Raw genomic sequence first — 116098 nt, forward strand, 5'->3', positions numbered from 1 at the left:
ATATATCCGAATCCGAACGATATAAAGTTACTATATGGTTTTTAGGATGTGATATAAATTAGAACTAAAACCAATATGTTATATCCGAACTCAATCCGTACTTACAAATTTACCAGAATGAGACATTAGATGCGATATAAATTAGAAAAAAAAAGTTCAAATCAAGATACCTGACGCCCAAACCTAACTTAAAATATGCTTTATGTTTTTTTCAGTTAGTTTAAAATTTGATAAATATTCTACATGTTTGTTGGAATAACCCGTACAACTATATTCATAAAATATCAATAATAACATATTCCATCGTATCATTAAATATTAATAGTAGCTAACTTTAATATTTATTTTATTATATATATATAATTGTAATACTTGATCTAGAAGAATTATATTACTATGTATTTGGTGAAGGTTTTGATTGTTTCTTGCATTTAAATTAAAGTATAGTTGTACATATACGAATGAGTATGCATATACAATAAATACAATATAATTGATTAGCTACTTAAATTTAGTGAAAAATTTACTTAAAAAATACGGGATCAATTTTTATTCAAATATTTATGTACTGAAAATTAGAAATTTTATACATATATATTTTTATAAAATAATTAAATTAAAATTTATATGAATATAATATATGAAAAATATAATTCATTTACATAATCCAAATGTATTAATTTTACTTATTTTTTTAAAGCTTTAAATTATAGTACAAATTTTTTTTTTTTAATTTTAATATTGGTCAAAAATTATTTTATCATTATATAAACTAACTATATGTCATTCAAATTCTCTCTTACTTGGTGAATATATTGAATTGTTTTAATATTCTAATTTAAATATGTATATTAAAGTATGAAATTATTTATTAGTTTATATATCTTACTTTAGTATTTTGTTTAAATAAGTTAAAGTATGTTGTAAAATTTATGAGTATATGTTATCATTTATAAAATAGTTAATAAATGAACTAAATTACTTTATATTTATTAATAGGTGTAGTAATTTAATTATGAATATAAATATTATAGGAATGTTATTTCTTGTTCTATAAAAATGAATTAATATTCATTTATAACTATATTTAATATTAATTATGAATTTTAGTATTTAAAAGTAAATATTAAAAAGAAATTTATATATAAATTTTCGCTATGCTGGTCTTCTTTCCCTCGAAAAAAGATCTCATTCTTCGGTTTTGATGCGGCCAACTGATAAGAAGAAAACATCTGATAAGAACGAACCCCATACATATAACCAAGAGTTCCAATACGCAAGATAGAAGAAAAATGTTGTGGGCTCACATATGAATTTTCAACCTTTAATTTCCAATGGTTTGTGTATAAATTATCACCGATGTGAGAAAGAAAGGCATTTTTAAGGATATTAGCTAAGAATCTTGTTGGTTACCTTTTCAAGAAGACTGTGGTGGACTTGAGTTACAGACTTACAGGCAAGTTGATGGCAGCGAATATACTTAGACCTTTTTAGCTCTTCTCGCAATTTTGCTGAACCGCAGACTAAAAAGGAAACTGAAAGGAGCAAACCAGAAAACAAAGACATCATATGCACATATCCCTTCTCCTTAATACTCTGACATCACGTCGTCACGTACCAAGCATGGGATTCGTACTTCTTCTGTGTTATCAATGACAAAGAAGATATATATATATATATTACCTGAACATAATTGAGATACTCTGAATTTGCAGCTAAAGTATGCACAGCTGTTTTCTACCATTCAGCCATATGTTCCTTTCGCCGACTCAAGTATACATCAACAAAACAAAGGTCAGAAGAGACGAAGTAAAAAAAACCGGCAGTGATCACAATTCACACGTATTCTTAAGGTAACTCCTGAAATAGGATTCAAGTACATATAAATCACAGGTTAAATAAGCATTGAGTGCTTTCGATGTCTTCCTCTGCTAAATTGTTACTATTGCATTGCATTTGTTACTCTCTGTGTAGTTTAAAACACTTTGTTACTGGTTTTCACAAAATACTTTTGGTTTCATTATGAAAAGAGTAGTGCTGACTACCCACCTCCCATGCCATGTAATGTAGAGCAGAAACAAGTCATTAATGCCCTTCTCAAGAATCGATTTAACAGGACCAGGGACTCCTGTAATATGCACAAAGAGAAGTTAATTTAACTGGTTTAGCAACCAAATGGATATGAAGTCTGTTCTCTCATGTACCTGTCTGATCTCAACAATGGCATCTAGAAAGTTTACAAAGACAGCTCAAATAAATGTGAGATCCAATCAGGCATGATGCTACCTTTTTCTCATAAAGGTGGTAAAACATCAAATAGCACATATCCTGCATTCGAAGATGCCTTGTCTGAGATTCCTTCCTGAAAATATTCATTTCATATGAAAGAAACAATAGTTTGTTAAGAAAGAAAGAAAGAAAGAAAAAGAAAGAAAGAAAGAAAGGGTTTTAGGAAACAATTAAAGATATCATCAGGTGACCGACTTAGTACTGATATGGGTACACTCTTGAAAAGATAACTAGACTTCCAAAATACAACCTATCCATTTACATATATTAAAGGCGGGTTACATCAAAGAATCTTTTTAACAGTAAACCGAGTAACAGTGTTCTGGTCTCAACTGAACAAGACAATTTTTGCAATGTTTCCTTTAAGAATCTACTCAGTCATAAGCCAATTTTACTGTAAGAGCATTCATAGGTAAGAGCTGATCCCGAAATGCTAGCCAGCTAACAAGAGGGTGCAGATGATAAAATTACCAGTCTCCAGATGTCTGGGCATTTTTTTTTGTCAGCCAACATAATCATCCGTTAAATCATCAATTAGCTTTGTTCATTACTTAATCTTTCATGTCATCCCATGTAGTTCTCCATGACCGATCACTGCTTGGTAATCGCCGGCGAATGGAGTTCCGGTGACTCCCGTTGGAATTTTGCGATGGACAAGGAAATAATGTCACGAATTGTTCTCGTTTTCCCTGACATGCCCTTGTTTGAATTACAAAACAATGTCGTCAACGAGTTCTTCACCGTCACGGCTGCGGCACCTCCGGTGGTTTTGAGTTATTGGCCTCTTAATTCCAGAGAGCTTGGAACTGGACTTACCACACAACAATATATATGTAGAGGAGACTGAGAAAGAGTTTACGTCAAGAAATGTACCAATGATGAATTTCGTGTACATGTAGATATCGAACTCTGGTGTACATGTGGACATGTGTACATATTTTCAAAGTGCATACACCGTTGTAAATGTATAGATTTCTCTTCAATTTTTACTGATTTTTAAATTTTGCATTCCTATCCTTGTTAATGTAATTGTGTATAAAATGTTATATGTACAAGCTAAAAGACATAAATTACATGGGATTGAGATTATCTCCTCCTGCAACTCAAAAAATAATGGGTATCATTACAATGGTGTACATGTGGATATCGTTACAATAGTGTACATGTTTACTGTTTATGTATGTGGACATCGTTACAATGGTGTACATGTGGATATCGTTATATGTTGTCTATGAGTATATTATAAAACAGTATACGTGTACATGTGGACATGTGTACATATTTTCAAAGTGTATGCACTGTTGTACATGTATAGATTTCTCTTCAATTTTCACTGATTTTTAAATTTTGCATTCCTACCCTTGTTAATGTAATTGTGTATAAAATGTTATATGTACAAGCTAAAAGACATAAACTACATGGGATTGAGATTATCTCCTCCTGCAACTCATAAATTAATGGGTATCATTACAATGGTGTACATGTGGATATTGTTACAATAGTGTACATGTTTACTGTTTATGTACATGTGGACATCATTACAATGGTGTACATGTGGATATCGTTATATGTTGTCCTATGAGCCGGAAACTTAAAGAGTTTATCAAAACAATAACCGAGCAACATATCCATCGTCGGTGTCCCCTCAAACACATCTCTAACGAAAAGCAAATAATTAACCTTCGAGTAAGCATTCAGCCTCCGACTTGGGGAGTGATCCGCCGCAAAGTGCCTCGCCGGCGATCCCTCATCTACCACTTCCACCGGCCTCGTCTCTGCCAAAAAAACAACATAGAAAATTAGGGTTAGTGTCAGATTCTTATACACGCGAAAATTAAATCGGCTAGGCAAAAAAACACACCTTCGTTGATCTCCTTCCTCCGGCGTTTCCGTCTCGTCGTCATCTCCACTGGTCAAAGGTTCACTCGTCTGAAACCAGAAACGCATTCGTCTTCTCTTTCCATGCTCGCTTCTTTCTCCCGGTCATTCTCAATTTCGCCTGAATCCACCATCAAAACCTCCTCGTCAGTAACTTCCGTCGCCGTATTCTCTCCCGTAAACAGAAATTAGGGTTAGTTGAAAGAATTAGTTAATTAGATTAATTTTACCTTTTTACGGGATCCAAGTCCATTTATTAACTGTCCTAAACTTTTATTCGCGTCCACCAATACAATTCTGTTTTTTTTTTTTTCAAAATTTAAACCTATTAACTAGTCTAGCCAGAAGAATGGTATTTTACTCATATACCCATGTCTGGTTTCATTTTTCATAGGATAAAAAAGTCTTCAACCACTTTAATGTGTCTCAATAGCAACATGTGCTCTCTACTGTAATAAAAACACATAAAGTGTCTATTTATGAAAATAACTATTTTCTAATTTAACATTGTAATTTCTCTTGTGAAACGATAAAAACGTTTTCCAAATAAGCTACAATTGAATTTGTTCATCTTTTTAAAACCGACAAAATTTCATTTCAACACATCTCTCTATTTCCCTTGGTTAATGAAATAAAAATGAAAATTTGTGTTGTTGATAAAAAGATTGAGAGGAATTATTATACTCCTTCTGTTTCATAAAGTTACACATGTTTTAGAAAAACAAAATTATTTCAAAATTATTCATTTGTATATTTTCAATACATATTTTATCAACTAACAATGATTAATTGTAAATTTAAAAAAAAATTAATTATACTTATTGGATCCTTATTAGTTTAGAAATATGGAAATATATAACCACAAAAATATGCATATATAAAATGAGATTTAATATGTTTTATTAATATGTGTTAAAGATTTAAAATATTCATTATTTTGAAATGTAGGGAGTATATTATATATTAAAACAGAATTCATGACTTTGTTCATGTGTGACTTTTTTTGTTTGGACCATTTTCTAGAAAATTTATCAAATCTTACATAACTTAATCATCATATCTTTTAATATTTTTATCTTTTATTTAAAATACAAATAAATATTGTTTAAGAAAATTCTAAGAAAATCTTTTTAGAATCAGGATAAATTTTATTTTCGAAAATTAATGAACTTAAATTTTAATTATCATAAAATATAATTAGAATTTCAAATTAAATTTATTTTTGATTGATGAACGAAATTTAAAATCATATAAATATTTTAATTATATTTTAATGATAATAACAATTTAAATTGATTAGTTTTCAAAATACAATTTATAAAGATCTTTAAAAGATTTTGTTAGAAAGAAATATCATTTCTGTTTCAAATAAAAATGTTTACTACAAAATTAGTTTGTAAGTACAATATATTATAATTTCTCTTTTAAAAATATTTTTTTTTTGTTCTTAACAGTATCTCAAAATATTTCTTCTCTATTATGTAGGTCCAATTTAATTTAACTTCCATAAATAAATTTTAAATTTAGAAATAAAACCAGAAATTATGCTGGTAAGTTCCATATATTCACTAAAGCTAATAATATAAAATCTTTGTAACTACTTTAATAATGATATATTTTAATTTTAAATAAAATTATTATTATGCATTGATATATATTCAATTATCATTTATAAAATGAAAAATTAAAATTTTGTTTTTTTATATATATTTTGTAATAATAATAAATCATGTTAAAATAAACTATTATATTGAACTAAATATGATAAATTATATTAAATTGATAAATTTATAAATTTATTTTCATAAATATAAGTATTTATGTTAAAAATATAATTTGATGACATAACCGCTTAATATTCGCAAACTATATAATACATGTATAAAAAATTACATATCTTAAAATTTAGTATATACAATAATATATTATCTAAAAAAAATAAACGTAAAAATATTGCTAAAAGAAAATCCAGCTTTGAATGACGATGGGTCAGAATTTAGTATAAATTAAACACAAAATAATTTTCAGATATGTTGTTTCATACATATATTAATTTTTCAGTAACTAAATGCAAATACAATAAATATATATATATAATAAAAAGTGACAAATGCATGTGATGATTTTAAACAATTAATTAATTATAACATATAAACTATGAAATTATTGTATTTGAAATAGTTATATAAATATTTAAATATATAATTAACGTTAAAAATGTATACCCATTGATCTAAAATAAATATCTATGTATATAAATTGAAAAAAATATATGCGCGGATGCACGAGTCAAGATCTAGAATTATTAGTTGAAACTTTATAGTTTTTTCTTTCCGATCAAAACTTAATGTGACGGGTCACCACGAGTTTGTCCGCTTGCTCTACAATAATTACACATTGACGAAAGTGGTTGCTAATGCAAATCCGCAAGGATAGAGCCACAGAGGGCACTTGTAAACATTAAAAAGAAGGTACAGTAGTTATCGACATGCATGCAAAGCTAGAAAGATTTCGATGGTTCCGAAGAATCAAGAATGTGTCCATCTTCCTCATTATTATAACCAATTTGTCACCATCGTTACATCCAGAACAAAACTCAAATTCTAATGCAATTTGTTGTTACAGTTTGAAACTCTAAGCTGTCAAATAAAATACCTATTTAAGAGAATTAATTTCCATTCAAAACGTAAATATAAACTGAAAAATGAACAACCATTTCAAACCATATTCTAAATTTTATTAGGATATGGTTTATCCCGGTTAATGTTAAACCGATGATATGGGTTTTCTTTTACTTATGTCATCATATATATATGAGCCAATGCACATACTTTGATAATTAATCAAGATACATTTTCATAATTTCAATATAGTATCAGAGCCTAACAAACTTTTCCGCCTTCTTCTTGATTTCGCGAGCTCCGATTCACCATGAGTGCTCCGATCTCTCCTTTCCTCGTTGCTTCCTTCGTGTTTCTCTTGATTCAGTTTCTTGATTTCATCACTTTTGTATCGTTTTTCGTCGTCGTTGTCTTCTCTGAGCTTTGATCTCGTCTCCAGTGAGATTCGAGCTTTCAATCTTTCGTTTCTGGTGTTACTGAGCTCCGATCTTGCGTATTTCGCGAATCTGATAAACCGATGATATGGGTTTTCTTTTGCTTATGTCATCATATATATATGAACCAATGTACATACTTTGATAATTAATCAAAATACATTTTCATAATCTCAATAAATTTCATTTTAGATTCTTTTTAATTAACAAGTTGCCCTTCAATACTTATCTCAATCGCAATCTCACAGTTACTAGGAAAATACACCATTCATTTCATTTTGTTATGTGAAAACGAAAACTAGCAAAAAAATCAACAAATCCAATTAATGTGATCGACAAACTACACAAAACAATCGCTGCATTTAATATGTGAAGTGATGATACAGCAGCCTCCAATATTTCTTTCTGGGTTTTAAGCAGCCTCCAAGACATGAATATGTAACCATCAAGGATTAACTAGCAATATTCAAATAAAATTGTTTGGTCTAGCGGTTCAATGAGTCATCTACACCCTCTTAAACATTTCGCCTCGAATTATTTTCTAATGTCCAATGTCCAAAATCAAACCTTCCAATTCGGCGTATAATGGTAATAGATTTTGTCCCAATACGGTGAAGTCAACAGGGTTCGAATCCCGACTACTGAAAAATTAACATTTCGGCATCACTAGGAACAGGAGACCGACACAGGGGCCGAAAACGTAGACTGCTAACATGTGGCTAATCCGAACCCACTTTTGTAGGGACTAGGATACCATGTATAATTAAAAAAAAAAATAGATTCTGTCTGTGAAGCTCTAATACAACCATACATGTAAACAAAGGTTACATTGAAAATATGTATATAATTAAGAGTCATGGTGTTTTAATCATAAAAAGTTGGATATAGAATTCATTGGTCTTTATAATACTCAATCATAATTAATCACTAAAGTTATTTTTGGTTTAGTGTTAATTTTATTGATGACGAAGAAATTCTGTTCTTCGGATATTATTGCCTATGTTCTACAATATAAAATGTTTTGGAAAAGTTTAAATGTTTCAAAATATAAGATGTTTTGATATTTTTAAGATATTTTAAATTTTATTGAAAATTGAATAACCAATAATATTTTACATATTATTTATGATTGATTAAACTATTTTCACGTTATATTATTAATAATATTATTTTTTTAAAGTAGGTTTTTTAATTTTTTGTGTATTTAAGCATGTGACCGGAGGGAGTGTAAATTTAGTGGTTATCAGTTTGGCAACACCGATGTTTGAAAATTTTGTTTGCAGTTGATGTGGTCGACTCGAAGATGTTATCGAAACAAGAAAAATTTTAATACACAAACAAACAAAACCAACTATATTAAAAGGACAGATAGGAGGAGTAACAAACAAAATAAAGACGAAATCAAACAACGGAAAATATTAAAGTACTAGTACGTGCGTGCTTCTAAAGATCCCACGACGTTCTTTTTCACCTCATGATTCATCCACATGTTTTTCCTATATAAATGCATATCCAAACTCCAAATAAGAAACCTCAAACCCTAATTAAAATCTGCAAAGCTAGTGTTCTTGACAAAGAGTTAAATCCCATTTCATAATATATAAAATGGGAATCAAACTCAGCCGTGATCATTCAACTTCAGCAATCCACGACAACAATCACCACCAAGATCTTGAAGACCAGAAGATGAAGACGAAGATTGGTGACGGTACGACTCAAAATCAATCAATCAACTTCAAGATTCCACTTCATTATCCAAAGTATACAAAGAGTGATTATGAGAAAATGCTAGAGTGGCAATTGGCTCAGATTTTGAGAGACTATGGCTTGCCGATTATCGGAGACTCCAACGAGAAGAGGAAGTTTGTCATCGGGGCTTTTCTCTGGTCGCCGGAGAAGGATCACTAGATGTTATGATCCGTGTATGGCATATTGTCCTTAGTATATATTGTTTTATTGGGAAATTTTATGTTTACCACTTTCGTGATACAGCTTTTAATCTTTACCACTACTAAAATAACATTTTCAAAAATATAGTATTTATTAATTGGCAAAAGACTTTTATACTTATGTTATGTATATATATAATAAATCAGTATTTAAACAAAAATAAATAAATAAAAAATAGTAATAATGTTTTTTTTATGTTTTCGAATTATACTTTTTCAAATTCAAACTTTTTATAATTTTTTATTTTTTGAATTTCTTTTCGAAAGTTTTTTTTTTATTTTTTTTTCAAATTTTTTTTTTGAAAATCGAAAATTATGTTTGAAACTATTTTTTTAATTTTTTAAGTATTTATTTATATATTTATTAGAATCTTAAATTTCACATTCCAAAATCCATATCTCACCCTTCAACTCTAAATCCTAAGTCTACATTAGTTAATCATAAATGTATAAATGTCTACCCTTCATCAAACGTGAGGACAAAAGTGATTAGTGTAAACATGAAAAGTTGTATTATGAATATGGTAGTTGTGGCAATTTCGCTTATCTTATATACCCAAAAGAAAGTTGTTATGTATGGTAATCTGGTACTCGTTTAAATAATTACTACAACTTGACTTGTACAGGTTCACGAGTACTGTTTGTTTTAACGGTATAGATATATGAAATTCTTCGTAATATACAAATGTAATGGTTGTGCATCAGTATATGTGTTTGTATGATTTGTAATATACAACATTTATACAAATCGACAGTTCTTAACTGTGTGTAATTTGTTGGATATAAAATCAAAAAATGATATGTTATCTTACATATTTGTCAATTATAAAAACCATTTTGATATATTTTTTTATAAATTAAAACACGCATGTTTATGTATATTAGTAAATCAATCTTCCTTAACAAAAAACTATTTTCTAAAATAAAATATATATTTTGATAAGGTATATATATATGTCTTTAAATTTTATATACTAAATAAATTTCACTTCTATGTTTGTTTTTGAGGAAATATAAAATTGAAATTTATTTGTTGTATTCTTATAATTCAAATATATATGTGTAAATTATATTAATCATCAAATTATTTAACATATATTTAAAAAGTAAATAAATTTGTTTAGTTTTATTTTAAAATTTGGTTAAAGAATAATCATAAATTTAGCGATTTTGGTAAGTTTGGAAAGAGAAATATTTAACAGAATAAATGAATGTAATTAATTATTTGGCCAGAAAAGAATTTTACAAAATAATGACTTACTAGGAGTTTCTTGCACTTAATAATTTTAAATATAAATTTATCTTAATTTTAAAATAATTTTATAAATATTAATTTATTTAACCATAAAACTAAGATATAATAAACAATTTGATTTATTTAAATTATATTTAAAAATAGATATGTGTATATTTAAAATTATAATCTTAGGTAGATTTTTATTTAGTTCTTTTCTTTAAAATATATTAAAATCAGCTTGTAGAAAAGTAAATAAAAATTGAACTAAATTGTATAATTGTCAAAAACTAAAACTAAACAGAATTCATAAAATTTGTAGATAGAAACAAGTAATAAATGATACTATGATTAAAAAAAATTTGAAAGAGATTTTATAAAATTTTGAAAATCTGGTTGAATAACATAAAGAAAAATATATTTGCTAATTAAATTGGTCAACGTGAATTGGCGTACGTATGAATGCGAAATTGATTCTGATTTTGTAACCTACATCTAAATACACATTCATATAATTATGATGAGAATCTCCATTTTTATTGCCAACGTTTAAGGTTTGGTTTATGACAGACTAAGGTTTGGTCAGTGGACTATATAATAGTTACTGCTCTTTTCATTCTAAACACATATATACATTGATACGGACAACAGATCACTCTTTCCTACTTTGAATATTTATGTTAGTATTTTATATTTTGTATATAAAAGTACAACACAAAAGTTATATTCGACATGTTCTGTTTTTTTACTGATAGGAGACAAAAACATATACAGTTGTATCATGGGAATCTGGACGATATGAAACCATCACACTACGAGCGTTTAAAGATTTAAGGAAAGATATTGTAATTTTAACATGATATTGTAATTTTAATTCTTCTTTATCAGTTTATCATGGTATTGTAATTTTAATTTCCGTCCTTATTATTTTATAAATATCAGTTATCCTGTCTTAATAAAATAAGATTCCTACATATACATCAAACCCTAAACCTAAACAAGACACTAAACACTAAACAATATACTAAACCCTTAATCTATCACTAAACTAAATTCAAATAGAATAAACCATCTAGTGTACACCTTTGAATGTACGCTACGGTGTACACGCTACATTATACACTACATACCAATGTACTCTATGGTGTATACTCCATTATACGCTGTAAATATTTTGGTTGATACACTACATACCAATGTATTCTATGGTGTATACTCCATTATACGCTGTGAATATTTTGGTTGTACACTATCGTTTACACTTTGATGTATGTTACTCTATACATTACGGTTTACACTTTGTTATACGCTATGATGTATTTTCCGATGTAGTTTGGAAACTAAATCAATTTGAATTTGAAGATTCATATCTAAAGTAAATTCAAAAGCAATTGAAGCCTACTGTCATCACATAATCTTATTAAAAAATAAGAAATATGTATTTACATTAGCATGACCTATACGCTAACATGAGTTGAATGGTTCGCTTCTGAAACTAGAATCCTCAGAGCTTTAGCTTGTTCATTATCATCTACAACTTCCAAATCCATTCCTAAACAAGTTCCCATATCTATTAAACAACAACACAAGTGGGTCTAATCTGCAACCAGAATCTTAAAAAGCTCTTACTTGTTGTTCATTAAGCGGCACCAAAAAGCGCTATTATAGCCGCAAACAATCCAAGACATAGAGCATGCCACTGAACTGGTAGAATAGAAATTTCTTTCCAAGGGAACTACAAAGTAAATGACTCTTTTCGTTTATAAAGCAATGCAAGTTGATCGTGTAATAGTTTCAGTAATGTAGAATATCTAGCTTTACCCAATTAGAGATCCATCCTGGTAATGCATGCGTCTCTTGCTTGAACAATGTACTCGAATCACATTTGACAAATATTAAACACATAAAGAACTCATATATGATACCAGAGACATTACAATACAAGATTAAACAAACATGAAGTTAAGATATCTATCATTTACAACTTTTCAACATTTGTGAAACAGAGCAAAGAAAAATATTATCAGCGCAATACATACATGTATCTTCTTCCCACTCATAACCTAAAGCGAATCCTGAGGAATTCCCAGTAATAGTTTAGCATATGATCATCAGGTCTCACACAATCCCACTTCCCATTACAGAATATGGCATACGCATCCGCTGCATACCTATGAATGAATAATTCCCTAATGAAAAAAAACTCTCAACAAAAACTGTAAATAGAAAGATTTTGAGTATTCAAAGACTTACTTTCCAACTCCATGCAGTTGAGTGACATGAGTCCAGCTCTCTTGAAGATACTCGAGAGAAAACCGTCGTATTATTTAGGATCTCTTCTTCTGTAGTCCAAGAGGCTTTATCAGAGTCTATATCTCTTTCTCTTCGACTTTTGTAGTAGTCTTTGCATTAGGACACAGCGCAAAGAGGTCTGATATCACCCCCCGCGTTTGCAATCACGTTTAGAAAAATCAACTGACCCACAAGTAAGCCTTTTCTTCTTACAAGAGCAAGCAGTTCCAGTCACGTCTGAATCAATTACTCATAAAAAAAAAAGACTTGCATCTACTTCTTTTGAGACAGTAAGATTCAAACCAACATAGGTCTCACTTCCTACTCTCTACTAAAATTATATAAGTTGCGCAAAGATATGGAAAAGGGAGAGGAATGAGGACAAACCTGTGCACCACAAGTTTTGTTGAGAAGCATACATATGATCAGCACCCGCCATGGATCATGCCAGTGATCTTCTTGAAGTAGATTACATGGAGATCGTGGAGGCACCCATGTGTTATCAGGCGGTTTCCGGAGGTATGCCTCATCAGTCTTCTGAGACTGAGACAGAGAAGGGCTCACAAGAGGAGTTTTCCTCACCCTTCTTGGTATCATCTCCTTTTGTGATTCATTTACTTGGGCAGACAGGCCATGGAAATATCTTGAAACTGGTACGTTTTAGGTATCGATTTGGTAACACAGTGATTGAACAATAGAAATACTGATTTTATAGATAATAAAAAGTGTTTACAAATAACTTTGAGAGTACTCTCACCTCTCCATGAACATGAATCTAATCTCTAGATAACTTCTCTCTAATTCTTAGACCTCCTTATATACTAGTTACTAAAAGATTAGGGCAAAGACTTATGACCCAGCCCACATACTCTAGCCCATTAATCTAATTGCCATTCACATAAATGGGCCACGTAACAGAAACTTTCACGACCTTAAAGTATTGACGCATATCTCTTGGCTGTTCTGGAACAGTTGATCCCTGGAAGTATGGAGAAACTTTTCGGACTTTAGGTTGAGCTTTGCTGCATCTTTTCCTAGTTGATGCCTGCAAGTATGGAGAAACTCTTTGGACTTTAGCTTTCCTAGTACTGCTTCCACTTTGCGTTTTACAAGACTCACTATCAGAATTACGCCCTGGAAGTACGGAGAAACTCTTCTTACTTGAGTCAGAGATTCACTACATTCTTGTCTTTCACTGTGATAATTCCCTGAAGTAACAAGATTAGTTCTGGTTTTACTTCCAAACCCATTCCATGTCTTCCTAAAAAAATGCACAAGTAGGTTTAGTATATATATTGGGTCAATAATAGGCCCATTAACAACCCAAATATATAATCAATCATACGCTGTCTTTTCTTCCAGCTTTTCCCCAGAAAACACACATACAGAGGAGGTCATGGCGTCCGGCAAGGATTCCGATCGTACCTTAGGGTACATGACCCGGAAGGATACTGAAGTCAAGCTTCCACGCCCGACTCGGGTCAAGAACAAGACTCCTGCTCCGGTTCAAATCACCGCCGAGCAGATTCTAAGGGAAGCTCGAGAGAGGCAAGAGGCTGAGATCCGTCCTCCTAAGCAGAAAATCACCGACTCCACTGAGCTCTCCGACTACAGGCTCCGTCGCCGCAAGGAGTTCGAGGACCAGATCCGCCGCGCCAGATGGAACATCCAGGTCTGGATGAAGTACGCCCAGTGGGAAGAGTCCCAGAAGGACTACGCGCGCGCTCGGAGCGTGTGGGAACGCGCCATCGAAGGCGATTACCGGAACCACACGCTCTGGCTGAAGTACGCCGAGTTCGAGATGAAGAACAAGTTCGTGAACAGCGCCAGGAACGTCTGGGATCGAGCCGTCACGCTTCTCCCGCGCGTGGACCAGCTCTGGTACAAGTACATCCACATGGAGGAGATACTCGGCAACATCGCCGGAGCTAGACAGATATTCGAGCGGTGGATGCAGTGGTCGCCGGACCAACAAGGCTGGCTCTCCTTCATCAAGTTCGAGCTTAGGTATAACGAGATCGAACGCGCCAGATCCATCTACGAGAGATTTGTGCTTTGCCATCCCAAAGTTTCTGCTTATATCCGATTTGCCAAGTTCGAGATGAAAGGCGGTGAAGTCGCTCGTGCCAGGCACGTGTACGAGCGCGCCACGGAGAAGCTTGCAGACGATGAAGAAGCCGAGACGCTCTTTGTGGCCTTTGCTGAGTTTGAAGAGCGATGCAAGGAGCCAGAACGTGCTAGGTTTATCTACAAGTTCGCTCTTGATCATATCCCTAAAGGGAGAGCTGAGGATTTGTATAAAAAGTTTGTGGCTTTTGAGAAGCAGTATGGTGATAAGGAAGGGATTGAGGACGCCATTGTTGGGAAGAGAAGGTTTCAGTATGAAGATGAAGTGAGGAAGAACCCTTTGAACTATGATTCCTGGTTTGATTACGTTAGGCTTGAAGAAACTGTTGGGAACAAAGATAGGATAAGAGAAATCTATGAGAGGGCTATTGCTAATATTCCTCCTGCCGAAGAGAAGCGATACTGGCAAAGATACATCTATCTCTGGTGAGTTCATTCTTTTTCAGCTTTGGTTTACTGATTTTGGTAATAATGTCATTGGCTTCTTGGTTTGCATAAGAAGGTTAAGTTTGCTGTTTGCTGTTTGAGTTTGATCATGGTTTGCATGACAAGATTAAGTTTAGTTATCATCTTTGTCCAGGTTTTAGCACATCATAGTCCCTAAATCTCTTGAAACTTGCATTATGTGGAATGCTATTACTGTTTGTCTTTTATTAGCAGTATTTGGTGGTTTGCATAAGATGTTGATCATGATACGCATAAGAGGGTTTAGGGTTTAGTTTCCTTTAACTGGACTGTTTGGGTTTGGTTGTCTTAGGACTTAGGCAGATATTAGTTATTAATTATCTTGATCATCTAGCACATTCAGGTCTCTAATAAATTTATTGAAACATATTCTTGCATTTGGTGGAAAGCTATTGTTTGTTGTTTATCTGTCTGTTAGCATATTTGGTTCTGCAATTTACTGAAACACTGACACTGATGTAACTAATTGGTGTAGGATTAATTATGCATTGTATGAAGAGATCGAAACTGAAGATGTGGAGCGTACACGAGATGTATACAGGTACGCCAATTCCTTCCTATTCTGAAACTTGCGAAGTTACATTCATTTACTTTTCACGGAGGCAGATTTGATTGACTGTTTGTATTCGTTTACCAAACATTTACAGAGAATGCCTCAAGCTCATTCCCCACTCCAAATTTTCCTTTGCCAAAATATGGTTGCTTGCTGCACAGTTTGAAATCCGGCAATTGAATCTGGCCGGTGCTCGGCAGATATTAGGCAACGCTATTGGAAAAGCTCCAAAAGATAAGGTAAGCCTGAAATTTGTCTGAACATTATATGTTTCATTTTAATCACACACATAGTTTACTTTACCTTTGATGATTTTTTTCTTCCTCGACAAACAGATATTCAAGAAGTACATCGAGATTGAACTCCAGCTGGGAAACATAGATAGGTGTAGAAAGCTTTATGAGCGATACCTGGAGTGGTCTCCTGAGAATTGCTATGCTTGGAGCAAGTATGCTGAGCTAGAGAGGTCTCTTGCTGAGACTGAACGAGCTAGAGCTATATTTGAGCTGGCAATATCTCAACCAGCTCTTGACATGCCCGAGCTTCTATGGAAGGTACTTTTTCTGTCTAATACATTAAAAGAATCGAGAAACCTCAGAAGACTTCTGAATCGATTGAATCATTAAACTCTCTATTTTGTGTGTGTGTGTGGCAGGCATACATAGATTTTGAGATAGCAGAAGGAGAATTAGAGAGGACACGAGCTTTATATGAGCGACTCTTGGACCGCACAAAGCATTACAAGGTGTGGGTTAGTTTTGCAAAGTTTGAAGCTTCTGCTGCGGAACAAGAAGAAGACGAGGAAGAGGAAGATCAAGAAGAAACAGATGCTATTGAACGCAAGAAAGAGTGCATCAGACGCGCCAGAGGTAACTTTAAAACTCCGTGTTGTTATGTAAGTTTTAATGATTCCTTGTGACATGTTTTAACTGTCGAGTCTCTCTCTATTTTGTTATTTCTACTCAGCGATTTTCGAGAGGGCCAACAGCTACTACAAAGATTCTGCACCGGAGCTGAAAGAAGAAAGAGCTACACTCTTGGAGGATTGGCTTAACATGGAGACAAACTTTGGTAATCTCGGGGACGTGAGTGTCGTACAATCTAAGCTCCCGAAGAAGCTCAAGAAGAGAAAGCCGATCACAAGAGAAGATGGCTCTACAGAGTACGTTTTGCTTGCATATATATTTCTCGAGAATGTGATACTCGTATGTGATAATCGGATAGTAAGCCTAATGATTATTTTTTGTTGGTCATTGGCAGGTATGAAGAGTACATTGACTATCTATATCCAGAAGAATCACAGACAACGAACCTCAAAATTCTTGAAGCTGCTTACAAATGGAAGAAGCAGAAGCTTGCTACTTCTGAGGAGGAGTACGATTAACTAGAATTATAACAAAACTGTGAGTTTGTGTTTTGTATGCTTTCTTAGTTCTCTGTACATCGCCACTCATCCTTTATGATTTAGCAATAATCTTGTTATTGTGTGTTAGCAAAAAAAAAAAAACCCCCATTCTGTTACTGTTTTTGTTCTTTTTTTGTATAAAACCTTTGGGTTTGCGTTTTTCCGGTTTAGAAAATATGGGACACAATCTATTTGTTATGATCACGGAAATTGCAACAGTATAAAGAAAAGTTCGGTGGAGGACAAGGCTCTGATTATTATAAAAAAGTCCATGTGGTCCATTATAAACCTGAACATTTTAATTTTACGAAGCACATGATGAATCAGGTTTGTTAAAAACCTTGTGTTCATTACGGAAGCTGACTATATTAATTTCACATGCGCTATATGGTTTGGTAAATTTATACTATAGTTTAAATATTTTTCTGTATATATTATATGTTTATTAAGCAAAAAAAATCTATAAAAACTAACCTCATATTTCCTTAAAATTACGTATTTTTCAGAATTAAAACAAATTACTGTATCAACAAAAATAGCCATTACAATAGACTTTTTTTTTTGAAAAAGTACAATAGACTTTCCAACGGCTATATAATGATATAGTTCCAACACTTTTTTCTATTTTCGTACATAACTACATGGTAGGGAATAAATTATTTTTAAACAAGGCAATTTTACACTATTCAAAATTCAAATTTATTTCAAAAAAATATTTAACTTGCGCGGGTCTCATCCTAGTTATTATTAATACACATGCTAGCTAGTTAAGGGATGCACAAGCAGCAGTTAAAATCAGGTAATAGGAAATTTATACACCCACCCTTAAAAAACATTTTTACAAAATTTGTTTTACTAATGATGGTTGAAATAATAGTAGACCTAAAAAGAACAAATACATTTCTATATTTGTCAAACTCATTAACGCTCAAGTCTCGCAAAACAAAATTAGTGTAACTTGGAGGTCAAGCCATTATATATGTATACCACGTGGGAGGGTAACATCCTAAGCTGGGTGAGTGGATACTGAGCCAAATACGTCCCTTGGCCCAAAACATCGACGAGAGATCATTATAACTGGGTATTTTCGTAATTATAGCGAAACTTGAATGGCATTTGAGAAAACAAGTAGTGCCAAATTTCGAATTCCCTCTCTCGCAAGACAAAAAGAAACACCTCCTAATTTTGTAATTATGTTTTTTTATTTATAACCTTTTTTTTTTTAAGTATGGCACTTATACTATCAACCTCTCGTTTGATCTGTGACTCCCATCCCATTTAACAATTTTATCTTCGAATAGTCAGATCGTTGTTTCAATTTCAGTTTTCTCTGCCGGAAGGACGGAAAAACAATATTAGATCCTCCGGTCAAAAATAGTCTTCAACTTCAGGTACTTCTTTTTTGTTTAATTGTGGTATGGAATCAAACGGTGGAATGTGGAGCCATGTTTATTATTGTTTTTTAATCCCTCACCTTCCTTGCGGGGCCTGCTTTCATTTTCATGACAACCATGACGTTTGTTTCATTTTCACCCTCTTAAACACACACAAAAATTCCGATATTAAAAAAAATCCATTGTTCTACCATTTATTTATTTATTTCTCTAGTTTCTGATATTTAGGTCTGCATTCTATTATTTACTTTGGAACCCTAATGAGTCGTGATGCACAAGTAAGCTGCAAAAAGGATGGATGTGTGATGTGTCCCATTTTTACATCCTGATCCCTTATGATAATTAATTGTTAGTTGAAAAGCTTGCTTGTGATAAAAAGGATTTGATGAATAGTACTAGTTTCAAATTATGTTCTATGTGCAATTGATTCTAGGATCAAATGACGATTCTTTTTTTTACTTACATCCCATGTCGACGTTTCTGTTTACTTGCTTCTTTGTGTTTATTTTTTTTTATAGTTCTTCTTGTTTATTTTTTCAATTTCAGTTCAATTTTTTGTTACGTCCATATTATTTTGCCACTTCATAATTGGAAATTGTTCGGGTGGTCGAGAGGACTAGATTCCAGTTTGTTCTCAATGAATTGATTCAAGGATAATGTTGTATTTTTCTTTTTCTATTTTGGGTTAACTTGCACGTCAAGTTAAAAGAATGCTACTATGTGTTTGCATGTATTCTATGCAAATAATGAAGAGAAAAAGACAAAAATAGCACTAAATCAAGTTTTTGTTCCCAAACTAGCACTCAAAGTCAAAAGTCACAAAAATAACACTTAATGTTTTATCAAAAGTCACAAACTTAGAGTTTAGAGTTAAAGGGTGGAGTTTAAGATTTAGGGTTTAGGGTTTAGGATTTAGAGTTTAGGGTTTAGGGTTTAGAGTTTAGGGTTTAGGGTTTAGAGTTTAGGGTTTAGAGTTTAGGGTTTAGGGTTTAGGGTTTAGAGTTTAGGGTTTAGGGTTTAGAGTTGAGAAATGAGTTTTTGGGGATAAGATTTCAAATTTTGAAAAATAAAAAAAATTAAAATTTTCAAAGGATAAACTTAGAAATGTGCTATTTTGGTCATTTTAGTTTTTGAGTGCTATTTTGTGATATAAACTTAGAAATGTGCTATTTTGGAGATTTGCCCAATAATAAATTAAATTTGTTTCTTTGTGTCTCTTCTCAGAGTTTCTTTTAACGTTTGATCCTTCTTTTTATCTGTGATTAAGCTCCTGAGCATTTTAAATCAAAAGAAGAAAAATGGAGGAGGCAAAAGAAGGTTAGTAAGAACTCTTCTTACAATGCTCATTAGTTTAAGATTATGATGAGGCAAATGTTTCCAAACTCTCTCTCTCTCTATATATATATATATGTTGCTCTACATGTGCAGAAGTGGAGAAGAAGGTTACTACACTCTTGAAGTATATCCAAAACAAAAACAAGATCCCAAATGTTGCCAAGAAGGAGCTTGTTGGGATCGTCAACGACCTTCACGAGCAGTGTCAGCTGCTTTACTCTTTATATCATCATGATTTGGAGAGTGGTGGAAGAAAAGGAAAACCGGGTGCTGCTGCTGCTGCTTCTTCATCGAGGTCTAGTTCGGACTTGGATTACTTTTCTTCAGAGGAAACAGAGATCAGCACCGGTAATGTTAGTGAAACATTGAGCTCAGATTATGCGGCGATGCTCAGAAAGATACAAGAGACAGAGTCAACAAATGAAGATTTGAAGAGACAGGTGAGCAGTCTGAAACAGGAAATGGAACAGGCGGGTAATGTCATAGGCAAGAGAAACGAGGACAGGAACCATTTGATGACAAAAGGTGAAGTTGCATTGTTGCGTAACCAGAAGGATGAATTAGCATCGAAGCTGAAGAAGAAAACCGATGAAGCTTCGGAGATACATATGAAACTGAAGCGTTTGGAGGGAGAAAAAGAGAAGCGAGCTAAGGCCGAGCTGAAGAATGTTGAAGAAAAGGAAGCTTTGAGGAACAAAGTTCAGAAACTTGACCATCTTAGGGAAGAGAATCACAAGATGCATGCAAGAATTGCCGATCTTGATTCATTACAAAAAGAGAGACAGATGAAAAACATTGATGAAATTGAAGATAAGAGTAAGAAACAAGAAGATACCATACACCGGTAGGAAACAACAAAGATTGTTATATACTTTAAGGTAGCTTGAGTTAAAAGTGAAGTTTGTGTGTTACCATTGAGTTTTGATTGACTTGCAGGCTATCAATGGAGATCAAGGACCGAAAGAAACTTGTTAAAGAACAGAAAGACGTTATTGACAAGTTCTCAGAGGATCAGAAGCTAATGAAACGTTGGTCAATTGGTTCAAAGCTGAATACCAATCTTCTCGAGAGGAAAATGGAGGAATTATCTGAAGATTTCCAGATGAAAATGGAAGATCGCATCCGGATACTGTACAGGAGGATCCATGTAGCCGAACAAATACACTTGGAAAGCAAGAACAACTATATGAACACACAAACACAAGGAAACAGAGGAGATTACACTGTCTCTGAAACCCAATTCGAGAAAATCAAAGAAATGGTGGATAATGGGCTTGCTGGACCAGAGATGATAGTAAAAAAGCTTGAAGAAGGCGATGAATTAACGACCAAAGTCACAAGATTAGCTAAAGAGATTGATTCAGCTAGAAAGTGGGTGTATGAGAAGAACAGCAAGATGAAGCATGAGGTGGAAACTCTGGAAGCAAAGCTAGAGTGCAGTGAAGCACAAGAAACTCTGCTAAAGGAGAAGCTATCGAAACTAGAGGGGAAGCTTGGAGAGGAAGGAACAGGGAAGATGAGTGTAGAAAAGGCTATGAGAAGAATCAAAAAGCTTGAGATTAATGTGAAGGAGAGAGATGTTGAGTTGATGTGCTTGGGAGAAGAGAAGAGAGAAGCCATAAGGCAACTCTGTGTCTTGGTTGATTATCAACGTTGTCGATATGATGATCTCAAAACATCCATTTGTAAGGTTGCCCTTCAAGCATAAACTTCTCTTCTTCTTTTTTGGGTCTTTACAATTGTATATATATTATAACTCTAAAAAAACACTGTATATATTATGTTGAAAGATTAAATATTTTTCATTGATGTAAATAAATATTTTTGTAAACAAACTTATTCCGACCTAATAAATCTTTTCATTTGTTATGTTTGACCTTCGTCCACTAAACTTTATTTTTGTTAGAAGCAGACAACTACATGTTTTAAATGATAAAGTTATGTTGAGTTGAGCTAAACATAAAGGATGGAACATGACATGTAATATGGTTTGATGACTCAAATGCAAGATTAGCTTAACTAAACTATTCTTAATTATCATTATTACAAACTTAGTTCGAGTTAAATCATTTGGTTATCCTTATCCAAACTCAATAGATTATTATGAATTTGAATTCTATTTTGCAATCGTATTATAAAGTTAGATGTATAATTCAAATATACGCATATCATTATGTATTCAAATGTTATTTGGTATTGGAGTAATTGCGGTGATGAAAACTAATCTAGAACCGTTGTCATTCCAACTGTTATGTATTTAAATATTATCAAACAGTTAGTTTCATACTTTTTATTTTAATATAATGTAATAGTACAGTGAATACAATTGTGTTCTGGGATCAACATTAAATATGACTTTTTTGCAACGGAATTAGAGAGGATAGCAACGCTGCATATATGCTTCCCGGATTTCAACATCACTTATGTTCCACGAGCGCGTAATCAAATTTCAGATTTCTTAGCCAAAACTGCTAGATCCTTCCATAGAGAGTTACTTTTTATTGGTTGTTCTATTCCGGTCTGGTTACCCAAACTACCTCAAATTTGAGTAAGGGAATGACCGTTTGACGTTAAAAAGAAAAAAAAAATATATGACTGCTTTATACTCCATATGATATGTTGACGCGAAAGAATATAGATCATACGAATGTAAATTTAAAATCTAATAACTATATTAATATTAATACATTATGTAGGAACAAATCACAAAATGGTGTCAAGATAAAGGAGAAACAAAATTAGTCTTAGTTTTTGGGATTATAATGTGGGATTAGTCTTATTGATTGTTTTACTAATTAGTCAGTACAGAATTACAAAATTAAACGAGGGCATATTTAATCTTAATTTTTTATGTGATGCAATTACCCTAAATAAAAAATGAGGTCATATTTGTTGCTCAAAGAAAAGGCCGGAATGCGTTAATCATGAGCCAACAGCGGTGGGGGTTTGAATACCCATTCGGGTTCGGATCGGGTATTTCAGATTTTCGGGTATTTCGGTATAGGGTTATAGAATCCGTTCGGGTATTTCTATATTTCGGATCGGGTTCGGGTTTTTTTAGTTCGGATTCGGTTATTTCGGGTCGGGTTCGGATATTGAGATTTTGAAAGAAAAAAAATTAAAATTTTCATTTTTAAGTTTATTTTATTTAAAAATATAGAATTCACTAAACTGATTTTTTTATTTTTTAATAGATTGAATGATTGATATATTTGGAGATAACATTTCAAAAATAAATAAACATTAATTTGGCTATTGTTTTGAAATTTTGAATGTAACTTTTGTTAATATATAAAACAAAAAATTTGACATGCATTTTAATAGAGTGACAAATCATTTTCTTCATAATTATATGTATATTTATAATATCAATATAAATATTTTAAATAAAATGAGAGATGTAAATAAAAAATAAAAGGGTGAGTATATATATATTCGGTTATCTTCGGATATCCATTCGGGTTCGGATATTACCCGTTCGGGTTCGGATATCCAATCTCTTCTAAATCAATACCCATTCGGATAGTTTGCTATTTTGATTCGGATTTCGGTTCGGGTTTTTCGGATCGGGTTTTTTAGATCGGGTTTGGATACGGGTTTGGGTATCGGGTAAAATGCCCACTCCTCAGCCAATTAATCATCCATGATGCCCCAAGAAAAAGAAAAAAAAAATCAAGATGTATATATTAGTGGTGGCAGAAGCGTAAATAAAATGAACAACAGTCAAATGATATTTTGACCGCCATGACGAGAAGCGAAGAAATTACGATAGTGGCAGAAGCGTAATAATCCGATAAAGAGAGGAGCGTTTGTGGAAGACAAATTTTCCCAAAAAAGAAAAAAGATTCTCTCATTCGTCTCCTCAGAAATAAGATTGTACTTATCCTTAACTAGATAATGACTAGCAATACGTAAGATAAACACCAACTATAATGTAGATAAACACAAGAGTAGATAGGCGCCAGTATGATCCTGCGGATGGGCTTGGCCCGTCTTGCTACACGGACTGATAAATGGGTCGATCACTAAATGGTTTATAACACTCCCCCTTGATCGACACATCCGGTCAAGGTTCATTCATGCTTTGGATGTTGCCTCATTAAAACCTCTCTAGACAAACCCAAAACCCAATGTGGTAAAAGGGAAAAAAAGACAGGTAAAAGAGACTAACACATGAACTCCCCCTGATGAATGCATCACCGAAGATCCTTCAGTCGACGCATGCCTATCTTCCATATGAGCTTCTTGAACGTTGAGGTTGGTAGTGACTTGGTGAAGAGGTCGGCTGAATTCTCACTCGAACGGACTTGCAATACTTGGACCTCTCCTGCCTTCTGAAGCTCGTGTGTAAAGAAGAACTTAGGAAGAATATGTTTCGTCCTATCTCCTTTAATGTATCCATCCTTAAGCTGTGCGATGCATGCTGTGTTATCCTCGTATAGGATGGTCGGTGTATCCTTTCCTTTGATCATACCACAAGTGGTACGAATATGCTGTGTCGTGGATCTCATCCATACACTCTCACGGCTGGCTTCATGCATGGCTAATATTTCTGCGTGGTTAGAGGATGTGGCTGCCATGGTCTGCTTCATGGACCGCTAGGATATAGCTGTCCCACCGTGTGTAAAAACATAACCAGTCTGAGATCTAGCATAATGTGGATCAGAGAGATAACCTGCATCAGCAAAACCAACTAAATCTTCCTTAGATTTGTTAGTAAACATAAGACCCAAGTCTTTCGTTCCTTGTAGGTAACGAAGTATATGTTTAATCTCGTTCCAGTGCCTTTGGGTCGGACAGGAGCTGAACCTAGAAAGTAAGTTCACAGCAAAGCTTATGTCTGGTCGTGTGTGGCCAGCTAAATACATCAGAGCTCCTATGGCACTGAGATAAGGCACTTCGGGACCAAGGACTTCCTCATTTTTCTTCTTCGGACCAAATGGGTCAGTGTCCGGACCAAGACTTCTCACGACCATGGGGCTAGTCAATGGGTGAGACTGGTCCATATTAAATCTTTTGAGTACTTTTTCTGTATATGCCTTTTGATGCACAAGAATTCCATCTTTCATATACTCAAGTTGCAATCCCAAACAAAACTTTGTTTTTCCAAGATCTTTCATCTCGAATTCTTTCTTGAGATATTCAACAGTTTGGGAAATTTCTCCAGAGGTTACTAGGATATTTAAATCATCTACATATACTGCAATGATTACAAAACCCTAATTGAACTTTTTTATGAATATGCATGGGCAGATCTGGTCGTTTTTGTATCCTTCTTTCAGGAGATATTCGGACAGTCTATTGTACCACATTCGACCTGATTGCTTTAATCCATAAAGAGACTTGTTCAATCTGATACAATGTTGTTCTCGAGAACTCTCTTTGTTTTTCAATTCAATACCATCTGGAATTTTCATGTATATCTCATTATCCAGTGGACCATATAAGTAGGCAGTTACAACATCCATTAACCGCATATCAAGACCTTCTCTTACAGCCAGACTTATTAGAAATCTTAAGGTCGTAGCATCCACCACAGGGGAATAAGTTTCCTCATAATCTATTCCTGGTCTTTGTGAGAATCCTTGTGCAACAAGTCGTGCTTTATATCTCACAACTTCTCCTTTCTCATTTCTTTTTCTCACAAAAACCCATTTGTATCCCACTGGTTTTATGTTGTGAGGTGTCCGGATGATCTGTCCAAACACTCCTCTCTTTTTCAGTGATTCTAACTCCACATTAATGGCTTCTTTCCATTTCAACCAATCTGGTCGTTGCATACATTCTAGTATAGATGTGGGTTCTAGATCCTTATTATCCATCAATTCGACTGCTACATTATAAGCAAATATATCACTCATGTCGACATGTTTTCTGTTCCATTTCCTTCCAGACATGACATAATTTATTGAGATCTCATTATTGTCAGGAACTTCATTACCTTGATTCTTAGCGTCCCAAGTATCTTTTGGTGGTACATGAGTTTCCTTTTCCATGTCTAGAGTTTCCACTTTGTCGGATTTCTTTGCACTCTTTCTTTTCCGAACTTCTTTGTCTTTGGAACCTACTGGTCTACCACGTTTCAATTGTGGTTTAGACGTAGTAGCAGCCTGATTATGTCCATCACGGACATCAAGTCTTATTGGTGCATTTGCAGCTGGTATGTATGACTTGGTTACTCTATTTGGGTCAGCAAAGGAATCTGGCAATCTGTTAGCTAGCTCTTGAAGATGTATAATCTTCCGGACTTCTAGATCACAATCTCTAGTCCGAGGATCCTGCCATGTTAAGGATGTTTGATTCCATTTTATATCATGTACCAGCTTACCATAATCTCCCCCTAATGCTGGATACTGGGATTCATCAAAATGACAATCCGCGAACCTGGCCTTAAACAAATCACCTGTTGTTGGCTCTAGGTACTTAATAATAGAAGGGGAATCGTATCCAACATATACTCCCATCCTCCTCTGAGGTCCCATCTTTGTTCTCTGTGGTGGTGCTATAGGCACTTGGACGGCACATCCAAAAACTCTTAGATGGGATATATCTGGCTCATGACCCGTTAGTAGTTGGGATGGCGAGTATTTGTGCTCACTAGATGGCCTGATGCGAATTAGCTCAGCTGCATGTAGTACTGCATGTCCCCAAGCTGATACTGGGAGTTTGGTATTCATTAAGAGTGGCCGGGCAATCAGCTGGATCCGTTTTATAAAGGATTCAGCCAGGCCATTCTGAGTATGGACATGTGCTACAGAATGCTCCACACTTACCCCCATGGACATACAATAGTCATTAAAAGCTTGGGAAGTGAATTCACTTGCATTGTCTAGACGTATAGTCTTTAATGGAAAATCTGGAAAATGTGCTCTCAGTCTTATTATCTGAGCCAGCAATCTTGCAAGTGCTAGATTACGAGTTGATAGGAGACAAACATGTGACCATCTTGTGGATGCATCAATCAGGACCATAAAATATCTAAATGTCCCACAGGTGGGTGTATTGGTCCACAAATATCAACTTGTATTCTTTCTAGGAAATTTGTCACTTCCTTATTCACTTTGGTACGTGATGGCTTAGTAATTAGTTTCCCTTGTGAGCATGCTTCACATGTGATATTCTTAGGGATAACTCTTTTTGTTTTCAAACTGTGACCATTTGAATTTGATATGAGTTTTCGCATCATGTTCGAACCGGGGTGTCCCAGCCGATTGTGCCAAAGAGTGAACTCTTCTTTGAATTCTTTATTCAAGACGGCATTAGCCTCAACAAGACTGGTCTGGGCATAATAAAGACCAGTCCCACACGCAGGTATAGTCTCAAAGACTTTCTTATTGCCTTGGGTGATTTTATAAATCTGTAGGAATTCTTTACTTCCTTCACCCATTGTTTCGATGTGGAAACCATTCAGTCTTATGTCTTTAAAGCTCAATAGACTTCTGTTTGAGCTAGGTGAGTACAAAGCATCTTCAATCTCAAGATGTGTACCTTTTGGCAATAAGATATTGGCGTGGCCATAGCCTTCAATTAAGCTAGCCGTGCCAGCTATAGTGGTGATGTTAGCTACCTTATGTTTGAGATGTATGAAAAATCGTTTGTCTCTCAAAATGGTGTGGCTGGTGCCACTGTCCACCACGATTGTATCCATTCTACTTTTCATTCTTCAAAACAATAATCATAAAGTTAATGAACAATAATAAAATTTTCAGAGATGGTATCTTTAATGATCTAATTCTTAGGCATATGAGAAATGAAAAGAATTTTATTCATTCATAAGGATAAAGTTAAATCCAAAGCCAAACACTGATAAACAATCTTAAAGAACACCAAATCCAGGGGAAAACAATAAAAAAAAAACGATATGAAATTTTAATTCCTTATTTCAGTATGTCTGAAGTTTCAAACTCCATGTGATCAACTTTGTCTGACTCGTGCTGGTGATCCTGGACGTCTTCCAAGTCATCATCATCATCACCATCATATCCCGGGTCTCGAACCATGTTAGCTTCCGGGTTTCTTTTTAAGCTCTCCATGTAAAGCTCACACAAATGCTTAGGAGTTCGGCAATTCTTTGCCCAATGATTACCCATACCACATCTGTGGCATCGATCAGCTTTGATCTGTGGTTTAAAAGACACACTACGGCCTCGGCCACGACCACGGCTAAAGCCGGGTGTGGTACCGCGACCACGTCCTCGCCCGTGTGCTTTAAAAGAACCACGACCTCGTCCTTGACTTCGTCCATGGTTTGGACCGGGATGGTCATTGTGTTGGACAAGGTTACTCTCTTTCTTTGGCTCTATAGCCAGCTTAGAGATGTCGGGTAATGGAGCTGTACCAGGAGGTCTCATCTCACTGTTTTTCAATAACAGTTCGTTGTTAGCTTCAGCCAACAAGAGACATTCTATCAACTCAGTATATGTGGCGAAATTCCTCTCTCTGTTTGAGGAAACGTGGAAAGAGTTTTATTAAGCATCTCTTCCTCGGTTACTTTTTCACCACATAACCTTAACAATGACACAATTCTGAACAAGACTGAGTTGTACTCGTCTACTGATTTGTAGTCCAAGAACCTTATGTGTTTCCAATCATATTGAGCCTTTGGAAGCAACACCGTTTTCTGGTGGTCATATCTTCGCTGTAAAGCGATCCAAAGGTCATATGGATTTTCCATGGTCATGTACTGAGTTTTCAAGTTCTCTTGGAGATGGTGGTGTATCATGTAGATAGCTATATACTTGTCTTTGTCACTGGAATTGTTATCTTTGGTGATTGTGTCACCAAGATCTTTTGATCGCAGCATGATCTTTGCATCAAGCGCCCATTCCAGGTAGTTGTCACCATTGCTTTTCAAAGCACTGAAATCAAGATTCGCAATCTTTGACATCTGAAAAATATTTGTAGTTTATCCCCATTAGTAAGAAAATAATCGGATCATTCACATACTCTTTCAGTCGGATACAAGCAATGCAAGTAAATAACAATATTTTTTTTTCAATGATCCAAACGATTTCATGTATATGCAGGAAGGTAAAGTTAAACCTATACATCTAGGATAAAGTTAAATCCATTGCATGAAATCTGATCAGTTTTATCAATTTTCGACATGAAAGTAAACTAATCAGTATGAATGATCTATCCTAATCAGATGATTTCATGTGATATGCAGGAAGGTAAAGTTAAACCTATACAAAATCGAGATAAAGTTAAATCCATGCATGAAATCAGATTAGTATACATTTTCAAAAAAAAATGCAATCATTTCTTACTTTTATTTGTTTTCGATATTTATCAGATTAAATATAATGATTTGATAATGCTAGTATATCAGTAATAATCCGAAATTTATTTATTTTCAGATAAATACTAGCAATTCCTATTCCTAGTAGGATTAGGAAAAAAATAAATCGATATTTTTCTGATAAATGCTGAAAATCCTTTTTTTTTTTTAAGATAAAGATATAAGGTTTAAAAAAATAGGAAAATCGAATTAAAATATATAATATATTGTTTTCAGTCGGATTTATCAAAATAAATCGGATTTATCTTTAAAATTTCAGATTTATCTGTAAGAAAAATCGGATTTATCTTAAAAATATTAAAAAAATTCTTTCAAATTTGAGACAGGTTCTAGTCGATTTCAACATATCAGAGAAAGACTTTAAACATTCAAGAACAAGTTTCTAATGCAAGCAAACAATCAGATTAAGTTGATGCAGCAGTCGGATACGTAAAAAAATTGGTGTAATTGTCAACCTAAAAGGTTCTAGCAATTAACTCACATCAGGAAGATTAAAAAAAATCAAACAAGCTTAAACAGGGTGAAACAAGACGAGATTTAAGCTTTGAAAATAGATTAGGGTTTTAGATTTTATTCTGCAAAGACATACGGCTAGATGTAGCTGTATGTATGCGGCTGAGGGTTTAAATCCTTTTTGGTTTGTTTTGAGTTTTCTGAAGATACCTGAACCTTTTGTGATGAGTTGAACGGTCTGTGAAGAGAGAGAGCTGCTGCTGGTTGCTGACAGAGAGAAAAGGAGGCGACTGGAAGAGCTTTAGGAGTCGCTGGAAAATAGCAAGAGATCGTTTGGTTTCTGAGTTATGGGTGGTGGATTTTTGGAGGGGTTTAGAGACAAGGTCGTGCTGATAACGTGTTGTGAATGAAGAGGGGAACTTGTGTGTATTATTAGGTCGACCAACTGGTCTTTATATACATATGGTAATGACGGTCTAAGTACTGGATCGACATGAGATCGTACTTATCCTTAACTAGATAATGACTAGCAATACATAAGATAAACACCAACTATAATGTAGATAAACACAAGAGTAGATAGGCGCCAGTATGATCCTGCGGAGGGGTTTGGTCCGTCTTGCTACACGAACTGATAAATGGGTCTATCACTAAACGGTTTATAACAAATTTTATGTGTTCCTAACTGTTCTCCCACATAAGTCCAAAACCAAATCACTTTATTATTCTTCTTCTTCTTCTTCAATCTCTCTCCCTCCCTCGCATCGATTTTCAATTTCGTAATCTTTTCATCGTTGAAACACAGAGATTGAGAGAGAGAGAGATTCTCCTCCTCCTCTCTTTCGTTTCTTCTTCTTCTTCAAGTTTTCGTGATCTCGATTCTCCCTAGCAGTACCGTCTCCGGGTACAACTTCTCGCTGATTTTGGTAGCTTCGATTTCTCTGCGTGGTTTAGATTATCGTTGATTTGAGCAAGTACTTAGGTCTCTTGATTCTTCGATTTAGTTTACGCTAGTGTTAGATGAAAACATAACTTTCTTTTTCTTCGTCGATGATGATGATTTTCTTTACTGGATTAGTTCATACCTTTGCTTCTTAATTTTTTCTCAGATTATTCTAATTTCACATCTGATCATTTGCAGTTAATCAATCATACAGAGTTTATCGCTGATCTCCCAGTTTCGGTAAAGAAGCGATCAAGTTTATAAGGTAAATAAATGTCACGAGCTTCCCTTTTCACACTTGATTGTTTTGCTATCTGAAATTGATACATTAGATTTTGCTATCATGTTACCAAGATTTGTCATTAAGAAGTTTCCACTAATTAACTGCTTCGAATCCTCGTAACTTTTTTCCCACAAATTTATTCCTCAAAATTATACATTGATCTTTTCCCTTATCCATACAGGCTGAACCCATTAAGCTGATTCTGGATCTTCCCTGGAGCTCTAAGGAAAAGGGGTAAGAGAAACTAGAAACTCCTCCCTATATTTACCGTTTTGCTAGGCAGTAAATTCCTTTCTAAAATATAGTTTATAATATGCTTATTTAAGATCGGATCGAGATCGGTTTATTTGAAACTGTATTATTTATGTAGTTTGTTAAAAGGGGTAAAATAAGAACAAAAAGTAACAACTCATATTTTCTGAGCTATCATAGCTGTCTTTTATCGTTCTAGAGGTTTGTGCTTTTCCTAACTTGCTGAGGTGGCTCCACATGATATTTCTCGTCTCACCCAATTCCATGAGTTACCAACTTAGACCCGGCACTGTAAAGGGATCAGCGTTAATCCAATTTCTTATTAATTTACGTTTATAAGTTAGCCTTACGGATGTGTTTTCTAAATACCGAGGTAGGGAGTGATTTTGTGAAGAGGTCAGCTGCATTGTCGCATGATCAAACATATTTTACTTCGATCTCTTTATTCTTTTCGAGCTCTTGAGTGTATGAGAAAAACTTCGGAGGTATATGTTTGGTTCTATCGCTTTTGATATATCCTTCCTTCGTTTGAGCAACACATGCCGCGTTATCTTCATATAGAATAGTTGGCTCCGTATTTTCGTCAATCCCACTGCTTGAACAGATGTGTCGGCTTATTGATCTTAGCCATACACATTCTCTACTTGTTTCATAGAGTGCAATGATCTCAGCGTGATTTGAAGAAGTAGCAACAAGTGTCTGCTTCTGAGAACGCTAAGATATGGCAGTGCCTCCAATTGTAAAAACATATCATGTCTGGGATCGAGCTTTGTGTGGATCTGACAAATAATCTGCATCTACAAAACCAATCATTTGACCTTTTGAACTTTTAGGATAAAACAAGCCTAAATCAGTTGTTCCTTGAAGCTAACGAAAGACATGTTTAATCCCATTCCAATGTCTTCGAGTTGGAGATGAGTTGAATCTTGCCAAAAGATTCACAGCAAATGATACATCAGGCCGTGTACAATTTGCAAGGTACATCAGCACTCCAATTGCACTTAGATATGGTACTTCCGGACCAAGTATCTCTTCTTTCTCCTCAGGTGGTCGAAATGGGTCACTTTCAATATTAAGTGACCTAACGACCATCGGAGTACTAAGAGGAGTTGATTTATCCATGTTAAATCGTTTCAACACTCTTTTAGTGTATGTGGATTGATGCACAAATATACCATTTTGTGAATGTTCTATTTGTATGCCAAGATAATACTGTGTCTGTCCAAGATCTTTCATCTCAAATTCTCCTTTGAGATAGTCTGATGCCTTTTGTATTTCCTTTTGAGTTCCGATAATGTTAAGATCATCAACATATACCGCGATTATTACAAATCCGGATATTGTTTTCTTGATGAAAACACATGGGCATATAGGATCATTCACATATCCTTCTTTTATTAAATGATCACTGAGACGATTATACCACATACGTCCAGATTGCTTTAACCCATAACTCTTTAGGTTTGGAACTTAATGCTTCTGGCATTTTAAATCCATCAGGAACTTTCATGTAGATATCAGTATCTAATGATCCATATAGATAAGCTGTAACAACATCCATGAGACGCATCTCTAGATTTTTATCAGCTGCTAGACTCATCAGGAATCTAAATTTAATAGCATCCATAACTGGAGAATATGTTTCTTCATAATCGATTCCAGGTCTTTGAGAAAAACCTTGAGCCACTAGACGAGCTTTGTATCTCGTAACCTCATTTTTCTCATTTCGTTTTCGAACGAAAACCCATTTGTACCCAACTGGTCTCACATCTGCAGGTGTGGGCACAATAGATCCGAATACTTCTCGTTTATTAAGCGAATCAAGTTCGGCTTGTATTGCATCTTTCCATTGTTCCCAATCATGTCTCTTTTGACATTCATAGACAGATTTTGGTTCTGGATCATCGACTTCTTCATTTATTTCACTTGACACAATATATGAGAAAGCATCATCAAGTTCATTTTGTTCATTTCTATTCCATATCCTTTTATTATGGATGTAGTTGATAGAAATTTCATGATTACTTTCCGACTCATGATATGCTCAATTTTCTCAGTATCCTCATTATTTGTTTCTTCCAAAATACTTTCTGCTATTTTGGATGTGTCATTTATCTTGACATCCTTTTGTTTTCTAGGATTTTTATTCTTAGAACCAGCAGGTCTGCCAAGCTGCAGGCGTGTTTTAGACTCTCGTGTATCGTCCGCTTTTCCTTGCTCATTTGATATTTTGATACAAGCAAGAGCATTCACGGCTGGTATATGAGATTTAGTTACCGTCTTGGTATCCGCAAATGCATCAGGTAGCTGATTAGCTATACTCTGTAAATGCATGATTCGTCGAACTTCTAGTTCAGACTCTTTAGTAGGAGGGTCAAGATATAGTAATGAAGGTACACTCCATTTGATGTCATTTTGTACATTTTTGTTTTCTCCCCCTAGAACTGGAGTACTTTCTCATCAAAATGACAATCAGTGAAACGTGCCGTAAAAACGTCACCAGTCTGTGGTTCTAGATATCGTATAATTGATGGAGAATCACAACCAACATATATTTCCAATCTTCTTTGTGGTCCCATCTTTGTACGTTGCGGTGGTGCTACAGGCACATATACCGCACAACCAAAGATTCTAAAGTGGGAAATGTTTGATTCTCGACCAAACGCTAACTGTAGTGGGGAATACTTATGGTATGCACTCGGTCTGATCCGAATGAGTGCTGCTGCATGCAAAATGGCATGTCCCCATACAGAGGTTGGAAGTTTTGATCTCATGATCAATGGTCTTGCAATCAATTGCAGACGCTTAATTAAAGATTCAGCCAAACCATTTTGCGTATGAACATGAGCAACCGAATGTTCAACTTCAATTCCCATTACCATACAATAGTCATTGAATGCTAGGGATGTGAATTCACCAGCGTTGTCTAGTCTAACTCTTTGAATAGTATAATCAGGAAACTGTGCTCGCAGTTTGATTATCTGAGTTAGAAATCTCGCAAATGCCACATTTCGAGATGATAATAGACAAACGTGTGACCATCTACTGGATGCGTCAATTAATACCATAAAATAGTGCAATGGTCCACAAGGTGGGTGTATAGGTCCACATATATCGCCTTGAATTCTTTCAAGGAACTTTGGTGATTCTTTATCGATTTTGGTGGGCGATGGCCTTACGATCAATTTTCCTAGAGAACATGGAACACATGTCATTTTATTCCCTTGAGAAATCTTCTGGATTTTCAGTGAATGACCATGTGAACTTTCTATGATTTTACGCATCATTGTAGTGCCTGGATGGTCAAGGCGATCATGCCATAATGTGAACTCTTCTGGGTTCCGTTTTACTACAAGATTTGATTCGATCTCATCGATATAAGTATGACGTAGCCCCGAAGGAAGTTCTGGAAACTTTTCCAATATGTGTTTTCTGCCACATTTCTTAGAGGTTACATACATGTATTTCTTTCCATCCTCAGTTGCAGACTGAGTATCATATCCGTGAAGATATATGTCTTTAAAACTCAACAATTTCCTTTTAGAACTTGGAGAATATAGAGCATTATTTATGGAAAATTTTGTTCCATTCGGCAACGTAAAGTTTGCTTTACCAGTCCCTTCAATCACGTCTGCAGGATCTGATATTGTATTGACGAAAATTCTTGTCGGTTTTATATCGGAGAAATATCTCTTTTGTCTCAGAATAGTGTGCGTTGTTCCACTATCTGGTATGCATATATCACGAATCCGTTTCTTGGATTTTGCTTCATTAGCATTCTGATCCATTTCTGAAATTGTCATAAATGTTAATAAAAGAAAAACATAAAATTCATTCATATAATAATCATATAAGGAAACACACAATAAGCATACATTAAGGTGACGTTAAAAACATCATTATTTGTTTAAAACAGGAAATGTAATAATTATACATGACTATACTGAAAACTATTCAGTAGTCTTATTATACGCATTTTGGCTCTCTTCAGGAGTAATCTAGTCCAGCTCATTTGCGAAGTCGGAGGCATCGAGGTACAATGTCCCTTCAAAGTTTTCAGTGAGGTTCACTTCTTTAGCTTTGCCTTTCGTGGACTCTTGATATAACTTACAGAGATGTGGAGAAGTACGACATGTACGGGACCAATGTCCTCGATTGGACTGGTTCCTTCTTTCTGAATTTTCTACCGCCGTAGCATTCACTTCAGGGAATGCTTTGGCTCCCGTAGGTCGGGAATTGTGGTTTTTGATTAAGAGCTCATTGTTCTTTTCAGCCAACATGAGTGCAACCATCAATTCAGAAAATTTCGTGTACCCGCATTTTTTGTAAATTTCGGGCAAGAAGTGAAGCTGTTTGTGGAAAGTGTTATATGTTTTATTCATCATTTCTGCCTCAGAGACAGGATTACCACAATACTTCAGGAGTGCAACTATCCTCAGGACAGCGGAATTGTAATCCTCAACCTTTTGAAAATCTTGGAACCTCAGATTTTTCCACTCTTCTAGAGCGTGAGGGAGGTTGATTTGTCTCTGGTTATCGAACCTTTCTTTTCAAGTTTGCCACAGTTCAGCTGGGTCCTCGATGTTTGCATAGTCTTGCGTTAGATTTTCATCTAAATGCTTCTTCAGGAAGATTATCGCTTCGGCTATATGCTCAGGTGGTGATTTGTTACCGATTACAATTGTTTCGGTTATCTTTTTCATCACCAGATATGGTTTCACGTTTGTGATCCACCCGACGTAATTTTCGCTAGTTATTTTTAGGGCCGGGAACTGGAGTTTCTCGATGTTTGCCATTTGTATTTCTAAAACACAAAATAAAATATTTTATTAGAATTTCGTAATTTTAAAACGAACCATTTATATTGATAATACACGCAATTACAAGGAGAAGCAACTCATAAAAAATTAAACCGACATTAAGCGCAAATTCTCGAGGAGCAAATTCTCCAATAAAAAGACCATACATAGAAGCAAAAATAAAAATTGCACATAAGACCAAAAATATGCGAATCATCTTTCTTGCAATGAAAAACCGGGATGGAGCGATTTGAAAATATTTGAGAGAAGATGAAATGTTTTGGATGAAGTAAATGAGTGAAGTATGAGTTGTATTTATAGATGAAAATCACTGTTTATGACCGTTGGAGAAAGGTAAAAAATTTGAAAATTTTTCTTTGTGACCGTTGGTGTTAAATCGAGTGCACCAAAAATCAGTTTGAAACTATCGTATTAAACAGTCAATCAAATCTATAAAATTTCATAAAAAGTAAAAAAATATGGCAATGAAATATTTATGTTATTACAATAAATAATGCGACGGCTCAGCCGGTCAATGCAGAGTAATAAATAAATTATACGGCGGCTCGGCCGACCAATTAATAATAAACAGAATATAAGGCGGCTCGGCCGACCAATAAATAATAAACAGAATATAAGGCGGCTCGGCCGACCAATAAATAATAAACAGAATATAAGGCGGTTCGGCCGACCAATAAATTAAATAAATTACTAATAAATAATATAGGCGGTATTCCGACCATTATAACATGATATAAATAATAGTAGAGGCGGCATACCGACCAATATAGCAGGGTATAAATTATACAAATAAATTTTACCAAATTGAAGAACGATCGTGCTGATAACGTGTTATAAAAAGAACTAGAATTTTATTGTATCGCGGGAATTTAAATAAGGGCAAAATATATACCCGTAGAATTTTTAACACTGATAGAAAGAGTTTATTATAGAGAGAAGAGAAGGTTGAGGGATGATTTATAAACGATCGAATCGATCGTTTATATAGAAGTTAAAAAGTAAGATTTACTGTGCAAATAGTGCAGCAGACCCCACATCTTTTTATTTTCAACAATTGCGGTGGCTGCTTTCGTAACACTCCATTTGTTACGAAAGCAGCCACCGCAATTGTTGAAAATAAAAAAATATGGGGTCCGCTGCACTATTTGTACAGTAAATCCTACTTTTTAACTTCTATAATCGTTTATAAATCATCCCTCAACCTTCTCTTCTCTCTATAATAAACTCTTTCTATCAGTGTTAAAAATTCTACGGGTATAAATTTTGCTCTTATTTAAATTCCTGCGGTACAATAAAATTCCAGTTCTTTTTATAACACGTTATCAGCACGATCGTTCTTCAATTTGATAAAATTTATTTGTATCATTTATACCCTGCTATAATGATCGGTATACCGCCTCTACTATTATTTATATCATGTTATAATGGCTGGATTACCGCCTATATTATTTATTAGTAATTTTTCTAATTTATTGGTCGGCCGAGCCGCCTTATATTCTGTTTATTATTTATTGGTCGGCCGAGCCGCCTTATATTCTATTTATTATTTATTGGTCGGCCGAGCCGCCTTATATTCTGTTTATTATTAATTGGTCGGCCGAGCCGCCGTATAATTTATTTATTACTCTGCATTGACCGGCTGAGCCGTCGCATGATTTATTGTCATAACATAAATATTTTATTGCCATATTTTTTTACTTTTTATGAAATTTTATAGATTTGATTGACTGTTTAATACGATATTTTCATACTGATTTTTGGTGCACTCGATTTAACACCAACGGTCACAAAAAAAAAATTTCAAAATTTTTACCTTTCTCCAACGGTCATGAACAGTGATTTTCATCTATAAATACAACTCATACTTTACCCATTTACTTCATCCAAAACATTTCATCTTCTGTCAAATATTTTCAAATCACTCCATCCCGGTTTTTCATTGCAAAAAAGATGATTCGCATATTTTTGGTCTTATGTGCAATTTTTATTTTTACTTCTATGTATGGTCTTTTTATTGGAGAATTTGCTCCTCGAGAATTTGCGCTTAATGTCGGTTTAATTTTCTATGCGTTGCTTCTCCTTGTAATTGCGTGTATTATCAATATAAATGGTTCGTTTTAAAATTACGAAATTCTAATAAAATATTTTATTTTGTGTTTTAGAAATACAAATGGCAAACATCGAGAAACTCCAGTTCCCGGCCCTAAAAATAACTAGCGAAAATTACGTCGGGTGAATCAAAAACGTGAAACCATTTCTGGTGATGAAAAAGATAACCGAAACAATTGTAATCGGTAACAAATCACCACCCGAGCATATATCCGAAGCGATAATCTTCCTGAAGAAGCATTTAGATGAAAATCTAACGCACGACTATGCAAACGTCGAGGACCCAGCTGAACTGTGGCAAACTTTAAAAGAAAGGTTCGATAACCAGAGACAAATCAACCTCCCTCACGCTTTAGAAGAGTGAAAAAAACTGAGGTTCCAAAATTTTCAAAAGGTTGAGGATTACAATTTCGCTGTCGTGAGGATAGTTGCACTTCTGAAGTATTGTGGTAATCATGTCTCTGAGGCAGAAATGATGAATAAAACATATAACACTTTCCACAAACAGCTTCACTTCTTGCCCGAAATTTACAGAAAATGCGGGTACACGAAATTTTCTGAATTGATGGTTGCGCTCATGTTGGCTGAAAAGAACAATGAGCTCTTAATCAAAAACCACAATTCCCGACCTACGGGAGCCAAAGCATTCCCTGAAGTGAATGCTACGGCGGTAGAAAATTCAGAAAGAAGGAACCAGTCCAATCGAGGTTATGGTCGCCGTTTCAATAATAAACGTGAAAAAACTTACAATCCCAAATGGAAGGGATCTAACAAGTGGGTTAGATCCGAACAAGTTTCTAAGGGTAAAGAAACTCAAGAGGATACCACCCAGAAGCGTGGGACAGTGTGTTACAGATGTGGATGTAAAGGACATTGGTCCCGTACCTGTCGTACTCCTCTACATCTCTGTAAGTTATATCAAGAGTCCAAGAAAAGCAAAGCTAAAGAAGTGAACCTCACTGAAAACTTTGAAGGGACTAACTTTGGTAATCTCGGGGACGTGAGTGTTGTACAATCTAAGCTCCCGAAGAAGCTCAAGAAGAGAAAGCCGATCACAAGAGAAGATGGCTCTACAGAGTACGTTTTGCTTGCATATATATTTCTCGAGAATGTGATACTCGTATGTGATAATCGGATGGTAAGCCTAATGATTATCTTTTGTTGGTCATTGGCAGGTATGAAGAGTACATTGACTATCTATATCCAGAAGAATCACAGACAACGAACCTCAAGATTCTTGAAGCTGCTTACAAATGGAAGAAGCAGAAGCTTGCTACTTCTGAGGAGGAGTACGATTAACTAGAATTATAACAAATCTGTGAGTTTGTGTTTTGTATGCTTTCTTAGTTCTCTGTACATCGCCACTCATCCTTTATGATTTAGCAATAATCTTGTTATTGTGTGTTAGCAAAAAAAACAAACCCATTCTGTTACTGTTTTCGTTCTTTTTTTGTATAAAACCTTTGGGTTGCGTTTTTCCGGTTTAGAAAATATGGGACACAATCTTTTGTTATGATCACGGAAATTGCTTTTGTTATGATCACGGGAATTGCAACAGTATAAAGAAAAGTTCGGTGGAGGACAAGGCTCTGATTATTATTAATACACATGCTAGCTAGTTAAGGAATGCACAAGCAGCAGTTAAAATCAGGTAATAGGAAATTTATACACCTACCCTTAAAAAACATTTTTACAAAATTTGTTTTACTAATGATGGTTGAAATAATAGTAGACCTAAAAAGAACAAATACATTTCTATATTTGTCAAACTCATTATTAACGCTCAAGTCTCGCAAAACAAAATTAGTGTAACTTGGAGGTCAAGCCATTATATATGTATACCACGTGGGAGGGTAACATCCCTAAGCTGGATGAGTGGATACTGAGCCAAATACGTCCCTTGGCCCAAAACATCGACGAGAGATCATTATAACTGGGTATTTTCGTAATTATAGCGAAACTTGAATGGCATTTGAGAAAACAAGTAGTGCCAAATTTCGAATTCCCTCTCTCGCAAGACAAAAAGAAACACCTTCTAATTTTGTAATTATGTTTTTTTATTTATAACTTTTTTTTAAAAAAAAGTATGCCACTGATACTATCAACCTCTCGTTTGATCTGTGACTCCCATCCCATTTAACTATTTTATCTTCGAATAGTCAGATCGTTGTTTCAATTTCAGTTTTCTCTGCCGGAAGGACGGAGAAACAATATTAGATCCTCCGGTCAAAAATAGTCTTCAACTTCAGGTACTTCTTTTTTGTTTAATTGTGGTATGGAATCAAACGGTGGAATGTGGAGCCATGTTTATTATCCCCTATATATTATTCGAGAAGCATTGCAACATTTTTTTGTAGCCACGTGTCATCTCTATAATGATTCTTAGAATCCTTAGAAAAATAGATTGTTTCATCTAAATATATAATAAGTTTTTTATTAAACCACAATAAATACATTATTAATGTGCTTCATTATTTCCTTAAATAAGATTACGGAATTGCCTAATGTAACTAAAGTATATATGGTAATTAATGATTTTGAATAATAAAGATTTGATAAAAATAAGTGTGTATTATAATTATATTTGTTTAATTTTAAGCTATTAAAAGAAATTAAATAATCATAATAACCATATAATAAAAATTAAAAAAATTATTTATATATTATATTTTGAATTTTTAAAAACGAGTATAAATTACTAAAACTGTTAAAAGTTTCACATTCAAATTTTGTGATCTATGATTTAAAACTTTTGTTATGACATGATACAAATAATAAAAAAATAATATAAGTTGAAAGTCTCATTTAATAAGTCTCAAAAATAAAAAATATATAAATATATGTATCATTTTAAATTAAACTATATGCCATATAAAAATACATAAAGATTTTAATTTTGAAATTTACTTTGAACAGTTTTTTGATAAAAAAATTTGAAAAAATATTGACAACTTAATTTTTTAAATATTATAAATTACTTAAACCATTAATCTCACATTTAAATTTTTGTTATCACTAATTTAGTTTTTTTTTGCTATAACAGATACACATGATAAAAAAATATGAGCAAAAAGCATCATCTAATAAATATTAATATTAAAATATACCATATATATATGTTACTATCATTTAAATTTAATTATATATTATATCAAATAGAAGAAACATTTTTTCGATTTATAAAATTTATTTATATGTTCGCACCAATTTAATTATATAAATAGTAGATAATGACTTTTTAATTATTCAATATATATTTATTATTTCATAATATGTCATAAACATATAAAATAATTTATATATATAATGTTTGCGCAGGTCTTAGCATAGTTGTTTTTTAATCCCACACCTTCCCTACGGGGCCTGCTTTCATTTTCGTGACAACCATGACGTTCGTTTCGTTTTCACCCTCTTAAACACACACAAAAATTCCGATATTAAAAAAAGTCCATTGTTCTACCATTTATTTATTTATGTTATAAAAAGAACTGGAATTTTATTGTATCGCGAGAATTTAAATAAAGGCAAAATTTATACCCGTAGAAATAATAACACTGATAGAGAGTATTTATTAGAAGTGAGAAGAGAAGTTGAGGTGTGTCTTATAAACGATCGAATCGATCGTTTATATAGAAATTAAAAAGTAGGATTTACTGTGCAAATAATGCAGCGGGCCCCACATCTTTTTATTTTCAACAATTGCGGTGGCTGCTTTCGTAACACTCCCCCTTGGGGACCGGTGTCACTATCCATTCTCGCTTAACGTCTTTGTTGCCTCGTTAAAAACCTTTCTTGTAAAATCCAATGGGAAAAACCATAGTAAGGTAAAAAGAGTACAACCACGTAAGCTCCCCCTCGAATAAGCGATCATAAATCCTTCTGATGACGCATTCCAATGTTATGGATGTGTTTTCTGAATACCGAGGTAGGGAGTGATTTTGTGAAGAGGTCAGCTACATTGTCGCATGATCGAACATATTTTACTTCGATCTTTTTATTCTTCTCGAGCTCTTGTGTGTATGAGAAGAAATTCAGAGGTATATGTTTGGTTCTATCCCTTTTGATATATCCTTCCTTCGTTTGAGCAACACATGCCGCGTTATCTTCATATAGAATAGTTGGCTCCGTATTTTCGTCAATCCCACTGCTTGAACAGATGTGTCGGCTTATTGATCTTAGCCATACACATTCTCTACTTGCTTCATGGAGTGCAATGATCTCAGCGTGATTTGAAGAAGTAGCAACAAGTGTCTGCTTCTGAGAACGCCAAGATATGGCAGTGCCTCCAATTGTAAAAACATATCCTGTCTGGGATCGAGCTTTGTGTGGATCTGACAAATAACCTGCATCTGCAAAACCAATCATTTGACCTTTTGAACTTTTAGGATAAAACAAGCTTAAATCAATGGTCCCTTGGAGGTAACGAAAAACATGTTTAATCACATTCCAATGTCTTCGAGTTGGAGATGAGCTGAATCTTGCCAAAATATTCACAGCAAATGATACATCAGGCCGTGTACAATTTGCAAGGTACATCAGCGCTCCAATTGCATTTAGATATGGTACTTCCGGACCAAGTATCTCTTCTTTCTCCTCAGGTGGTCGAAATGGATCATTTTCAACATTAAGTGATCTAACGACCATCGGGGTGCTAAGAGGAGTTTCTTTATCCATGTTAAAGCGTTTCAATACTCGTTTGGTATATGTAGACTGGTGTACAAATATACCCTTTTGATAATGCTCAATTTGTAATCGTAGACAATATTTTGTCTGCCCGAGATCTTTCATCTCAAATTCTCCTTTCAGATAGTTTGATGCCTTTTGGATTTCGTTTTGAGTTCCAATAATATTAAAATCATCAACGTACACCGCGATTATCACAAATCCGGATGTTGTTTTCTTTATGAAAACACAAGGGCATATAGGATCATTCGTGTATCCTTCTTTTGTTAAGTGTTTGCTGAGACGATTATACCACATTTGTCCAGATTGTTTTAACCCATATAATGATCTTTGCAATTTTATTGCATATAAATCTTTAGGTTTGGAATTTAATGTTTCTGGCATTTTAAATCAATATGGGATTCTCATGTAGATATCAATATCTAATGATCCATATAAATATGCCGTAACGACATCCATGAGACGCATTTCTAAATTTTCATTGGCCGCTAGGCTCATCAGGAATTTAAATGTGATTGCGTCCATAACAGGAGAATAAATTTCCTCATAATCAATTCCTGGCCTTTGAGAGAAACCTTGGGCTACGAGACGAGCTTTGTATCTTGTAATCTCGTTTTTCTCATTTCTTTTTTGGACAAACACCCATTTGTATCCAACAGGTTTTACATCTTTGGGTGTAAGCACAATAGGTCCGAATACATTTCGTTTGTTAAGTGAATCTAGTTCGACTTGAATCGCATCTTTCCATTTTATCCAGTCATGTCTCTTTTGACAGTCATATACAAACTTTGATTCTGGATCTTCGTTTTCTTCGTTAATTTCCTTTGCTAAAAGGTATGAGAAAACGTCATCAATATCATCCATCTCATTTCGTTTCCATATCTTTCCATTATGGATGTAATTGATAGAAATCTCGTGATTTCCTTCAGATTCATGATGTTCTATATTGTCGTTAGATTCACAATTCGCTTCTTCCAAAATATTTTCCGCTATTTTGGGAGTATCATGCTTTTCACATTCCTTACGTTTTCTAGGAAGTTTATCCTTTGAACCAATAGGTCTACCGCGCTTTAAACGTGTTCCTGATTCACGTGTCTCAACTGCCGTTCTACCGTTTTGTGGTATTCCAATACAAGCAGGAGTATTTGCAGCGGGTATATGTGATTAAGTTATCATTTTGGTATCAGCAAATGCATCAGGTAGCTGATTTGCTATATTTTGTAAATGCATGATACGTCGAACTTCTAGTTCTGACTGTTTCATAGGAGGATCAAGGTGTAATAACGATGGTACACTCCATTTGATTTTTTTTCCTATTTGCTTATTGTCTCCCCCTAGAGTTGGGAATTCTTTCTCGTTGAAATGACAATCGGAAAATCGTGCCGTAAACATGTCACCAGTTTGCGGTTCTAGGTATCGTATAATTGATGGAGAGTCACAACCAACATATATCCCTAACCTCCTTTGGGGTCCCATCTTTGTACGTTGGGGAGGTACAATTGGCACATATACAACACAACCAAAAATTCTTAAATGAGAAATATTTGGTTCTCGTCCAAATGCTAACTGTATTGGGGAGTATTTGTGATATGCACTTGGTCTCACCCGAATCAGTGCTTCTGCATGCAAAATAGCATGTCCCCACACGGAAGTTGGGAGTTTAGATTTCATGATCAATGGTCTCGCAATCAGTTGCAAACGTTTAATTAATGATTCAGCCAAACCATTTTGTGTATGAACATGAGCAACAGGGTGTTCAACATCAATTCCAGTTACCATACAATAATCATTGAATGCTTGAGAGGTAAATTCACCAGCGTTGTCTAGTCTAACTCTCTTTATCGGATAATCAGGAAACTGAGCTCTTAGTTTGATTATCTGAGATAAAAATCTCGCAAATGCCAAATTTCGAGAGGACAATAGACAAATATGTGACCATCTACTCGACGCGTCGATCATTACCATAAAATAATAGAATGGTCCACAAGGTGGATGTATAGGTCCACAAATATCGCCTTGAATTCGTTCAAGAAACTTTGGTAACTCTTTCTCTATTTTGGTTGGCGATGGTCTTATAATCAACTTTCCAAGAGAACACGCAATACATGTCATTTTATTCCCTTAATAAACTTCTTGGGGTTTCAGTGAATGACCATGTGAGTTCTCGATGATTTTTCGCATCATTGTAGTGCCTGGATGACCAAGACGATCATGCCATAGTGTAAAATCATCAGAATTTTCCTTAATCACCAAATGTGATTCAAGGGCACTTATATATGTATGATGCAGACCAGAAGAGAGTTTTGGTAATTTTTCCAATACCTTTTGTTTTCCCGATTTCTCAAGAGTAATATACATATACTTCTTTCCATCCTCAGTTGCAGACTGAGTATCAAATCCTTGAAGATATATGTCTTTAAAACTCAACAAATTCCTTTTAGAATTTGGAGAAAATAGTGCATTATTTATCGAAAATTTTGTCCCATTAGGTAATGTTAAATGGACTTTACCAATCCCTTCAATCAAGTCTGCAGGACCCGATATTGTGTTAACAGTGATATTTGTCGGTTTTAGTTCAGAAAAATATTTTCTATGTTTCAGAATAGTGTGCGTTGTTCCACTATCTGGTATACAAATATCTTTAGTATTGATCTTGGTTGATGTTCCATTTGTAATGTCCATTTCTGAGAAAAACATAAGATAATATTATTCATAAAATATTATACATCATTAAGAAACATTAAACACACAATAATTATACATAAGAAGGTGAAAAACACACAATAATTATACATTAATCTTCCACAAACAACAATTATTTATGGTATAATTGTGGAATTTCAAGAGTCACATGATGGGCACTTAAGCTTCCGTGATAGCGGTCTCTTCGAAATCATTCACAAAGTCAGACGCATCGAGGTGCGTTGTACCCTGAGAGTGTTATGCAAAGTTTACTTCTTTTTCTTTCCCTTTGACGGACTCCTTGTATAGAGCGCAAAGGTGTGCAGGGGTACGACATAAACGAGACCAGTGTCCCTTAGTACCGCATCTGAAACAAGCTTCTTCTCGCTTCTGGGAGGTATTTCCTTGGTGTTCTTTTCCCTTAGGGGTTTGTTCAGAGCGGACCCACTGGAATGACTTCCTATCTTTTGGATTGTACTTTCGTCATCGTCCACGGTAGTTTTGACGACCGCGAGCCCGAAAGGTATTATTTTCCTTTAGTGGTTTCTTCGCATCTAATGCGTTTGCTTCAGGAAACGGTTTAGAACCAGTTGGACGGGTCATGTGATTCTTGATCAGAAGCTCATTGTTCTTTTCTGCTATGAGAAGAGCTACAATCAATTCTGAAAATTTGTTATATCCCCGCAACCTGTACTGTTGTTGCAGGGTGATGTGGCTCTTGTGGAATGTGGTGTATGTCTTCTCAAGCATTTGAGATTCGGTGATCGTTTCACCACAGTATCTCAATTTAGCCACAATTCCTAACACAGCAGAATTGTAATTCATCACTTTGTCGAAATCTTGAAATCTCAGACTCTGCCATTCATCCCGAGCAAGTGGAAGTGTTATGTCTTTCTGATGATCAAAACGATCTTTCAGAGACTTCCATAGCTCTTTAGGGTCTCTCATGTTGGCATAGTCATAAATAATACTTTCATCAAGGTGTCTTCTAAGGAAGATCACCGATTTAGCCTTTTCTTGAGGAGTTGAAGTATTATTCTCTTTAACGGTCTGGGATAGACCAAGAGATTCAAGATGAAGTTCAACATTTGTAACCCATGAAATGTAGTTGGTACCAGTGATGTCTAAAACTGGAAATTGGAGCTTCTCTACGTTTTCCATTTGTATTTCAAATTGAAGAACGATCGTGCTGATAACGTGATATAAAAAGAACTGGAATTTTATTGTATCGCGAGAATTTAAATAAGGGCAAAATGTATATCCGTAGAAATAATAACACTGATAGAGAGTATTTATTAGAAGTGAGAAGAGAAGTTGAGGTGTGTCTTATAAACGATCGAATCGATCGTTTATATAGAAGTTAAAGAGTAGGATTTACTGTGTAAATAGTACAGCGGATCCCACATCTTTTTATTTTCAACAATTGCGGTGGCTGCTTTCGTAATAATTTATTTATTTCTCTAGTTTCTGATATTTAGGTCTGCGTTCTATTATTTACTTTGGAACCCTAATGAGTCGTGATGCACAAGTAAGCTGCAAAAAGGATGGATGTGTCCCATTTTTTCTTCCTGATCCCTTATGATAATTAATTGTGAGTTGAAAAGCCTGCTTGTGATAAAAAGGATTTGATGAATAGTACTAGTTTCAAATTATGTTCTATGTGCAATTGATTCTAGGATCATATGACGATTCTTTTTTTTTACTTACATCCCATGACTTTTCTGTTTACTTGCTTCTTTGTGTTTATTTTTTTTTTATAGTTCTTCTTGTTTTTTTTTTTCAATTTCAGTGCATTTTTTTTGTTACGTCCATATTATTTTGCCACTTCATAATTGGAAATTGTTCGGGTGGTCGAGAGGACTAGATTCCAGTTTGTTCTCAATGAACTGATTCAAGGATCATGTTGTATTTTTCTTTTTCTATTTTGGATTAACTTGCACGTCAAGTTAAAAGAAGAGAAAATAACTAGGATTGCACTAAAAAAGTTTTTGTCACAAATATAGTCTTTAAGAATAAAAATGACCAAAATAACATTTAATGTTTTATCAAAAGAGATAAATATACACTTATACCGCAATTGTAAATTAATTTAGACATTAAGATTTAGAGTTAAGGGGTGAGGTTTATGATTTAGTATTTAGGGTTTAGGGTTTAGGGTTTAGGGTTTAGAGTTTAGGGTTTAGAGTTAAGGGGTGGGGTTTAGGATTTAGGGTTTAGGGTTTAGGATTTAGGGTTTAGGGTTTAGGATTAGGGTTTAGGGTTTAGGTTTTAGGGTTTAGAGTTGGGAAGTGGGGTTTTGGGATAAGATTTCAAATTTTGAAAAATAAAAAAAAATTAAATTTTTCAAAAGATAAAATGTTATTTTGGTCATTTTAATTTTTGAGGACTATTTTGTGACATAAAATTAGAAATGTGCTATTTTGGAAATTTGTGTTTAAAAGAAGGCTGCTATGTTTCGCATGTATTCTATGCAAATAATAAATTAAATTTGTTTCTTTGTGTCTCTTCTCAGAGTTTCTTTTAACGTTTGATCCTTCTTTTTATCTGTGATTAAGCTCCTGAGCATTTTAAATCAAAAGAAGAAAAATGGAGGAGGCAAAAGAAGGTTAGTAAGAACTCTTCTTACAATGCTCATTAGTTTAAGATTATGATGAGGCAAATGTTTCCAAACTCTCTCTCTCTCTATATATATATATATGTTGCTCTACATGTGCAGAAGTGGAGAAGAAGGTTACTACACTCTTGAAGTATATCCAAAACAAAAACAAGATCCCAAATGTTGCCAAGAAGGAGCTTGTTGGGATCGTCAACGACCTTCACGAGCAGTGTCAGCTGCTTTACTCTTTATATCATCATGATTTGGAGAGTGGTGGAAGAAAAGGAAAACCGGGTGCTGCTGCTGCTGCTTCTTCATCGAGGTCTAGTTCGGACTTGGATTACTTTTCTTCAGAGGAAACAGAGATCAGCACCGGTAATGTTAGTGAAACATTGAGCTCAGATTATGCGGCGATGCTCAGAAAGATACAAGAGACAGAGTCAACAAATGAAGATTTGAAGAGACAGGTGAGCAGTCTGAAACAGGAAATGGAACAGGCGGGTAATGTCATAGGCAAGAGAAACGAGGACAGGAACCATTTGATGACAAAAGGTGAAGTTGCATTGTTGCGTAACCAGAAGGATGAATTAGCATCGAAGCTGAAGAAGAAAACCGATGAAGCTTCGGAGATACATATGAAACTGAAGCGTTTGGAGGGAGAAAAAGAGAAGCGAGCTAAGGCCGAGCTGAAGAATGTTGAAGAAAAGGAAGCTTTGAGGAACAAAGTTCAGAAACTTGACCATCTTAGGGAAGAGAATCACAAGATGCATGCAAGAATTGCCGATCTTGATTCATTACAAAAAGAGAGACAGATGAAAAACATTGATGAAATTGAAGATAAGAGTAAGAAACAAGAAGATACCATACACCGGTAGGAAACAACAAAGATTGTTATATACTTTAAGGTAGCTTGAGTTAAAAGTGAAGTTTGTGTGTTACCATTGAGTTTTGATTGACTTGCAGGCTATCAATGGAGATCAAGGACCGAAAGAAACTTGTTAAAGAACAGAAAGACGTTATTGACAAGTTCTCAGAGGATCAGAAGCTAATGAAACGTTGGTCAATTGGTTCAAAGCTGAATACCAATCTTCTCGAGAGGAAAATGGAGGAATTATCTGAAGATTTCCAGATGAAAATGGAAGATCGCATCCGGATACTGTACAGGAGGATCCATGTAGCCGAACAAATACACTTGGAAAGCAAGAACAACTATATGAACACACAAACACAAGGAAACAGAGGAGATTACACTGTCTCTGAAACCCAATTCGAGAAAATCAAAGAAATGGTGGATAATGGGCTTGCTGGACCAGAGATGATAGTAAAAAAGCTTGAAGAAGGCGATGAATTAACGACCAAAGTCACAAGATTAGCTAAAGAGATTGATTCAGCTAGAAAGTGGGTGTATGAGAAGAACAGCAAGATGAAGCATGAGGTGGAAACTCTGGAAGCAAAGCTAGAGTGCAGTGAAGCACAAGAAACTCTGCTAAAGGAGAAGCTATCGAAACTAGAGGGGAAGCTTGGAGAGGAAGGAACAGGGAAGATGAGTGTAGAAAAGGCTATGAGAAGAATCAAAAAGCTTGAGATTAATGTGAAGGAGAGAGATGTTGAGTTGATGTGCTTGGGAGAAGAGAAGAGAGAAGCCATAAGGCAACTCTGTGTCTTGGTTGATTATCAACGTTGTCGATATGATGATCTCAAAACATCCATTTGTAAGGTTGCCCTTCAAGCATAAACTTCTCTTCTTCTTTTTTGGGTCTTTACAATTGTATATATATTATAACTCTAAAAAAACACTGTATATATTATGTTGAAAGATTAAATATTTTTCATTGATGTAAATAAATATTTTTGTAAACAAACTTATTCCGACCTAATAAATCTTTTCATTTGTTATGTTTGACCTTCGTCCACTAAACTTTATTTTTGTTAGAAGCAGACAACTACATGTTTTAAATGATAAAGTTATGTTGAGTTGAGCTAAACATAAAGGATGGAACATGACATGTAATATGGTTTGATGACTCAAATGCAAGATTAGCTTAACTAAACTATTCTTAATTATCATTATTACAAACTTAGTTCGAGTTAAATCATTTGGTTATCCTTATCCAAACTCAATAGATTATTATGAATTTGAATTCTATTTTGCAATCGTATTATAAAGTTAGATGTATAATTCAAATATACGCATATCATTATGTATTCAAATGTTATTTGGTATTGGAGTAATTGCGGTGATGAAAACTAATCTAGAACCGTTGTCATTCCAACTGTTATGTATTTAAATATTATCAAACAGTTAGTTTCATACTTTTTATTTTAATATAATGTAATAGTACAGTGAATACAATTGTGTTCTGGGATCAACATTAAATATGACTTCTTTGCAACGGAATTAGAGAGGATAGCAACGCTGCATATATGCTTCCCGGATTTCAACATCACTTATGTTTCACGAGCGCGTAATCAAATTTCAGATTTCTTAGCCAAAACTGCTAGATCCTTCCATAGAGAGTTACTTTTTATTGATTGTTCTATTCCGGTCTGGTTACCCAAGCTACCTCAAATTTGAGTAAGAGAATGACCGTTTGACGTTAAAAAGATAAAAAAAAATATATGACTGCTTTATACTCCATATGATATGTTGACGCGAAAGAATATAGATCATACGAATGTAAATTTAAAATCTAATAATTATATTAATATTAATACATTATGTAGGAACAAATCACAAAATGGTGTCAAGATAAAGGAGAAACAAAATTAGTCTTAGTTTTTGGGATTATAATGTGGGATTAGTCTTATTGATTGTTTTACTAATTAGTCAGTACAGAATTACAAAATTAAACGAGGGCATATTTAATCTTAATTTTTTATGTGATGCAATTACCCTAAATAAAAAATGAGGTCATATTTGTTGCTCAAAGAAAAGGCCGGAATGCGTTAATCATGAGCCAACAGCGGTGGGCGTTTGAATACCCATTCGGGTTCGGATCGGGTATTTTGGTATAGGGTTATAGAACCCGTTCGGGTAATTCTATATTTCGGATCGGGTTCGGATATTTTTAGTTCGGATTCAGTTATTTCGGATCGGGTTCGGATATTGAGATTTTGAAAGAAAAAAAATTAAAATTTTCATTTTTAAGTTTATTCTATTTAAAAATATAGAATTCACTAAACTGATTTTTTATTTTTTAATAGATTGAATGATTGATATATTTGGAGATAACATTTCAAAAATAAATAAACATTAATTTGGCTATTGTTTTGAAATTTTGAATATAACTTTTGTTAATATATAAAACAAAAAATTTGACATGCATTTTAATAGAGTGACAAATCATTTTCTTCATAATTATATGTATATTTATAATATCAATATAAATATTTTAAATAAAATGAGAGATGTAAATAAAAAATAAAAGGGTAAGTATATATATATTCGGTTATCCTCGGATATCCATTCGGGTTCGGATATTACCCGTTCGGGTTCGGATATCCAATCTCTCCTAAATCAATACCCATTCAGATAGTTTGCTATTTTGATTCGGATTTCGGTTCGGGTTTTTCGGATCGGGTTTTTTAGATCGGGTTCGGATACGGGTTTGGGTATCGGGTAAAATGCCCACTCCTCAGCCAATTAATCATCCATGATGCCCCAAGAAAAAGAAAAAAAAATCAAGATGTATATATTAGTGGTGGCAGAAGCGTAAATAAAATGAACAACAGTCAAATGATATTTTGACCGCCATGACGAGAAGCGAAGAAATTACGATAGTGGCAGAAGCGTAATAATCCGATAAAGAAAGGAGCGTTTGTGGAAGACAAATTTTCCCAAAAAGAAAAAAGATTCTCTCATTCGTCTCCTCAAAAATTGAAAAAACAAAATTTTATGTGCTCCTAACTGTTCTCCCACATAAGTCCAAAACCAAATCACTTTATTCATCTTCTTCTTCTTCTTCAATCTCTCTCCCTCCCTCGCATCGATTTTCAATTTCGTAATCTTTTCATCGTTGAAACACAGAGATTGAGAGAGAGAGAGATTCTCCTCCTCCTCTCTTTCGTTTCTTCTACAAGTTTTCGTGATCTCGATTTTCCCTAGCTTCCGTCTCCAGGTACAACTTCTCGCTGATTTTGGTAGCTTCGATTTCTCCGCGTGGTTTAGATTATCGTTGATTTGAGCAAGTACTTAGGTCGCTTGATTCTTCGATTTAGTTTACGCTAGTGTTAGATGAAAACATAACTTTCTTTTTCTTCGTCGATGATGATGATTTTCTTTACTGGATTAGTTCATATCTTTGCTTCTTAATTTTTTCTCAGATTATTCTAATTTCACATCTGATCATTTGCAGTTAATCAATCATACAGAGGTTATCGCTGATCTCGCAGTTTCGGTAAAGAAGCGTTCGAGTTTCTAAGGTAAAATAAATGTCACGAGCTTCCCTTTTCACACCTGCTTGTTTTGTTATCTGAAATTGATACATTAGATTTTGCTATCATGTTACCAAGATTTGTCATTAAGAAGCTTCCACTAATTAACTGCTTTGAATCCTCGTAACTTTTTTTCCACAAATTTATTCCTCAGAATTATACATTGATCTTTTCTCTTATCCATACAGGCTAAACCCATTAAGTTGATTCTGGATCTTCCCTGGAGCTCTAAGGAAAAGGGGTAAGAGAAACTAGAAACTCCTCCCTATATTTACCGTTTTGCTAGGCAGTAAATTCCTTTCTAAAATATAGTTTATAATATGCTTATTTAAGATCGGATCGAGATTGGTTTATTTGAAACTGTATTATTTATGTAGTTTGTTAAAAGGGGTAACATAAGAACAAAAAGTAACAACTCATATTTTCTGAGCTATCATAGCTGTCTTTTATCGTTCTAGAGGTTTGTGCTTTTCCTAACTTGCTGAGGTGGCTCCACATGATATTTCTCGTCTCACCCAATTCCATGAGTTACCAACTTAGACCCGGCACTGTAAAGGGATTAGCGTTAATCCAATTTCTTATTAATTTACGTTTATAAGTTAGCCTTATCACTTGGTAAGAGGACAGAACTAGTAAGAAATACTGAATGATTCAAGTTTCGGACCCATGATGATCTACCGATATTCTTTGCGGGACCCACAAGTTACATTATTGCCTGTATACCTCGTCAGAGTTCTATATTATTATATTCTCTCTCTGCTGAAACCAAGATGCGGATCTATGCAGCCAAATTTATCATTAGTTTAGTAATGTGTTAGTCGCATTATATATATTTACGGGAATGAATGTGAAAAGGATGGCACCTCTTTTCTTATTTAAATAATGGCATTTAATTTGAACAAGTTTGTTCTGCTGATCTTAGCGTTTCTTCTGATATGTTTCTCTGTGTATTGTTCACAGATGAATGAATACTGGGTTTCCAAGACCTCTAATTGTTAAGTTGAACAAGTAATTGGAGAGACCGAAGAAAAAGATATGAGAAAGCATCGGTTTAGAGAGACCTTGAAGTCTTTCTTTGAGCCTCATTTTGATCATGAGAAAGATGAAATGCTTAAAGTAACCAAATCTGGTAATTTTCCTACAATATTATGTTTTGTTTCACATGTCCAATGAAATCCGTAGCTCTTGATTTGATAAATATACTTACGTGAAAAGTATTTTCATCATCTGGTGCAGAAATAGATGAAAAGGTGAAGAAAATCTTGGGAATGGTTGAGAGTGGAAACATCGATGAAGATAAATCTAAACGACAGGTGGTTTCAGAGTTGGTGAATGAACTCCACAAGGAGTACCAGTCTCTATATGATATAACGGGAGAGATTAGGAAAAAGGTCCACGAGAAAGGAGAAAACTCTTCTTCATCGAGCTCAGACTCGGATTCTGACCATTCTTCGAGGAGAGAGACCAAGAAAAATGGAAAAGTAGAGAAAGATGACTTGAAGCAACAAATTGAAACTGCGGATCATGAAATTGCTAATCTGAAAAATAAGTTGACAACGAGTGTTGAAGAAAAAGAAGCAGTAGATTCCGAGCTTGAAGCAGCTTTGGTGAAGTTAAAAGAATCAGAAGAGATCATCAGCAATTTGAAACTTGAAACAGAGAAGTTAGAGGGCGAAAAGACAACAGCTCTGAGTGATAGCAGCGAACTACGTCAGAAACTGGAAGTTGCTGGCAGAACAGAAACTGATCTGAACCAGAAGTTAGAAGATGTGAAAAAAGAAAGAGATCAACTGCAAACTGAGATAGACAATGGTATCAAAAGATTTCAAGAAGCTGAAAAAATTGCAGAAGACTGGAAAACAACGAGTGATCAACTCAAAGATGAAGCTACTAATTTCAAGCAGCAGCTAGAAGCAGCAGAACAGAGAGTTTCTGATCTGAACCGCGGAATGAGTAGTGCAGAGGAAGAGAACAAATCTCTATCCTTGAAAGTTACGGAGATTTCAGGTGAGATCCAACAGGCACAGAACACCATACAAGAACTCACTTCCGAATTGGGAGAGGTGAAAGAAAAATACAAGGAAAAAGAGAGTGAGCACTCTAGTTTGGTGGAGTTACATGAGACCCATGAGAAAGAATCATCCACTCAAGTGAAAGACTTAGAAGCACGAGTAGAATCATCAGAGAAGTTGATTGTAGACTTGAACCAAAACTTGAATAATGCAGAAGAAGAGAAGAAACTGCTCTCTCAAAGAATCTCAGAAATCTCTAACGAGATTCAAAAGGCGGAGAACACCATACAAGAACTCATGTCTGAGTCTGAACAGTTGAAAGAGAGCCACAGTGTGAAGGAGAGAGAAATTTTTGGTTTGAGGGACATCCATGAGACTCATCAGAGAGAATCATCCACCCGAGTGAGTGAATTAGAAGCTCAACTAAAATCATCAGAACAGCGCGTCTCAGATATGACTGCTAGTCTGAAGGCTGCAGAGGAAGAAAACAAAGCTATTTCCTCGAAAATTTTGGAAACTACAGACAAGTTGGAACAGGCACAAAAGACGATTCAGGAACTAATCGCTGACCTGGGAGAGATGAAAGAAAGGTACAAGGAAAAGGAGATTGAGCATTCCAGTTTGGTGGACTCACATGAGACCCAGCTTAGAGAATCAGCGAGTCATGTGATAGAATTAGAGGCTCAAGTGGAATTATCAGAGAAATTGGTTGCAGATTTGAACAAAAGTCTGAACAATGCAGAGGAAGAGAAGAAACTGCTCTCTCAGAAAATATCAGAAATTTCCAACGAGATTCAAGAGGCGCAGAACACGATACAAGAACTCGTGTCTGAGACTGAACAGTTGAAAGAGAGCCACAATGTGAAAGAAAGAGAATTTTCTGGTTTGAGGGACATCCACGAGACTCATCAGAGAGAATCATCCACACGCACGAGTGAGTTGGAAGCTCAACTGAAATCATCAGAACAGCGGGTCTCAGAGTTGAGTGCGAGTCTGAATGTTGCAGAGGAAGAAAGCAAATCCATGTCTTCGAAGATCTTGGAAACTACAGACGAGCTCAAACAGACGCAGAACAAGGTACAAGAACTAATGGCTGAATTGGCAGAATCGAAAGATATACACATACAAAAAGAAAGTGAGCTTTCTAGTTTGGTGGAGGTACACGAGGCACATAAGAGAGATTCATCAAGTCGAGTGGAAGCATTAGAAGCGCTGGTGGAATCAGCAGAGCAACGAGTTAGAGATTTGAACCAGAGCCTGAACAGTGCTGAGGAGGAGAAGAAAATGTTATCTCAGCGAATTTCAGAGATGTCGAATGAAATCAAGCAGGCGGAGAACACCATACAAGAACTCATGTCTGAGTCTGGACAGTTAAAAGAGAGCCACAGTGAGAAAGAGAAGGAACTTTTCGGTTTGAGGGATATCCATGAGACTCATCAGAGAGAATCATCCACTCAACTAAGAGAGTTAGAAGCGCAACTGAAGTCATCTGAACAAAGGGTTTCTGATCAGAGTGAAAGTCTGAAGATTGCAGAGGAAGAAAACAAAACCATGTCGACTAAAATATCAGATACTTCAGGGGAGCTCAAAAGGGTACAGATCACGTTACAAGAACTCACAGTTGAGTCAAGCAAACTGAAAGAGCAGCTTGCTGAGAAAGAAGCAGAACTTTTACATCTGACAGAGAAGGAAAGCAAATCACAGTTGAAAATAAAAGTCCTAGAAGAAACAGTAGCGACCCTTGAGCTGGAGATACAGTCAGTTCGTGCTCGTACAGTAGATCTTGAGACAGAGATTGTAGGCAAGACCACTGAAATTGAGCAACTGGAAGCGCAAAACAGAGAAATGGTTGCTAGAATCTCGGAACTTGAGAAGACAATGGACGAGAGAGGTACTGAACTCGCTGCTTTAACCCAAAAACTTGAGGATAACGAGAAGCAATCGTCGTCCACAATTGAGAGTTTGACAGCTGAGATCGATGGCCTACGGGCCGGACTAGATTCAGTGTCTCTTCAAAAGGAGGAGTTAAAGAAACTAATGGAGAGCAAAGGCAATGAAGCTTCAATGCAGATTAAGGGTTTGATGGATGAGATCAATGGTCTGGGCCAGAAAGTGGCGTCACTTGAAAGCCAGAAAGCAGAACTTGAGCTCCAACTTGAGAGGAAGTCCGAGGAGAGCTCTGAATATATGAGTCAGATTACAAATCTAAAAGATGAGATCATAAGCAAGGTCAAAGATCACGAGAATATTCTAGAAGAGAGAAATGGTTTATCTGAGAAGATCAAGGGTCTTGAAGTTGAGATAGAGACTCTACAGAAACAGAGAAGTGAGCTTGAGGAGGAGCTAAGAACTAAAACAGGAGAGATTGTTCAAATGCGCGATAAGATTAACGAAGCATCGACTGAAACAGTGGCCTTAGCAGAACAGATCAACAATCTGCAGGATGAACTTGATTCACTGCAGGTCAAGAAGAGTGAGACCGAAGCAGAGCTTGATAGAGAGAAGCAAGAGAAATCAGAATTGTCTAATCAGATCATTGATGTCAAAAGAGCATTGGTAGAGCAAGAAACTGCTTACAATACACTGGGAGAGGAACACAAACAGATCAGCCAACTGTTAAAAGAACGTGAGGAGATACTTAATAAGCTAGCAGAGGATCACAAAGAAGCCCAAAGATTGCTGGAGGAAACAGGTCATGAAGTAACATCCAGAGATTCAGCAATCGCAGGTCATCAAGAAACGATGGAGAGTTTACGTAACGAGCTAGAAATGAAAGGAGAGGAGATAGAAACTCTCATGGAGAAAATCAGTAACATCGAGGTTAAGCTTCGTTTATCGAACCAGAAACTGAGGGTAACTGAACAGGTGTTAACAGAGAAAGAGGAAGCTTTCAGGAGAGAAGAAGCTAGGCACATAGAGGAACAAGCATTGCTTGAGAAAAGCCTTAAGGTGACTCATGAGACATATCGAGGTATGATAAAAGAGATGGCTGGGAAAGTGAACACAACACTTGATGAGTTTCAGTCAATGTCGGAAAAAATCACGGAGAAGCAAGGGAAGTACGAGAAAACGGTAATGGAGGCATCTAAACTACTGTGGACTGCTACGAATTGGATAATAGAGAGGAATCACGAGATGGAGAAGATGAAGAAAGGGATGGAGAGGAAAGAAGAGGAGATAAAAAAGCTTGGAGAAAAGGTAAGAGAAGATGAAAAGGAGAAGGAGACAATGAAGGAGAATTTGATGGGACTTGGAGAAGAGAAAAGAGAAGCAATAAGGCAATTATGTATGTGGATTGATCACCATAGAGGTCGCTGCGAATATCTTGAAGAGATTTTGTCTAAGACCGTTGTGGCCCGAGGGCAAAGACAGTCGCAGCGAGCCTAAGAGCTGGTGCAATGGTCGAAGACAGTACGGTACGTTGCATTTCTTTCCCTCCTCACATGAATGCGAAGAATGTATATGTGGTTCTTAGGTTTTGGTCAATCAAGAAGTTGAACTTGTGGAAAACTTCTGGTCGAGAGGATATTTTTGGTGTGTTTGTGTTGGTGTAATTTTGTTGCATTAATATTCGTTGCCCCTGTGTTTTTGTTGCTGTTGTTTTTGTAAGTCAATTTGTTTGTTTTTTTTATTACTGAGGGCAAAGTTTGTTTGGTGGTGGGATTTAATGGGAATAAAGGGCATCACAGAAATGAATTTGATATTTTACTTCTGGAGGGGTGCATTGTACAGAACGAATGATTAATGTTGTTGGTAAAATAGTATTTTTGCGTCTTTGCTATCTGTTACCATTATTAGATCCTTGTTGTTCTTGGTAAGAAAAGAATATCATGCATACACTATTGAGCCTCCCCACAGCCCGGACTGCTGCTTCAACTGGCCTGCTTAAAGCCATAATCGCTAGTGATCTCTGGCCAGCCACACATGGCATTGAATTCATATCGAGCTTTCTACACTCCTCCATATATCACACTATGAGACCACTGTGCAGTCTAAATATTTTTGGGTGAGTGATAGAGTGAAATCGTTGATATTATGAATGGGGGACATTCCTCTTAGACTTGGTGTTCATACTTTTTTTTTAAAATGTGGGTTGCAAACGTATTTTGTGTTAATACAAATAACAGAAACTTCAATAAAAACGTGTTTGTTTGCCTCCACTATGCAACAAGCCAAGAACCAATCAAACTGCAACTTGCAAATCGATGATGTTACGTTTTCGAATTTTCACACGCCCTCTTTTTGCGAGTGTGTTTATACTTCATACTAAGGTAGTTCATACAGCAAAATATATTTATAAAATCAGAAGGCGTTGTGATTACACCTCTGATGTTAATGTGAGATCATACTTCTAATTGGTGTTTCATCTCAATCACTTCTGATGTTAATGTCAATGATACCCTTAATTAATTTTTATATATAATTAAAAACGAATTTATATTAATAATATAATATTTTTAAATATAAGATAACTTTTATATATTATGTTGTTATCTTGAAATAATATTTTCTTTTATAACAGTTAAAAAATAAGATACAAAAAAATTATAATGTAATATTAATCAAGAAGAAACATTTGTATAAATATATATTCTAAAATATTTATACTATGTAAGTGTTTTTAAACTTTCAACACAATAATAAACATATATATTTTAATTAATTTTTTTGTCATATGTACATAATTTGATGTTTGATTAATTTTTTTGAAAACATAAATAATAACTTATTATGCTTGTTTTTGAATTAATAAAACACAAGTTAATAAGTATACGTAATAAGATTATAAATGCATGTGCGGACAAACACACATAGTCTTCTATACTATTATTTGCGAAGTGATTTTTAGTAAAATAGCTCTCACGTTGAAACTTAGAGTGTTAATATCATTTATACTCTTAATGAATAATAAATAACTGAATTTTATTAAATACCCTTAACGGATTTTATATTAATAATATATGATTTTTAAAAAAATAGGCTAATTCTCATATATTGTGTTGTTATCTTAAAATAATATTTTATGTTATTAAGTTAAAAAATTAAGTTATAAAACAACGTTTAATTAAATATTAATATATAAAACAATTACAATTAAATATTAATTAATAAAACATTTGTATAAAGATATTTTCTAAAATATTTATAATATGTGAGTGTATTTAAAATTTCAAAAAAATAATAAACATATATATGTTAAGAATTTTTTTTTCATATATAAATAATTTGATATTTGCTTTAAACATTTTGAAAACATAAATAATAACTTATTGTGATGGTTTTTAATTAATAAAAATAAACTAATAAGTATTCATAAGAATGCTATGACCGCATATGCGGGCAAAACACCTAGTTCACAACTAAATACCTAAAATATTCAGAGATTCCTTCCATATTATCTTAAATATTTCTCTATCAAAACGCAAATACTTTCACCAATCAAACATATTCTACACTGCTTATTATGTAAAAACCGCACTTATTCAAGCATAACGCACGAACCGCAATTGAACCGTATATTGTCAAAAATGCAGTTACCATTCGGACCTAAGAGTCAACCAGCTGCGTGATGTTACTGCAATATTATCTTTTGTAACTTGGTATTATTATTATTATATGAATTAATTTTTGTTTTCATTATCCACAATAAATTATATATATATATATATATTACGTACTTGGTAGAATAAATTTTATATCAAATTAATATATACATCCTATAAAATATATTTCCCTTTGTAATTTTGTATATAGTTAATATGAATAAATAATAAAAAGTAATGAATATTTTATCATTTCATACATGTATTATTGTAAACCATATGTACTAGGATTAATCATATTAATAATAAAAAAGTCAGCCCACCATTTAAAATTCCCTGATTAGTGAGCTGATGAATTATTGCCGGTAAAGATCTGCCAAACCAAAGTTGGAGAGTTGCTGAAGTTGGCTGAAAATTGTCATCTATGTAACTGATGATTTGTTGCTGATTGTAGAATGAAGCTATCAATTAAGGGTGCGACTGTATAGACCTTAGAGTAAAATTAATCGAGTAAAAGTATTTTACTCTCATTTACTCTATTTTTACCAATTGGTGAAAAATAGAATAAAAGTAGTTGTTCTATTTTACTACATCTTTTATTTTTTATTTTTATGGTTTAGGAGTAAAAAAATTTACGGTCTTATTTCAAGTTGTACTTAAAATAAATAATATAAATAAATAAATGTGTTTATTTTACTCTCATTTACTTTAGTTTTTGACTTTTTTTCCACTTTTTTAACTCTATTTGTTTTTCACCTAATTACTCCAATGTGTTTCCAATCACACTCTAAATTGATGATCACATCTATTGATAGAAATTGTTGGCGGTGTAGTGAACGGTTTCATTTTGTTTTTTTGTCAACGCTCACAATAACAGAACAGTGGTGGTCGAGTTAGAGTAATCACGTAAAGACACTCGGTCTGCCGAATCTGATCTACATGGAAAAAGAGAACATCACTGCTTTTTGCCTCTTTGGCGAGAGAATCTGCATGCACATTTCTGGTCCTGAGATTATAAACCATCTCGTAGAAAGGGGAACGAGACTAGTTCAGAGGCAAACACCGGTCAGTCGAACCGTTCAGTTATGTTTTGTCCACGGTAAGTATATGTTGTTGTTTACCGCCTCAATTGAATCGCTTATTATTTATTTTACATGTTATCACTTACTGAAGCCATCATCGATGATTAGAAGTTTCACTCTCTACAAAGAAAAAAATAGTACACCAAAAATTAGATATATTTACTACGACATATATGGTTGAGTAATTATATAGTGTAAAAGCAAAATACAAAGATTTTTCAATCCATTGTGTTTTCACCAAATGTTTTCCTTCAACAAATAATGTCTGAGATCGGCACTATAAAATTAACGGAATCTTAAGAATAAAAAAAGTAAAAAGAAGAAGATAATTAAACGGAAAATAAAATATTCATCTCGTCGAAGCAAACAGAACTAGAATCAGACTTCTTAAGTTATTGGGTTCAAATGGGGTGGAACAATGGTTTGAGGCGGCGAAAGGAGAGGTTTCGGTGGAGTATTTCTCAAACCTGTGTAAATCGTCGAATCCAAGTAGTTTTGAGGCTTTCTTCTGCTGTATGGCTCCCAAAGTTATTGCTGAGATGAATGCTGATCTAGTGGCAAGGATACCGGATGAAGAGATCCGTGAAGCTGTATTTGCTATCAAACCGTTGACTGCCCCAAGGCCTGATGGAGTGACTGTTTTTTTTTTTCAAAAGTACTTGGATGTGGTGGGTCAGCAAGTCACAAAGGAGGTTCAAAATTTCTTTGATTCTGGTATTATGCCAACCAAATGGAATTTTAAGCATTTATGCCTTCTGCCAAAATTCAAGAATCCGCAGCTTATGACAGACTTGTGTCCCATCAGTATATGTTCAATACTGTATACGATCAATTCCAAAGTTCTGGTTAGATGTCTTCAGCCTCTGCTCCCGTCCATGGTTTCAATTAATCAATCGGTGTTTGTGAGTTAAAGGAACATACCTAATAACATCATCATTTTCCACGAGGCAGTCTATGATTTGCGTACTCATCCTAACATCTCAGTGGGAAGAAAGAGAGTGAAGACTGACATGTGCAAGGCCTATGACAAGATCGAGTGGAGTTATATGCGACACTTGTTGTTGGTGTTTGGATTTGATAGAATTTGGGTGAGGTGGATCATGGTTTGCGTCTCTACTATCATCTTTCCAGTGCTGATTAATAATTTACCCTTTGGTCTCATTTCTCCCCAAAGAGGTAATAGACAAGGAGTTTCATTCTCTCCCTTTCTGTTCGTCTTGTGTACAGATGGACTATCTGATCGCCTGAATCTAGCAGAAAGAGATGGAAATTTATGTGGGTTTAGATTCTCGGAGCAAGGACTGATGGTTCACCATCTTTTGTTTGCAGATGATAACTTGTCCATGTATTATGCAGAGGAGGGTCAGGCTCGAACCTTGCATAATATACTTAGTGTTTATGGGGCTGCGGCCGGATAGACTAGCAATGTGAAGAAATCCTCTATCTTTTTGGAAGCATGTGGCTGAACAGGATAAAGCAAAATCCAAGCTATCTTTGGTATCTTTAATGAAGGGGGTGCAAGTAAGTATCTAGGGCTGTCGGAATGTTTCAATGGATCAAAGCTTGACTTGTTTGCGTACTTCAAGGATATAATGAAAGTTGGGCTGTCATAATGGTACCTAAGGAAGCTATATCAAAGGGGGAAGGAGGTATTTCTAAAAGCAACAACATCGGGCATGCCAGTCTTCGCAACGTCCTGCCACAAACTCCCTAAAAAGATCGACACTAATCTTTCTAGTGCAATGTCAGCCTTTTGGTGGAGTTCTAATGAAAATCATAGAAAAACTCACTGGATTGCTTGGGATAAGTTGTGTTTGCCCGAAAATTTGGGTGGTGCTGGGTTTAAGGACTTGGAAAGTTTCAACAGAGCTTTAGTGGCGAAGCAGGCTTTGAAGGTGTTAACGTCACCAAACTCTCTACTTTTTCTATTTTTTAAAAGTAGGTATTTCCCGGAGGTTAATTTCTTAGAGGCTAAATTGAGTGTTCGTCCATCCTACACGTGGAGGAGTCTGCTGTGGGGAAGATATTTTCAGGTTAAAAGCCTAAAAACATGGAAAATGGTGACTCGATTAACGTATGACTGGATAGATAGGCAGATGATGAGGAAGAAGGACTTAGAGCTCCTTGGATTAAAAACTACTCTTTTGATGTGATGCTGAAGGCGGATCAGCTTATTGATTTTCAAAGCAGACGATGGGATATAAACAAGCTCCAAGAGATCTTTGTGCCTGGTGATGTTAATAGTGTGATGAAAAAACAGCCGATGATGGATTTTGATGACTTGGACATGGAAATTCAACAAGAGTGGGGATTATACAGTCAAGTCGGGATATTGGTTGGAAACTAGAGAGAAGAACAAAGATGTATATGATGTTGCTAAGGCGCTGCCGTCAGTTAATGATCTCAAGAAGAAGGTTTGGAAAGTGTTGATATCTCCTAAGATAAAGGTATTTCTATGGAGCCTTGAGTGAAGCTTTTCCAGTCAGTGATCTTATGAATGCAAGGGGCATGGGAGGAGAAGAGATCCGTCAAATATGTGGTGTACAGGGAGAATCAGTGAACTATGTTTTGTTTTCCTACACGGTGGCTAGACAACTATAGACCATATCTTGTATTCCTAAATCGTAAGTAGGGTTTCACCCATCGTTTATCTTTTTCAATATTCAATACCTGGTGATCTTCCATAGGAGCAAACGAGTAAGTATGGAGTTAGGCAGGTGTTGGCCGTGGTTTCTTTCGTTCTTGTGGAAAAATATAAATGGATTCTTGTATGAGGGCCAAAGGTTTACTCGTTACAAGTTTTCAAAAAAGTTGCGAAAGGGCGGAATTGTGGTTTCTAGCTCAAGATGTGGATGTGGAAAGATAGTGGATGGAAGTAAACAATGACCACTCGAGGGATAATGTGTGGAAACAAGCACCAAGTGAATGACTAAAGTGTAACATTGGAATGGAATGATGTAGGAAGAAGGCACTACTAAGAACACCTTGGATGATTCGAGATGAGAAACGAATGGAAAAATTGCATAGTCGAATGGCTTGGACTGGATTCAAAGAACCAAAAGATCTGAAGCTGGCGATCTTCTGTTGGTATGATTAGTTTGCATCTCAACGATACCATATTTCCAGCCGAATTTACGGAATTTTTTGGCACCATCCTTAAACCAAAAGCTTGGCCATCCTTTCGGTTTCAGGTGGAAGAAGTGGTTTTGGCATTAGCCAACATGGAAATTGGAAAGTCTTGGTGGATAAAAAATGTGAAAATATAGGAGCTACGTTCATTGTTTTACGTGTTCCTAGACTAGATCTTCTTTTGTCTTACGTTGCCTTAGGTGCTCATGTATGGCTTGGAGATTTTTCTGTACATGAAAGTATTTCATCCTCTATTATGGATTTTTATGTCGGTAATGGTCTTGGGGGGTGACTTTTTCGGTTTGGCCTCTTAGTAAACAGGGAAGTGTGAGGTGAAACCTCTTAGGGTCCGGCTGGGTTTTATGTTGCCACCCGCAAACACAACTTCTGCGGTTGGTAACGGTTGTTGGTGTTTTTAAACAATCACCAAAACGCTATAAATTGTTTCAAACTGCTCCAAACCTCTTAAAATCAAAAGCAAACTTCCAACTAGCATTTGCAGTTGCGGGTGCATAAATCAATATAAAAATATTTTTTAAAAATATTTTAAAATTTTAAATTAAAAATTCAAAACTGAAATATTATAAATAAAAATATATATATATATTATATTATATTTAATTTCACTAACACTATCACAATTTATTTTATAAAAAATTTAAATCAAGAATATTCACCATAATTTTCAAACATTAATATATATAAACGAAAAGATATTCACTCAAAAAAATGAAATATTAATAACTCTTTAAGACAAAATTTATTGAAATAATAACTTTTATAAAATAAATAAATAAATTAATATAATATTATTAATAATTATATTATATTAATTATTATTATATTTTATCATAATAGTCTTTTTATGATATTTTATAATGTGATGATAAAAATAATATTTTTATAATATGCACTAATTTCTAACCGATGTATCAGTCGTACAAATCGCTTAATAATAATAGAAACTGCAGTCATTTGCATCTGCGTTTTAAGCGCAGTCAATCAGGCCGTGCTAGTGGTAATAGTCGAGAACTTTTATTAATATATTGAATTCAGCTTTCATGAAAAGAAAAAAACTCATCCCGAATAAAGTGGGAAATGCATATCATGACTTCTTCTTTTCCCACTCGGACAGGTTGTTGTCGTTTATTCAAAGAACCACCGAAATATTAATATTAACATGTTAGCAACTAACTATAAACTATTACCAGCTAACATGCACCACCACCTCCACGCTATTGCTCATCGTCACCATCCCCAAAGAATCACTTTCTTTTAATTCCGTAATCTTCTTTCTTCTCTTCCACCTCAATGGCGGATCCTCCAAGATCCGACATGTTTCCTTCTTCTCGACTCGATTCCGACGCCGGAGCTCTCTTTGTCCTCCAATCCAAAGGTAATTCGATCAAACTGATCCATCCGAAAGTTTTCTCCACAAACTGATTAATTTTCCAACCGGGGAATTTCAGGCGAGTGGTGGCACGCCGGGTTTCATCTGACGACGGCGATCGTGGGACCGACGATATTGACGTTACCGTACGCATTCAGGGGACTGGGATGGTGGTTAGGGTTTGTGTGCTTGACGACGATGGGACTCGTCACTTTCTACGCTTACTACCTCATGTCTAAGGTTCTCGATCACTGTGAAAAAGCCGGCCGCCGTCACATCCGATTCCGGGAACTCGCCGCCGACGTTCTCGGTATAAAACAAAATCATATTTTTTCAGAATTAAATCTGTGAAATATATTTTTCCTTTTTTGGGTTAATCCGTATACGGTGGATCAAGTTTCAGTGTACATACTTTGACCTTTTATTTGTCTGTTAGATTTCCTGATCGCACACGTGCTTCCGGTTTGGTTGTATTGAAGGTGATGCTTACCGAATTCTGATAACCGGTTTCCGGTTTCGTGTAGAATTTAATTTCTTCAGCTTGTATAGATCGGTTAGACTTCAGAAAATTTGGTTTACCCAGTTCTTGGGTTCAGAGAATTCTTAACGAATTGGAACCAAAAAGAAACTTTTGGTTTGTCTCCGAGAAAAATCTAGTTGGGTTCGGTTTAATGGTGGTCAACATAGGTGTTATTACTTAGGTGAATAAATACATTTAATTTCGATTAAATATGGATTCTTAAAGTTGACCAGAATTTTTAAATTTTGAAATTTTAAAGTTGGAGGTTTTCGGTATAGTAGTAACTGATTGGTTGTGCTATACCGGTCAGTTTTAATTTTTGGACCGGTTATTGCAATGTGAGGCAGGATCGGGATGGATGTTTTACGTAGTGATATTCATTCAAACAGCTATCAACACTGGAATCGGTATAGGCGCCATTCTACTCGCAGGCCAATGTCTTGATGTAAGAAAGAATTTAGTTACTTGCTAAACAAGGCACTACGATATGTATGGATATCAGATGTTAAATTTCCTCTGTTTTCTTTTTTTGTTAACATAGATAATGTACTCGAGTCTTTTCCCACAAGGAACCTTGAAGCTCTACGAGTTCATTGCTATGGTCACAGCCGTGATGATTGTTCTGTCACAGCTCCCAAGTTTTCATTCTCTTAGACACATTAACTGTGCGTCTCTTCTTCTCAGCTTAGGCTACACTTTCCTCGTCGTTGGGGCTTGTATCAACCTAGGTACGATGATTTACCATTACATTACCGAAAAAAACGACAACTAATGGTAAAAATGGAGACTAATTAATAATAGCTTTGTTTTGGTTTTGCAGGCTTGTCTAAACACGCTCCTAAACGTGAGTATTCACTAGAGCCTTCGGACTCAGGGAGAGTTTTTAGTGCCTTCACATCCATTTCGATCATTGCTGCTATTTTTGGAAATGGAATTCTACCAGAAATACAGGTGTAATATGTCGTAAAATCAATTACAACATCATATGTCATGAGCTTGAGATTTATGTGATACTTTATATATATATATATATAAATGTAGGCAACTCTTGCTCCACCAGCTACAGGAAAGATGCTGAAAGGATTAATTTTGTGTTATACTGTGATCTTCTTCACGTTTTACTCGGCTGCAATTTCTGGTTATTGGGTATTTGGTAATAGTTCGAGCTCTAATATTCTCAAGAACCTAATGCCTGACGAAGGACCAACTTTGGCTCCTATCGTCGTCATTGGCCTAGCGGTCATCTTTGTTCTTCTTCAGCTCTTCGCCATCGGCCTCGTAAGTTTAAAAATTGTCAAGTGATCGTATTGATGGTTTCTTGGATAGCAAGATAACACATCTTGCGGTCCAAGTTATCTTTCAATAGATCAGACATTTATATTGGCAGTGAGACGAGTGGCTAACGTTTAGAGAGTTTTTTTGGTAGGTGTATTCACAAGTTGCGTATGAGATAATGGAGAAGAACTCGGCGGATACAACAAAAGGGATGTTCTCAAGCCGCAACCTGGTGCCGCGTTTGATACTGAGAACGCTATATATGGCGTTTTGTGGGTTCATGGCAGCGATGCTACCCTTCTTTGGGGATATAAACGCGGTGGTAGGAGCGTTTGGTTTTATCCCACTCGATTTCGTGCTGCCCATGCTTCTATACAACATGACATATAAGCCTACGAAACGGAGCTTCACGTACTGGATAAACATGACGATAATGGTTGTGTTTACTTGTGCGGGCCTCATGGGGGCTTTCTCCTCTGTTAGGAAACTTGTTCTTGATGCTAATAAGTTCAAGTTGTTTAGTAGTGAAGTTGTTGATTAGATCGATGCTTATCATATAGTATATGGATGAATACATAGACGCACTTTTTTGTGTACATGTTTTTTTTGGGTGAGGGTTTCTAATATAATGGTGATTTTTTAGTTGAAAATTACTAGTTCTTACATGTATCTTGTTTAATTTTATCCCAATTCCCAAGACTTGGGAATGTTGTTGCTGATGGATTGGCCAAATCAGCCTTGTCTTTTGCTTATGGTTCTGGAAGATGTTTCGGATAAATCCAAAAAGAATATATCTTATAGTTTTCCGTATTTTTTAAATGATGTTTTAGATTTTTGTTTATATTTGAAAAATTATAGTTTTAGATTTTAATCAACGTATTTTGTTTAAAATTTCAAAAAAGAAATTAAATGTAATTTTTATTGAAACACAAAATAAATACATGAAAGATTGTTTTTTAACTTTTTCCCGCATTTAAAAGATTGATGGTTTCAATTTTATTGTTGTAGTAGTGGTTTGTGGCACAAATTGTTTGTCAATTGAGTAACATCTATATTATTAGAACCGAAGTATTTTTGGTATTGTTTGAAAAAATGAATAGCAGTGTAAATAAGAATTGTTTGGAAACATTGATAGCATTATACAATCTTCTATATTATTAAAATTCAACTACCTTTTGGTACTATTTGAAAATATGGATAACAGTGTAAACAATAATTGTTTTGAAACATTGATAGCATTGTAAAATCTTATATACTAAAACAGAAGCCACGACCTTGATTCATGTGTGCTTTTTTAAAAAATGGACCTAATGGACCTATTTCTAAAAAATCATATTACATTTAATCTCTAATCTTATCATTTAAATTTTGGGCATACCAGAAATTTTTATTAGGCTATCAATAATTGGATTTAAATATAGATAGTATAAACTAAATAGATATAATTTAATGTTGTAATACTATACTTCCATATGTTAATTATTTAAATATTTGTCGATGTTAACTTTTAAAATTATAAAGTTCTTTTTTAAATAACAAAAATCATATTATCTAACAATGATTAATCTTTACAAACTTAAACCAATGAAAACAAATTTTAAACTATATAATTTATTTTAAACATTAAACAAAAACTAAATTTTTAATTATTTACTCGATAATATAAATCTATGAAGGAAAAGTTTAATTTTTTAAAAAAATTCTAAATTTGTGAAATGTTACAATATCTTTGAATATGACAATAAAACAGTATTTAACTAATTTTTATATATATAGTTATGATTTTAATAATGAAATAATAATCCGAAAATATATATATAGAAGAAGATACAAATACATGTGAAAGTTTGAAATAATCTATTCAATGAAAAAAATATACCGTAAACTTATTATGTTTTAAAAATTGATAGATACCTATATATTATAATATATACCAATTTAGAATTAAAAACAAAATGTTTATATAAAAATAAATGAAATAAAAATCTGCGCGGTTGCGCGGATCGAGATCTAGTTTATATCATTAAAACATATTTAATTTTTGATACTGTTTGGAAACATGGATAACATTATAAATGAGAATTCTTTGTAAACATGGATATCACTATTTTTAGTACTTATTTTATTTACACATTTAGCCCTTGTATTTATAATAAATTAAGTACTTCTTTTTTGTATTTCTTTTTATTTACAAATTCTGCAACTGCATTTAAAATCAATTTTAATTAATTAATTAAAATTCTGAAGCTTATCTAACCAAATTGATATTCATATATTGACTATTATTAATATTGTACAAATATTACCAAAATCGCATGTAGTCAAATATAAAAATTTCGAGAGTTCAATTTTCAAGAAAAGAAAATATCACAAAATTAATAATAACTCATAGAAAACTAATGCAAAAAAATTATTTTTTTAGTATGTTGTTTCATTTTAAAATAAATTAACAAAAAACAACTGGTTAATATATGAATAGTACAATTACATCAAATTGCATCAAGTTATAAATTTTTTAATATAATATTATGTACAAATAAAAAAATTATTATCAAACATTTATATTATAAAATAATATATTCTACTCTATATGTAAATTACAAAAGATTAAAAAATATACATGGAATTTTTTTATAAAACCAGCAGTTTGTGAGTTTACATTGAACAAAAGTTAAATCAAATACCCGCACGGGGGCGCGGATCAAGTTCTAGTATATATTATACTATCTATACTATTAAAGCAGGATCCTATTGTCATAATTACCTTAGGGGCATGTTTCCTTCACTAACATTGCATGTTTCATTAAGGGCAATTAAGTAATATTAATAACAAATCTATATTGGGTCATTATTTTTGGATCCAGCCCAAATCAAATCTCTCTTGGGCCATTTGGGCCTATTAAAAAATCAGATTCAATTCTCACCTTTTTTTTTTCCTTTGGACCATTGAGTCCAAGTTCAAATAACTTTTTTTCAACTATTCTTAATTATTATTTTTTTCTTTTCTTAATATAATTTAAGCATTCATAAAAATAATTGATTTTTTTTATTGAAAAGTATAAATCTTTATTAAAAGTATATAATTTTTTAATTAAAATATTAACCCCATAATAAAATTAATTTATCAGAGTTATACCAACTTAATTCATTAAAAAAATAAAGTTTAATTTTTTTTAACATAAATAGTCATTTAAAATGAAATACGATAAATAAAGATAAAATTTTTAAGTCTTTTATAAAATAAAATACAAATATATGAAAATGTGACATTTACTAAATATTTGTCAATTGAAAAAAAAAACAAAAATAAACCCGCGCTTTGAAAGCGCGGGTCAAAATCTAGTTATACTATTAAAACTGAAGTACAAGAATGAATAACCCTTGAACTAGTTATACTATTAAAACTGAAGTACAAGAATGAATTAACCCTTGAACTAGCAGTTTTATTACACTAATACCACTAAAAACTATATAATCCTAACTTTAAGCATTAATTATTAGATTTGTTCTCAGCTGATTTTTTTAATAATTAAAATATAATTAAAATTTATAATTAAAATTGATTTATTATTAATATTCTTATGAAATTAACATATCAAATATTTATATTATTATGTACATAAAATTATACATATATTAGAAGAATGTTATTCTGAATCGATAGAGTAAAGAAGATAAATCACGAACCATATCTTATTATCATTCGAAGATACCTAATGAAGTAGTGAAACAATCGATTGGAAAGCTATATAGTCATATTGTTGTACTTTCCGTGAGATTGCATATGTTGCTGCTGAACATATAAAACAAGCATATAAAACTGACATTGTGTGCAGATGAAGATGCAATTGAGTTGCTTAAAACTGGAAAAAGATAAAAAGAAACTTGTGAGAGCTAATACATGGATACTCCATGGTTCAAAAGGTAAACTTGTGGAAGAAGAAGACGAGAATGTCTCAAATATACGTGGAGTAAAAAGGAAAAATCCTCTTGGGTGACCAAAGAACCAAAAAGACGGACTCCATAGTCGATTTAAAGATGTTCTCGCAAAAAATCATGGTACATCAAAATCATCAAGTAAGACTAGAACAAAACAAAGTTATCGTTTTAGGTATTTCATATATATTATTAGTTTTTGGTTTATGTCAATTTTTCGTTGAGATAATCAATACATGTATATACTAATCATTGAATAAATTGATAAACGCTCCAGGAATCAACTTCTGGTCCCGATATCCATCTATCTTTTGTTACCACCGGTCCGATCTCACATAATAGGCCGTTTTTCTCTCACGTACCCCAGATACAAATTTCATTATATCTAGTATTTATAATTTATTTATATGTCAATATTTGAATTTTAGATAAACGATTCAGGAACCAACTCTTACTCTTGGTACTCAGTTATTTTTTTATGTCACCAATCCGGCATTACATAGTGGGTCGTTTTTCTCTCAATTACCTAGAGTAAATATTTAATTTATCTGTTATCTATAATTAAGTTATATGTCATTTTTAAAAAATATATATCTTTTTATTTTGTAGGACTTCGATAAGAATTATGACGATGGTTCATCGAAGGACTTCGAAAAGAATTATGGCGATGGTTCATAGAGTCGCATGTTTTAATTGATTTTTTGTATATTTGAATAAAAATGTTTTGGACAAGTCCACCACTAAACTCTTTTTGTGTCAATTAATATTATGTTCTGATTATTTTTTTACTTAAAAAACATAATATGATTTGGCAAATTTGTATTGGTTATCGTTTTAGTGATGAGTCCAGAGGTTCAACAGAAGACAAACTCTAAAAAGAATTAGTAGTCTTAACGTTTATGCCTTGTGCAGAATACCACTTGGCTATTCATACAACTTTATCACAAATCATTCCATCATATGACTTTCTTTAGGGTTCCAAAATAAAATAATTTCTAATCTATTGGTTTAGACTTATTTTCAAAAATGTATTTCTACGAATGTCGTCGACTAATTCACTTTCTGTATTCATATTTTTTTTATATGGCATAATATAAAATATTTACGTAGTAAACTTATTCTTTTACAGTGTTAGATTTGTGTATTTGGTGAAAGTGATATATCATATTAAAAAATTGTTTTCATTACAGTTGTAAATAAGTTTATTTTTAAAATTTGCTGTCTCTAAAACCTTCGCACGGTGCTGTATGGTAATAATACCCATATGTTGATAACTAAGTGTCTTTTGATGTATACTAGATACGGATCCACGCCGTGCGCGGATTTTTTTCCTTAAATTTTCGTAAAAAAAGAAAGTATATTATGCGATTATCAAATTTGTGGTTTATACTTTGAAAAATATTTTTATTTGGATACAATATATTTGCTCCAAATGTATAGCATTGGTGTGTGTTTTAATAGTATTAATAGATTGTATATGGTGTTCATTTTTTTGTTGTTGTATATGGTGTTCATTTTAAATGTAAGATGTTCATATAAGTAATAATTTTTCTGTTTAACTTGTTTGTTGACTGTAATATATATCCTATTAGATTGTACAACTAAGCAGTTATTTTTTTAAAAAAAAATCCATATGTTTTAATTAACTTTATACAAAATAATTATTTTAAATAATTTGTATATTCAAAAAACTTAAGGGTGCTAATTGTTCTATCTTAGTTATTAATAACTAGGTGATTTTCCCGTGCTCATGCACAGGTATAAATATTTCTAAAGTAAATATACTATAATAATTTATTGCTATTTACTTTTAATTTTAAATTAATTTATAATTTGTATGCATCATTTATATTAATAATATTATATTACTTTAATTATACATATGATTTTATATATGTTATATCTAATCGATTTTGTTGTTTACAGTCGATTTAGTTACTCATTTGGGTAAATTGGATTGAATCTCTGAATTCAAATGCAATTTTTTTTATTCTAAATATATTAAAATTTTGATTAATTTCTTATTTGCATTGAGGTGGTTGTTTTCTTAGATATGTAGATATATTTTATAAAGATTATGTATAACTTAAGATATATTGTGCTTATAATGAAATAAAAAAATAAACAAAAGTGTCTTATTCCAAATTACATAAATTAATATAACGATAATATTCTGAAATCTCATGCATATATCTAAATTTTACAAAAGGACTAAATTGTAACAATTAGTTAATATTTTATTTTCATTTTTAATATGTTCTGAATAGTCCTATGATTTATATTTATAAAATAAATTACCATTCTTATAAAATATATATATATTCTTATCGTAGTTAAATCTATGACTTTAGATATAAGTTGTATTAATCGAGTCACTCATATTGCGAGTATATTGAGTTACATATATTCTTTCAAATTTAAAATGAATTATAATTATTTTTATTACAATTAAGCCAAATCAAATCAATTTTATGTATCGTTTAAATGTCCATGGTTTTCATAATATTTATCAAATTATATGTTGATGTTTTTAAAAAAGTATTATAAAATAAAACGATGATCATAATAGTCAACTAAATATATGAAAAATAAATAAAAATTTCAATAATACTAATTATAAACTATTTTTAGTCAATTAAACATATATTAGTTTATGTTACTTAATTATTTTATGTAATCATCTAAGGAAATAGATAGATATATAAAAGTATTTCTGTTACTCTGAATTTTTTCGTATTGTTTTAAATTATGTTTTAAAATAAATAATATTTCTTTTTCTAATATCAAGATTATATGTGTAAATTGTTTTTAATGAAATCACATTATATACAAATTTATATTTTTCATCTAAGAAAATATAGATATAAAGAAAGTATTTTATTACTTCAAAAGTATATTTTATGTTATTTAAAAATATTTTTAAATGTAATATTACTATTTTGTGAACTTTTCTTTTTTATGAAATCATATTATATATACATATATTTTTCGTTTTTCAATTCATTTTTTTTTATTTTATAAAAAATTTCCGTGTATGTTTTTTGGAAGTTCTTAAAAAGGATGCTAAATAAATAAATAAATAACAATATTTTAAATGTAATATTTTTAATTCATTAAGGGTATATGTGTAATCAACTATCGTGAGAATGAACGTGAAAGCGACACATAGGAAACTGACTTCTCGGATAATATTATAGATATCTGCTTATATAAATGTTAGGAAGGTTTTTAAAAATATACATTTAATAGGTTTTTATCTAAGTTTGTTTTTGAAAAAAATAATAGGCCCAGAAAATAGTATGGGCTTTAAATTGTTAAGATCCATTAATCTATAAACTTAATTAAAAAATTGTGTTTATTGATGGCACAGGTCCAATATAATCGGATGATTAAACCACGAAAGACATGTAAGTCCAATAGTACAATAGATTTTTCCCGGGAAGTAACAAAAAAAAGTGAAGAACTTTTAGCCATTCGTTGTCGGTGAAAAGCTGAAACTTTACGACTTCTTCGTCTCTCTCTCTTCTTCCATTGTATCAATCAAAAAAAGTTAACGACGAAATCAGTTGAGATTGATTGTCACGAATGTTTCTCAACATATGCATGCGGTTTGCTATGTCGACCTCCGTAAAATTCAAGGTAATAATCTTCAACCCTAAGTCTTATAATCTGTATACTCAATACACGTTTTCAAAAATCAAAGTAATTGGTTTCTTTCATCCTTGTTTCATATAAGATATACATATTTAGTAAGATCGCTCTTAAGCTTAACTGTATTGATTTGTAGATCGAGTCATGACAAACGAAGAGGTTCAAAAGAAGAAAAAACTATATCAATTTCCGATTTTGCAACGAAAGGAAAACTCATCAAGACAGTCTAACAACAAAGGTTATGTTCTTCAGATTTTAGTTACTTTGAATTCAAGATTAACTTGACAGATGTTTAGTTTTACTATTGTATCTAATCTACTAAGTCTAACAAAAGGGTAAAATAACTCTGCAGATTCCTTGATTCAGCTATAATAAGGCAATAGCCCGTCCAAGAGATTAGAAGCAAATTTTACCAATACGAAGACTTCATTAAAGAACCGAGTTAAAGGTATGTAATTACCTTGTATATAAATTTCATAAATATGTATCTTACATTAACTCAGTTGAGTTAATATGTTAATTTAAATTGTTTGTTCGTTGTGCAGGATACTGCATTGTATCACTGACGGAAGCTCTCAGATGGGCTAAGGAGCTCAAGCATGACTTAGTTGAGGTGATATGTTAATTTAAATATTAGTAATTCTAGAAGTTGTTTCTGATGATTACAGATCTGTCTTGATTTGTATCCTATAGTCTACAAATGTCTCTCTTGAGGTGAGGTATATCTCTTAATATAGTTCTAATCTGTTTGTATTCTTCTTTGTCTTGTAAGTCCAGAGAGATGCTAACCCACCAGGTGTTAAATTGCAAACTACGCCAATGAGAAGTACAAAAAGGCTCAAGTAGGAAAGGAGCATCCTAAGGCCAAGGTCAGTGATCATGGCCTACTCATACTTCAAATTCTCCAGTTTTTTTTTCTATTTGCATTTTGAGTTTATTGTTTTGATGCCTTGTTCTATTAAAGCTGAAGTACCCATTCGACCAGAAGTCAAAAGAAATCCGATTTACTCCAAAAGTTTAAGGTTTCTCTTGAAATGCTTTATATGTTTCTTTCTCTTCTCTGGGTTAATGATTAAACCTACAAAGAAAATTTTCTTTTTCTCTTCTGGATGCAAAGGACTTGCAGTTTAAAGCAAAGCAAGTAAGGAAACTGATGGACAGTGGATATCGTGTGGAGGTATAAATCAAAGTCCCAAACTTTAACATACCAAGTTAAAATCTGGTTGATATAATTACCTTGCATATAAATTTCACAAATACGTATCTTACATGATAGTTATATTATTTAAGTGTTATGTCTTGAAGATGGCTTTAAGTTATTAGTTGTTTGAATCGTAAGACTTATTTGACTCAGATAATTAGGATGTAAATAATTAATAGATATTTAACTAATTGAAATTACAAAAGAAATACGAACGGAAATCTTGAATTGTATCTTCTGCTTTAATAGATAAAAACAAAACATATGTAACGTAAATGGTGAACATGATCTAAACTCTTTATGATTAAAGCTTATATGAAGACAATGTTGTGTTCATAATTAGAATTTTTTATTTGTAGGAATGTTTCGTATGGTTAAAGATAAACAAAATATGAAATAATTTGATTTTTTCTGTGACATGTAGTGATCTGAAGAGAAGCAAAGGCGATCATGTATATTAACATGAAGTCCAAATCCTATGTTTATTCTAATAGTTAATAACCTTTCGGTTTAGTTAGTTTAATTTCAGATGGTTTTAGGAGTTAATAACCTTTCGGTTTAGTTAGTTTAATTTCAGATGGTTTTAGGAGATTAGATATTGGTTTAATTTAAGTAATCTGGTTCTATTAATTAGGTCGCATGTAAAAATATAATTGTAACAAATTTGTAAAGATCCAAAATATATGTAACACAAATTTAAAAACAATTTTTATAAATAAATAAAAAATGAGACTCCATTTTAATAGATTAGATATGGAGTCGACACTGTCTCAACTTATCTTGAATGAAATAAGCAAAACAACAACGAATAAGTTTTTTTTTAATATGCTAGCGCATTAGTTATGCAACCAACTGTATCTTAAAGTTGCTTATAAAGTAGGGAACTATTGAGGGCCACGCGGTGAGTCCTCTGAATAATCTACTGTGAAAGTATTTATTTAATATAGGGGTTAGTGGTTGTTGCTGTACTAAATGATGTCTATAGCCATATTTATTTATACGACACCAAATTCAAAGCAATCAAGTTTTAATTTTTTTTTTTAAATTACGGTTCTTGAAATAACTTACGACTGTACAAGCTCTCTGCAGAGCTAAATATCCAAAGCAATTGTTTAGTATTTTTCATAAAATTCCACAGCAATAAAATTTAAAGCCACAGTAAAAAGTGTACAAATTTTTTTCTACACCAAAATTTTAAAGATACAACCATCTTACCCATAGTCATCTACACTACTATCTTTTCGGCCATTTGCAATGAATATTTATCATATAATCAATATACGTGGGGTACATATGAACTAGTAAATTATTTATATATGATGTATTAGTATTTTAGTATTATGAAATATGTCTAAGGTTTACGTGATAGGATTGAGGACGAATAGTCAACGTAGAGGAACCTAACTCGTTTTGTTTTGCTTGGTAATTAGACCGGTTTTCTTGTTACACGTTTTCGTTATTATTGGAACATTATATATAGTTTTTTTTTTTTTGCCATCTGAAATTTCCATTTATCTTAAAAGTATCACAACAAAAAGATACAACACCATGAGGGTCCAAGCCCAGCATAAAGCCCAAACGTATTAAACAGAAAGCCCAAAACACAAGGGCAATTAAGCTCAAAAAAGAAAACCCGATCGGCGCCATACGTTACCACGCATCGGGAAATTCACTTGGACGTACACGTGTTGAGACCCTCGCCATCAAGGGACACGCGTCACTAGGTCACCACATCTTGACTCAAACTACGAGTCATCACCGGAGAAAAACGAAACGAACACGTGTTTCACCGGAATACACCGTAACCACCGCACACCGAACCCATCGAACCACCGAACGGATGAAGAAAAACCAGAGACTACAACATTTCCTCCTTCATCGCTTTAGCACATCATCGGAGAGTTTCATCGCCTATCGAGATCTCATCCGATTATCAAGCCATCAAACGTGAAGACAAGAGAACATTCACCAAGCACCCATTCAAAGGAAACACCGCGACCAATCTCTCCAAACTGAAAGACGTCGACGGATCCTAATCATCAACCACCGGGGCTTTCGAGAAACAGAACCACAAGCAAAGAAACCCACTAGCTTCAAGCATACACAACGATGCCTAAGCTCCACCAACAGAGATCGTCATCGACCCAGTCGAGATCTCCTCCGACTCCTAGAGAATCAAAGCTATAGACCCATCGATCGCATCACAAAGGAAAATAAATTTCTATTGTCGGCGGTGCAGAGCTTCGGAAACCTCTACTTCCCCGAGATCAAAAGCCGACGACGACGAAGCTGAAATAGCCTCCGCCTCCCGGAATCAAAACACCCTGGTAGAGCACCAGAGAAAGCTTCGTCTCATCTCATCTCCGTTAAGAAATGAAGAGAGAAAAAGGAGAAGTCTCGGGCTCCAAATTATGTTATACTTCAACCATATATATATAGTTATACTACAAACATATATATTGCGTAAAAGTAAATAAACAGCTAAGAAGTTATCAATGAAAGGTATGATTATAAAGAATAAGCCAGAATTTCATAAATTAGGGCTATATACTAAAGAAGTTATGATCATCAGGTGATGTGTTACAAGAAAAAAAGATAATCAAGTAATATAGTAGATATCGATCATACTATATCCACGTGAAAATTCCATGAAACTCTGACACGCGTAAAGATGTATGATCTCGTTCTCACTTTCGTCATCATTTACTGATTTTTTAATCATCCATTCATACTCGAGCTTGAGAGTCAAATTTATCTTTCAATTACTCTTAATTAAAATAAAAATGGGTTAAATTTTCTGACCTTCGAAATTACGGTCAGTTCAATCAGTTGGATAAATTTCTGCATTAATAGATCTGAACCTGAAGAATTCATGTAATTTATGTAAACAGCTTTTTAGGATTAACCGCAACTTTGTGAAAATAGGGTAAAAATTCCAAAACTTATATGCCAAAAACATAGAGAAAATTAGCATATTCCCAACTAAGAACTTAATATCGTGTGAGTTAGTCTTTAATTAACAATCACTATCTTCAATATCTTCATGTAAAGAGATGAACAGACTGTGAAGCTCATAAATATCATTCATTATTCAGCACCTATAAGCACCCACTTTCTTTTTGGTTTTCCTCTCTCTATCTCACTCAATCTGTATTATGTAACAGCCACCCAAAGGTTACAATTCAGAGGTTTCTATTTTCCATAGTTATTATTGTAAACTTAAAAGATTTGGGGTAGATCTATCTGCGTTTATTTTCTTCTGTTTGGCACGACAAGTATAAAGATGGAGATCAAAGTCAAACCAAAAGCCTTAGAGTCAGAGCTTATAGCAACTAAAGTGGAAGATGATATGAAGAAGATGAAAGAGTGTGTGCCGATTGGTCAAGCTGCAGATGAAGAGATTACTAAAGAACAAGAAACTATGACGACCATGGAGGAGGGTTTAAGACAAAACTCAGATGAAACAAAACAAGATCTATCTAAAAGTGACTCAAGATCATCATCGCTTGAGATGATAAAAAAGTTGGAAAATGGTAAGTTACCAATCTTTTGTTCCTTCAGTTTATCTTTTATCCTCGTTTCACTAATTCATACATGGAACAAAGTCATATACATATCAAAATTTTAGGCAATAAAAAAAAAACTTTATTGAATATGTTGTCTTACAATTGCTAACAGAACCTCAGATATATATATTAGGGGGAAATTTTGTGTTTCTATGTTTGTGTTTTTTTTCTTCATTAAGCTATATATATAGAACCAGCAAAATTAAATTCACATAACAATTTTGGGCATAAATATGAAAGCCTATTTTTTTTACCAAATTTTAGGAATTGTTGTTTTACGTGCACAAAAAAAAAGGAATTGTTGTTTTAAATATTTACGAAATTTATAAATTTTGGCAATTTTTCAACTTTTGCTTCGCTTTCCTAATTTGTCTCATTAAACTTATATATTACGAAATGATTGTGTACACATAGATCATATAGCTTAATCAGTCATTAATTTATTATATTGTTCTGGAATATATACGTGTTTGTGTAATAAGCCCATATATGAACAAAACTTAAGTTCACCCTAGGTTCTGTCCCCCATATATATATGCCGTTTTATGAGCTCACATATTTGCAGACAGAGATTCGAGCCAGAACGCAGAAAACACCCAAAAGCAAGACGAGAAGAAGAAAGGGAATAATAACATGAAACACAAGAAGGCTAGTTCACACGTGTGGGACTGTGGTAGCTCTCTCTACGACTCTTTCGAGCTCAACTCGTTCAAACGGCAACTCGACTCAGCTATATCTGCTTCCTCCGCCAGAACTATGTCCATGTCTCACCTCCCCGACCGCCGTCTACCTCTTCTTAACTCGCTCTCGCCGGAATCTCCTCTTCCTCCTCCGCCGGTTACTTCTTGTTCCTCCTCCGGAAACAAGAAACATTCGAACAAGATCTCTCGTTCTCTTCAGAGATTCTTGAAATCAGTGTTCAGACCAAAACATCACCAAACTCTGTCCTCAAGCACTCCTTCTTCGCCGGTCTACAAAGGGGCCGGTCACGGCGGCGTCGGCGATAGAGATCGATACTACGTCGTTTATGACAAGTCAGGATCGTTGACCACCATTCCAGAGTCAACAGAGAAAGAAGTGGGCCCGGAGATTAACTCTCTTGTTAGGAAAACCGTGTCCGAGAGATTCCCGGCGAGTCGAGTCGCTGGTATATCATGTGCATGATTAATAATATTTATTATCTAAGTCGTATATTTGATATTTATGTTATGATATTAGAGTGTTTTTCTTTAAGAAAACATTTTGGAAAAAGTTAATAATCGTGTTGGACGTACGTGAATGTCAACATCTAATGAATTTATGATGCAGCCTACCTATCGTAACCGTTTAGTTTGTACCTATCTATCTACCTTTAATATGAATACGTTAGAGATGAGGATCGGAGATTAGGTTGGAGTCGCGTTCTGTGCGCGCGTTTTATTTAGTTTTTTTTTAATATGACTTAAAATAAAAAGTCAAACATAAAACTAACCAAATTATTTTTAAAAAATGTCATTATCTTTTTTTTTTTAAATAAGTGTTTTATTGATCATTTTCATTTTCATCAAGTATTTACGATATTTCTATTGCCATCAATATACCAACCCACCATGAACAACCAATTTGAAGCTCTTAATGCACCAAAGTTTCGATTTTTATTCTTCATATCTCATTACTTATGTAAACAAACTACATCATTTTTTTTTACTCAATTAGACAAAAAAATTTGAGTTATAGCGACGGCGATGGCGATCAATTTCTAGGGTTCAATGGAGATTCGAAATTGGGATCCGGGGAATCGATCGGGCGTAAGAGATTCTCATCGGATCGATCATTATTATTTGGAGAGTTTCGAAGGGATATGGAGGGGGTATGAGGATTTCGGTAGGAAGATTCGGTCAGATCTGGGGAAAAATCTTAACCGTAAAGGAAAGTTAGGATTCAAAGGATATTGGGGGCTGATGAGGGATCTCTATCGAATCGGTTTGAGGGATCAAAGGCCAATCCTGTTTCAATCAAAGGATATTCGAGGTATGAGAATCGGATCTGCTGAGAGACTGATTCCAATTTCCCGATGGCTTGGTGCAGTAAAAGGAAAGGGGATAAAGGGGAGATTAAGGATGATTATGATAATTGGAGTTGGGATCTCGATTTTCGTCATCATCAAGACAAATTTTTCAGAGGATGGAGATTTTGATCAAGGGCTGTGGTGGGTTTCTTCAAACCAACCACATATCGATCTATGTTGCAGCTACTTCAGCTACACGGACAAGCCATTTCTGGAAGGCATTAGTCAGAGGCAAAGATGGTTCAGTAGTGTAGCAATCATGGTTTGGAGTACAAAGGATCTGGTGTGGTCATCAACCTGGTTGGATTGGTTAATTATGTGTAGACATTTTATCTTGTAGCTTGCTTGAGAGATATTTTGCATGAAGTTTGGATAATTGGGTCAACTATTGATTCTAATTTGACTTGTGGGTTGTGGCATTGGAACATATACATATGTTTAAACTCCCACGTTTATCTTTCTCATAATTTTTGGATATTATGGATTCTTGGTGAAATGGTCTCTATTACTTGTCACCTTAACTATTGTAGGCATAGGGGGCGGTTATTTCAGAATGGGGCGGGAGATGCTGCAAGTATAAGGAGGCAGGAAGGTGGCTGTCTGGTGTATCGTGATGATACAGGAGCTTCCAGGGAATTACATGGCTTGGCACTACTCTTGACGCTTATATGTACGAGGTTTTGGAATGGGCTGGTAATACGGGAGCGAGCTCTCTGGTTGGTCTCATTAAACCAATCACAGAGAGCGGAAGGAGATGTGAACATAGAAATGGCGCGCAAGAGGGGTAACAAAATGGAGACGGGTGAAGCAGGGAGCTTCATAGGTCGTAGGGTAATTGACATATTACCAAGGAATTCAAGTCTGAGATCTTTGATTCAAAGTCATCAAACTTCAAGGAGCAGAGGTTTTTGGGATCAGTTATATGGATGGAGGGAGACAGAGAGTTCACGGTTTTCAATTATAGCAAAAATAGCAAATGATTTGAGTGGTGTAACTGGTTTGTTTGTGATTATATTGATGGAGCTGTGGTGTCCTATAGAGTTTGACTTATTTCAAAGATCACGTTTTGGGATACGAGGTTGTTTGGATTGGAGGTCATGTGGTTTTAATGTTCAGATTAGTGTAAAGATTCGTCTTGTCCTAATTTTGTTGATAGTAGCAAGGGATAAGTTTTTTCCTTTGTGTCGGTTTCTTGTACGTTATCTGTTCTCTGTAAATGGTAAATTTGGGAAAAATGAATTTTTAAAGTTTTCTTGGAATACAGTGCAATGGTTCAGGGCACAAATGAAGGATATTAGGTGGAGTGTGAAAATAGGGTACCATTTCACCCGACGATTTGGCTCTTCGGAGCGAATGAAGAACAAATTTTTTATATGAGGATATTATGTTGGAATTGCCGAGGAATGGGCACTAAGTGGACTATAAGTTACTTAAGCGAGATAAGACATAAACATAAACCAGACTTTCTATTTTTATCAGAAACAAAGCAAGAATCAGAGTTTGTCCTAAAGTTTCAGGCGCACTTTGGTTATGATAATTTGGTCACAGTGGATCCAGTGGGAAGAAGTGGGGGATTAGCGTTTTTTTACAATAATGAGTATCAGGTGAAGGTATTATATTCTAGTAACCGAATGATTGATGTGGAAGCAGAAACTCTAGGCAAGAATTGATGTGGAAGCAGAAACTCTAGGCAAGAAGGTGTATCTTACTTTTGTATATGGGGACCCAGTTCAAGAAATGAGGGAACACGTATGAGAGCGCTTAACTAGATGTGGTCTGACGAGATCCGAACCTTGGTTCATTATTGGTGATCTAAATGAGATTCATGGAAATCATGAAATAGACGGAGGATCTATAAGGAGTGCGGATTCATTTATTCCTTTTAATAATATGATACAAAATAGTGGTTTATTGGAATTTCCGGCTCGGGGAAATAAATTGTCATGGCAAGGACGAAGAGGAAAAGGGAAAGGGGCAGTGATGGTCCGCTGTCGTTTGGATCGCGCTTTAGTAAATGAAGAGTGGCATACATTATTTCCTTGCTCTTTTACAGAGTATCTGGGGATGGTGGCCTCTGATCATCGACCGGTGGTGGCTTATCTAGACGACAAAGTTCCCAGGAGGAAAGGACAATTTCGGTTCGATAAGAGATGGATTGGACAAGAGGGCATATTGGATTCGATTACAATGGGTTGGGCAGACTCCAACGAAGGAGGAGTGGAAGGGAGAACAGAGGGTATTGTTGAAAAAATTAGCAATTGTCGCCATGAAATTGCTAAATGGCGGAAAAATAATCCACCTTATGGGAAAGAAAAAATAAATGAGTTACAACAAGCACTGGAAGAAGTACAAACAAATAATACTAGGTCACAAGAGGATATTTTGGAGGTGTCTAGGAAATTATAAAAGGCATATAAGGATGAAGAAGAATACTGGCATCAAAAATGTAGGAATATGTGGTACTCATCTAGGAATCTTAACAAAAAATTTTATCACGCTTTAACTAAGCAAAGACGGGTTCGTAATAGGATTGTGGGTTTACATGATGTTGATGGGAATTGGATTACAGAGGATAATGGTGTGGAAAAGGTGGCAATAGATTATTTCGAAAATCTTTTTAGTACAACTTCCCCATAGGAATTTGATAGTTTTCTGGCAGAGGTTACACCTGGAATTACTCCTCAGATGAATCAACGATTATTGAGGCTAGCGACAGAGGAGGAGGTCAGAGAGACTTTGTTTATGATGCATCCAGAAAAGGCACCAGGACCGGACGGCATGACCGCCCTTTTTTTCCAACACTCCTGGCATATTATTAAGAATGATTTGGTTGAAATGGTCAACAATTTTTTGGTTTCGGGAGAAATGGATGCAAGATTAAATATTACTAATATTTGTATGATCCCAAAGACGGAGAGAACCACAAGGATGACGGAGCTACGACCAATCAGTCTATGTAATGTGGGATATAAAATTATCTCAAAGGTTTTGTGCCAGCGGTTGAAAATTTATCTTCCCTTACTTATATCCGAAACTCAATCGACATTCGTGGCAGGACGGTTAATCTCGGATAATATTCTCATCGCTCAGGAAATGTTTCACGGACTACGGACCAATAAAGCATGTCAAGAAAAGTATATGGCAATTAAAACAGACATAAGCAAATCGTACGATAGGGTGGAATGAGACTTTATTAGGGCCTTACTGCAGAAAATGGGATTTGATCTTCATTGGATCAAATTGATGATGGAATGTATTTCCTCGGTTCAGTATCGAGTTCTTATAAATGGTCAACCACGTAGCCTCATTGTTCCAAATAGAGACTTACGTCAATGAGATCCTTTATTGCCATATTTATTTATTCTCTGCACTGAGGCGTTGATTACAAATATAAAAAATGCAGAGAGAGGGAAACAATTAACAGGAATGAAAGCTTGCCCACCGATATCTCATTTTCTTTTTGCGGATGATAGTCTTTTCTTCTGCAAAGCTCATAAGGAAGAGTGTCAAACTATTCTCAGGATTTTAAAGGAATATGAAGTAGTTTCAGGGCAGCTAATAAATTTTGATAAGTCTTCAATTCAATTTGGACATAAGATCGACGAACCCGTCAGACAGGAATTAAGGGATATTTTAGGCATTCAGAATCTTGGAGGAATGGGATCCTACCTTGGTTTACCAGAAAACTTGGGGGGTTCAAAGATCCAAATTTTTAGCTTTGTCCAAGATCGATTAAAAAATAGAGTTAATGGGTGGACTTTCAAATTTTTCACAAAAGGCGGAAATGAAGTGATCATTAAATCAGTGATCACTGCTTTACCAAATCATACAATGTTTTGCTATCGATTACCTAAGGCAACTGTGAAAAAATTGACGAGCGCGGTCTCACAATTCTGGTGGAGTCCAGGGGGAAGTACAAGGGGTATGCATTGGAAATCATGTGACAAGGTATGTGTAGACAAGGACGAGGGCGGTTTGGGATTTAAAGACATCACTGATTTCAATACAGCGATGCTTGGTAAGCAGTTTTGGCGTCTGGTAGAGAAGCCAAACACTTTATTCTCTCGGGTTTTCAAAGGGCAGTATTTCAGAAATGCTTCACCTTTGGAACCGATCTGTTCATACTCTCCGTCATATGGCTGGCGGAATATTGTTTCTGCTATATCTCTGGTAAGCAAATGACTAATTAAACGGATGGGATCAGATTCTTCTATTTCTGTATGGAATGACCCATGGCTCCCAACCACTCGCCCGAGACCAGCAAATAAAAATCAACACAATTTATATTCGGACCTTAAAGTGGAGTCTCTCATAGACTCTACCTCACACACTTGGAATTCACAGGCAATTCGGGCTTTGGTGGATCTAATGGATGCGACACTTATAGAAAGCATACCACTGAGCAGGACTCAGAGGATAGATAGAGATGGATGGCATTTCACAAAAAACAGAAAATATACGGTCAAATCAGGATATCAGATAGAGCGGATTTATCCAGATAGAGAAAGGCCACCATTATTAATTGGTCCCACGGTAGATGTTCGGAAGGCTCACTGCTGGAAAATACGTTGCCCACCAAAGTTAAAACATTTTCTGTGGCAATTAGTGACATGATGTATAGCAGTGAAGAAGAATTTACAGGCAAGGGGAATACAAGGGGATATTTGTTGTGGAAGATGTGGAGCCCAGGAAGAATCCATAAACCATGAGTTTTTTGTGTGCCCTCCAGCTATTCAGGTTTGGGCTTTATCGAAGATACCATCAAATCCAACTATCTTTCCGACAAGTGCTCTCTTCACAAATTTGGATCATCTGTTCTGGAGAGTTGTTCCGCAGATGGAAGATCATTAGTTTGCATAAATACTATGGTATATCTGGAAAGCTAGGAATAATAAAGTTTTCAGTAATCTGGATATTGATCTTTTGGATACGCTTAAGTTGGCAGAAACGAAATCAACACTGTGGGCTGTGGCACAAATTTTGAAAGAGCAGAGGACAAGACCACAAATAGTAGATACGACCCTGCCGTCAATTCAAGGAAGATAGTGTTTTGTGGATGGCTCATGGAAAGAGGGTGATACTTTTCCAGGACAAGGTTGGTACAACACTTTAGAAGGATTTGATGGATTGTTGGGGGCAAGAAATGTTCGGGCTAGTCTCTCTCCTCTTCATGCGGAGATGGAAACGCTACTCTGGGCAATGGTATGCATGAGGAATTTACATCAATTTCAGGTTACGTTTGCAACGCATTGTTCTCAATTGGTGAAGATGTTTTGGGAACCAGAAGAATGACCAGCTTTTGCAACTTATTTGGACGATGTCAAGATCCTGAAAGAGAGTTTCACCCGGTCAGAGATTATCTATGTACCACGGACGCAAAATATAAAGGCGGATAGACAAGTACAAAGTGTTAGGAAGCAGCCGTCTTTCATCGTTCACATGAATACGGATCATCCGGTTTGGTTTACAGAGTCAGTATGAGTCTGTAAAAGTCGATGACAAAAAAAAAACAAAGGATTTTTAACATTTTCTTGTTAATTCATGTATATTAATCGATATTGGGGCTCCTGAATGAAATTCATAACTTAATTGATTTTAATTATGAGGTTAGCAACATTCATTTTTAATAATGTCTCTAGCTAATTCGAGAAGCTTCTATGTTAGTTTTTGTAAATTGGTTAAGTAACTTTATCATATTTTTTTAACTTTTAAAAGTGTTAAGTAACTTCAAGATTATCAAGTTATATGGTTTAATATGTCTTTTTAGATCATAAGATATATTTTTTAATTTTCATGTGGTTTAAAATTTTATTTTCACTTAAAATTTAAGTTTCCCGCCTAAATTTTAATTTCCCGCTTAAATTTCCCGCTTATATTTTATTTTCCCGATTAGAATTTGAGTCTTTTCAAAATACTTTCTGGAAAACTTCCCGAAAGATTGTCCATAAGACTTCCGATGACTTCCAAGAAGACTTTCTGATAGACCATGGATTTTACCCACTTTAAGCCATGGTCAATAAGTGTTTTAATATATATTTACTACTATATAGAGTATATTTAGAGTATTTACAAGTTTAGGTACGTTCTGGAGAAACATTGTGATTTTGGAGTGTTTTGAGGTGCAGAACTGCACAGATGCATCAGATATTTAGCTATGGATGGAGATCTTCCCACCGTTATATTGAGTCCATCTGTTGACACAAGATAGATCTTTGAGTTAGCTTTCCAATGCCACCGGTTTGAGGCAATCAGCATCCTGTAGCAGAAGTTATGCCCATTTTACTGAATAGTGGTCAGTCTGCCTCGCAAGAGAAAGCTGTCGAGGAGATAAAGGACTGTCGATCGATAACACAGCATTGGTGTCGATCAACAGTGATGCCAGAACGTGGGTCAAGCATATTTCAAGACCGTTTGAAGCCCAGAAGCCACACCAAGTTACTAAAATACCCTTTGACGACCAGAAACCCTATTTATGTTATTTATAAGCCATTATTGACGGCTACGCTATCTAAGCTTTCTTTAATTCATTGTTCTTAGTTAGGAGAGAAAGGAGGAACTGCTTCAGAGTCCTCCTGGAACTTCATTGTCTTTTGTTTTTATATCTATTGCAAATTCATCTATTATATCCATGATTTCTGTGACAAACTTCATGTCTGAATAGATCCACCTGTTAGGTTTAGAGTTCAGATAGGTTATGAGGGATTAGCCCAAAATATAGAACTGGTAAGTTGTGATATTCATCATAGGATTGTTCTTACTGGTTATGTTTTAGAGTCATGACCTAGAACCCTGATCTTAGAATCATTAGGCACAATGCCATCGCTTGGTCTTTTCTCTGAACTGAATTCTATTGAGCTAGGATTGCTAGAAACATACGAGAGTTGATTTAGGAATCTTAGTGAACACATATTCAACCCGATCGTAAAGCTTGCTAGAAGCGATATCGATCGATGATCCAATAGATTAATCGATCGATATTGTGAAAGGTGTATCGATCGATATTCCTATAGAATAATCGATCGACACTTTCTACAGATCAACATGCGAGAGCTGAGATCTTAGATCTAGTGATAGATAATCTAGACATGCGAGAGCTGGTAGATTATTGTTATTGTTTGAGTTCTATAATATTTTACAAGCAACAATTAGCCTCTATATCATTATAATCCTGATTACCTGAATAGACACCCTAGATCTAGCAAACCATCCTTCCATCAAACAAATCTTTGCCAAGTTGAAGAATAGTCTTATTCAACTTGTTTACTGTTTACTGTTTTGCTATCTATATTTACTACTTTATAAACTATTAGCCTAGCTTAATCGTATAACTATTAGATCTTTTGTGTGCCCTAGCTCCCTGTGGATTCGATCCCTAAGTACTACAACTCGACCTCTTATTTGAGAGAGTATAAATCACTCCTTAGGGTAATTTGAGTGATATCAAATTTGGCGCTGATGCCGGGGAGCTTTGATCGCCATTAGATCTTGTCTAGTTAGATTTAGTCTAGGTTTTACTACTGTTCACAAAAAAACTGATAAAAAAATTTCTTGTGTTTCAGGTACATCTATATGAGTACCAAAATCAACAAGGAGATAGGGCTCTTACTAGTAGAGCCATTGGATTTGGAACGCGTGATCCATAACTCTAAGAGGGTATTCGACACCCTCCAAGCAGCGATTGCCAGCATAGAAATCCAAGCGTCGATCAGCACTATTCATCCCGCGTCGATCGATACTGTTCACCCGATGTCGATCGATACTGTTCAACCTACGTCGATCGACACTATCCAACTTGTGTGAGACAACACTGTTCACAATGGTACTATTCACTCATGTACTGTTCATCGAGGTATTGTTCATCTCTCGTCGATCGACACTGTTCATCCCGCGTCGATCGACACTGTTCATTCTGACACTGTTCATCCGAACAATGTTCATCCGAACAATGTTCATCGTGACACTGTTCATCCGGGCACTGTTCATCCGGTGAAAAATAACACCACTTGCGTGGAGACAGAGAAGATCGAAGTGCTCATACTTAAAGTCGACGAGAATGGGATGTTGAGAGACGAAGAAGGCCGCACTCGCAACAGCGCATGACAGTTGATTAATGCTCATGGTGCTGTGATCCCTGATGAGATTGATGTTGCTGAGATGAATGATTTTGACCTGAGCCGAGAGTGGTATGATTGGGTAGGTCAAGACCCCTTCCAGGGTTTTCCTCACCAAGATCCTAGAAACCACATCGAAGAGCTTGAGGATCTCGTGTCAAGGAGTGAGCAGAATGAAATGTCTGAATACCACATGCTCTGCAAGATCTTCCCCTATTCTATCTCTGGGATACATTCAGATGGTTCAGTCAACTGCAACCGGGATCTCTAACTAGCTGGGATGATATTGAAAGAGCTTTCCTTTACAAACTTCTTGATGATGCTGAAGCAACTCGAGAAAAGAAGAAGAATGATAAATGGGACAGGTTCTTGGCATCGTTAGATGAGGAGTATATGATTCCAATACAGCTGCTCGACGACATTATGGCAAAAAGGGATGAACAACATGTGTCTGGAGAGTTGAGCAGAGTAGAGGAAGCTGGTACTGAAGACTCGACCTTAACGTCTACCGACGGTAGGGCTTCAACGTCTACAGACGGCAGGACTTCAACGTCTACAGACGGCAGGACCTCAACGTCTACAGACGGCAGGACTTCAACGTCGCCAGACGGTACGACCTCAATGTCGACCGACAGCACGACCTCAACGTCGACAGACAGCACGACCTCAACGTCGATCGACATCACGACCTCAACGTCGATCGACGATGTAGACAGAGAAATCACCATGGAAGACTCCTTAGAGCTGGAGGAATGGCTTGAAGATATGGATCAAAATTCGAAGAAAAAGCTTGATGACGATCAGCATACTTCGAGAGGAGATCTGGAAACTTTAAAGGCTAGCATCGGTCGACACCAACCTGATGAGATCGATCGACAAACACCCCACATCATCGATCTACACCCACCCGACATCGATCGACACCGCCAACCACTTATCGATCGACACCACCCACCTAATATCGATCGATGCCCATTGCTAGACGTTCCGCCAGGTTGCATAATTGAGATGGAACCGATTGAGGAGAGGATGTACATGTCTAAGGCCTCACACCTTGCTGTCCCTAAACATCATAGACCACCTATATGGACAGAAGAAGCTGATGGGTTTCACAAAAGAGTGAAAAGGATACATGATCCTGTGAAGATTATGGTTTCATGCGTTGTATTTGAAGCTGAATCTCCTATTCGACCTGATAGAAGTATGCAGTTCAATTTTTACATTGAGGTATTGGATGATCATCAGCACGTAGAAGCTTCTCAGAAAGGGTTGCGATTTAGAGATGACGTCGATAAGGGCCCAGCAGAAGCAGCATCGATCGACACCGGCCGGATACCATCGAACGACACCAACAAACCAGCATCGATCGACGCTATCACTTCTCCATCGATTGACACTGGACCCATATCATAGCAGAAGGAGTTCGATGTGTGTGGAAATATTAGGGATGGAGATACCACCACGCGATCAGACAAGTCTGGGGAAAAGAAGAGGAGGAATTGGAAGAAGAGAAAAAGGATCATAAGTGATTCTCAGTTATCATTGATTCCTCACTTCTCAGATGGTTTCAGGAAATCTAGAGTGCGCAGCAGATGCTTCTCAAAGCCATTTGCAAAGGTTCGAGCACTCCTTATTGCTGAAATGATAGACAAAGGAGAAGAGACTATGGAGGAGGCTTTCACACAAGAATGATAAAGCTTCAGAGAGTAGAAACTGAGACTTGTTTTGGAGCGAGTTCTCATCCTCATCCAGACTCAATCAGATCTCCAAAGTCAAGCTAAATGACTATAACAAAGCGCTAAGTGGGAGGCAACTCACTATTAGGTAATTTCATTCAGTTTATGCTAGATTGTTACTGATTTTTGTTTTATTTTTACTAGATCATTTTTCGCGCTACGCGCGGATAAATGCCTTTAAATTTTTACAAATGTATGTTGTATAATGATAGCATGTAAGATAGTTAAACTCATTTTGTAGAATTATTTTGATTTTTAAACTCATTTTTGTAGAATTATTTTAATTTTTAAACTCATTTTGAATTATAATGGTAGCCTGTAAGATAGTTATTTTGGAATTATTTTGTTTGTATACAAGTTTGAATAAAAAATAAAAATTGTTATAAATAAATTTATATAAAATTTCTTCTTTCCAATAACACACTTATAATATCATGCTAAGTTTATGTCATCGATTTGAAATCAATTGTGGAATGCCGGTTTTAAGACTGAAACCATTTTGAATATGTTTGGTATTGCAATATTGAATTAACTTAAAAAAATAATAATATATAACATAACATGAATTATAATTATGAAAATATATTTTGTTATATTGCTTTTATTTTATCATTTTGCTATGTTTCTTTATTTTATTTAGAATGTCTTAACCTTTTTATTTTAGAGGTTGTTCATTAATATAAATTTAACACAATAGATGTATTTTATTATTTGAAAATAATCTTTTTAGTACAGTATGACATATAAATATTAGTGTGCAGTTAATTATTCCTCTAAGTTTAATCATATCTTTGTGTTATTCTGTTGATATTAAATATTATTGTTTGGCTATATGACCATCAAACACATGAATTTTAAGAACTTAACCTTCTTTGCATTTGTGTCTTTGCCATCGTTCTTGAAAACCTAAAAGTTGTGAATTGTGGTGGAATTTATTGTGTTTTAAACATATGCAATCATCATCTTACAGTAGAACCTCTATAAATTAATACTCGATAAATTAATAATTTCTATAAATTAATAAATTTTGTCGGTCCCAACTTGGGCCAATGTAAAATATGACACAAATAGATAAAATAATAAGATAATAATATTTTTAAAACTCTCATGTAAATATAAAGTCCCATTAAAATCATAAATTGCTAATCTATCTCTATATGTTTTATATAAGTACAAACTAAACATTATATTGTTGGTTTTATATTCACAATGAAAATACTTCTAGTTTTCTTAATATTTTAATATATTTTGATAATATTTAGTAAAAATATATCAAAAATCATATAACAATTTGATGAAATATAAAATATACACCAAATAAGATAATAAAATAATATGAATGTTAAATTTATAAAATTTAAATAATTTATATACGGTAAAAATAAAATATTTTCTTATTTTATTAATAAAATAGAAAAATAGAAAAAAATCCAAAAAGTAAAACTTTTGTAAATTAATATTGTGAAAGAAGTGTTACTAACTCACTATAGTATTAATTTATAGATGTTCTACTGTATTTCCTCTTCTAAACGTATCTCTCACTATGATGATAATGAAAGAAGTGTTACTAACTCACTATAGTATTTTATAGCTAAAAGGACTTTATTTTTAAACATATAACTTTGGTGCAAAAGGATATTGAGAATGTTAAAACTTTTTTTTTGTCTCAATATTAAAATGTGAAAACTCAATTAAATTGTTTAATGATGATGGCTGGAATAGTGTAAATTTTCAATCAAATTTTCTTTGCAACTTAACAAAATTATTTTGTTGGTATATAAGGCAAAAGTAAAAACAGTGTCATAATCCAACAAAATGAGAAAATACAACCTTGCTAAGTCGGTAAACTGAATCAATTGCATATATTTAATACTACTGAGTGAGAATTAAATAAAACCACTTCTGAAATAAAAATGGTATAATTTAAAGAAAAAAACAGAAATAATTGCAAATTGTTGAAAATATATTCCAAATTGGACAGAACAATCTTTTGACGTGGGGAAAATGATCTATACCATTTTTACGAAAACATTTTTACTGCATATATACTGTACTGATTTAAAACAGCAAATGCCAATATCTGACGTTTACACTATGCACGTTTTTGAACTGAAACATGCATTTTACGGAGACTAACAAAAAACACATTCGAAAAGTATTTCTACGTTTTCACGGGAGAGCAAGGAAATGAGGGAAAGCAATAGCGCAACTTTGTTTTTACTCTTCTGTTTCCTTGTTGCTTCTGCTTCGGTGAGAAGTTTAGTATTGTTACATATTTTTCAATATTTTTTATCTCAATTCTGATAGTAAGTTTTTTTTTGTTAGAAAATTGTGATTTGTGAGTTAACTTCACAAAATATAATGCTGGTGTCACTTAAATTGATTAAAGTTTTTGAGCTTGTGTCATCTCTGGTTCCTGAAACCCTAAGAATTAATAAGAAGATTATCTTAACATTTTACCAAAAGAAAAATTAATACGAAAATCTTATAAAGACAATGCAGGGTTTTTATATTTAATCAACGAAAAAGAATAAGATTACCTCGATCACTCTTCATTTTCATCATCTTTTCCCCCTTCTCCTAAACCACGTATCAGTTTCTCTTCTTCTTCAATCGAGTTTGAATTTAGAGTCAAAAACGGTAATGTTTCTTTAAAAGTTATAAAAATAATTTTTGTGGTTATTCTTCATTATTTTATTCAGGCTGTTGGTTCATAATTCTCATCCTGATGTGTTGGTACATGCGAGGCCACACGTTTTCGAAACTTTTGTTTGATCATTTCGATCATTGACATCTACCCAGTTCATATTTTGTATTCAATTTTCGAATTGCATACTATGAAACAACATATAATAAATTTAATGTGAATAAGCAGAAAGGTTTGATTTTTTTGTATGTGATGTTAATTATCTTCCGCATGATCTTTGTCAAGAAGGTTCGGCTATTTAAAACGCCACATAACGGATGTTAATGAATTCTCGCTGCCGTTAAACATAATGACAGAAAAGTCACGGTGCTCACATTAGCGATAGCCTGAGGAACCTAACAGAGTCTTATCTCCGAGGAGTCGTGTTCGTAAACGTTGACTACGATATCATTGTTCTCCACCCATGGAGTTGAAGACGACGGCTTTTTTAGTCGGAAGATGCATCGAACCTTTGAAGTCGTGCACCGGCCGTTCCTTCGCCACAATGAGGTCTATTGAATCGTCGAAGCTTATGTGAATAAAAAGCTAATTTTCCATTTTAGTTATAAAAACTCTGATCACAATAGTAGTGTATGATTGTAGCCAAAACGTCCCGGGATTTCAAACCAACACTCTGATTATAACACAAAGCACCTGTTTTCAGTCCTTTCTCTTCCTTAGCTTAAAGGTGTGATTTTTACTCAGCCATAAGAAGATTCAAGTGCCACTGCAGTGTGAAGAACATAATCAAGTTGTTTCTTCAATCACAGTGGACCAACACCAAGAAGAAACACTAACAAAACTAAGAACAACCAAGAAATCAATTCAAAGAACAATGTCAACTCTTCCATAGCAAATCATAGAGATCAATTCTTACTTTTTGGGAGTTTTTAATATTTTTCTTAACTGGAACCTCCAATATCAGAATCGTTGTCTGCAAGAATTTCAAACAGATAAGAATTCAATTATGATATGCTTGGGCTCTGTCACCAAATCAATATCTGAAACTTACCATTAACAAACACAAAATTTGATGGCTGAACACGATGGTAATCAAAAATTTACTTAAACGCCCAACCTTGAAATCAGAAAGAAGGAGAGAGGAGTTCACCATTCTTCTCAAAGAAAGTTGTAAAGGTTTTTACAACTGTGAGTAATGAAGGGATGAAGTTTACGGGGCTGTCCATCTTGATCAGCATGTCACTCAGCACACGTACTCAATTGAATCGTGATTTATAAAAGGACTTCACATTGATAACAATCTGGGTAATCGTGAGAGAATTGCAAACGGTGAGAAAATATCAATGTAACAATTGCAAGATCCGAGAAAAGAGCTTACTGCAATTTTTGTTTAACAGACGATCTTAATTCTGGGTAAGTCATTCTTCATCTTCCTAGGTTTCGGAGGTTCAGATTCGTGTCTGTACCTGGACGAAGCTGGTTAGCTCGGTTAACTGAATGGCTACGGTTCTAGTCACATGTGTTTTGAAAGCTAAATATAAAAGTTAGAAAATAAGTGAGGAGAGCGATGAGATTTGGGTGAGATTACGTTAGTACCAAACCATGGGTGTAGTTTTTGCAGATTAGGTTTTTTGATTTAGGATGGATTTAGGTTAAGAGAGAGATCTTTATACAAGAGAAGTATCAAGGGGAGATGGATCACACAATTAAAGATACTAATTTCAATCAAGACCTCCTCATGTGAATTCCTACTCGAACCCAAAGCATCTTCCTCCATCGAGGAAGACGAAGAAGAAGAACGTGATCTCGGAGTCCTATTATTCCTCACCCTATTCCTCCTCCTATACTCAACCAACACACAAACCATATGCAACACACACTGCAACGCATACCCCAAGAGCCAAACCCTAAGCGGCATGATCGGATGCTCATTCCTCACCATCACCAGAATATCCCCAGCCACCGAGACAAACGCCAGGTTCCACACGATGTCCAGCACCACGATGGGCTCCGAGTAGGCCCAATCGCTCTGCCTCTCCTCGAGCTGCTCCGCCGCGGCCTCCCTCACGACCATAGACGGCTCCCGCATCGCGCGCCCTCCGCTGCTGCTCGCTCGGCTCAGCAGCCTCGTGGCTTCCCTCAGCCCTGGTCTCCTCACGGATGATGATCTCTGTTGTTCTCCTCCTCCGTTGCTGTTGCTTCCCTCGTTCTCGTCGCCGCTCAGAAGCAGAGGCGCTCGATCGATGGCGTCTGATGACGGTGGCGGCGGCGAGAAGATGAAGTGGAAGAGTCGAGGGGGTGGGGGTGGAGAGACTATAGACGCTGGGAGAAACAGATTTGGGCCTAATGATAATCTGAATAGAGCCAATACTAAAGTGTCAATAGAGCCATACGAAAGCCATTATGACGTGTCAAAAAAGAGTGCTCTGATTGGACGATTTTCTGATCCTAGGTGGCATAGCTCATGAGGCTTGTTATTCTCCTTTTAATAGTGTTAGATGCAGGTAAAAAAATGAACAGTAATGACGATACTGTAGCAACCGCACTATAGCAGAAGCATTGTAGCATCGATCGACACTGTAGCAAGGAAATCGATCGACACTGTAGCAGAAAACCGGGAGTTACTGTAGCAGTGTTACTGCAGCAGAACACTGTTCATCGAAAAAAAAATTTATGTTTTATTAGTTATCTTTTACTGACTTTTAGTGTTTTGTTTATGATAGGTAAAAGGAAAAAGATCCAAGGAAGAAGAGACCAGAAGCGATCGACAACGACATGCCATTGTCGGTCGACAGAGCATCACGAATATCGATCGATCGCCACTTAACTGTGTCGATCGACGCTCACCATCAGCGATCAGGCATAACGTTTCACCTTGTTAAATATTGTCATTATGGTTTATTTCCCCACCAATCTTAGACTGTATAACACTGATCACAATGTTGTTTAAGTCTGGGGGAGGTTCTACTAATATTGTGTTTTAGTTAGCTATTTAGAAAAAAAAAACCAAAAAAAAAAGATCTGAGTAGACGATTCCTCAGCATATCGATCGACAGCACTTCAGATCCAACGATCGATTATCTCTTCATTGTGTCGAATGATTGCTCTAGCCATCGACCAATGAGACCATGTCGCTATCACTCGACAGCACTTCATCAACAATGATCGATTGTCACTTCATTGTGTCGATCGACACTGAGCAGATCATCGTTTTTACTTGTTAAATTATTTACTTATGATTATTTCTCACCATAACTCCGACTAGATATACACCGGGGACAGTGTAATTTTAGTCTGGGGGATGTTTACTGATATTAGTGTGTTCATGAGTCTTATAAAAATGTTTTCAAAAGAGTTTTATTGAGTCAAGAAGGGGATAATGAACTTATTTGATTTTTGCTTGTTATTTAACCACTCTTTAGCACCATTCTAGATTTATTGATTGTAGATAGTACTAAAGATACTAAAGTAGATCAATCTGTCAACTATTCACACTTGCTGAGATTGTTTGAAGGAACCAAAGCTGACCTCCAACACTAAACCTGACACAACTGCTTGTCTTGGGGCTTGGTATACATGGGATCGGATTCTTAAAACAAATCTGGAAGGTAAAGCCTTGTGTAGATTTATCACATTTTCTCTCTCTATTTCGACCCTAGATTTATAGGTAGAGATATTTATTTTCAAAAAAAAAAACGAAAAAGAAAGAAAGAAAAAGAAAAGAAAAAATATATATATATAATAGGTGTTAGTTAGCTGGAATCCGAACAGGACTTGGTGGCTACAATCATTAAGGCTTGCTTCATAAGGATTCCAACAAAAAGAATTCGAACGGGACTTGGTGGCGGCAATCATCAAGGTTCGATTCACATAAATTCTTGGATATAGGTCAAAAAGAAGTGAACATGACTTGGTGGCAACCACCATTAAGGCTTGATTCATGGAAGCCTGTCCAATCTTGGTCAATGATCTTGCAATATAAGCAGATTTTGACTAAAGAGAGAAATTAGTAGAGAGAAAAGATATGAACTAACTTTTACCTGCAGATCCAGATACTTGTTTGAAAATCCTTGCATTATGTGATCAATACTCCCAAGGTAAAGCCTGCACTTTTATTTATGTTAAGAAATGAGGTTCGTAGAGGGGAATGTCAGACATGATTTGCTAAGTTGTTGGCTAGGTGAATTTGGTTGTTAAGCTAGGATATGGTATAATGTGCTTTTGTGATTAGGACTTCTCAGATGTGGATTGCAATATTGTAGAGGTGATGATTCTAAGTTTTTTAAATCATGTGAGTCCCTGCTGTTTTCAAACCTCTTTCAGAGAGATTACCTGTGTGTTTTGCTTGAGGACAAGCAAAACGATAAGTCTGGAGGAGTTGATAGACCATGGATTTTACTCACTTTCAGCCATGGTCTATAAGTGTTTTAATATATATATACTACTATATAGAGTCTATTTAGAGTATTTACAGGTTCAGGTACGTTCTGGAGAAATATGGTGATTTTGGAGTCTTTTTATGTGCAGAATTGCACAGACGCATCAGATGTTTAGCTATGGATAGAGACATTCCCACCGTTAGCTTGAGCCCATCTTTTGACACAAGATAGAGCTTTGAGTTATCTTTCCAATACTACCGGTTTGAGGTCAATCGGCATCCTGTAGCAGAAGTTATGCATGTTTTACTGAAGAGTGGTCAGTCTGCCTCGCAAGAGGAAGCTGTCGAGAAGATAAAGGACTGTCTATCGATAACACAGCATTGGTGTCGATCGACAGTGATGCCAGAACGTGGGTCAAGCGTATTTCAAGACCGTTTGAAGCCCAAAAGCCACACCAAGTTACCAAAATACCCTTTGACGACCAAAAACTCTATTTAAGTTATTTATAAGCCATTGTTGATGGCTACACTATCTAAGCTTTCTTTATTTCATTGTTCTTAGTTAGGAGAGAAAGGAGGAACTCCTTCAGAGTCCTCTCCTTCAGAGTCCTCCTGGAACTCCATTGTCTTTGGTTTTTATATCTATTGCAATTTCATCTATTCTATCCATGATTTTTGTGACAAACTTCATGTCTGAATAGATCCACCTGTTAGGTTTAGGGTTCAGATAGGCTATGAGGGATTGACCCAAAATATAGAACTGGTAAGTTGTGATATTCATCATAGGTTTGTTCTAGAGTCATGAACTAGAACCCTGATCTTAGAATCATTAGGCACAATGCCATCGCTTGGTCTTTTCTCTGAACTGAATTCTATTGAGCTAGGATTGCTAGAAACATCCGAGAGTTGATTTAGGAATCTTAGTGAACACATATTCAACCCGATCGTAAAGCTTGCTAGAAGCAATATCGATCGATGATCCAATATATTAATCGATCGATATTGTGAAAGGTGTATCGATTGATATTCCTACAGAATAATCGATCGACACTTTCTACAAATCAACATGCGAGAGATAAGATCTTATATCTAGTGATAGATAATCTAGACATGGGAGAGCTGGTAGATTATTGTTATTGTTTGAGTTCTATAATATCTTACAAGCAACAATTAGCCTCTATATCATTATAATCCTGATTAGCTGAATCGAAACCCTAGATCTAGCAAACCATCATTCCATCAAACAAATCTTTGCCAAGCTGAACAATAGTCTTGTTCAACTTGTTTACTGCTTACACTACAAGAAAACACATGCTTAACGAGGAAATTTAACGAGAAAAAACAATCCTCGAAAATTTACGTCGATTTTACGAGGAACTTACGTGGAAAACTAAAGTCATCGTTATTTCCTCGTAACGTAACGACAAAAGTGTTTCGTCGTAAAGTGGATGTAATTTGACGAGTATTTTACGAGGAAAAACTATTTTCTCGTAAATACGACGTAAACTTTGCGTGTTATTTACGAGGAAATAGTTTACGTGTATTTAGCGAGGAAATTTTGAATCCACCAACTTTGTAGGTGTTACACGCTTTTTTTTTGCCACCTAATTAATTTTCGTCGTAAATTCATAGGAAAATTACAACTATCAGATTCGAAATTTCCTATAAATATGGATGTTTGAACATCATTTTAAACACACCAACAACAAAAAACGTGAAAGAAAAAAAAATGGCTGGCTACGGGACTATTTACGAGTTGCGCAAGTGGATGTATATGCATAGAGATGCTAACGGGAGAGTGACGAAAGAATACCTTGCGGGTCTGGAGACATTTATGCATCAAGCAGATTCAACACCGCTCGCCCAAGAAAGTGGTACGATGTTCTGTCCTTGTCGGAAATGCAACAATTCGAAACTGGCAAACCGTGAAAATGTTTGGAAGCATTTAATAAATAGAGGTTTCACGCCAAATTACTATATCTGGTTTCAACATGGAGAAGGTTTTAATTATGATCAGAATGAAGCTAGTAGTAGTAATAGCAATTTTCAGGAAAAAGAACCAGTTGATCATCATTTGCATAATGAACATAGTTACCATCAGGAGGAGATGGTAGATTATGATAGGGTTCATGATATGGTAGCTGATGCATTCGTAGCTCATGATGAAGATGAAGAACCTAATATAGATGCAAAAAAGTTTTACGAAATGTTAAACGCGGCGAATCAACCACTTCACAGTGGTTGTAGAGAAGGTCTCTCTAAATTGTCGTTTCGGGTTTGGGATTTGGGGTTTGGGGTTTGGGGTTTAGAGGTTTCGGGGTTTGAGGTTTGGGGTTTGGGGTTTCAGGTTTGGGGTTTGGGGTTTGGGGTTTGGTGTTTGGGGTTTGGGGTTTCAGGTTTGGGGTTTGGGGTTTGGGGTTTGGGGTTTCAGGTTTGGGGTTTGGGGTTTAGAGGTTTCGGATTTTAGGGATTTAAACATAATACTCGTTAATTCCACGTAAGCAGAAATCGTCGTAAAGACCACGTAAAAGGATTTAAACAAAATACTCGTTAATTCCAAGTAAGCCCAAATCGTCGTAAAGACCTCGTATATAAAAACACGGGCCTTTGTGATTCCTCGCAATTTCCTCGTATTGAAAAACACGGGCCTTTGTAACTGCTCGCTATTTCGTCGTAACCTTACGAGGAATTTACGACGATATGTAATCTTATATATACCCCCGAGCGCTCACTCTTTCTTTCCTCTCTACTTCCTCTCCACTTCCTCTCCATTTCGTAGCAATGGTAAGCCTCTCTAATTCCTCTCTAATTTGGTTAGTTTAGGATAGATTAGGTGGTTAGTATAGGGAATTTAGATAGGTTTACGGATTTTATGTTATTTAGTGTTCATTAGGAGGATAATGTTTGGAAATATACTGTTGATGTTAATTTTAAAAATTTAATTTTTTTCTCAGGTTCAAAAAGGAAGACTTACTGCCCATTACAGAGAGATCTTCGGTGAGCCGGGTAGTCGTTTAGACCCGGCCTCTTCTTCAGCCCCCGGTTCTTCGGGTCAGGAGACTGTCCCCGAGACCCAGTACCCTCAGAGAGTCTCAGGGTCTACTTCTTCTAGTGCACCATCGGCTCCTCATGTGCCTTCCCCGATGGCTCATCCGACGATGCCTCCTCTTGTGCCTCCTCCGATGGCACCTCCGATGGCCGCCGATATTCATCCCGATTTGATGGTGCCTCCGAGTGCTCCTTACTTGCAGTACACTGTAGAGGACATTCTCTGTCTGCCAGGCAGAGAAGGTTTACCAGTCATCGACCCCGATCGACCGGACGGAACTTTGTGGTATGTTGCATTAATTTTTTTTAATTCGGTTAAAATTCTTTTATAACATTAAAAAATAATTTATATTTTAAATTTGTATTTTCCAGGTGGGGGGTTGACGGATGTCTTGCATCGGACGTAACCGACACGATCAAAGGTTACTTCTCCATGGCACATCCGAACTGGAGTAAGACGCCTCACTATGTCAGAAAGACGTGGTTCAAAATTTACGCTGTAAGTTTCTACTAATTACTTCTATATACTTTATTTTTTTCATGATTTATATATATACTTTCTAAAAATCTAATTGTTAATTTATTTTTTCCAACAGCAAAAATATAATTGGGCCTTGGGGATCACTGAGAGGGTGAGGAAGAAGTTTAACGCGAAGGCGAAAGTTCGCTTGTTGGACACGGTCTCCAACTGGAAGGGTGACTGGATCGTGAAGGGGTATGAGCGTGGCAAACCCGCTGAGCTCAACACGGATGTGTGGGATGGCCTCATCCGTTATTGGCGCCTTCCTGATTCCATTAGAATCGCCCAGGCTTGCTCTAACTCCCGTAACACGGTCGATGAGCACGGAAACGGGCCGATGCTTCACACTACGGGCCAAAAACCCCACGCCGGTGTCCGTTTGGAAATGGTAATTAAATATTTTATTAAATAATTTTTTTAATATATATATTTTTATTCTAACTATCTTAAATGTTTTTTAGGCCAAAGAGACGGGACATCTCTCGTCTCTTATGGAACTTTACGAGAGGACCCACAAGAACAAGGCGGACGTATTTGTAGATGGTAAGTCCGAGCAAATCTACAACGACGTGGTTGCTCGGGTTGAAGACCGCCAGACCCAGCTGACGCAGCAGTCTACCGACGGATTACCCGTCACCTTATCCACACTTGAAGTGGATAAGATTTACGAGGAGGTAAATTTTCAAAAATTTTAATTTTTTATTATTCATTTAATATAACTTTAAATTTTTACTAACAATATTTATTTTTTGTTTTTAAGGTCGTCCCTAAAAAAAAGGGACGGACGTTGGGGATTGGTTCCGTCAACGATGTTCCGAGAGCGACATCGTCTTATGGTCAGCGACGGGATGATGAAGTCACTGAGCTGCGTAACGAGTTGGCCGCGACAAAATCTCGTATGGGTGGAGTCGAGGGCTTCTTGGACGTTATAGCGGCCACAAATCCGGAATGGCAGTCCATGTTGAGGAACATGCGACAACAACATCCCATTCGAGGCGAGTCATCCGACGTACATAACGAGGCGGATGTTACGAGGAGGAGTGATGAATTCTACCAGGCGATGAACGACCCTTAGTTTTTTTTTCCGGTTGTTGTATTATAAATTCAAAACTTATTTATATATAAAATATTTTCGTATTGATTTATTTTTATTTTAAATTATAATTTTATTAATAAATTAAATAATTTTAATTATTTTTTTTTTATTTATATTTTTTAATTCTGTAAAATAATAAAAACGAAGTAAATTCGTAGCTAATGTAGGACCTATTTACGTGGAAAGCTTACGAGGAAATGACGAGAAATAATAAACGAGTATTTTACGAGAAAACATTTACGAGGAAATAACGAGGAAAGATAAACGAGTATTTTACGAGGAAATACTTTCGTGGTCGTTACGTGTATTTTGCGAGGAAACACTTTCAAGGTATTTACGAGTAGTTTACGAGGAACTCGTTTCGAGGTATTTACGAGGAAATATAGCGACTTCCTTACGTGGAATATTGACGTGGTCTTTACGACGAAATGATCTACTTCGTCTTTACGACGAAATATATTCCTCGCTAAGTTACGACGAATTAGCGAGGAAATATGTGTTACGACGGATGAGTAACGAGCAAATGTGGTTCCTCGCTAATTCGTCGTAAAGCCTCTTTTACGACGAACTCACGAGGAAAATCGCCCTCGTTAAGATTATGTTTTCTTGTAGTGTTACTGTTTTGCTATCTATATTTACTACTTTATAAACTATTAGCCTAGCTTAATCGTATAACTATTAGATCTTTTGTGTTCCCTAGCTCCCTGTGGATTCGATCCCTAAGTACTACAACTTGACCTCTTATTTGAGAGAGTATAAATCACTTCTTAGGGTAATTTGAGTGATATCACTTTCCAAAAAACTTCTAATGAAAGTGTTATATGTTTGAACTTAAGTAATCTTTGATATTTTGTGAATTATAAATCTTATCCCTTAGTTTTAGTAAATTTGATTAAAGTTTTGTGTTATTTTGTTTTGTTATTGAAGTTGTATCAATAACTTCAATAAATTCAAGTATTTTTGGCAAGAAAATATTGTAAACATGAACATATTTACTAAAAAGTTCATTAATATCTCTTTAAATTTACAAAAGAATTTACAACTATAAGAGTACACACATAAATCACAAAATAAGCCATAAATAAAATTATTACACATGAAGTTAGAGATTATTCATCCACAAAGATAAGTTTGGACTCCACTTGACATGGGAGAAGACTCTGTCAGAAGACTTCCAAAAAGTCTTCTAAGAAATTATGTTTTAGAAGACTCTGTCAGAAGACTTCTAGGGAATTATATTTTAGAAGACTTCTAAGAAGACTTCCAAAATCTGACTCAGATCTGAAAAACCTGTATATCCAAAAACGTTCAAATGGCTTCAAAACAGAGAAAATTAGTGGAAAATTAGATACATCTGTCTTTATAGAACACACAAAATAAATATCTAACATTTATAGATCTACCTTTAAAGGAGTGGAATATGAGAACCATGTAATAAAAAACCTGCAAGAACAAAATAATTAGTGAGAAAGACATGTGACAAAAAATAAAAAATTGATATAAAGTTTGGTGTTTTCAAGTACAAAGAGATTAGAAAGAGGTTGGAGAGTTTTAGTTTGATAAAAAGATAAGAGCTTTATGCAACAAAAGGTTACCTAATAAAGAAAAATCAGACATGGAGACTTACCAAAACGCTTAAATCTGTTATGAAAATTGAGACATGAGAGAAGACTCCGTTAGAAGTCTTCCATGAAGTCAGAAGACTTCCTGAAAGTATTCGGGTGCATTATATTTTAAAAGACTTTCGAGAAAACTTCCCAGAAGTCTTCCAGAGTGGGATCCAAATCTGAAAAACATGCATATCCAAGCCTAGATCTGAAAAACCTGCACATCCAAAAACGTTTTAATGGCTTAAAAATAAAGAAAATGAGTGGAATATGAGAATCATGTGATAAAAAATCTGCAAAAACAAGATAAATTAGTGAGAAAGCCATGAGACAAAAAAATGAAAAAATTGATAAAAAGTTTGGTGTTTTTAAGTTCAAATTGACAAATGGTTACCAAATGAAAAAAAAAATCAGACTGGAAAATTTACCAAAACGCTCATATCTTTTATGAAAGAGGAGACATGGAAGAAGACTCCGTCAGAAGACTTCTAGCGCATAATATTTTAGAAGACTTCTGAGAAGACTTCTGGGAAGTCTTCTAAAATCTGATTCAAATCTGAAAAACCTGCATATCGAAATCGAGATCTGAAAACCTGTATATCCAAAAACGTTCAAATGGATTCAAAATGAGAAAATGAGTGAAAGATTAGATATATCTACCTTTATATGACACAAAAATTGATATCCAAAATTTATAGATAACCTTTTAAAGGAGTGAAAGATGAGAGCCATGTAATAAAAAATCTGCAAAAACAAGATAATTTAGTGAGATGAAACAAAAAAAATGAAAAATTCATATAAATTTGATGTTTTCAAGTTCAAAAAGATTAGAGAGAAGTTGGAGAGTTTTAATGATAATCATTACATTTTTTGTTGCAGCCGTTTGAGAAGAAAAGATAGAATGTGTACATTTTCTTTATATACGGGGACAAAAATTTATATTTAGGTTAAATATTTTCGATTCAGAAGACTTTCAGGAAAGTCTTCTATTAGATGACTTCGTGGAAGTCTTATACCTCTAAATATACTACTCGTCCAGAAAACTTCCAGGAAATCTTATAGACCATAAATTTATGTCATAAACTTAAATAACTAAATAAATAGAAAAAAAAACACTTCACTAAACTTAAAATAAACTTTGAAAGTGTAATATATACATGAAACTAAACACTTATAGGTCAAATTTTAATTTTCCAAAAAAAAAAATGTCAAGCTTCCAAAATCTAACCCTAAATATACAAAGAATACTACAACATATGTTACCAAACCCTAGACCAAAGAATACTATGACTTATTACACTCACTTATCTGTGTTGAAAACTTTTCAATTTTACTATATCTTAATTTATATCATTTACAAATGTTTATAATTACATGATTTTAATTTTTCCTCCATCAAAATATTTTTATTAAAATTTATAAATTATTTTTAAGATCTATAATATTAAATTTTTCTTCCATAAGACTTACAAAGCCGCCAGAAGACTTTCAACGGTTATATTCGTAAAATTACATTTTGTTTTTTGTTTAGTCATAAAGAGATACTTATATCACGTACAACTGTACAATAATATCATGTAGCCTATAATGTGTAACTTTTTGTAATCGGTGTATTACAATCAATACTCAAATCCGCCTAATATATGTTATTGAAAAATCATGTGATGAAATTACTCATGTATTAGTATTTATTAACAATGAATATTTAATGAGTCATTTTCATGTTGGGGATGAGGACGAACAATTAGGTTTGGGTTCACATTATGCATGCGTGTACTATCCGTCGTGCCAACATTAATTATTCAATTTGCTATAAATTTCTAGGTATGACATGTAAACTTGAGAGTTCAGAATATACGAATCATGATTACAAAATTGGTGGTGAGTATGCACAAGACGAAATAGGTGCTTTCAAGGATAAGTTAGTTAAAATGGTTTCTAATAAATGGAAGGTAGATACAAACTAATTAGAGCTCTACTGGTTTGGTTCGACGGGATTAGTCAGCTCTACTGTTTAGAGTCTTGGGCCAACTGTCATGCTTCCGGGTTCGACGCTAGCCGGAGGCGAACTGCTCATCCCTGTCACAAAAGCGGGTACTGGGCCTTCGGGCTCAGAGAATGCCCTCCCGGATGACCAGGCCCATGGAATGACCCACGAATCGGGGAACCCTGGATTATATAAAAAAAAAAAGGTAGATACAAACACACATCCTGGTTTAAATGCAACGTCTTCAATAACGTAACTGTCTCGTCTCCTCCATGACTGATTTAGGCTCGGAATGGGAAAATCTGATGAAACATTGCGGATCTATCATATCAAGCAGATATATCGGATCAAGCGGATCTAGCATATCAAATGTGTACAAGCTGATCTAGTGGTTCAAAAGTTATGTTTGAATGGTGGAAATAGATAAAAAAATGGTTTAAATTACTGTATAAATTTAAAATAATTTACATAAAATTTTATATTGTTATTTATTTTCATAATTAAAAAGAGTTATTTTAAAAATACTTTATAAATGAAAAATAATTTCAATAAGTATAAATACTTTTCAAAATATAATAAAAATAATTTAAACACATATATAATATTTTAGCTTTAAAATTATATATATATATATATTATGCTTTAAAATAATTATAAATAATCAATTTTTAATATTTTATTTTTCTCTGAAAGAAAATTACACATTTTCAAGAAAATAAAGTATAATGTCAAATAATAAGATATATAGTATATATTAATTCATAGTTGAATTTTAGTTTTTAGTTGAATGTATAGTATATATTAATTTATAATTGAATTTAAAATAACGTTCTTTGATCACCTGTGGTTCTTACTTTTCTTCATAATAAAGAACTGTCTTACTGTTTATGGTGTCTCCTCCGTTAAGTGTAACTAGATAAATAATTTTGTTGAATGGAAAATTATGATGTTGACCCTCCACTAGTTGTGACTTGTGAGAACCGTTTAATATATGTTTTCCACTCTTAGTCTTATCTGTGTGTATGACTAAATATATAAATAGATTATACGTTTTTGTTTGTTTTGAAACTACGAGCTACGGATATGAGAAGTCCAATGTTATAATTTATAATATTAGTTAGTAATTAGTACTATGTAGTAATCCATAGACATTGCTCTTGAGCTTTTCAAAATTAAAGATCTTGAATTTGTTTCAAACAAGAACTCATTTGTTTTATTTACTGTCAAAAATAACCTATTTGGCCAGAAAACATATGTTCTGGGTTATCAATGTACACAATATACATATGTGTATTTCTCTATTTATATGCACCAAAACATGTGTTGATTATTGTAACACCATTGGATTATTTATAATTTTGACATTAACTGATACCGGAGTACTTTGATACTTTCTGACCATAAAATCCATAGTAATACCATCTGCTTGACACTTTTTGTATTATTTATGGATATAATGTAATTCTTGTTACCTTAAGTTGTGTGGTTAAATATTAATTAGTTATTTAATATGATTTATTTGATAATTTACATTAATCAATAGAATATATTATATTTTTAGAAAACCTTAATAATGATATTAATAATAAATCAATTTTAATCATAAATTTAAATTTTATTTTTAGTTATAACAAAAACTGTTGAAAACAAAATCTAGCAAAATTTTACTATTTTTTAAATATTTTAATAAAATAATGCATCAATTTATTTCATAATTACTTAATTACTTAGTTAGTAATATAATATTATCATAAATTAATGTTAATTCAAATTTTATTTAAAAAAATCTATGATATTTTTATAAAATTTATAATTATAGTCTATATTAGATTAAAATAAAAATCCTATATGAATTAAATATTATAAAGTTATATTAAATTGATGAATTAACCTATTTTATTTTATAAATGATTTTATTTAAATAAATTATAATTTACGTTGAAAACGGATTTAAATTCGTAAAATATTTAATATTTATAAAAAATAACATTATTAATATATGTTAAACTTATTTTGTTTATTTTAAAACTCATAACAATATATTATCTAAAAATATTATATACATAATAAATAATATATAACTAACCTTTAGGTCAGGTATTATTTACAAAATATGCTATTAGAAAACTTTGAAATTTTAATAATTCATTAAAGATATCAATGATAAATCATTTTAATTATAAATATAATTTTATGCTGATTCTAACAAAAATATTTTGAGAAAAATATATAAAAAATATTTAAAAAAAAATTAAATATTTTTCAATAAAATATTAATTAATTTAGTGACAAAAAATCAAAAGTCATATAATCTTTCAAACTCAAAACTAGTTGTGTAATTTTCTAAATTTCTCTTGACCAAATGTACAATTTTGAAAATAAATATTCAAAACTCAAAATAAATATATTCTAAATTTTACAAAATAGAAAATTATAGATGCTAGAGTATAATATTTTGAAATGAAATGCAAGAAAAAATATGTTGCAAAAATCAAAAATAATTAAATATTTTGAAATTTTAATTTAATAATAAAAAAATCAGAAAACTTAATACCATAATGTCCAAAAATATTCTATATCGATAAAATTTAATAAATAATATAATATATGCTACTATGTATAAAATTTTATTAAAATAATATGGCTGTATTATTTAGATATAATTATGTATTTACTTATAAAATATCACAAAATACTAAAATGATCGATGTTAAAGTATATTTTTAAAACACATCATGGAAATATAAATTATCGTAAAAGTATCTTTTCTATATTATAACTAAAAAGATTTTAAAAATGTATTGTATACAAACTCCATAATTATATATATATTTGCTTTTTGAAAAAAATTATTTATTTGATTATTTCAGATTATGAATTTATTTCACCAAAATAAAAAATATATTAGTAAGTAATAATAATTAAAAAAAATGTAAAATATATAAGACAAATAACCATACATTAATAATAGGGCTTTTTGCAAAAGTGACTCAAAACTTGGAGTCAAACAGAAAACTAACATTTTCGTTTGACTCCTTTTTTTTTTGAGATTTTAACCCCACACCTGCATTTTATCTACGAAAATGCCATTAACATTTTTTTTTTTTTTTTCGAAAATGGCTTTTTTACTGTCTCAACCTCATCTTCTTCAAGTATTTACAATATTGCCACTGCAATGAATAGTGGCAACAACCTTGTACGAACTGTTTGGAGCTTTTAATGCCCTTTAATGCACGTAAATCTCTTTACACTCTCTCTGTTTCAATTGTTATGAACTAAAAACAACATTTCTTTCACTTTCTCTCTATATTCATCCAAAAAACTCAAGCTTTTGATTCAAAATATGGGCTATGGTTGACAGAGCCATATTTCTTTCGTTTTGACTTACGGTTGCTTTCGTTTGAGGTTCTGGGTGGTTGGAGAAGACCCTGTGTGCAAACGAAGTCATCTCACCTAGTTTAAGGTACGAATTTGAATTTTTTTTCAAGATCTGTTCGCGTAGAAGACTTACTAGTAAGTCATCTGTATGTAGAAGACTTACTGATGAGTCTTCTGGTCAAACGGACGACTTAAATTAAGTCGTCCAGCTTTGTTTGTTAAAAAAAAACACTCCAGACGACTTATATATACGTCGTCTACGAGAAACGGGCTAGTTTTGCATTTGACCGAATCGTGTCAGATCTTTGACTATTTCTGGACGACTTATAATTCAGTCGTCTCTGGGAAAGTTAAAATTTCAATATTTTATGAAAACTTGACGACTTACGTGTAAGTCGTCCTAGGTTAGTTTTGTAATTGAAAAATAAAACTTCATAATTTAACTTTAACCAGACGACTTAATATAAAGTCGTCCCTCCAGAAGACTTAATTTAAAGTCGTCCGGGGAAAGCAAAGTCGTCCAGAATTTTTCCCAATTTTCTGGTCAAACCTTGCTTATCCCGGACGACCTTAAATTAAGTCGTTTAGCTGGACGACTTTCATCTAAGTCGTCTGGAGAAAGTTAAATTTCAAGTTTTATTTTTCAATTACAAAACTAACCTAGGACGACTTACACGTAAGTCGTCAAGTTTTCATAAAATATTGAAATTTTAACTTTCCCAGAGACGACTGAATTATAAGTCGTCCAGAAATAGTCAAAGATCTGACACGATTCGGTCAAATGCAAAACTAGCCCGTTTCTCGTAGACGACTTATATATAAGTCGTCTGAAGTTTTTTTTTTAACAAACAAAGCCGGACGACTTAGAATTAAGTCGTCCCTTTTAATTTTCAATTGCAAAAGTGACCTCTTTAGACGACTTACCTTTAAGTCTTCTGGACGACTTAATGCTAAGTCGTCTGCGGCAATGTTTATTGAACTTCTTCATTTTCTCTATGTTTACTAATGTGTTTTATTTTGAATATTTGCAGATGATTTTTCAGTTACATGCAGTGTATGGAGAATGGTTGTTGAGAGATTTCCGTTGGGATTTTGTGGTTGATGATCTCAAAGGAGCAAGATTGTTTTTATTGAATGAAGATTCAACACATGCTGAACTTGTTGCAATGGCTCAAGAAGATTATAACCTGGACATGAGAACAGTGAGTGTGGAGATTAGCTACTCATTACCAGCAGAAATGATGATGGCTCCAGGCAGTCTTCCCATTCATGTTACAAGTGATAGACAAGTTCGAAACTTGCTGGAGATACTCAAAACCCATAGAGTATGTCTTTGTGTATCAAGCCGCAGCAAGGTCGAAACGGTTTCAGAGAAAAGGGATATTGATGAAGCTGGTGAATGGGAAAAAGATGTTGGTGATAATGATGAAGCTGGTGAATGGGAAGAAGATGTTGGTGATGATGATGAAGCTGGTGAATGGAAGAAGATGTTGGTGATGATGATGAAGCTGATGAATGTTTTGAAGATGTTGGTGATAATGAGTTTGTTGAAGATGAAAATCAAGATGGGGAGGAGGAAAATGGGGAGGAGGATGCTGATAATTCTATTGTTGGTGAAACGGATCAGAATGGTGGGGATTACAGTCTTTATGGAAAGGTTCCAGATGAGGACGAGGAAGATGATGATAATATTTGTTTTGAAGAAATCCAAAAGACATATGCTAAGACAAATGCTATTGAAGGAGGAAAATCGAATGGTACCAGTATCTATGTCAACCAGAGTTTTGTTAGCAAGGGTGCACTGCTTTCAGAGCTGCGGTTGGCAGCAGTGAGGGGTAAGTTTTCTTTCAGATTATACAAATCAACGAAAACTCTCGTTGTGGCAACATGTCGGGTTAGCTATTGTGGATGGAAGGTCAGAGCGAGTGTCAAACATGGGACAAACACGTTTTGGGTAACAAAGTATGTGGAAAAACATTTATGCTCAGCGGGAGACCGAATCGCTCAGCGGAGACACTGTACTCCGAAGTATGTAGGTAGTCTTTTCATTGATCGTGTTGGAATCATTGATGGGATAACTCCGCAGCATATCACTGATGCAATGAGGAACATGTTTGGCATGGCGCTTGATTACACCACTTCATACAGAGCACTGTTATATGCACAAAGATTGGTGAGAGGATCAGCAGAAGAAGGGTATTCGCGTCTGGCATCATATCTCGAGCAAATCTCCATTGCAAATCCTGATTCTATCACGGCGATAGAACTTGATTCTATGAAAAGATTTAAGTATCTATTTCTCTCTTTTGGAGCTTCTATCAAAGGTTTTAAGTATCAGAGAAGGGTCATTGTGGTGGATGGAACTCACCTAAGTGGAAAGTATGGAGGAACTATGTTAGTTGCAGCCGCACAAGATGGCAATTTTCAGATATTCCCATTGGCTTTTGGGATCGTGGATGAGGAAGATATACCTTCTTGGGAATGGTTTTTCACAAAATTGGCTAGTTGTATATCTCATGACAAGCCTCTGGTGATAGTCTCCGACCGGCACAAGGCCATTAAAAGTGCGTGTGATAAGGTGTTTCCTTGGGCAACCCGAGGAATATGTTATTATCACCTTCAAGATAACATTGTCAAAAAGTTTAAAGGGAAACATCTCATGTACTTGGTGAAAGGGGCTGCTTATGCTCACACGGTTTACGATTTTGACCGGTACATGGCTGAGATACGGAGTGCAAACCCGGAACTTGCAACGTATTTGGAGAAAGCCGACGTCAGGCTATGGTCAAGGGTTTATTGTAAGGGGAACAGGTTCAACATAAAAACAAGCAACATTGCTGAATCTATTAATTCCGCACTGAAGCGAGCAAGAGGATTTCCGATTACGTTCCTGCTGGAGTTCATAAGGCAGAAGTTAGGAAAATGGTATTGGAAAAGGAGACAAGATGCTTTGAGTCTCACAACTGAACATAGCGGGGGTGTTGAATACTTGCTTGCTGTTCGAGAAGAGATAGCGGGTACGATGACGGTCGAACCAATTGATGGATGGCATTTCTTTGTCAAAGGTGGCAAAATGGACTGTGTGGTTGATTTGGAACATGCAAAGTGTGATTGTGGTGTCTATGGAGTGGAGAAAATACCTTGCTCTCATGCTATAGCTGCTGGAATACATGCTGGTTTGCATATCTCCACACTTGTATGTCCACTGTACTCAAAGAATTATCTGTATGCAGGATACTCAGAGAATATATATCCTATCGTGTCACAACATATTGAGGAACGAGAATGCTTTCCTCCAGAACTAAAGCGTGGTCGGGGGAGACCGAAGAAATCAAGATGGCAATCTTGGTTGGAGCTATCTAGGATGAGAGGACACAAACCCAGGAAGAAACACAGGGCACGGAGATGCTCAAACTGCAAGGAAACTGGCCATACGAAACCACAATGTACACAACCAGTTGACTAGTTGTCCAGACGACCTAAATTTAAGTCGTCCAGTCTTGATTACCCGTCCAGACGACTAAATTTTTAGTCGTCCAGTGTATTTTATTTTTAGACGACCTTCTACTAAGTCGTCCAGTGTATTTTATTTTTAGACGACCTTCTACTATCCCTTCAAGTGTATTTTATTTTTAGACTACCTTCTACTATCCCTTCAAGTGTATTTTATTTTTAGACTACCTTCTACTATCCCTTCAATTGTATTTTATTTTTAGACTACCTTCTACTAAGTCGTCCAGTGTATTTTATTTTTAGAAGTCCAGTGTAAGTCGTCCAGTGTATTTATTTTTAGAAGTCCAGTGTAAGTCGTCCAGTTGGAAAACCTTCCAGACGACTTATAATAAGTCGTCCAAACCTTCTAGACGACTTATTTGTAAGTCGTCCAGTTGGAAAACCTTCCAGACGACTTATAATAAGTCGTCCAAACCTTCTAGACGACTTATTTGTAAGTCGTCCAGTTGGAAAACCTTCCAGACGACTTATTTCTTCCAGACAACTTATATATTTACAAATCTATACAAAGACAAGCTGAAATACAAATACTTCGCTCGTTAAAAAATCATGTTCAAATACAAAGACAAGTTCAAATACAAACACAAATCTAATCATACATGCCCACGAACTTATCACCATCCACATTTTCTTTCAGATGCTGATCAACAAGCTCCTTCCATATATCCACCGCCATATTATCCCTCATTTTCTTCGCGTTGCACCTAGCAAAGTCTTTAGGGTCAAAGGAGACCCCAAGAGCATGACATTCAATGTACTTTACAGCGTACACGCCACAATCACCATTGTTGGCCGTGGGTACACCTTTCAGCGGTCTCTCATATGTGTATGGCTCCAACCCGTATTTGACCCGTATTTCGTCGGTGGCTGCGCACTCAACAAGCAGATAAGGGACCATCTGGAGAAAAGGCTCCATTATCGCATCCCATGCGTCTGGTACACTAGATGAAGGTATGCTGTCCCAGACGACTATGTGCCTCTTAGGGATCGATATCCAAATAGCAACCCAATGCTTGTCGTTCAAGTTCACTGGCGCATAGATATCATCAATGTCCTCCCCCCACTTCTTGTTTGATTGGCAAAATGAAGGTATTGATCCGTCATAAAAATTCGACGCCCCACCAGGTAGAACTCTTCCTAAACCTTTGTGATCAGGTTCCGATGTTTTGAAGAGCTGATACTGCTCTCTCCAAGACTGGGAAAAGTTGTGATCCAGGAAGCACATTCGCTCGCTCCTGAAAGCTTGTGGGTTCTCCTGATACCTCTGCCTTAGCACATTAATCCAAGCATCTATATGCTGCATATTAAATATAACAAGTTAGAAGTTACCAGACGACTTAAATATAAGTCGTCTACGTGGTCGATTTATCTTTAAGTCGTCTGGAAAGTAGTCTACTTGGACGACTTTGTAGACGACTTAAATCGTGTGCAGAAGACTTACGCAGTCTTCCAGCCATTCTCTGGCTGTCCGGAGGAAGTGGTACCACCTTGTTGGTGATGTACGTGGTTTGTCCTCGGTCTTAGTTGAATAATGACTGCAAACAAAAAAGCAATCAGTTTTGGACGACTAAATCAAGCTATTATGGGTAAAGCAATCACTTACGGATCAGTTTTCAACCAATCAGCGAGTTCCTTCAACTTATCTTTGTTTACTGGCGGAAATGGATTATAGGCTGCCACTTTATCTTTTTTTTTCTCTGCCGTATAAGGAGATCTCACAGTGGGAGCAGGTTTCTTCGCTCGTTTACTCTTTGCACGCTTGTCCAATACAACCAGGCTCGGTTCTGAAACTGGATCGCTTGGCTCGGTGGAAGCGAGGCTCGGTTGTTGATCGGTGGAAGCGAGGCTCGGTTGTTGATCGGTGGAAGCGAGGCTCGGTTGGTGATCGGTGGAAGTGACAGCAACAATCTCTTTGGAGGTGACACCATCTGCTTTATCCTCCGGCAAGATCTTATATACCGAGTTCGCCTCGGTTGCTGTATCCTCCGGCAACCATCTCTGCAATAAAAGTTGCACACAAGTTAACCCTGGACGACTTAAATAAAAGTTGTTTGGACGACTAGTTGACCCTGGACGACTTAAATATAAATCGTCTGGACGACTAGTTGACCCTGGACGACTTAAAATTAAGTCTTCCGTGGTCAACTAGTCGTCCAGACAACTTACGTTTAAGTCGTCCAGGGTCAACTAGTC

At 34.6% G+C, this 116098-nt stretch overlaps 11 protein-coding genes and 1 long non-coding RNA gene across 14 annotated transcripts; 8 read left to right on the forward strand and 4 right to left on the reverse strand.

The window, feature by feature from the left end:
• The first annotated feature begins 8616 nt into the window (after window positions 1-8616).
• Window positions 8617-9933, forward strand: BNAC06G13680D. The gene has a single exon (XM_013845479.3). The coding sequence runs from the start codon at window positions 8828-8830 to the stop codon at window positions 9128-9130; it is 303 nt and encodes a 100-aa protein (XP_013700933.1). The 5' UTR covers window positions 8617-8827; the 3' UTR covers window positions 9131-9933.
• Window positions 9934-12289: 2356 nt separating this feature from the next.
• Window positions 12290-13802, reverse strand: LOC111206711. The gene is made up of 2 exons (XR_002658959.2): window positions 12659-13802; window positions 12290-12576 (listed from the first exon to the last, which is right to left on the reverse strand). It is a non-coding gene; the product is annotated as an uncharacterized LOC111206711 (long non-coding RNA).
• A 224-nt stretch (window positions 13803-14026) lies between these two features.
• LOC106406050 (crooked neck-like protein 1) lies at window positions 14027-17406 on the forward strand. The gene is made up of 7 exons (XM_048761009.1): window positions 14027-15250; window positions 15765-15830; window positions 15937-16081; window positions 16178-16396; window positions 16498-16711; window positions 16809-17004; window positions 17103-17406. Exons 1-7 carry the CDS (start codon window positions 14094-14096, stop codon window positions 17224-17226), a joined length of 2121 nt encoding a protein of 706 aa, XP_048616966.1. The 5' UTR covers window positions 14027-14093; the 3' UTR covers window positions 17227-17406.
• Window positions 17407-18501: 1095 nt separating this feature from the next.
• Window positions 18502-21845, forward strand: LOC106404656 (COP1-interactive protein 1-like). 2 transcript variants are annotated; one of them, XM_048761010.1, is made up of 4 exons: window positions 18502-18638; window positions 19909-19958; window positions 20070-20820; window positions 20913-21845. In XM_048761010.1, the coding sequence occupies exons 2-4, from the start codon at window positions 19940-19942 to the stop codon at window positions 21682-21684; spliced, it is 1542 nt and encodes a 513-aa protein (XP_048616967.1). In that variant the 5' UTR covers window positions 18502-18638; window positions 19909-19939; the 3' UTR covers window positions 21685-21845. The 2 variants fall into 2 exon arrangements, with proteins under 2 accessions (XP_048616967.1, XP_048616968.1); XM_048761011.1 differs by lacking the exon at window positions 18502-18638 and having other exon boundaries at window positions 19827-19958.
• Window positions 21846-27853: 6008 nt separating this feature from the next.
• Window positions 27854-28863, reverse strand: LOC106403942. The gene is made up of 2 exons (XM_013844719.3): window positions 28484-28863; window positions 27854-28331 (listed from the first exon to the last, which is right to left on the reverse strand). The coding sequence occupies exons 1-2, from the start codon at window positions 28861-28863 to the stop codon at window positions 27854-27856; spliced, it is 858 nt and encodes a 285-aa protein (XP_013700173.3).
• Window positions 28864-37823: 8960 nt separating this feature from the next.
• On the forward strand, window positions 37824-39612 carry LOC111198348 (crooked neck-like protein 1). The gene is made up of 2 exons (XM_022718181.2): window positions 37824-39214; window positions 39313-39612. The coding sequence occupies exons 1-2, from the start codon at window positions 38610-38612 to the stop codon at window positions 39434-39436; spliced, it is 729 nt and encodes a 242-aa protein (XP_022573902.2). The 5' UTR covers window positions 37824-38609; the 3' UTR covers window positions 39437-39612.
• A 673-nt stretch (window positions 39613-40285) lies between these two features.
• On the forward strand, window positions 40286-49994 carry LOC106403940 (COP1-interactive protein 1-like). 2 transcript variants are annotated; one of them, XM_013844717.3, is made up of 4 exons: window positions 40286-40386; window positions 48058-48107; window positions 48219-48969; window positions 49062-49994. In XM_013844717.3, exons 2-4 carry the CDS (start codon window positions 48089-48091, stop codon window positions 49831-49833), a joined length of 1542 nt encoding a protein of 513 aa, XP_013700171.2. In that variant the 5' UTR covers window positions 40286-40386; window positions 48058-48088; the 3' UTR covers window positions 49834-49994. The 2 variants fall into 2 exon arrangements, with proteins under 2 accessions (XP_013700171.2, XP_048616969.1); XM_048761012.1 differs by lacking the exon at window positions 40286-40386 and having other exon boundaries at window positions 47839-48107.
• LOC106403941 lies at window positions 45986-46663 on the reverse strand. Its single transcript, XM_013844718.2, has one exon. It carries the CDS (start codon window positions 46661-46663, stop codon window positions 45986-45988), a length of 678 nt encoding a protein of 225 aa, XP_013700172.1.
• A 1931-nt stretch (window positions 49995-51925) lies between the features above and the next one.
• LOC106404596 (COP1-interactive protein 1) lies at window positions 51926-58318 on the forward strand. Its single transcript, XM_013845304.3, has 5 exons — window positions 51926-52216; window positions 52454-52520; window positions 52721-52773; window positions 53493-53661; window positions 53769-58318. The coding sequence occupies exons 4-5, from the start codon at window positions 53568-53570 to the stop codon at window positions 57929-57931; spliced, it is 4257 nt and encodes a 1418-aa protein (XP_013700758.2). The 5' UTR covers window positions 51926-52216; window positions 52454-52520; window positions 52721-52773; window positions 53493-53567; the 3' UTR covers window positions 57932-58318.
• Window positions 58319-65401: 7083 nt separating this feature from the next.
• Window positions 65402-68133, forward strand: LOC106402709 (probable GABA transporter 2). The gene is made up of 7 exons (XM_013843496.3): window positions 65402-65694; window positions 65768-65998; window positions 66556-66653; window positions 66750-66936; window positions 67029-67159; window positions 67250-67486; window positions 67635-68133. Exons 1-7 carry the CDS (start codon window positions 65610-65612, stop codon window positions 68022-68024), a joined length of 1359 nt encoding a protein of 452 aa, XP_013698950.2. The 5' UTR covers window positions 65402-65609; the 3' UTR covers window positions 68025-68133.
• Window positions 68134-79061: 10928 nt separating this feature from the next.
• LOC125575609 lies at window positions 79062-81149 on the forward strand. The gene is made up of 2 exons (XM_048761013.1): window positions 79062-79804; window positions 80403-81149. Exons 1-2 carry the CDS (start codon window positions 79555-79557, stop codon window positions 80999-81001), a joined length of 849 nt encoding a protein of 282 aa, XP_048616970.1. The 5' UTR covers window positions 79062-79554; the 3' UTR covers window positions 81002-81149.
• Window positions 81150-95118: 13969 nt separating this feature from the next.
• LOC125588415 (E3 ubiquitin-protein ligase At1g12760-like) lies at window positions 95119-96837 on the reverse strand. The gene is made up of 4 exons (XM_048759749.1): window positions 96815-96837; window positions 96111-96732; window positions 95295-95351; window positions 95119-95175 (listed from the first exon to the last, which is right to left on the reverse strand). Exons 1-4 carry the CDS (start codon window positions 96835-96837, stop codon window positions 95119-95121), a joined length of 759 nt encoding a protein of 252 aa, XP_048615706.1.
• Window positions 96838-116098: the final 19261 nt, after the last annotated feature.

This window comes from Brassica napus, chromosome C6, assembly GCF_020379485.1.
Source record: "Brassica napus cultivar Da-Ae chromosome C6, Da-Ae, whole genome shotgun sequence".
Taxonomy (NCBI): domain Eukaryota; kingdom Viridiplantae; phylum Streptophyta; class Magnoliopsida; order Brassicales; family Brassicaceae; genus Brassica; species Brassica napus.

Excerpts from the sequence above, each read along its gene's own strand:
- LOC125575609 (XM_048761013.1), top strand. The coding sequence starts at position 79,555 with ATGGAGATCAAAGTCAAACCAAAAGCCTTAGAGTCAGAGCTTATAGCA. Across the intron at positions 79,805-80,402 it reads GATAAAAAAGTTGGAAAATG|ACAGAGATTCGAGCCAGAAC; the intron begins GTAAGTTACCAA and ends ACATATTTGCAG.
- LOC106403940 (XM_013844717.3), top strand. Across the intron at positions 48,970-49,061 it reads CAAGAAGATACCATACACCG|GCTATCAATGGAGATCAAGG; the intron begins GTAGGAAACAAC and ends ATTGACTTGCAG.
- LOC106403942 (XM_013844719.3), bottom strand. The coding sequence starts at position 28,863 with ATGTCAAAGATTGCGAATCTTGATTTCAGTGCTTTGAAAAGCAATGGT. Across the intron at positions 28,332-28,483 it reads AGAATTGTGTCATTGTTAAG|TGAGATGAGACCTCCTGGTA; the intron begins GTTATGTGGTGA and ends ATTGAAAAACAG.
- LOC106404596 (XM_013845304.3), top strand. The coding sequence starts at position 53,568 with ATGAGAAAGCATCGGTTTAGAGAGACCTTGAAGTCTTTCTTTGAGCCT. Across the intron at positions 53,662-53,768 it reads GCTTAAAGTAACCAAATCTG|AAATAGATGAAAAGGTGAAG; the intron begins GTAATTTTCCTA and ends CATCTGGTGCAG.
- BNAC06G13680D (XM_013845479.3), top strand. The coding sequence starts at position 8,828 with ATGGGAATCAAACTCAGCCGTGATCATTCAACTTCAGCAATCCACGAC.
- LOC111198348 (XM_022718181.2), top strand. The coding sequence starts at position 38,610 with ATGATGAATAAAACATATAACACTTTCCACAAACAGCTTCACTTCTTG. Across the intron at positions 39,215-39,312 it reads AGAGAAGATGGCTCTACAGA|GTATGAAGAGTACATTGACT; the intron begins GTACGTTTTGCT and ends GGTCATTGGCAG.
- LOC106404656 (XM_048761010.1), top strand. Across the intron at positions 20,821-20,912 it reads CAAGAAGATACCATACACCG|GCTATCAATGGAGATCAAGG; the intron begins GTAGGAAACAAC and ends ATTGACTTGCAG.
- LOC106406050 (XM_048761009.1), top strand. The coding sequence starts at position 14,094 with ATGGCGTCCGGCAAGGATTCCGATCGTACCTTAGGGTACATGACCCGG. Across the intron at positions 16,082-16,177 it reads GAAAAGCTCCAAAAGATAAG|ATATTCAAGAAGTACATCGA; the intron begins GTAAGCCTGAAA and ends CTCGACAAACAG. Across the intron at positions 16,397-16,497 it reads TGCCCGAGCTTCTATGGAAG|GCATACATAGATTTTGAGAT; the intron begins GTACTTTTTCTG and ends TGTGTGTGGCAG.
- LOC125588415 (XM_048759749.1), bottom strand. The coding sequence starts at position 96,837 with ATGCCACCTAGGATCAGAAAATC. Across the intron at positions 95,352-96,110 it reads GTAGGAATTCACATGAGGAG|ACAACGATTCTGATATTGGA; the intron begins GTCTTGATTGAA and ends AAATTCTTGCAG. Across the intron at positions 95,176-95,294 it reads ATATTAAAAACTCCCAAAAA|AAACAACTTGATTATGTTCT; the intron begins GTAAGAATTGAT and ends CTGTGATTGAAG.
- LOC106403941 (XM_013844718.2), bottom strand. The coding sequence starts at position 46,663 with ATGGAAAACGTAGAGAAGCTCCAATTTCCAGTTTTAGACATCACTGGT.
- LOC106402709 (XM_013843496.3), top strand. The coding sequence starts at position 65,610 with ATGGCGGATCCTCCAAGATCCGACATGTTTCCTTCTTCTCGACTCGAT. Across the intron at positions 65,695-65,767 it reads CTTTGTCCTCCAATCCAAAG|GCGAGTGGTGGCACGCCGGG; the intron begins GTAATTCGATCA and ends GGGGAATTTCAG. Across the intron at positions 66,654-66,749 it reads TCGCAGGCCAATGTCTTGAT|ATAATGTACTCGAGTCTTTT; the intron begins GTAAGAAAGAAT and ends TTGTTAACATAG.